This window comes from Oculina patagonica, chromosome 5, assembly GCF_052425735.1.
Source record: "Oculina patagonica isolate OP01 chromosome 5, crgOcupat, whole genome shotgun sequence".
Classification (NCBI taxonomy): domain Eukaryota; kingdom Metazoa; phylum Cnidaria; class Anthozoa; order Scleractinia; family Oculinidae; genus Oculina; species Oculina patagonica.
Window position 1 is genome coordinate 32,686,543 of NC_135762.1, and position 108,557 is coordinate 32,795,099.

The 108,557-nt window shown below is 38.2% G+C and overlaps 6 protein-coding genes, 2 long non-coding RNA genes and 1 pseudogene across 12 annotated transcripts in view; 7 read left to right on the plus strand and 2 right to left on the minus strand.

The window, feature by feature from the left end:
- The window catches only part of LOC144653482 (brevican core protein-like), a 2,524-nt gene extending 462 nt beyond the window's left edge, over positions 1–2,062 (plus strand). The window contains exons 2-3 of the mRNA XM_078513472.1: positions 699–821; positions 1,144–2,062. Coding sequence (XP_078369598.1) covers positions 699–821; positions 1,144–1,574 — 554 coding nt within the window. The 3' untranslated portion in view covers positions 1,575–2,062. The remainder of the gene's footprint in view (positions 1–698; positions 822–1,143) is intronic.
- A 4,554-nt stretch (positions 2,063–6,616) lies between these two features.
- Positions 6,617–40,556, plus strand: LOC144653710 (protein furry homolog). 4 transcript variants are annotated; one of them, XR_013570811.1, is made up of 62 exons: positions 6,617–6,967; positions 7,306–7,496; positions 9,051–9,104; positions 9,791–9,871; positions 10,055–10,122; positions 10,510–10,579; positions 10,739–10,789; positions 11,134–11,403; positions 11,521–11,565; positions 12,124–12,315; positions 12,715–12,816; positions 13,423–13,478; positions 13,954–14,001; positions 14,468–14,576; positions 15,325–15,405; positions 15,581–15,637; positions 15,770–15,909; positions 17,146–17,256; positions 17,379–17,447; positions 17,685–17,768; positions 18,155–18,222; positions 18,350–18,477; positions 18,970–19,085; positions 19,342–19,426; positions 19,690–19,782; positions 19,895–20,136; positions 20,596–20,766; positions 21,712–21,751; positions 21,837–21,961; positions 22,497–22,554; positions 22,660–22,751; positions 23,558–23,623; positions 24,172–24,272; positions 24,509–24,614; positions 24,757–24,811; positions 24,894–25,004; positions 25,570–25,724; positions 26,006–26,116; positions 26,327–26,454; positions 26,831–27,084; positions 27,164–27,304; positions 27,733–27,807; positions 27,919–28,210; positions 28,843–29,089; positions 29,445–29,545; positions 29,740–30,043; positions 30,449–30,556; positions 30,692–31,001; positions 31,425–31,750; positions 32,371–32,521; positions 32,871–32,981; positions 33,188–33,287; positions 33,555–33,652; positions 33,916–34,080; positions 34,707–34,847; positions 35,189–35,503; positions 35,755–35,961; positions 36,290–36,502; positions 36,960–37,123; positions 37,949–38,603; positions 39,068–40,342; positions 40,373–40,556. XR_013570811.1 is itself a non-coding variant. In XM_078513769.1 (61 exons), exons 1-61 carry the CDS (start codon positions 6,946–6,948, stop codon positions 39,473–39,475), a joined length of 8,838 nt encoding a protein of 2,945 aa, XP_078369895.1. In that variant the 5' UTR covers positions 6,617–6,945; the 3' UTR covers positions 39,476–40,556. The 4 variants fall into 4 exon arrangements, 3 of the variants coding, with proteins under 3 accessions (XP_078369895.1, XP_078369896.1, XP_078369897.1); XM_078513769.1 differs by having other exon boundaries at positions 39,068–40,556; XM_078513770.1 differs by having other exon boundaries at positions 28,846–29,089; positions 39,068–40,556.
- A 270-nt stretch (positions 40,557–40,826) lies between these two features.
- On the minus strand, positions 40,827–47,560 carry LOC144653807 (uncharacterized). Its single transcript, XR_013570830.1, has 3 exons — positions 47,426–47,560; positions 42,957–43,087; positions 40,827–41,147 (listed from the first exon to the last, which is right to left on the minus strand). It is a non-coding gene; the product is annotated as an uncharacterized LOC144653807 (long non-coding RNA).
- Positions 43,550–56,225, plus strand: LOC144653736 (uncharacterized). The gene is made up of 19 exons (XM_078513817.1): positions 43,550–43,598; positions 43,870–43,915; positions 44,054–44,094; positions 45,054–45,099; positions 45,357–45,397; positions 45,697–45,830; positions 46,106–46,303; positions 46,671–46,854; positions 47,418–47,697; positions 48,917–49,270; positions 50,093–50,119; positions 50,864–51,056; positions 51,441–51,626; positions 51,926–51,995; positions 52,479–52,603; positions 53,094–53,243; positions 54,410–54,572; positions 54,711–54,940; positions 55,642–56,225. Exons 1-19 carry the CDS (start codon positions 43,562–43,564, stop codon positions 55,843–55,845), a joined length of 2,709 nt encoding a protein of 902 aa, XP_078369943.1. The 5' UTR covers positions 43,550–43,561; the 3' UTR covers positions 55,846–56,225.
- A 1,506-nt stretch (positions 56,226–57,731) lies between these two features.
- LOC144653773 (zinc metalloproteinase nas-15-like) lies at positions 57,732–64,026 on the plus strand. The gene is made up of 8 exons (XM_078513872.1): positions 57,732–57,812; positions 58,233–58,406; positions 59,109–59,235; positions 60,599–60,690; positions 61,038–61,121; positions 61,672–61,814; positions 63,407–63,524; positions 63,835–64,026. The coding sequence occupies exons 1-8, from the start codon at positions 57,752–57,754 to the stop codon at positions 63,939–63,941; spliced, it is 906 nt and encodes a 301-aa protein (XP_078369998.1). The 5' UTR covers positions 57,732–57,751; the 3' UTR covers positions 63,942–64,026.
- A 1,692-nt stretch (positions 64,027–65,718) lies between these two features.
- LOC144653768 (zinc metalloproteinase nas-15-like) lies at positions 65,719–76,069 on the plus strand. The gene is made up of 10 exons (XM_078513868.1): positions 65,719–65,818; positions 67,017–67,190; positions 70,177–70,300; positions 70,977–71,068; positions 71,927–72,010; positions 72,242–72,384; positions 73,320–73,413; positions 74,993–75,067; positions 75,448–75,561; positions 75,981–76,069. The coding sequence occupies exons 1-9, from the start codon at positions 65,758–65,760 to the stop codon at positions 75,546–75,548; spliced, it is 948 nt and encodes a 315-aa protein (XP_078369994.1). The 5' UTR covers positions 65,719–65,757; the 3' UTR covers positions 75,549–75,561; positions 75,981–76,069.
- A 4,113-nt stretch (positions 76,070–80,182) lies between these two features.
- LOC144653775 (zinc metalloproteinase nas-15-like) lies at positions 80,183–91,077 on the plus strand. Its single transcript, XM_078513876.1, has 9 exons — positions 80,183–80,290; positions 80,692–80,865; positions 82,597–82,720; positions 83,512–83,603; positions 83,673–83,756; positions 84,155–84,297; positions 87,446–87,545; positions 89,613–89,759; positions 90,984–91,077. The coding sequence occupies exons 1-8, from the start codon at positions 80,233–80,235 to the stop codon at positions 89,717–89,719; spliced, it is 882 nt and encodes a 293-aa protein (XP_078370002.1). The 5' UTR covers positions 80,183–80,232; the 3' UTR covers positions 89,720–89,759; positions 90,984–91,077.
- On the minus strand, positions 84,514–85,407 carry LOC144653803 (uncharacterized). The gene is made up of 2 exons (XR_013570827.1): positions 85,298–85,407; positions 84,514–85,175 (listed from the first exon to the last, which is right to left on the minus strand). It is a non-coding gene; the product is annotated as an uncharacterized LOC144653803 (long non-coding RNA).
- Positions 91,078–96,856: 5,779 nt separating the features above from the next.
- On the plus strand, positions 96,857–103,433 carry LOC144655148 (zinc metalloproteinase nas-15-like; annotated as a pseudogene). Its single transcript, XR_013571038.1, has 7 exons — positions 96,857–96,967; positions 98,184–98,360; positions 98,724–98,847; positions 100,520–100,611; positions 100,684–100,767; positions 102,047–102,189; positions 103,301–103,433. The product of XR_013571038.1 is annotated as a zinc metalloproteinase nas-15-like (transcript).
- The last annotated feature ends 5,124 nt before the right edge of the window (positions 103,434–108,557 follow it).

The window sequence follows — 108,557 nt, forward strand, 5'->3', positions numbered from 1 at the left end:
TCTCCCCAGCCTCTTCTCGGTGTAGGTCCTTCATAGCACTTGAGAACTGAAGATTACATTGATTCATTTCTAGTGTTTTACCTGTGCTGGGCTCTCTTTAAAGGGACTATGTTACGGGAAAACATTATTGAATTAGAGCGATTTTCGATTGAGTGTCTTAAAACCAAAACAAGAGATCACTCTTGCCAATCGAAAAAGACAATCTATTGAACCAAACAAAGCTCGAAGCAAATACATGTAGCTATGCAGCACGAAGCGCGGGAAAACTTGTGACACACGATTGGTTTTGGTTTTACTTTTGATTGGTTGAGAAAGTGGCCCAAGGTTTTTAAACCAATCACTAAGAGTAGTGATGCAAACCAATTAGCAAACTCAAATTAGAGCAGTTTTTACTTGAGTGTCGAAAGTAATTTGCAACTGCTTTGGTTTTGCATTACTTTGCTTAGTGAGTGGTTTAAAAATCTCGCGCCACTTTCGTAGCCAATTGTGACCCGCTCGCGCACGTTTTCCCGCGCTTCGTGCCAGCCACATGTATTTGCTTTGAGCTTTGATTGGCTGACTGGATTGTCTGTGTCCTTTGTGATTGGCCAGAGAAATTACTTTGGTTTTGGTTTTACTACACTCAATTGAAAACTGCTCTGTTTTCAAAACTCAAGTGAAACTGCTTTAACCAGCGACGTTTGTTTTTTTCCTGTCAGCCGCTAACCCATGTGATCCAAATCCGTGCAAAAATGGTGCAACTTGCGGAGAAGATCCTGAGAAAGCTTTCCGTTATAAGTGCGCATGCGCTTCAGGATTTAGTGGAGAAACGTGTGAAATTGGTAAATGGGATTGAATCTTGTTATGTGTGCAAATCTTGTATCGTACATTATTGTATACGACTAAGGCTGCTGAGATCAGTGAATCAAAAGATTAGTTTCTAACAACTCGATAGGGTAAAGTTCCTCATCTTGAACTCTTTTGTGAAGTAAAACATGTACAAACCAGGTAAAAAATCACCATTAAATTAAAACGAACGCGAAAACGAACGCGACTCGGAGCCGGCAAGTCTAAAGGCAAAGGCAGCCATGGCCGAGACGCGAGATTAACTTTATTAATCCAAACTTTGTAATGAATTATTTTTTTTTCCTTTAAAACTTTTAGATAATTGCCCTGATGGCTGGGACGAGTTTCAAGATTCATGTTACAAATATGAAGACTTGGATGCCACCTTAACAGCAGCCGATACCATTTGCAAAAAGATGAATGCCGAAGTCCTCGTAATAAATTCTAAGGAAGAGGATCAATTTATAAAGGGATTGATAGATGACTATGTCTGGCTGGGGATGAAGCTGAGTGGAGATGGCAGCTGGGGGCTTTTAAATGGCGAGGAACCAAGCTTTAACAGGATCAGTCCCAGGGATACTAGCTATCTTATTTCAAACTACAGAGACAACCGCTACGGTTCTTACCCAGGTCGCTACCATAATACTCGTTTTGAGTCTATATGTGCAATATTTGTATCTGATGGGTGGGCGCCCATTCGATGTTCCAGCCAGGCCTCTATCGTTTGTAAGCGCCCTATTTCCGGATAATTTTTGAAAAATGTTTCCACGTTCAATGTTGTCGTACGAAGAAAAGGAAACGTAACTAGGTCACGCTTTTACAACTGTTTACAAGTGTACACTGACAGGACAGGGAACTACACTCCAAACAAAACTGACAACATAATCATTCAGAAAATCACACTCCTCTTTTGAGAGATAAGTACCAAGGGTTTGCCCTTGTTTAAGCTGGAATCGACATACAGTTTTTTTTAGAGTTAGTTTTTCAGGTCCATTTTGTTATTTCCGTTGCAGACTCGCTACCTTAGGTCAAGTCCACACTGATACGGATAAATTTGAAAACGGAGTTTCCGCCTCGAAAACGAAAAAAAATGTTTTCTGTCCAAACTAATCCGGAAATATTTGAAAACGATGCGTTTCATCTCATACATCGTTGCAACGCACGAGCAGAGCTGTTGTTGACAGAGATCACACGACTATTTGAGACCGTTTGACGTCAGCGTTTTCGAAAAGCTCCGTTTTCGCCGTCCACACTATACCAACTAGCCGGTGTTTTTAAGTTTCTCCACTGCCGTTTTAGTGTGAATGGTTGGCTTATCAAGAGGAAAAAGATGCGTTTTCAAATTTATCCGGGTTAGTGTAGACGGGGCCTAAAAGACGTTAAAGTGACATAATGATAATTTTGTTTGAAAGTGCTGCACATTTAAAAAGTAAGAATATAATTTTGAGTGACGAGTAAAGTTTTTTACGCAATAATTTTGCAGTGTGTAGAAAAGTTACATTATGATATAGGACGATTTTTACTTGAGTGTCAAAAGTCATTTGTGTACTTATCTGCGCTAGCTGAAATTGCAAAGCGCCTATACGACTAGGTGAATTAACTTAAGTCAGTATTTTTTAAGCGATGACGTATAGCTGACGACGTCATCGCTTTATGGAGGCAGCGGACCGGCAGGATCTTTTTGTCTTTTTGTCTTTTTGTCGTTTTCGCGCGATCGAACAGAAATCAAGTTTAACTTAACAAGAAATCGCCGCGCAGAACTCCAAAGCAAAATACTCCCGTGCAGTCAGAATGGAACACCACAATGTATAAACGAAAGAGACTAAATTTTATATAATGGCATCTATTAGATTTGATAGACAGAAATTTCAAATTCTTATAAAATACAGGGCCACTGTGAGCAAGAGACCGTTTGACCTTTCTCGCAGCTGAAAAACTAGCTCCCGCGTATCGTGTGTCATTTATCGGAAGTCACACACTACTAACAATATAACGCAATCTACTGTTGTTCAATTGAGCAAATCTACGAAGAAAATGTATTATTATCGCTTTATGCAGGCAACCGACCGGCAGGATCTTTTTGTCCTTTTGTCTCTTTGTCCTTTTCGCGCAATCGAACAGAAAACAAGTTTAACTAAACAACAAATCGCCGCGTAGAACTCAAAAGCAAAATACTCCCGTGCAGTCAGAATGGAACACCACAATGTATAAACGAAAGAGACTAAATTTTATATGATGGCATCTATAAGATTCAGTAGACAGAAATTTCTAATTCTATAAAATACAGGGCCGCTGTGAGCAAGAGACCGTTTGGCACACTGCAATATAACGCAATCTACTGTTCTTCAATTGAGAAAATCTACGAAGAAAATGTATTATTATTTTTGCATCCTTGGCCTGTGCATTCATAACTACTGTATTTATTTGAATTCCATCAGATCCTAACTATGCTATTAAAATAATCACCAACATTGCTTCTTAGGTTTAAAAAATGTACACTACAATTTGATAACAGTCTTTATCACGCACAAGGTGTCGGCTACTTTTATTTACGTTTAGTTTTTGACAAATAATCAGTGGCGTAGCCAGGGGAGGGTTCCAGGGGTTCCGGAACCCCCCTTCGGGATATCGCAATAGCTAATTCAAGAGAAAAAATATTATTAGAACCCCCCTTTAATTCCGCCAGATTAGAAAAATGAAATTTTTGAGAAAATAAAATGAAATCTATAAAGTATCACCTTGTGTTTACAATAACAAAATTTCGTGTATACAAGCCTGCGTTGTACGTGTAGTGCGGATCAAGACCTACCAAACAGTGCAGTTCAGGCCTTGGCAGAATGTGACAGCGATTTTTATCCAAATGTGCACAAGTTGCTGCGCATCTTGTGTACGTTGCCAATTACTTCTGCAGAATGTGAGCGATCGTTCAGCACATTGCGCAGACTAAAGACATACCTGCGGGCTACAATGACCAGCGAGAGTCGGGACTTGCTCTTATGAACATACATTACAACAGAGAAATTGATATTAGTGCAACAGTCGACATTTTTGCACGGAAGCATCCACGGCGCCTACTTCTGGCTGATATACTAGCTGACTAGTGAGTGACGGTACGCCGGGAGTGAATGGTACGCCGGAAAAATTACCTGGTACGCGGGATTTTGAGCTTCCCTTCTAAGAAATGCTAGCTTCAATTGACGCTAAAATTGCTAAAAATTTATGCTTAGAATCAAGGAGATGCCATTTCTGGGGACCGCAAATTTCAAAATTTCCCGGGGGAGCATGCCCCCGGACCCCCCTAGAGGAGGAGCGCCTCCGGCGCTCAGTTTTACCTTCGCAAATACAATTCACATTTGGAACCCCCCTATACAAAAATCCTGGCTACGCCCCTGATAATAAATAATAATAATTCAAAATCATGTTAGACCCTTTGTGAAATGGCATCGCTTCTGCATGCACTGCATGCCGTTTATCTTAAAAAGGTGATTGTGTGGTGCCGGTTTTTTTTTTGTATGTGTAAGACTGAGGGGCAATGTCGCTTTGTCGTGTTCTCGGCAAAACACTTTTACTCCCTTTTACTTTGCTCAGCAGGACAATTTTGTTTATTTCGCGTGTACATCAATGGTTTCAGGTTTGAGGAACATTGCTCTAATATTTCTAGAGATATCCTTGATTCAGTGGCTTATCCCTTTGTGGAACAATTTATGTCGTCATCACTTTCCTAATTTGCAGAATACAAATACGTAGATTTCTCTCAAACGAAAGAAGGTATTTTTTTTTTTAAAAAAACGCCATTCTTCTTTATTTTGACAAGTATTTAAAATAAGCCGCAATTATTTTTTACTTCACGTGAGTGGAGCCTACCAACAATATTGTTTATTTTCCAGCTTAGGGTAAACAAAAGTCTTTAATTATAAACTTCTGAGGTAAAACGTCTTCAAATACTTGAGCGAAAAATCTTCAGCGTTTCAGCGTTGGATATTTCAAGCTGTTTTTAATTTAGATACTGTTCAACGAAAAAAAAATCAGGTTCGTCGATGGAAGTTTAATTTAGAGGTTAAATTTTTTAACGGACGCTTGCTAGCGCTCTAAAAGTGAGAGAAAATCTAGCATATTTCGGATTCTTGACGTCATTGTTACGTCAGTCAGCTTTTGGAGTTACAAACATTACCAAATATGGTCAAGCATCCTTGGGCACGCTTTAATTTAAAATTGTCAATGAAGCATGTCAGATCATGTCAGATCAGGCGGCCTGTACCCGTGTACTGAGTACTGAAGACGCCATGGTCGCCATAGCGTACTAAAATGTCAAAAGAACTTCTTATTCAGGATTCGGGATTGTGATTGTCTTTTCGGTGCGCACAATAGTTCAGGAAAGGTTAGGAAGTTATATTTTGGTAGTATTACGCAAAGAAACTGGGAACTCTGACGTTATTAGTGTTCAGGCCTGTAAAAATCCATATTTTTTTGGCGTTGAAATAAATGCATTTCCTAGTTTTCTTCTTGAAATGGATCCATGAACTATAAAATATTAAAACGAATTTCCACTCTTTAGTTTGCTATGAACTGTACTGCCACACGTAACGGAATACAAGAAATTAGACACGGTGCATTGACCGTTATCTCTTGCCGTTATATTTTCCGCGAAGCGTGATTTAACACCCACTTTGCTTTTCGACCTTTTCAAAATCCTTTACGTTCTTGATTCCGCAACCGCCTTTATCCTTCCACATGGAAACCGGATTATTTTTCTCTAAGAAGCATGACTTTGCAATATTCTCAATTCGACGACTTCGGACTTTGGCTGAAAATATTGAACAAGTATTTTAAGGTACTAGCAAAGTGGCACTTCTTGATACACTACAAATAATTTCTTCCGTTTTCGTCACTTGTTTAATAAGTTAAGTTTTTATACGTGTGATTTCATCAGGAACTGTTTTTAAGATTTCCTTCAGTTTTCAAACAGTTGAAATAAAGTTCAAAATCTGTCATCGATCCTATTATAACAAGAGAACAAGAAATAACAAGAACAGGAACTTGTTTCGGCATAACTACAAGAAGGTCAACATCGAGCAAAATATTTGGAGTAAACTTTGTGTTCGAGATAGGATCGGCCGGTTGCAATCAACTCCGATTCTGACGATTGTTTAATAGTTCCTTGTTCATCTTGATACCCTGGGAAACATAAACTAAACATAAAACAAACAACATTGTCAACCGCGTGCCCATTTCATCAAAATGCAAACATCACGCGAGCAGTCGGCAATTTCACTTCCGGTTAATTTACCGAAGAGAGGTTACGCTTCGATGAAAAGATAACGCTTTTAATACCTTGGGCTTTACTGATTATCATGTTCATCGGAGAGCAATTTTTGCTAGAACCTAGCTTCTAAAGTCCTAAGCTACCGAGGAATATTGATTAAAGACGCTATCTCGGCTTAAATTAGACATTACGTAATACAAGACGACCAGTCACCATTATAAAGATGACAGACAGGTCAACAGCTGATGACTGGATTCGTACAAGTTGCTCAAAGCGCGACGAATACTTCCTTGTTGTGATTTCTTGAGCAATAAACACTTTTATGATTATTCGCCGGTAAAAGTCGCCAGAAGAACTGTTGTACAAATTTTACAAATTAAAAATCTGTTCAACAGTGTTTATTTGCAAATTAAATTAACCGGAAACGGAACAGAGTGGAAGCAGAGTGTTGTGCGTTCTAACATGTGATTGGTCAGTCGAGAGTCACTCCACTGTTTATGGCTTCGACGCATGCGTCACTTGTTGAGAGCTTCCTCTTGTCTTCAAGTTTTGTATTTTGCAGCAAATTATTTTAGTTGTTCAAAAAGTTATAGGGTCTCGGTTTCCTTTTGCAGTAAACATTTTGTTAGTGCCATGAGGCAGAGAAAGGATATTTCGTCTATTGCTTGAGTTTCAGCGAATGGTAGCGCTTGCTTAATTTATCGCAGGAAATTTGTCGCACCTGTACTCCTTCGATATTCCACAACAACCGGTCACAGAAACTTTACACAGCTTATGTTCCGCGACGGAGAAGTTCAGTGTTTCGCAAGACAGCGATCTAAGAGACGCCATGAAGAAAGAATCGACTCCTAAACACAATGGCAGAGACTGAAAACCGAGGTAGGCAAAGATTTGCGTAATATATCATTGCATAAGCGACAGTTATAAAATAGAAAATCGTTAGCTTATATTTAAAGAGCTGGCCAAGATTCTTCAATAATTATCTGGAGCTGTAAGCTGTACACCGTTCTCGCTGAACTCAAGCTTACACTGGCCATTTTTGAATAGTTTTTCTTTAGTTTAGATAATTTAGGTCGAGATTTTGTCGCGGTTGTCACCGTTCGATCGATGGAGCCGGTTACGTCGATATTTATCGACATTACCGTCTGACTTGCCTTTAGTCACCAAACTATTGAGATCAATACAAGTTTCGCAAAGCATAAGTTTCTGATCTTTAGTTTCAGATGATGGCAAAGCTTCCAGCGCAGTTGAAAATGGTTTTGTTTTGCCGTGGGGACAGCCTCCCGAACGGCAAACATCCACGACAGGTTCGGATGTGACTCCCGGCGAGTTCGTCCTGAGGACATTGTTTGCCGAGTTCACTGTGCTCGCGGAAAAGAAGATCGAAACTATTCTGAGCGAACCTTTGGTGAGTCTTTGCATAAATATTGGGTTTTACTGCACTGGGGTTGTTGACGGCGAGATTAGCGAAAGATTAGAGGGCGGAATTTATTTTTGGTTTGAGTGGGTATCGGAAATTTACACTGTACTCGCGCGCGAGTTTTGTTTACAACTTTTGACCTTATGTGTAGTGTCCGATTTAGGAATAATTGATCGATCCAAATTTATCTGATAACAATTGAAGATTTTCCTGCTAAATGTGGGTGTTTTTGACTAAAAATGTTGGTCTATTTTGCACCTAATGGGCTTGATAAAATGCCCACTGTGAGAAAACAATGCTTGAACGCCACACAGCTTGTATATAGTGCTGGTGAGTCTATTTTGCTAAATGTTTTGTTATAAGTATCATTTTCGGGGTCATAAGAAACATTTGAAACAGTCTTTTTGCAGTGACCCTAAATTCTAAAAAAGCCTCTGCAACTGGGATATTTTTACCATGCAAAAATGCAGTAATCTCGTGATTCGTGTGTAAACACCAAATATTTTTTCTGGGTTTGTGTACATAGTCAACTGGTGCGTAACAAATGGTCATCAGCAAGCACATGCTCTCGGTTTTCGATCTTGTTTTGAATTATTTAGCGCAGTGCTGACACCTCTAGCTACCCATGGCTAGAGTGAAAGATAAATTTTACTCCTGGGATGTAATTTATCACTGATAAATTTTCGAATCAAGTGCACAGATTGAGATAAGACTATTTTCACCAAGTGTATAAATGTCTGTCTGTCATTAATGCACCAAAAGGTGACATACCTCATTTCTCTTGGGATCACGTGTTGTGCTCTCCTGATGTGAGGTATTAATAATTATTTGTTCAGTAGTATTGTTTTTATTATGTGTTTGTATGGCGTGATCATTAAGTTAAATTACGTGGGTGCAGTGTATGCATGGGTAGTCATGTATATATGGCTGATGCCACGACATTGTACTTTTTGTGTAGTACTTTGTTGTTTGGTATTTGAATAAAGAGTCCAAAGGGACCAGCTCAAACTTAAATTCCAACAAGTGAAGTTAATGTTAGTTCTGTATTTTTTATTCTGTATATGGTTTCAAGAGAACCTGAATGTAAAATACACTTGGTCGCTTAGGCATGACAGAGATCTTGTCAGTCAGAACAGCACATCTACGTCGTCTTTTAAAAACTCCACTTCATTGATATTGGACCTACCTGTTATTTTGTTGAAATGTCCATGACTCATAATGAGTAAACTTAAAACTTCATAAGAATTAATTCTCTTATAAAGTGTGCAGTTAAAAAAATTTCCATACCTGCCTAATGGAAGGTCATTGTAAAAATTCCGAGTGGATGCAGAGTAGATCAGAATCCAAAATTTTTACCACCACCTCTTTAAATTTTTTAGGTGGGGGGAGGGGATTGCAGGGGGGATTAAACCAAAAAACTTTCTGTGAAGGGGTGGAGGGTGGGTGGGCAGAGGGTATGGGAAAAATCCCTTCTGTGGGGGAGGTATGGATAATTATAGCTTACAAAAATTAACATTTATTTGATCATGTTGTTTTTTACAGGAGAGGCCAGTGTCCAAGTCTCTTCAGAAAGGAGAAGATCCTCAGTTTGATCAGGTGGGTATTATAAAAAATGAAGCAGGAGGCCCAATGCTATTGCTTTACCACTCGAAAATAAAATTCATATCTTCGCGCCGCCGTGTAATATCCTCTATATAGTAAATAATAAAGATGGTAAATTTCAAGCTCGGTGATAAATAGTGAAGAAATTATTCAACATGACACGAGCGTGGGACAAAGAAAAAAATCTGAGTCCCCGACGGGAATCGAACCCATGGCCTCCCAGATACCGGTTGGGCGCTCTAACCAACTGAGCTACGAGAGACTCGTTGTGAGCTGGGCCATTTACTAGGTTGATATATGACACGCGTCCTGCATACTGCTAGGATCAGCAACGTGTGTCATATATCAACCTAGTAAATGGCCCAGCTCACAACAAGTCTCTCGTAGCTCAGTTGGTTAGAGCGCCCAACCGGTATCTGGGAGGCCATGGGTTCGATTCCCGTCGGGGACTCAGATTTTTTCTTTGTCCCACGCTCGTGTCATGTTGAATAATTTCTTCACTATCCTCTATATACTATGGAAACCGGGAAAAGCTCCGGCCTGATGGGCCACTAGGCTTGAATGCTGACTTTACCTTTTTTTTACCTGTGTCTGTAATCTATTATTATTATTATTATTATTATTATTATTATTATTATAATTATTATTATCATTTAATACTTAAAAATGCTTTTTTTCAGTTGCTGAATTCTCTACATATTGTAGCAGAATACAGTCTTTCATCTCTTCTAAAGACACTGTTTAAGTGGTATGAGAAACAGGTAAGAGAGCTATTTGACAGAAATGATTAACCACACTTTAAAGTCCTTTTATTTTGCTATCTTTAAGTTTTATTTTGTCTGTCAAATGACTTGTCTTTTTTTGTAACAGTCAAGCTGCTTAATTTTTGTGCAAAGCTACCTTAAATATTTAATTAGTGATTTCTTGGATTTCTATTTCCCCAGCAAAACAAAACTGGCGAGTCAGAAACAGATGGGCATAAAGGCAAGATCAACATCACAAGGCCTAAAGGGTATGGTACACTGTATATATACACAAACACTCTGTAGTGCTTTAGTCAACTTAAACAGTTGATTTGTCACTTTGTGCCCATAATATCCCATTCTGTAGGAAGAAATCTGTAATTTTACCTGAAGAATTCCATGCCTTGAGCAATTTAGGTCTGAAGAGATTGGTGTAGTGTCTGTAATTGGTTGGTACTTCACGTCACAGCTGTTTTGTCGAATAAAATTGTGACAGAAATTTTCTGCTTTTGTCAACTCAGATGTGTGACAATTACATTATAGACAAGCTGTTTTTCAAACATTCTCTCAATTGTGTCTTTATAATTAATGCCTTTCATTTAATTTCAATATTTTGAATATTTAATATTAATATTCAGTGTTGTTTGTTGAACTAGTGGCAGTGAATCACCCAAGCTCCAAAGTAAATTCCATGTTAACAAAGATCATCTCACAGAAAGGAGAGATGTAAGTACCAGCACCACTAAAAAAACTCTCCCCCTTTTGTGCCTTTCTTGTTTCATTTTTTTTATTTTTTCTGCTAAAGATTGCTTTTCCCATCATGTTTGTGTATGTTCTGTGTTCAGGTTGTTTTTATTTTCAAGTTGTGTTCTTTTTATTTTTCAGCTTGCTGTGGACTTCTTGTTTTGTTTAGCTCTTATTGAGGTCCTAAAACAGGTGAGTAGAGAGAGGTCTGTCTTCCTTGAGATTTGTTACCAAATTGTTTGTGACCTAAGGGTGAATTAGATGGTACGATTTTGCCTAGGATTATCGCATGTGACGTGCTTACACCATGACTACAACACAAATCACATCGTGATAATCAACCTACCACATCATTATGACAGGTGCTGGTGCACGTTAATAGTCCCAAGTCATGTCGTAGGCCTGTCGTAAGCTTGTCGCATGTGAGAAAGTCCTACCGTGTAAATTGGCCATAGTGGATCTTTGTGACCCTCATGACATCACCATGGTTATAAAAATTGGTTTTTGCTTAATTAACGTTTCCGATTTTTTTCCAGTTGCCTGTTCACCCAGTGGATGATGAGTATATTCAGTACATCCTATCACTGGCATTCAGGCATTTTAAGCAAAGGGACAGTTATGCTACTGCTCCCACAGCTGGCAGTGGGGAAATTATTGCTGCTCTGTATGCTGAAGTTGTTGGTGTGCTGGCACAGGCTTGCTTTCTTCCAGTCCGGAAAAGATTTGTGGCTGAGTTCAAAGAGCATCAAAACAATCCTTCATCTTTTGTGAATATTATTTATGGAATGAAGTATTTAAGAATTAAGGTTTGTGGATCTAGCTTTGTTACCAGTGTTAGCTATACGATCACCCTTTTTTATGCAGATACATTTTAAATTGTTTTAAATTTACTATTAATTTTTTATAATTATATTGATTTTCAGTTATTTCCAGTTGAGGAGTTGGAAGAGTCGTTTAATTTTATGAGGGTGAGTATATATATACATATATATGTTGTGGTTTAATTTTTTCTTTGGTTTAAAAATTTTCAAGCCAGTTTGATTTTTATTTCCCTTTGTTTCAGATTATGTTAATGAACATAAGACAATGAAAAATAAAAATCAAACTGGTTTGAAAAATTTTAAACCAAAGAAAAAATTAAACCACAACATATATATCAGTAAAAATAATTATTATGCTAAAATTAATTTATTTTGAGTTAAAATTTGTCAATAATGAACTAGCTGTTAGTGATTTCAGAATCACCTTTACTTAAAATAATTAAGGTGGCTCTGAACATGTTTTGAAAGTTGTGAATTAACTTTCTGGGTGAAGCTATGAATGTTTGAATCACCTGCTGCTCATAAATTTTCAAGGAATGAAAACTAAACTTTTAAACTTGGCAAAAAAATTCAGTCGTGGCTCGAAGAGCTCTTTGATTTATGTTTTACATCACAAGTTTTGTAATAATTATTCATTAATTGATATGTGATTAATTTCAATAAATTTTGCTTTTGTCTTTTTATATATTTTTAATTTGTTTGCAGGAATGTGCTGCCATGTTTATAGACTCCAGGGACAAGGAAGTAAAGCATGCATTTGCTCTGATGTTTGTGGAAATCCTCCTTCCTGTGGCTGCCGGAGCCAACAGAGAGCTGAATGTGCCTGCTTTAAAGGGCTTTGTGGACATGATGTATCATCATGCATTCGATCTCACAAAGAAGACCAGACACAGTCAAGTAAGTGAAACACCTGCGGTACCTGAGGCAGGGGATGCAATGAGTGCGTCTTCACCCCCCTCCCCACAGGCCACAAAGGTCCGCCTAATCTGGGTGTGAGTTTTAAAATAACTCTCAGTATGCAGGAAATTGGCCTTCGAAAACTTGATCTTTTAAAATTTTCTGGTGGAAAATACCCCAACACCCACCTAGAAGCTCACACTTCTGGTGCTCGCACCCACCCATGCAAAATTCTGCCTACAGCCCTTTATTTGCAATACAGCTGATAAATGGAAGGATGTAGCTAACTTTTGAAACTTGTGGGATTTTTTTTGCTATTTTACCTGACTGCCAGCTTTTATCTACATCCTTGTGCATGTATCGCATTTATTAATAATATTTTTTATTTTTCCGTTGCAGCCCATCTATCCACTTGTGACTGTGCTGCTTTGTGTCAGCCAAAAAGCTTTTTTCCTCAGCAGTTGGCCAAGTTTCCTGAATATGTGCTTGGGAACTCTGAAGGTAACTTATGATCCTTCCAGTGAAAAAAAAAAAAACTAACTAGAAAGCAATTTCATGTACATTGTAAATAGTAAAACAGACAAAATAATACAAGCAAGCTCAAAGAGGCTAACAAACAATCAAACAAAGAAAGAAAGAAATAACACACTCAGACAATCATAGACAGATAAAGTCACACATCAAATCAAAACATACAAAAGATAAACAAACCGACAATAAAACAAAATGAGCAAACAAAAAGCACTGATAGAAAGAAACAAAATGACGATTCGCACACAAAAAAGGAAGAGTCGGTACTTACAGTATTAAAAGAGACAGAAAAGGGATAAACAGACAAACAAGGAAACAAACACAAATGTACAAACTTACGAAATAAAAACATTAAAAACAAACAAACAAGCAGACAAATAGACAGACAAACAAGTGAAAACATTAACACAAAAAGCAAGGGATCTCCTGAAAACAATAATAAAACAAACAAATTAAACAAACAAACAACTCAGAGAAGCAAAAACTGTTCCTTGTCCCACTTTTATTCCTTCTTAAATACTGCACATTAAAGTGTAAATTGTAGGTATTGATGCCTTAATTTTATCCTATTTGCAGCAAAAAGATGTAAAGATGCAGAAAGTAGCAATGGAATGTTTATACAGATTAGTTTGGTTAGTAATTTCAATATTTGATTGTATCTAAATTTTGATAAACATTTGACAATAAAAATAAGCGGCAGTGAGACACAACGTTTCGATGTCATCCTGACATCTTTTTAAAGTGAAAAATAAAAAACGTTCAACAGTTTTTTCGGTTAGGTTTTTTTTCTTTAAATTTTTTTTTTAAAAAAATATTTTCGCGATAATTTTTTTTTTTTTTTTTTAAAAAAAAAATTTTTAATTTTTTTAGAAGAAAAAATTATAAAAAAACCAAAAAATTGATTGTATCTACATGTTTTCTGTCTCAGTGGATTAACAATGAGATGAATCTCAGTTTTAAAACAACTGTTTTTAATGAAGATACTGTAGAGATTACCATTACCAATGTATGGCTTACCAAAAGTTGAACCTTAGTGGTAAACCTGGAATAATTTGGAGAATTGTCATTAAGCAAGTGTTGATTTAATGGCATATCTTTATCTTGTAGGGTTTACATGGTCAGAATCAAGGGAGAAAGTAACACAGCAACAGTAAGGTAACAATACAAAACATTCTGAATTATGCCGGAAAGGTTTCATCAAACATTAAATAAACACAACTTACATCTATTAATTACATCTGACGCATGCCCATACTGTTAACAGTGATAATTAATTTTTGTCACTGACCCAGGAGACCGGCCATGGATCCCATAGTTTACAGTTATTTGCCAAAGTCTAGACTATGTGCTACAAGTGGATTGTCCAGACCTTTCAGTATGGACCTTTGGACCCTGAGTTTTTCTTGGGTGATCCAGAATCAGTCCTTGGATGTTCTGCTGTCTTTTCAATGTAACCCTGCACTTTCTTGTACAGATTTCTCTAATTTCTCCTTCTGAGGATGGAACATGGCCTAAGAACCTCTCCTTGATCCAGAGGGCTTGAGATAATACCAGGGTTTGTTCCATGCACAATATAACTTTAGACAGAGTTTCATTTTAACCTTCTTTTACTTTCCTCTAGTCGGCTACGAAGCATCACTGATGTGCTCTTTCCTCGGGGTAACCGTGCTGTTGTTCCAAGGGAAGCTCCCATGAACTACTTTGTCAAGATTATACAGTTTATTGCTCAGGTAAAGGCAGCCAGAGATTTTGAGGCAGAGCATACACTTCTGCACTTCTTCCAGGCTCCCTCACCCTGGCCACAAGAATGTTGCCTTTTTCAAATTCCTACATGTATATACCTGCCAACTCTCACGCCTTGGGCATGAGTCTCACGCCTGCGAGTTGAAAACTTCAGTCTCACGCCAACTCACGCTTACGAACCAATTTCTCACGCCTGGTCAAAAAATGTGAGTTTTTACAACCAAAACGAACACACTTTCCAAAAAATGTAAACTCAAACCAATGTGAGAAATGAAAACTCCATGTAAAATGAGTAAATGACGATACTTTCTCCGAAATCTCAGAGTTTTGATGAGAAAAGCATTTGGAACGGGGTAGTGTTTAGCAAAACATGTCCACGCACTAGGATCGGGATATGTTCGGAACGTCTTCGGAATACCTCAGACGTCTTTGGGAGGCTTCGGACATTATCGTATCCTCTTCAAAAATCCTGGCACTCTCAGGATAAAAATCTCACGCCTTTGACCCAGAAAAAGTTGGCAGGTATACATGTAGGCCTTGAGGACTTTTAATTAATACACTTATGACTGTGCACAGCAAGTCTGTGTTCAAGTGCAAATCTCAATACTTCTGACTTCTTGTGACTCTGGTTTGCTGATCTCTTATTGCTACTTAGAGAATGAAATTACTGTAAAATTAATGTAGATTTGAATTGTGAACGGTTAAATTAACTTTTCATTTTCTTTTCCTTTCTAGGAAAAGCTGGACTTTGCTATGAATGACATCATCTTTGACTTACTTAGTGTTGGCAGAACAACAAGGACAATAAGTCCTGAGGTATATTATAGTCTCTATAAAATCAACAACATCATTTTTCCTTTTAATCATTTAATTGTGTTTAAATGTAGATATGACTATTAATAATGAAAGTTCAAATGATTTGTGTTACTTACATATGTAGTATAGGAAATTTATACTAATCTGTGCCTGGTTATACATTTTATTTCTCCAGAGAATGAACATTGGCCTTCGTGCATTTTTTGTTATTGCTGATAGTCTCCAAAGAAAGGTGGGGAAAGTGTGCATGCAATTTGTAGTACAGGCTGAATGTAGAAAACATTGCCCAAGGTTATATTACCGTATACTTACACTGTACTGTGTAATGTAATTGTCTGATGTTACTTATTTTTTTCTCTTATAGGGTGCTGAGACACCAGCAATGCCAGCCACCAACGCAAGCTTACCATCTGGCAATACTGTCAGAGTACGTAGAGTAGCTTCCATGAAGAATCTGACTGAGAGTCAGGCAAGCAGCATTGGACTAGCAAACTATTACCACAGGTACGCTTCCTGTCAAATGTTTTTGTTGTAAGCTGTATCAAAAGACAGAGGTCAACGAACAGAAAGAACAGATATTTATCACATATATAGCGAGTTGGGCATATCTCCCAAATAGATTCATTTTGTTCACATGTGAGAAGCAACGTCAATCAGCTTCGCGAAGCTTCCACTGTGAAAAACCAATCAGCACAGGCGACCCAACCAACAGCACGAGAACTCAATGGTCGAGGGAGCCAAGCGGAGTGTCCACGGAGAGGAAATGACACGGTGTCATGTAGAGACAGGAGGAAGCAAACAGGAACCGGAAGCCAAAGAACAGGAGAAACGAATTCAGGCGGAGGAAGACAGCGAGTGTCGAGGAGCGAAGACAGATCCACTACACACCCGCGGACTCAGAAATCAGCACTAGCACCTGGGAACACAGAGAGATTGATGAATGTGGATTGCGTCGCAATATGCCTAAACCGACTCTGTGTGTATATCGAATTTGTTCATTCTGGTGAGTGACGTGTGGCGATGTTCCCATGCGAACCATTGTCAGACGATGTGTAATAAGTGAGAGATGTGGAGTATCTGATTAGTGGTTTCGCGAAGCGATGATTGCCTGTTTGTTTCCTCCCGCTAGGTCAACTGTAATGTCGGTATGATCCTGAATCGTGTAACTTACATGTGATCAAATAAACAGAAGAAGTGTGTACGGATATCCGACTTGGACTCACTCGTTCGCTCGCTATCGTTCGTTTTCCAGTGTGGAAATTGCGTGCTCTTGGTAATCTATATATACATGTTAGCATCATCTAACCAGTATCGGCAGAATTTTACTCATATACCAATGCAAATGTTGCAATCTGATTGGCTGAACTATCGCACACCATCAGTGTCATTAGTGTGCAGTGGCTGGAGGTCATTTCCAGAGGTCATAAGGTCTCTTTTCTCCCTTCTCCAAAGTTTGGGAGGAAGATTTAGAACGTTTACTGCATAATTAAATTCCTGAAAGGAATAAAAGAATGACAGTCACTGTTAGTAATGTATCTTTAAAAACTTGAAATTGTTGCCGGAATGAACTGATGAGCGCATGTACTGTATACAGCTGCATGTTTCAAAAGATTCAGTCCGTGCATGATTTTGCTGAAGCATGAGAAGTTTTATATCACTTAAAATGTATACAGATATTGGAATTTGTTATTTGAAGCAAATCTAGTTAGAACTCTACTAAAACATTATTCTTTTGTTCAGCATCCGGAAGGCCCTGGATAGCATCATAAGAGCATTAGATGCACAAGTTGGCCGACCCATGATGATGACAAATCCACATTGTTCTCACAAGGAACCAGAGGAAGTTGCTGCGTAAGTATTATTCACAATGGCCATTCTGTTTTGCAGTGCTTGACTTTCTGTTTTTAATTTGTCTCCACCCACCAGTACCCCTCAATTTTATTCTGAACCAGTTGACCATTTTTATTTTTCAGGGGTGAACGAAAACCAAAGGTTGATCCAAAAATTGAATTGTTTAGGACTTGTATTGCTGCAATCCCAAGGTATAATAATTGTAGTTTGTAGCTTTGTTTAATATTTCAGTTGTTGAATGAAAACATAAAATGTTCAAAATGTGTAGCATCAGCTAAGAAAATGAAATTTAGGTAGTCTATAGTATTTTTAAGAACCTGTCACACAAATAGTGCTAATGAAATCATAAAGATAGGTTTTTGTTTTAAATTTTTGGCGATCTTCATGTAAAGATGTACTTATGTGATGCAACATTGTTTACCCTTAAGGTGTATTCCTGAAGGCATGACTAATATAGAGCTTGTGGATCTTCTGTCCCGTCTAACTGTTCACATGGATGAAGAATTGAGAGGGTAAGAGAAGAGTTAACTTGATTATTATACAATAGTATAAATAGGCAGGGGGTACGATGGGTGTGTCCGCACCCACCCACAGGCTACAAAGGGTTGCCTTATTGGGGAGTGAGAATTAAAATGACTTTCAGAATGCAGAAAATGTGGACTTTAAAACAACTTGATTTTTCAAAATTTCCTGGGGGAAAATTCCCTCTGGACCCCAAGAGATGCTCACTCCTCTGGGGCTCGCACACAACCATGCAAGATCCCGCCTATGGCCCTGATATTAAAGTTAATATAATTGTTCATGTACCTGATCCAGGTATTGCAAGTGATACTTGATGGCTACGAGTATACAAGCTTTGTTTTAATCTTTTTTTAATATTGCCTTTCTTTTTTTGTAGGCTGGCCCTGTCATCTCTTCAATCCCTTGTGCTTGACTTTGCTGACTGGAGAGAAATCACAGTCTTAGGTACAAAAATGTGCAAATTTTCATCAATTAACTCATAAGCTGAAGTTCATATTTTGCAGCCCAGAATTGAAGCTGTCTATTTATTGTGGCTTCAATGTAACAATTTTGTTATCACAATCACTTGTAGGCTTCATTAATGTTATTCTACGTGAGATCCAAGATAACCTGCCGTCATTGCTGGACAGTGCACTGCGCATGTTGTTACAACTGTTATCTCACTGGAAGACTGCTGTCTCTGCTGGCCCTGGAGAGAAGGTGAGTCTTGCACTAAAGAATGAAACATTACTTTAACGTCATCATTTATCATTTAGAAGTCTGCACTTGGGCCAGTTCTTATAAATCCTGGTTCCCATAACACAAAGAGACAAGAGTTTTATTGCTTCCATTCCTGGATGGGATGCTAGTCTTTTGTAGGTTACTTCCACTCGCAACAATGGACAGGAGCAACTGTGCTAGTAGGTGTTCTGGCCAAGAATGCAACAAATGACATTGGACTGTTCACAAATCGGCTGGACTGCTCAACATCTGCTGTCCAATGTGCCAACAATTTGGTCACACTGCCTCAACACATGCATGCTTAGCCCCCTATAATCATGTCAACAATGTAAACATGTACATGTTCATTTGCACACAGAGTTCCTACGGTTGTTTGTTCACTGAACATGTTTTGGGGATGTCATGTTCTGTACAAGTGTTAAATGACTGTACATGTTGTTCTCTAACACCGTTGTATGTTTGTGCTGTTAGCCTGGACAAGATTTGCAGCTGGAATTGTCTGCTCACTGTCTGCCAAGCGACAAGGAAGTTGACAGAATAACTGTTCTTCACAGTGTGGAAGGTTTTGCCCTTGTAATGCTTTGCAGGTACAATTGTTTTGCAGTGTTAAGTGTTTTGTTTTTCTGTATTGTTTTTCAAGTCGAGTTTGTAACATGATTTTCCCATTGAGCTTTATGCAGACCCACCTAGTTAAGTTTGAAACAAGTCTATGTGGGCAAATGTGAAATGTGTCTAGATCCAGTTATTACTTGTAATTTGAATTTCTTTGAAAGATAAGACAAGGACTGTTAGATGATAAATTGTTGTTGTGTCTTTGCTAATGTTGATTATACCTGTGTACAGTATACATCCTGTGATACGAAAGCTGGCCTTTCTTGTACTGAAAGAAGTGAGAATGTTATGCAGTTTAATGGATCTTACTGAGAAGGTATTGGTATATGTTTATTATTGAAGAGTTTACTTTCTTTTAACTTAAAGTACATTCTTTTTGTTAGTACATATGAAACAAACTTGAAGTCTTCTCTGTCAAATGGCTCTTTGAATGACTCATTTCTTTTTACCTATTTTGTGATACCAATGTATCTTAATTACTACAAGTCGTTATGTTAATGTACCTGTGTCTCAAGAAATAATTGGCCAGTTCGTTTTGGTAACTACTCTGACTTACAAAATGATACTTTCTTTTTCTAGGAAAAATCAGAGAAAAATGTGCTTGATGTGGTAGACCAAGTGTTCCCAACAGTTCTTGAGAAAGTTTTGCATTCCACACCGCAGAGCGAAAAGGTACAGCTACTGTGTACTCAACTGCCTCTGAACAAATACCTATGAACTGCGCAGTTCTGTTTCAAATGTTCATGTTTCTACCCTTTAAATCCTTTTTCTACTCTTTTGTTAGCTCTTTACAGGACCTTTAGGCAATGTCGACATTTTGGTTGTGAACGATCGTCTGTTTGCAAACATGGACAAGGAGACGGGAGAACAGCTTAATGTTGGGTTGCACAGCCTCTTCTGGTCATCACTTACAGCAGGTCTTCTTCACAAGTGGTACCTTCCTGAACTCTGTCCTTCTGCTCTGCAGTACTGTTGGCCAAATGTCTTCAATCGCCTTCTCACTGTTTACTCCTTAATTGATTCAGGGTAAATGCTTATACTTACTGTATTGACGTACAGTTGTACTTTCACATCTTGCAGTTGTGCTGTTGTTTTTTTTTGTAACCATGTTCTTCTCTAATGCTAGTATCAGAGAAGTATTATCATTATTAGAAGTTTGGTCTTTGAATCCGGTTGGAATCTCAGGTTTTTTTCCTGGCTTTGTTTGTACAGTAATTTACTTCATGATGGTCACAAAAATAGAAATTATTCTCCAACGTAATAGTCAGTGACTCTTAATTATTGTGATGCACTACCGTTTGCTAATTATAACGTTTGCCCCAACCGTTGCTGCTTCATTCCGGGACTGTTAAACCCATTCTCCATCTTTTTATGAGTGTCCATTTCCCATGAAGTCTTTTACATGCTGGCTACCCTTGCTAGCAATACATTAATATTGCTGGGGATAACTATTTAATTGATAAATGATGTAAATTTTGATTGCAGTGCATCTGGAATAGATTCCATCACTAGTCTATCATCAGTGTACAGCAGAGGACCAAAAAAGACCATGAACATGAACCATGTCTGCTTGTTTAGAAATTACCTGATATTTGCTTGTTGTGCATACCCACGATCACCGCCACTGAGAAGTGACTCGCCAGAACAAGACGGAGGGTCAGTCACAGTTATTGGAGTTAAATTTATAGAACTTGCAAAAAACAATGCTTCCTTAAAGGGACTATGTCACGGATTTAAGCCAAATTTTGGCATCGCGAAGGACAATCAAACTTGGTGAAATATAACAAAAAACCTCGTAAAACAGTGAAGGAACATTTAAAAAGCACAGCAAATACAAAAGAACGTACGGATGGCCAAAAGTGACGAAGATTCAAACGGATTGTGATATGGGTTTTTGAAATATTGTCCGGCAGAACAGTTTTCAAAGTTAGTCTCGTTTCCTTGTGACTCTAATTTATAACGCACAGGAGACATATTTGGTTGCAAAAACGCTATGGTTTTGAAATTTAAACCCAACGAAATAATTTCTTTGCAAACATTTAGTTTCATACCAGATATTTTGCAAAGCTAAGAAAAATAAACTCACATGTAACTCAGCCGTGGCACAGTCTCTTTAATTACAGAATACAAACTGAATGACCTCTAAATAGATTTTAAAATATAGGTTATGTTATGTTAGGTTATTAATGTAATTTAACATTCTTTCAACAAGAAAATTTTAATATATAACACAGCAATTAATACGAAAAAAGGTACGGATAGACAGAAATTAAAAAAAAAGATAAAGGGATTGCGATATATGTTTTTTTTTTTAAAAAAAAAAACTGTTAGGTTGAACAGTTTTCAAAGTTAATCTTGTTTGTTTGTTTGCCATATTTGTTAGTAGTAAAGCTACTTTATGGCTTTGTCATTTAGTTCCAAATAAGTTTTTTCTTCGCTAGCATCCAGCTTTGCAAAGCGAGTATTTGGCAAAACGTAACAAAATAGACTATACTTAGCTATGACAAAGCTTCCATTTTGAATTGTGCCATAGGGTCAGAGAGACTTAAGTTTCAGTTAGTTGATATGAGTTTACTTATTTATCTTTACTTTACATTTCAGAGCGTCATCAGAAGGTTCAGAAACCAAGGGTGACTCCAGAGTAAGTTTTTCTTGTGACCCATGTGCTGTTGTTTCAAGGGTGATCAGCTTAAACTTACCTTGTTATTTCTTTCTGTCTTTGGCAGCCCCCTTCTCCCAGTATGGTCGACAGTTTGTTCCGCTTTGCTGTCCCTTTGCTTAAGAGCGATTGCTCAGATATCAGAGAGGCAGTGATTGTTGGGCTTGGAAGGACTAGTCCATGCTCTTACAGGTGAATTGGAATTTCAGTTTTATTGTCAACTCTCTTTAAGACAGACACCATCGGGACGGGCTCCACCAGTTCGTCTTAGGTGGATTTTATGGGTATTTGTTTTTTTTTGTGTTGTTTTTGGAAAGAAGGAGAGGTGTCCGGCTTATATGGAATTTACTTACAGTAAAATGATCAAAAAACGGCAGGGACGGGACCAACACCTAGTAAAACTGTCCTATAGAGGTGTATGTTAAGAGAGAGTTGACTGTACATTTATCTGTGCATGGCGTCCTTTGTTTATCATCATTCCGAGACCTGCATAAGTCATTTTGCAGAACAACGCGTGATGTGTTGACATTTGTAGTGTGGTCAACTACAACTCAGTTTTAGTGGGAAAGTTTTCTATTTGTCTCTGTTGTGGTTTGGCAAGATCATCCCAGCCAGCTTAGGCCATCTTAGCCAACTTCGCTTTTGTCTCCACTTGTGAAATTGTGTCATTAGATACAGTTATTTTAAGAAAGTGTTCATTCATTGTGTATTTGTTGTATACTCGCAGAGAACTACTGGAAGAAATTCACTTTCTTCTTCGTGAAGCTCTTGACAGGCGAGCAGAGGTATATGTTATTCTTTGTAATTAATTCGTTTTTTGGATACATTCACATTCCGACAATGGGTGCTTCTGAAGGGTATATCAACGTCTTCCTTGTTTTTATTTGTAGAGCGTTAGAAGAAGAAGAAAACGAGATGTACTGAGAGCATATTTGGTGAGGATATTTGAGCTGAATGCCGAGTATGGTTGCTTCAGTGATAGGTTAGTTTGGACATTCATCTCTGTGTGAACTACTTGCAGCTAGCTTCTGTTCTCATCAGTAACGTTAGATTTGTGTCTGTTCTTGCAATCTCTACATCTTGAATAAACCCTGTGGAATTTGCCAAATCCTGGGACATGGAGACAACTCTGGTGAACACTGGAATTATAGTTTATAGGTAATTACGGGTTCCGCTCTCATTGTAGTGCCAAATGACCTGTTAGGTTCATTACACTGTCCTTGTTTGCTAAGAGTCACTTTCATTATTGAACGTTGTAAAATTCATTAATAATTCATGAGGGTGTAAACCAATCCCAGCACAGTATTCAGATCACATGTACACAGCTGTAAACCCCCATACAAATCAATCAATAGAATTAACTTTTGATACAAACTCCTGCTCAGCTAATTAGTATTCATTAACTCTGATACAGATCTCTACTGATTCGCATAATAATACTTTCTCATTTATTGTTTTCATTTAACAAGTAGAATAAAATATTGCGTCCGATCTGAGGGCACGGCTCGCCTACGGCTCGCCATGTAAACGCCCATACAGATCTCCCGCTCATATTTTATCTACTACTTAAGGTCGCAGGCTAGGAATCTTAATGACTACAAGTGAAGTTAACTCAGTGTAACTAACAGTGAGCATAAAATGGTTGGAGATTCTCTCCTTTATTAGAATTCCCACGCTGATTTTTTAATTGCTTTAACACCATTGCGTGCTGTGCAAGTGGGTAGAACATGGATGTTTCTTCTTAATTTGTTGAATTGTGTTCTTGTCATTTTTCGTCATGTTGTTTAGTGCCAGTGAGCTTGTGACGGAGGATGGGTTAAGTGCAACATTTATTGACTATATCGATGGAACAAGGTGAGCAAACCAAAGAGTACCTGTACTTAAAAACACAAGCTTTAGGTTTTCTGTTCAACTTGTCCTTACACCATTTTAAATCATTTCCATCCTCAACATCGTTAGATGGCCATCCTCACTAACGCGTTTCTGTCACTTTCTAAGTACAGTTCTTAAGACGAGTCATTGGCCGTTTTCACACTAGAGGCGGACAATTCGTCTGAGACGGACAAATGGTCTTAGTGTGAAAACGGGATGAACACGATTTTGAACGTACAAGTTGTCTGAAATTGTTCGTCGATTTGGCCGTCTAGGAAGACGATTTTCAAGGACGACTCAAGTAATGGTCTAGACGGACAAGTCGTCTAAAAGCCGTCTTAAATTCACACTAGACGTACAAATCGTCAGACGACTTGTCCGTCTAGACGATTTGTCCGTCTTCCAGTGTGAAAGCGGCCATTCTTGAAGTTTTCTGTTATGTGGATGTACACTTCTCAAAATCGCACTACAAATAGTGACAACTTTGTCCCTTTAACTAAAAATATTTATCGTTATTTTTTTATTAACAGGGCATACCTGGAGAGCGAAAGTGACAAAGACATGCCCGCCATAATGCAGCTGCGACTACACTTTGCACACTTTCTCTACAAAATGATCACCTCTGTTCCTGGTGAGTCAAACTTTCCTTCATTCAGTTTCTCCTTCGTTCTTTTTTTATAATTCTGTTTTGCAGAGGAGATGATTGATCGCTATAGTGTGCTCGTGTTTGGATCACGGTTATCAGTCACCCAGACATGAACAGTTCTACCGGTTCGTCTGTAACTCGTCCAAACGCTAGCAATTAGGCGTATCACTTAGATCATTTTTTTGTCCAACTGATTAGAACTATTAATGCTATCTTTACAGCTTCACTACAGCGGAATCTTCTCCCCGATGACATGCGCTGCAACCTGTTTTTCCTGTTTAGTAGTTGGTGCGCCCACTTTGGTGTTAAGGCCCCTGGATACGAAAAGTAAACTGTTTTTTGTTGTTGCTTTACTCAGATTTATACCGCATGTTTGTGAGGTTGGATTTAGCTCTAACTATTAACTTAACTTAATTAATTAATTACTCGATTAAATTATTTATGAAAATGTGATTGATTGTTATTTCAGAACCTCTCTTGTTCCAAGTGCACAAAGCAATGATTTGGAGCTGGCTTCTCTTCATGTAAGCCGACTTGAGTTGTCGTAAGTTCTTACAGATAATAACTGGCCTTTACGTAACCCTTGTGTCTCTCTTTTATCTTCAGGCTATGTGTAGCTTGTTGCAGTGTGGTCCTGCGTTTGATCCTAATGGCCTTATCACCGGTGGATATCTCTACAAGTGGCTACAAACAGTCCTCAACTCACCCAAAGAAAAGGTAGGTTTTGTGCAAATGTTTATGAGAAAAAAAAAAACGTTTTTTGGCCTTCTACCTGACTTTGCTGTTTGTCTGTTAGGATATTTACTTACGTTACTTATGTAGGACATTAAACCAAAAGTAACTGTGACCGAAGGAACATATGTCTTCAGATTGGATTTTAACAAAGAGTTACCGAAAATTCAGTTTTATACGTTTTTATCAACCTTTTTAAACCATTTAAAAAAAAAAAACCAATTTTAAAGAAGCTGCTTTGCCTTTAAGGAATATTCTCTCGATGTTGCGGCCTGTTGCTGGTTTGCTTGCTTGGGAAACACTGGTAGAAAAGGCTCAGATTGCTGAAACGACCAGTACAACAGAAACCTACCTAAAGCCTTTTAGTTAAACTTCTATTTTCTGAATTGATTAACACCGCCTGGACATCTTGCGTTCTGATTCTTATTCTCCCACAGCTACGTCGCAAGATGTCACCTCGCGCCATAACGGGATCAAACATTTCTAGAAAAGTTGCGTGACTGAGACAACTTTTTTTGCGTGACGTGTTCTTGTTTTCTTTTTACTTCAGATCCATCAGCTGGGACACGATACGCTTGTGCACCTGCTGGAAAACAACGCCAACATCCCGTCCCTACTCCACTGGGTAATAGACAAGTGTTACACAGGTGCGAGGCTGGTGGTCAGTGGATGTTTCAAGGCACTGGTTTCCGTTTTTACCAGAAGGTAACTTTCTTTTTTTTAAAAAAATATTTTTTTATATACAACAATGACTGCAAACTGGTATAGACGTAAGGATTATTCTATCGTCTACTCACTCGTTAGCTTTAGCACCCTGTTACCAAACTTTAAAGGGAAAGTTCTTTGATTATGCGCACCTTTCCACTGTGTGGAACTGTTAAATGTGACACGCATATGGATAAAAACAACTTGTCTCAAGATGAGATCTATCCTTTGTGTTCTGCATTGATATTTACTAAAATATTTGATTTTTTATTGCTTTACAGTGAGTATCCCTGTGAGATGATTCCTATTCTGAACGTGGCGCTGTTTAAAACTGCTGATTCTTCACTGGACATCCGAGAGAAGGCGGCGCAGTTGCTGCAGCTTCTGGAAAGGTACTGCTTTATATACTTTACTTTTCTGGCAGCAAAATTACGACAGCAAAAAAAAAAAAAAAAAAAAAAAAAAAAAAAAAGAAACCAATGGCTTTTAGACGTGGTGCGAAAACGATGAAAGTTAGATTTACCAGTTTAGCTTGTCCTTAAGATGTATGCTGGTCCACATAGGATCTTACCATAACTTGTTTTTTTTTTCGTGTCCTTTAGACGTTTCTTTCCATTCACGACACCAAGCTTGTCGTGTGCAGTCCGCTGTTCCTACTCACAGTGCCAAAGGACCTTATCTCAAGCTCTAGCAACCGCTCACCCTGAAATCACTGTCCACATGTTTGAAGGTATTTCGCACTTTTTTCTATTGCTCGTTAGTATTTTTTATCCGTCTGTGGTGAACTGCGTCATAACATTTTCGAAGATGCCTTGGATCCGAATGGCAATCATATCACGCATTATTCCTCCGAGGTGATGGTAATATCTTTGTTGTTGTGTTTTGCTGCACAAAGCGACGTAACGTACACTAGCGTGACGAAGGACGTTACATGCAAAAACCGTTTTCACGATACTGCCATTGTTTTATGATAAGCTGGTGCAAATTGGAAATTTTCTAGAGTGCCAAGCTGCCTAGCTGGCAAAATCAGCGGCATTGATAAATTACTTAAGAAGTAATTGGATACATGGATAACCTGATGTGCGTTTTGGCTTTTCTCCTAACAGAGATGACTGCACGGTTTGAGATGTCATCCCCCGTAGGTCAGCGGTGTATTCTGCAGTACATGCTCCCTTGGTTGGCGAACATTGAGCTGGTGGACTTGTCAAACGCCTCTCCCACTCCCCCTGAGCTGAACATAGAGACAGAAGAAGAAGAACAGACCGGTGCTATGTCTCCTGTAGAGCTAGAAGGGGAGGGGTGGGGTTCAGTTGAAGCCACACAAATGGTGCTTAACAATTTGTTCTACATCACTGTTAAGGTGAGTCACACTTTGTGATTGCTCTTTTACAGTAACAATATGATGCAGTTACTTACATGATGTCGCTTTGTGTCTTCAGTATGACGAGCAATTCTCTAAAGAGATTGAGGAAGCCTGGGGCAGCCTGTGCAGCAGTCGATGGGTGAACAACATCCATGAGATTATGGCTTATCATATAGCGCTTGCTGGCGTCATTGGCAGTTCAGAAGTACTTGTTCACGTGAGTCAAACGTTTGTGAACATTTACAACAAAAAAGTACGTGCAGTTGCGGGACAAATAGCTTTTGATTGTTATTATCGATCAGAAAAGGGGCAAATATTTCCAGAAATTTGTCACTTCATAATTGAATGACCAGGAAAGTGATTGTTAAGCACGAACCGCTGGTTTTGCCCATTCTCTAAGATGGAACTTCCCTAATACAGCCACCTCATTATAAGGGACACATTTAGGAGGTGCAATAAATTCTTATTGGAAAACACTTTAGCACTGTAAACCCCCCCAAGAAAATTGTGACCGTTTCAACTTAGTTACACTGTCCGTGCAAAAGAACTTTGGTTATGGAAGTAATTAAACGTAAATTTTCTTCTTTGTTTACAATGACAGTATAAACCAGTATCATATAACTTACGTGTTACACTTTCTTTTAGGCCAAGAAGGTCGCAGTGTACGTAGCACGTGCAAACCAACAGAAGACTATCGAGGAACTTATGGAAGAACTCAAGGTAGGAGAATATCCAGCCTTGCAAAGCTGTTTTTGTTTTTATTTTGTGTGTGTTTGTTCTTTGGGTTGTTCAATTGACCTCCAACAATAACTCAGAACATTTATCTTACAGCTCACAGAAACCGTGGCATCTCAGTTTGAGCGTTGTGACGATGCGCCATTTTTTCGTCCTCTGCAAAAGTCGTCATCCAGTCGGGACTCGGTCAGTGAAGTCCAGTCAGGGGAGGGGACAAAGTCATTGTCACAAAAGGACCCTGCGCAACAGGATGAAGCTTCTAAAGAAGATTCAAAAGCAGAAGAACTGTCAAGAAAAGTATCAAAGGACGAAAGAAAGGAGTCAAGAGAGGAGAGACGAGATGACAGAAAGGAAAAAGGCGATTCCCTTCCAAGAGGTTTAGAGAGTGGTTAGTGTTTTTTTAATGATTAACTAAACCATATAAATATCCCTTGGATGTAGTGCTTTACTCTTATTATGAACCCGTGATATTATCGTAGGAGCAAGGAATGGTAGGCGTATGTCGAATGATTTAGTGAAACTTTGAAAAGATCTCCTACATGTAGCGCTTCACTCTTGTCATGCACCCATCAATGTTTTCTCATCAGAAGGGGGGAATGGTGAGCGTATGTCGAATGATTCAACGAAACCTTATAAACATCCACTGCATGTAGGGCTTCACTCTCCTTAGATCCTGTGGTGTTGTCGTTATAGTTCTAAAATGGTGTATATATGTCAAATGATTCAGTGACACGTTTAAACAACATCCTGCATGTAGAGTCTCCCATGCTAGTAGAGTAAGAGATGGTGAGCATATGTCCAGTGACTCAGTGATATCTTACAACGATCTCTTGAACGTAGGGCTTCACTCTTGTTTTAAGCAAGTAATACTATACTATCGTCACAGAAATGTGAACATGAAGGTCTAAATCAGGGTGGAATATAATTCTCGGGGATTAAAAGGTTTGTTATTTCCCACAGATAAGTGCGCCATCCTGAATTAAGAATTCTATAGGCTAAATTGTTGTATTATTTGCTTAGCAGCTCTAACGCCCGAAGCAACAAAATCATTGGAAACTACCGTGCCATTGGCGCAGCCAGAAGAAGAAGATCAGATTGAAGAGGAAGATAAAGCCGAGGGAGCCTGGGCACATGAATGGGTCATCATGGCGCATAGACTTGTTAGTGCTGGCGTGACTCTTTCGTTACCAGTCCCTGAGGGAGAGAAGTATTTTGCGCCTCTTCCTGATATTCTGCCGTTTGCACCCTATGTGGCCTCGCTGTACAGGTATGGCTGGAGACAGCAGAATAGCCTGCGATGTTATTTACTCTCGAGCTTAGTTAGCGGACTTATCATCGTGCCAGATAGTAGCACTGTAAGCTTCGAAAAAGCTAAAGAGGCGAGGATAAAACGACTGGCATCAGACGAAGCTCTTTTTATTTTGCTCCTTGCCCTAAGTCCGACAATAGGAAAATATTATATGTTTTGTACAAGGAAAACTGTAGTTTACCATTTTGTATTTTTTGTACATCAATATTTATAGAGATACGCATGCAAATATCCCGAGAACAGTGGCAATTCTTCGCGATGCTGTTAATAACGTGTTGGAGGGTTCTTACCCATTTGTGTGGTTTGTTTGCAGGTGTAATTTCGCTTTGATGTTGCTTGCTGAGTTAGTTCTTGACCAAGCTTCAGTTGATTGGGAGGAACATCTTCCTCTTATGCTTCATGTTATTTTCCTTGGTGAGTTTGCCGCATTTTTTTATTTTATTTTCTGTTCCAAAAATTGTCACTTGTTACGCCTGGGCGTAGATAACCTGATTTGTGCAAACTGAAGTGTTGTGACTGTTTTGCATATACTGGTAAATAAGATAACGAATTTGCCGATGCTTTCTTGGTTGCTTACCCTAATAACACACACTCTCTTTTTCTCTTAGCTTTGGATCACGGCAAGGCCTTGGTTTACGAACACAGCAAGAGACTGTTGGTCAATCTTATCATAGTACTGGTGTGCCGAGGGGACCACGTATCTTTAGCTCAATCCCTCTTCAACTTTATCACTATCTCAGAACAGGGTCTCGGTAAACAAGGCCTGTTAAAATCCTCATGGACACTTGATGTCGGTAACATTGTAGGCGTAGCTGGTCCAAGTGCAGGCGCTGGGACTGGTGCCGAGTTTGAAAGGCAGGGTCATTCTTCTGTGGAGAGTAGAGCTGCTAGTGCTGGCACTAGCGCGTCTGAGTAAGTTTGTTTATTGGTTACTGTAAAGATAGCAAAAGTTACATGTTAGAGGATGCATCCTGCTTTACTTAAGCCTCCGTCATGTGCTTGTTGATATGTGTCAAACCTCGCTGCGCAGAATACATTGCACGTAGTCGAAAACAGAGACTCGAAAATGACTTATAATATTGTCACGGCATTTATGGCTAAGGTGAAGAGTGTTTTGAACTTGTCTATAATTTGATCTTCTGAGATTTTTCGGTGCTTGTTTTGTTACAACAAAGGAAGATTTTGTGCGTAGCGTTTTTAACAACAGAGTAGTACTGCATTTGACAAAACCGCTAAACTATTTCACTTGCAAATGCTGCATATCAATCGGAAAGCAGAGAGACAATCTAACTCAATGCGTGCTGTTTTTGTCTGTAGGTCTGCTGCTGGCAGCAGTTCTCTTGACCAAGCTCTGCCTCCTGAAGAAAACACTGCTAACAGACTTGTGGAGCAGATCCAGGAACTGATTGAATTTCTAGCGAATAGGTGAGAATGTCGCTTGTGACATGTACACTTTCTTCAAAGATTTTATACAGCCTCTTGCGTCAATGTGGATGTCGGGCACTTTGATAATATTCGCAGAATACAACTTAAAACTTGTTATTTTCCTATTTCTCCTAGTGATTGTAAACCTCTGTGGGCCTTTGAAGAGATCACTCCTCGTTCTTACAAAATCAAAAGCGCTGAGCAGCTAGAGATGTTTGTTGCGTCAGTGGTGCAGATTTTCCAAGCGTCTGACCCAGGCAGTAAAGTACAAGAGAAGATGGCTAAGGTGGCGCTGCTTTGGGCTACCTCATGCTCCTCAAGGCACTATGCTGGCAGGTCCTTTCAGGTGTTCAGAGCTCTTAAGGTACCTTTCTCTTGGTCCATGCTCTCTGATGTGCTATCAAGGCTGGTGGAGTCTGTTGGGGACGGTAGTGAAGACGTGCAGGTGTGTAGGATCGAGAGTATTTTATCTTAGTTTATATAGTTGTTCAACAGTATAGCCAGCATAAAGCTAGCTTGTTTGCCATGCATTGCAAGTGACGAACTTACAAATAACGAAGCTAAGCTAGAAGTGGGGATCTCAAGCAAATTTAGCGACTCATATACTGATATGATCAAGACAGTTCGTTCATTAAAAGCTCTTAGTTGTGAAAAGAAATGCTTATTCCGAGGGCTATTTTTGCTCTGGATGGTATGCACACAATAGCATTAGTCAGGACGTTTTTGAATAAGGAAAGTGGATTAAGTAAGTTGCAGTTAGATAATGATGTAAGAGTAAATTACTGAATGGTTTGTGTGTGTGTTCCTTTTTTGTGCTCACCGCGATAGACATTGCTGTGAAACTTACCATACATTCTCCATTTCACAGGGTTACGTCATGGAGATTCTTCTGACACTAGAAGCAGCTTCTGATTGGACAATTGTGGACCAATCAAACACAACCGAGTTGTTGGGTGGCCTGGAACTTGGGCTCGGCTTTCATTTTGAAGATGAAAAAGAAGACTTTGTCGATGGGGACAATTTGCATATCTTAAGCACAAGTACAGGATCGTTCAGCCCGCTGACCAGGATTAGACATGGCGGGCACATTCGCTCTCTAAGTAGCGGGTGTGAGTTAAAGAGGCACTCTTCTCTTTTTAATCAGTTTGGACGCTTGAACGGTAGCAGAGATGATCCTCAGCTCCGGATGAGAAGGTACAATAACAAAGTTTCCTGTTGCCCGTAAAGGGACACTGTCATGACGATTTAATGCTTTTCGGTAAAAAGTACTAAAATTTGCGAATAGGTCTTCTCGCACGCACATTAAATACACATAGTATATGGAGATATATAGTTAATTGTTGTTTAAGGAAAGTGGGAGCCATAATAGTTTTTAGGTGTTTTTCCAGTCCACAAGGGCAAAACTTGAAAAAGTCAGCGTGACTTTTTCAAGTTGAGATCTAAAGTTCCTGATGGCATCACAAAAATAGCACTTGCTTATCGCTTCAGTACACTTGCATGGTGATTTTTAACAAAATTGGTCCACTATTTGTAGTTTCCATATGTCTTTCAGCTCTTGTGTTTTTGAAGTGAAACTGGTGACAGTGTCCCTATAATTACTAAATAATTTGTTCCCGGACCTTCTTTTTTCTCTTTTTTCGTCGAGAGCGTGAGCGAACTGAAACTGCAGGGGATTGAACGAGCGTGAACAAAAAGGGGTGATGGATGGGTGGGTGGGTCGTTGAACCGAATACCGGATGTAACGGATACTTTTGGCGTTTTGTCTGTTCTTTGTTCTTTCGCTAACTCATTTCATTCCTTTCTTGTTTATTCAGCGTCAGTGTCCAGTGTCTCAAGACACCGTCGGAAGCCATCAATCCTCAGAGTCAAGCAGACATGGTGACCCGTGTGTTTTGGATCGCTGTCTCTTTACTCGAGTCTGATTATGAACACGAATTCCTTATGGCAATTCACCTACTTAATAAGGTTTGTGTCTCATTACATTGTACAGAAAAGCAAAACCTAACCTTCATACCTAAGTTGAATTTGTGATCATCATCAACAGCCTGTGAGAAACTTTGGTTTCTTGTTGCTGAATACATGTCTCAATTTTTTTAAAGTTTGTTTTAGTGACAAAGGTCAAGGCTCTGTTTTTGTGTTTGAAAAAAAGTTTTAACTTTCAGTTTCTGGAATGGAATGAACTCATAATAATAACAGACATTAAACATTAAACTGTGTAGTGCAGGATTTTCCCTGCGCCGCTGTACTTTGTAGCTTTTGATCATCAGAATCTCTTGTTAGCAGGTACATGAATCATTAGATAATTTTGTTGTAGGTGTTGTCGTTTCTGGACCTGAGTCGACATGATGCTCGGGACAAACTCGACAAGGTTCTTCACAGGCTCAAGTGGAATGATTTTCCAGGACTACAAGCGCTTCTGCTCAAGGTAATGCATTGAAAGCCCCGTGGAAGGTAAACGTGTGGTTTGGGCAGAGCGTGGTACCGTAGTAGCACGTTTGTGATTGTTTTATTCTTTTTATAATGCCACCTCTTCTTTCGACTTCTCCACCCACTATTTCGATGGGATTTGAAGGATATTTCGTTAGCGTGACATCGCCTTATCTGTGCTTTTTGCGTGACTTGTCTTCTCAGGGTGTTACGAATACCGCTACCTCTGAGCCGTCTCTTCGTCTGCTGTCCAAACTTACCATGTTCTCAAACGTTGGTCTCGTGGACCCGTCCCAGGCCGCTGGTAAGCTGTTCGTGTTTTTTGTGCTATTTACTTGGTATAAATTCAGAACTATAGACAGTTTTTTATTGATTAATTCTCAAAAATTATAAGAAGCCTCCTGCTTGGACGGGTTGTTGAAGACAATTACCCTACCTTATCAAAAGCTTAATGAAGAAGCGAATATTGCAGACCAAGTAGTGATTGACATGAAGATGATGGGCTAAAAGTGCGCGCTTTAGCCATTAAGATGCCTGACCGAACCTTCACTTGTTTGTTTGTTTGTCGCAGGTTTTGCACTGAACATGTTGGCGTTGTTGCCGCACATGCTGGAACATTTTGACGAACCTGACGAGTTTAGCAAGACATGCGCTCAAAATATAGTGCAGGTAAACATTATAGACACTCTTAGTCTACCCTACGCAGTATCTACCTCCAGGGCTCGGTTATTCAAAGGGCGGATAACGCTATCCACCGGATAAATTGCTATCAGCTGGATAAGTGTCGACAAAACTACTGCGCTATCCACTGGATAGTGATTTATTCGGTGGAAAGCGTTATCCACCTTTTGACCAACCGGGGCAAGATTGTTACTTGTTCGATGCTTTTATCCTGGAAGAGTCGTTTATAATCGATTGATTGTTCTTTTTAGGTTTGCACTAGTTCGGGTAACCTCGCTCATTTGGGCAAACTGTTCGTGATGTACATTGAGAAGTCCTACCACAGACCGCGATCCACCTGGCTCGACTCCGTCTGCAGATATATTAACGACTCGTACGGACATCTGACCAGATCACACATTACTTTCCTTTTGGAGGTACTGTATCAGTATTTCTCGTACGCGATTTACGATGTTAAGGTGTTGTACTATTGTCTCATGTTTTAGATATGCCTGGCATTGCACTATAACTTTTTATCAATCGAATCAGGGAGGGGCGTTTTGTAAGAAGTGGGTTCTATCGCCAGAAATCTGTTGCTTGAGGCTAAATTTGACTAAAATTTCACTTCTCTGAGATGACTTCCCTGTTTGAATATTCCAACAATTTTTTCACTTCTCCCCCCCTAACATCGCTCGCCTAAGGCAGTTTTAAACAGAAACACATCGTGTAACAGTCGGTGGCGACAGCCAACAAATTAGAGTCAGTTTATAAAGTTTTGCACCGTTACATCTGAATGTGGAAAAAAATATCTTACAAGTAGGTGTCTTCCCCGAAATGAAGGTGATTTTCGAAGCATGTTTTGAAATTTGTAAGTGTATCGCGACACGCGTGTGACATTTGAGTGCTTTGTAACAAATCGCCCTTACTTGTTTCGATGCATTTCTTGTATTATTAGTTGGAAGATTTAAACAATTAACCTATAGTGATAATTTGCCTTTAATCAAGTTGGTATTACCCGATTGCTTGAATCTGTATTGATTTGTATCACTGTCTTTTTTGTCAGGTGTTAGAGCGTGGTCCACCAGTTTACCATCAAGTTGTGCTGGGCGTGTTGTGTGCACTGATGAGGCAGGCAGACTTCTCATCCCCATCCATGAGACATTTCCAGAACGATGCACTCAAGACAATAGCCAAGTATCTCAAGGTAAATAACATCACCCGTCGAAGGAAATAACAACAGAGCAAAGAAATAAAGCTGGCATAGGATCTTAGACTTGTTCTTCGTTCTTGTTTTTTCAGAAATCTCATTTCTCCTCACTGAGGTGGGGCTTAGACCAATTGCGTGTCTAATTTTACGTGTTTGATATGTGTTAGGGTATGTTTTTTTTTCATTTTGTCAAATCGTTAGAGAATGGAAAAATCTCTTATTTTTTGGGGTTTTTTTCATTTTTTCTTTTTTTTTTTTCTTCTCTCCCCTTTTTTTTTTTTTTTTTTTAAAATTTTTTTTCCCACAATTACAATTTGTCTTCTGTTTTTTTCTTCCAGGGTAATCTATGGAAAGAGTCACTAGACATACTAAAGATGGCAGTGTCCCACTCCTCCCACCTAGACACACCTCCTCCCCGGCCCGCCAGCTCTGTCTGGACTGCATACGACAGCTCCTGGTCAGCAGAGGCCATGATGATCAAAAAAGACCTTCCAGGGAGGACTCTTGACTTCACCTTTGACTTGTCTACCACCCCAGTGATAGGACGACGGGGCGCACCAGAGACCCAAGGCGAGCATGGCAAGGAGAACAAAATCCTTTCCCCGGTGGCGACAGTGGATTTGTCGGCGTGGAGGAAACCTCATCTTTCACAAGTACGTTGGTGTTGAGCCTTGATTCTTTTAGTCCTTAGCTCGAAACATTTATTCTCCTTAATACTCGCCTTATATTTCTTTTAATGAAAATTATGAGAATTTTGTGATGCAATCGCTTTCGGGGTCGTCAGGCATTGCTCCTGTACGTAAAGCATTGTGTTGGAGTAGCGTTGCGCGACTTTTTTAGAATGGCGTGCGTAGGTCACGGAATCTATGGTGTGATCTAACTGGTTCTTTTCCCGTTATTTTAGCGTCGTACACGTGAACGCCTCGTGAACGTGCTGACGACATGTGGTCACACGGTAGGACTAAAGCAAAGTCCATCAGTTGTGTTCAGTTCCAGCAGTGATCTGGCAGTGGAGAAGCAAGGCGCAGGGCAGCAACCCTCATCTGAGGAGGCATCTCTAGCAGAAGGGCTCACGAATGAGGCCGGCAAGGATGAGCTCGAACCACAACAGGTCAGTGTAAGAAATTCATGCAGCATAAAATATTACTTGACTATCAGCATGATAAAATGATTGGTTACCAGAGCGAGCGGTACGATTTTAATGTTAGCTAAAAATAAGTACGTAGCCACATGTACACGTTGCGTACTTTTAACACAGCTGTTGGTAATAAAAATCAGAGGCCCCGGATATAGTTCAAACCTAAGTATTTTTTTAATTTTTTTTTTTTTTTGTTTGCTTATTTTTTATAGGAAGAGAAAAAAAAAATGGCCAAAAATGCAAACGGTTACAAACACTCTTTACGACTGAAGATCACTCCTCTTTTTTGTGTTTCTTTCAGATAAGTGTGCTGACAAATTTCGACTTCTTGTACGATGACGAGGCAGAAGACGTCTCCTGGGGACCTGAGTACGAGGATCGTCGCTTATCGTACTGCAGTTTGGACGTAGGAAGTCTGGATCGAGACATGAAGTCCAATCTACAGACTCTGGAGTGTCTGTCGGGCAGTGAACAGGATCTGACTCCACACGACTCCTCTGATGACGAGGACGAGGTACTACTGACTAGAAATTGACTGGATGGGGGCGGGGCGATGGGGGTGAAGTGCGAGAGTCATATTGTTGTTTGCAGCTTTAAGGCACTTTCTTTCTGAAGCGTACGATCGAAGAAAATCTCGTTTATTAACTGTTTCCTAAGGCAAAAAAGGAGAAAAATCACCAAAGAGGTAATAACTAGAACCAAACAGGAACAAGTTAAGTTTGGGGAAGATTCAGACTTATTGAAAAATATAGGCTCGCCGTGTCGCAGCCTCTTCTCCTTTGCATTTGTTAGGGGCCTATCATGTAGGTGGAAATCCTCCTTTGATTTTATTTTGAACTGTTGAACGACAAAATAAACCTCGATTCACAGGAAGCGCCATCTCCGTTATTAAAAGAATAGAAATGAAGTTAGGTCAAAGGATGAAGGTTTTCTTCCATTCTCTGATGAATTGTTTCCGTGTTTCATTTCAGCTTGCTCGCTCCTTAACTGCAAGTACGCTGACCACAGTTACCGACAACACCACAGCATTGGAAAGCTCGTCCGAGTCCTCAGCTAACGTGACTGTTGTTGTGATAGACAGTGATGCTAAGAGTCAGGAGCCTGGGAGAGAGAGCCGCAGTCCGTCTGTAGAAAGGTAAGTATAACGTGCTTATTGACTGGGAGGGTCATATAAGCACCTAGGAATGTAGTATGAGAGTCGCAGTGGTCTAGTGTTTTTCGTGATTTTCCTTTTTATTATTTGACAACATCAGTAGAAGAATGAATACTTCTAAACTAGGGGTTGAAAAAGAACACCCTTATTTGTATAACGTGCCCTCGTCTTTTCTTTTTAATACATAAATAAATATTTATTTATCCCGATTAATATAGCTAAGACAAGTAGTTTCTCGAGAAACAATGAAATATATATTAAAAATAAAAATAAAATAAGTAAAATAGAAATAACAATATTATTATATCCGTTAACTACTTGCACATTAAAACTATATAAAAATACAAATTTTCAAAGTTTGTTCTATTCACCCCCTCCCCAATGATAAAAAATCTAGCTAAAAGTACATTTCGGATGCTTAATGAAGTCATTTAGTATTTTTTTCTTTTTGATCGCGTCAGAGACAGTCATCTGGAACTGCCACCACCCCTCCCCAACCTAACATTAACCCTTACTATCCCTGGGCAAAATGTTAGGTTTGGGGAGGGGTGGTAGCACAGAAAGATCGTAGCCCGCAAGGTCTCACAAGACTGGTTCACTGGTTCAGTGCCCCTACCCCCCCCCCCCCCCCAAAAAAAAAAAAAAAAAAAAAAAAAAAACAGTAACTGCTACACTAAAGGACCAGTTAAATTACAATCTTAGGAGAGCTGCTACACTTCAATAGTGTTGTGCTGACCACAAAGCAGATCAGTGATAGTAAGCTGTTATTGTTTTGCTAATATATTCTTCACTTTTGTTTCCTTGTAGCTCGGATTCGTTACCAGGCGCCTCTGACACAAGCTACTCGTACAAGCTGTTTGCCGTCACGGAGATCACGTGGGACTCACGTGACGAGCCTGAGAAGCTGTGGACAGCGCACGTGGGTTCCATGGTGAAAGACACCTTAGGGGTGGTCGCTGTCAATACTTTCTCCTTGTTCTGTTGTCTGTACAAGAGCACGCGCCGGAAATTCTACAGTTTGACGCGGGAATGCTGCAACTATCTGGTAGAGGACAGGTTTCGGGATGTGGCGCAGCACTTCTCGAACAGTTTAGAGTTCTTAGTGTCACGAGGCGAGTGTCCTTTCGTTTGCATTGACACAGAGACACTGAACCGAACAAAGCTGCTGGAGAGGCACAAGTTTGCCGTGTTGGAGCTTCATTCGCATTTCTCCAGCTACGTGCAAAAGAGCGAGCGTACCTTAGAGTGCCTTGATGACGTGAAACTTGCCGTGAAACGATCTTCTGTTGGTTCACATCACGAAGAGCCCGAGACACGTCTGTCACCAAACCCTGAGAACCACGAGATGAGACAAGTGCAGCTATGTCGCTGTCTGTACAAGGCTCATTTCCAGTTCTTACTCTTCTGTAGCACTTATGCCAGGCTCCTGGAATCCCTTGTGCAAGCTGCTCGGGAGGCTGAGGTAAGGTCTTTATTTATGTTTTTGTAACTATCTTAATCTATTTGTTCTTTGTGGAAATTATAGTGTCTCCAATGAGCACCATAGTGCTAAACACAAAACGAAGGGATTTAGAGCGAGTATGTTCTTTTGCCAGAAAGATGCAGGCCCAACGTAGATCGTGACTTTTCTTTCCCGACTTTTCCTATACCTTTTACCGGTGCGTGTTTTTTCCTCAAGATCTGACTGGCTCAGTAAACTAACTGCGTGCAGAACTACTGTATGTTTTAATATTCATTAATTTTTTTTAGAGAGGGTAGACACGTGGCAGTAAAAACTGAAAAACTAGTGGCCCTCTTGAATAAACATCTATTTTAATAGAAGGTTATTGTTCACGTTTAATCAGAATGTTGAAATTTGTTCGCTTTCAAGTCTCCTGGTTTCTCGCTCATTTTCTTTTTTTTATTTTCTTACCCTTTTATTCGCAGGTGAACGATCTAACTCAGGAAGTAAGCGAGATCCGTCGTGAGGTGTCCTCGGTCCTGGAGCACCCTCTCTCAGAGGACAGCGCCTTTGTTAAGAGTTACGTGGAGGACGAGTCTCTGACAAGGGACTCGGCTGTTCAGGTCCTCGTGAACAAGCTGTCCGGCAAGGAGATTGAACGCTCCATTCATCTCATACGAGCCTTTAGAGAGAAGCTAGGGGGAGAAGCGTTCGGTTCTTCAGACGAGGACAATCTTGACTGTCTGGTGTCTTTCTATTGCAAGCACGTTGCGGAGAAAAATGTGGGCTCCCTGGTCATGTCAGGCCCATTAAAGAACTTTTCATCGCTGTGCAGGGATCTTATGGAGGTCAACGTTGCTATACTTGCAGCTGTTGAGGATTTGAACACTTAGCGAGAATAGTAAACATGTGCCTTGTAACTGATGTTATACTAACCGTTCGGGGAGAATAAGATTCCTTTCTTATTTCTCGGAATCCCACCTTCTGGGAATTGTCTTAGTTTAGTTTTTGGCAGGGCTACCCAGGCTCTTCAAGCTCCTCGATCCGAAGCCAGGAGCTTAAAGAGCCTGGTTACAAGACCAATACCTTAAGTGTCTGACAGGCAATATCAACAGCAACTCCTCATGTTTGTTTGCAAAGGCTCAAAGTTTTCACCTTTGGTTACTTTCCATTCTACGGGTCTGATTTCAAAAGTTTAAAGATATTCTTTTTTTGCTCCTCTTTGAAAAGGGTGCATCAAGAAGATACTAAACCATTTCAGTTGCAATAAAATATGCTTAGCAGTTTTGTAGGACTTACAGAAACGGAAAAGAATAAGTTTTTTGTATTGGTTTTGTAGCAATGGGCTGTGCAAATGGTATAGTACAGTTTCTGGGATTAGATGGTTGGTTATTTCATAATGTCGTTTTGTAGCCAATGCAAGTGGCAAAAGCGCGCTCACTGCTTAGGATTTAGGCAGTAACGAGAGCGCAAAGCATTTTAATTGAAGAGTTTTTTTGGATCAATATTTGGAATGTATATTTATAAGGCTTGGCCTTTAAAGTAGCGGTTATATGTAAAGGTCATGTGTAAATTTATTTTGGCTGCAAGCAGGTTTAGATTTGTCTTAGTACGTAATCACTTGAATCTCAGCAGTATGTTGGTAACTTTATCAAGCTCACTATCACTAGCGATTGTCACCAAAGTTCCCCTTAGCTCTTTGGGATATTTTCCATTATTTTTCTGGGGAGAATTTGGTTTTGAATCAAGAAAAATTTTCCGTCTTATTGAATTTGCTATAAAGAGGCAAGGAAAGATAGCAATTGTCACTACTGTGGCTGTAGGGTTAGTCGCTAGAAATACGAATTAAGAAGACTCGCTTTGATTAGTTTGTAGTGAATTTATTTAAATTATTTTAATGCGGTCTTTATTTTATCATAGCGAGCTTTGAAGTCTTCTTTGAGAAAAATGAATTAAAGGTGAAACTGTAGTACTTCTGAAGACTTGTATTCTTAATAACATTTAGTGTAAGGCATGAAAGAAGCGATTATCAATGAACATTGTTTCAGCATTGTTTCATGACAATACCTTGCACACTTAAATGAATAGCGATGCCGTCCTCTGCACCCTAAATACACCCAGAAACTGGCATCAAGCGCTAGCGTTGACGATAGTCGAGGATGACAGCCAATCAAATGGACGGATGCACAAGAATAACTACAGCTACCATGGTATAGCAAACAGACGACGTAAAATAACTTGCAAACACGTATCGACAACAACACCATGTTCACTTAAACTAAATTTAGGTATTTTTTTTTACCGCTCAAAAGTTCCTTCCTCAATTTAAAACCCGTAAGGTCGCCACTTATATGCAAATTTCATCTTTGGGCCGCTTGTGACGTACGTAGTGTTGAATGAGCGTGATATATGAAACGCGACTCTGGCGCGAGAGGTCTGGGCGTTTAAAAATACACCACACGTGGTCCCCCGGGGGATGCGGGTTTCAGTCAGTCCGTTATCACAGTTTCTTAGGTTTGTTACAAGTCTCCAAAACAAAGTCTGTAACTCATTTCTTCATCGGATCTGAAAGAAAATCGTGAAAGGAAAAGGTGAGCATAACATTTAAAGTGGAAACCTAGCGATTGATAGCTTATAGCGTCAGTTTAAAAATTTTCAAACAAAAATTTCAAAAAAAATCTAACTTTGAAATTCATATTATCAGGTAAAAAGTGTGAGAGTTATCGTAAAACAACTCGAATTTTACCGATTGTTAAATAGGCCAATGCGATTGTTGAAAAAGGTTCGGTTCGTGTTACAAAGTTTAATCGATAACTAAAGGTTTTTATCGTAAAACAGCGATTTGTAGTGATATTTCTGTCTAAGAGTTCGCGAGATTTCGTGCTTAACTCGAGCAATCACACGGTTGTTGATAATGTGGTATGTTTTTCCTGTCACAAATTGAAAGGGTTCATTTCCTTTGCGTCATAATAGGAATAATAATTACTTAATAATAAGGGCACTGAACTGTCAAACTACTAAAGTTTATACTGCACTGGATCATGTATTATGTCAAGCAGTCATTCTCACAGTTCAGTCCAACAACTTCTTCAATGGGGCTAGCACCTAAGCCTCAGTACAAAGTTCGATTTCCACTTACAAGAACACGTGCCAAAGAAGAAAATCGAGCATTGCGCTATGGTACTTCTAAAAGACGTGCATCCAGATGAGAAATGTATGCTGTCCACCGAAAGTGAGACACATCTAAGATATAAACGAAGTAGCATAAACGATAGGCATCAGCCGAACATTGGAATAAAATTTTCTACTGACATATAGGATACAAAATAATTTTAAAATGCACTGGAATAACGTGATCATGGATGAGTAATCCGTTCTAGCTGAGTGGGTGTTGTTCGATGTTGTCTTTGGGCCATCGAATTGTAAATGTTCAGAACTTGCACGCGGAATAAAATTTAACAAAAATATGTGAAGGAATTATGGCGGCGGGTATCGGCTTACTACAATGTCCTTATCTTCTTGAATACTTCTCTTTTTTACCGGCGAACCTATATAAGTTGGTCGAATTTTTTAGCCCTCAACTTGGTGTTTATCAGAAGCTTTTAAAAGAACGTGACCCGGTTTCATAGTTGTTCAGGTTGTTGCAAACAGGAAGACGAAGTAAAATATCCGTGTGTGATAGCAATGCCACTTGATTGGTATTATGCTGATGTTCTATCAGCTTTCCTATTTCAGTTTATTTAAATTTGTTTTTTTTTCTGTTTAACATGGTTTTAGCTGCTATAGACTAAACAATCGTAAGCCAAAATGTTTTCGTCTTCATGTGCACATTTCCAACAGAACAATAGTAGTGGACCTGGGTTGTATAAAGGAATTTTAACTGACGTCCACGTAAGTAACCTCATATTATCATGTCCGGTAAAATAGCATATTAAATTCACTAGACGCGGAAAAACTTGTTTTTTGTTCCTGACCCCTATGAAAGCTCTTGGGAGCTCGAGGCAGCTTCTTGAGCCTTGCGAATGACTCTGTATAAATAAGTTGTTGTTCATTTGGTGACAACACGGTCCAATATTTGCTAAGCAGCAAATGCTAAACCATACATCAGTGAATATCGAACTGTTGAAGGAAGTACAAGCACAATATACATGCTCTTTCGTTCACTGCTTGCTAACCGACAACCAAATTTTTACGTGTAGTAACGCAACAGCATAAATGCTGATCACGGCGCTAAACGAACGGAGTTGCTAATATTTGTCTCTCTACTTTCGAAATGTCATCGAACGCTAAAATAAAGTAACAATTGAATACAATGGAAATAAATAAAAAAATGTAATAACAAGTCATAAAGGCACGCGATTACAAACGACTAACCTGCTGAAGTTTAATTTTAAAGACGCCCAAGTAGCTCAGTTAACGTTTTTGTCATGCCTGGTTTTACAGGTCCGTAATGGCTGATGAGGTTGACCATAAAGTGTCTGTGTCCGCTAAAGACGTTCAAGTCACTGGTGAGTGAATAATGAAATAATTGAACATTTAAGTAACTTAATAACGGCGCAAGGTTTGAAGGACGGCGCCACGATGAAAAGATAAACGAAAGATCCAACGGATATTTGAAATGAATTAGAAAATAACTATCCATTCACGAGTTTCGACAGCCAACAACATCAGCAAAACTGAACAATCAGTTCAAATTTTTAAAGAGTTGACACCATCGACTGACTAGTAACTGACTTAAAACTTGACTCTGAAAAATGACTTTTGTTAGCGCTCAGGTTGTGAGACTTGAGTCACAACAGTAGCCCTTTTCAGTGCTAATCTCACCAAGACTATGATCACAATAGAGGAGTTACCAATGTTTTATTTTATTTGCTGAACTGAAATAAATGACAAGTTCAAACGATTGATTGGTTAACTAATTAATTAATTAATTAATTAATTAATTAATCATTTGAATTTCAGTTGACGCCGATCTAGAAATGCGGACCGTCACCAAGCATCCTTTGTCTAATGGTGGTATGTATTGTAGTGCAATAAAATGGCTTTTCCGGCCGTTTTTTTTTTTTTTTTTTGGGTTGGGAATTTTTTTTTTTTTTTTTTTTTTTTTTCACTGGACCTTACCATCCAACGTTGGTAGTGGGTTTTATTGTTTTATTGTGTTTTGTGTTAAGAGAAAGGAGAATTTTTCGTTTTAAAAAATTGTGTTGATAATCAATTTATACACATTAGACAATTCATCCCAGAGAGGAAATTTCGTTTTTTATTTGTGTTTTCTTCTTTATACCAGAAACTCCTCGCGAAGAGCTAGACGAATCAAATGGAGAGACTGATGGGTGAGCATTAACAATTATAAGCAGAAAATAATTTCTTTATGGAAGCTGATAATATTTCTACAATGCTAAAAATTAAAGTTATTTATGTTGGTACGAGCCATTTTTGTTTAATTCTTTGCTTGTTTTATTTTTGTTTAGATCCGCTAAGGATAATAAAGGTTTTGATGAAGAGGAAAGAGGTATATAAACATATACTGTTTTTTATTCTAGACAGGGTAATTTCGTCTAGCGTTAACTTTTTTTTAACAATTTCAAAAAGTAATGTTGGAATTCTGTGTCAACGAAAAGGATTACAGTCAACTCTCTCTTAACGGACACTCCTGTTAAGACGGACACCTCTTTAAGAAGGACACCTGGTGTTGGTCCCATCCTTGCCATTTTTCAGTCATTTTAATGTAACTAAACTCCCTATAAGACGGAAACCTCCCTTAAACGGACAGTTGCAGCCGGTCCCGACGGTATCCGTTTTAGTGGGAGTTGACTGTAGAAGAAAACAAGTCATCCTATAGAGGCTTTTATCGGCATCAGATCCGAGAGCTAAGCTCAAAAAGTGATGTATTGTTCAAAGTAGCCATCAGTTCACCTTTTGCGTTTCCTGCAGAAACGCAGAAACACAGTTTTCCTTTTTCGCGTTTTCTTTTTTGCGTTTCCTGTCGTTACCTCTCTTAGCTAGGTACATTTAAATTAAGGTTATTCATCATCATCTTTGTTCCTTATCACCCCCGTGGGAGCATAGGGCGTCCACCAGTTTCCTCCAGCGCACACGGTCTTGCTAATGCTTTGGCCCTCCCCAGGACTGAGTAGCCTACTCCTCCAACCCGCAGCACGGTGCCAATTGTTCCTGTCGTCCAACTTTCCTCTTTCCTATGGGTGGTAGTGCAAGGCTTGTCTGCCACTGTTCCCCCGGAGGTGGCCAATCCAGCGCCATTCCCGCAGATGTTACAATGGATCCAGTGTCCCAGCAGCCCACCGCCGGCCACCGGACCCCAAGAGACGAGACAGGACAAAACGCAGTATTGTAAAGGGCCTAGTTGAACGCCAGGTCTCACACAAAGAAGAACGGACTTGACATTGGTGAGGGTGAAATTAAGGTTTTTGGCATTATAAAATTCTCACTCAACCTTTTTCTTGTTAACAGATTCTTCTGATGAAAACGAAGATGACTCAAAACGACATGGAGATACGTAAGTAAAAAAATAAAATAAAATAATAATAAAAAAATAAAATGAAGAGGAAATCGACAACATATGGAACAAATAAATGTAACTGTATGAATGTCCCATTGTATCAATGTTTTTTAATCGTGCTCTCTTTTTTAGTGATGTTTTGTTCTTAATTTTTTAACAAATTTGTAAAGCGCCTAGAGAGGCTGGATAGGCGCTATAAAAAAAAAAATTTTTTTTTTTTTTTTTTTTTTTTTTTTCTATCCACCGGCCTGTAGATTCGTCCTCGACAACAGAGGGCTTGAACTTAATGATAGTGGTGAGTAAAACGTTTAGTTTACTTTTTATCGTCTACCACATTTCTTTTGGAGATCTGCTGCCCTTAAGGAACAATTTGGCAAGTTTCTTGATTTGGAAGTTTCTTTTGGCAGTGATGCATAATTAACTCCTGTTAGGCCTATCGATAGCCAATGCCTGTGTATCCAACCGAAATGCGGAAAATCAGTGAGTTATGCTTAAAGAAGCAGTTACTCAAGAGAGTAGAAACGCTTTCTTACAATCTATTTTGTGATCATTTAGATATCCTCTTATTTTATAAACTGGATTTTTTTTCTTTAGATAGGGAGGGAAATGAGGAATACCTGATGAAAAAATTATTATCCAAGAAGAACTCGTTTGACGCTATTGAGAAGAAAATCACACCAAAAGCCCTGACAAAGTGTGTCTCCAATTCCTTGTTAATGGGCATGAAGGTATGCAATAAATTAGTCAGAAAGAGGTTTTCCTACTTTTGTAACAAAACTGTCTCCTTAAAATGATCACGGTCACGATAAAAACAGATTACATTTTTAACGCCTGTATTAAAGTGCGAGTTAGCGCCATGCCCATATATTTTGCATACAGCAGCTTTAAGTTCTAATGTTGCTGTGGACGAAAAAATCCTTATTAGCAAAAAAGCCAAGGTGTTCAGTTTGTATTTATATTTCATTTTGTATTTGTATTTATTGCTTCTGTTCAACTACTTAAGGTAAACTACCGCCTTCGTAACCTGGCAAAAAGTAAAGGATCCGAGGGAGAGATGTTTAATAAGCTTGCCAACTCTGTGGAGGATTTCACTACACGTCTGCTTGATCCAATGCAGTCTGACCAATTACAGAGAGAGGGCTTTGGTTATTTTATTCTAGACGATATTTTGGACGATGCCATTGAGTTGAAACAGAAAAAGGTAACGTTCAATACACCAATTGCAGGAGATTTAAGAATTTGTGCAAACGAGAATGGCTATACAAGTGTACGAATTCAGCATGTTCTATTAGAAATAATTAAGCGAATTTGAATAATGCAACACGATCGTGCTCGCACTGCTCTTTAGAGGAGAAATTAGTCGTGATTTTAAAAACCAACATACATAGAATTGTAGGCTTTGGACTGCAATCCTTTAGAGTTTCTACTAAAATAATGAGATTACTTGCCTAGTCAGTTTTTTTGTATGAGTGAAAGTCAACTCGACTACACCTCTTTGACAATTCGCTCATTGCAAACTCGGGATCGTGGGTCTTAGTGTCGACTATTTTTTACACTATTTTTTTCAGTTTTTTACCCATCCAGTTGTTCATTCTGAGATGAATCGTAAATGGCGTGGTCGTTTTTTAATGAAGAAAGACTTAGGAAAGTGGATGTGGTTCTTTCTACACGTCTGGTGCCTTTTTGACATGGTTCTTGCTCCAATCACGTTTTACTTTGTGTCATATATGGAGGTGTATTCTCTTTTCGCAGGTAAATTATTTATGGAAAAATATCAATTTTACTTTTAAAGTAGACATGAAAGAGCTGATACGTAAACAAAATTTTTGGAAGAATATCAGACTTTAACCCCCTAAAAAATAATTCACTTTTTGATAAGTTAGTTGCAATCCACAGTAACTGACAAACTATAACGCCAAAGTACTAATTATCACAAAAATAGGGAAGATGAATCATTTTTGTTTTTTTGTCTTTTGCTGTTAATTATTTGTCAGTCAGGGACCACGTACTTTTTACTACTATTATTATGATCAGATATATTCCTTCCAAAGGCAGGGAGCTAAGGAATTCGTCAATTTTACTCCCACTCCTGCTATACATAGTAATTTAAGTTATTTTCTTTTTTATCCGCCTGCGTAAGTGAATAATGCCTGTGAACGATGTTTGATCGATGGAAACCTTTATCATTTCGTCATCATTTATTATAACTATGGTAAGGCGAGGAGACTACTAAAAAACCACAATACCTATAGGTTCAGATTAATTAATACCATTAAAGAAGTAATAAATATATGAACATTTTCTTTCACTAACAGCATACTACCTGAAATACTTGAAAACGCCTTATTTCATATTTGTACGTGACGCGCTGAGCTACCTCGCCCTCCTTCTTCTTCACTATGCTTTCTGCCTGGCGCCGTCAAGCTTAGCGTTCAGCGGTTTAGAGTGGAGCATACTCATATTCTTCATGGGTCGCTTTCTGGTGGAGTTTGGACAGATACGTCTTACTGTTAAACGGATAAAAGAAAGAAGGAAAAGTGGAAACGACGAAAGTAATTCAAATGTTCTTCAAAAAGCACTTAGCAGCTATATCAGGTAAATGTATCCTTAAAAGGCGTGCAAAAAATTTCCAATGAGCTTCGCGATAGCTTGCGAGCCAAAGGACGCAGGGGTGGGGGGTAGGTTTCTTCCTCCGTCATCCCTAAGAAAACTTGCTTGCAGGCTAGCTGCGCGTTAAAACTCCCGCGTGGTTTTTCTCTGACTTAAGAAGATTTAATTTCTTTAATGAACGTTCACATGTTTCAAGAATTAATAAGAAGTATGGGTGTCATGCGCTTTTTATATGAGCCTCTGGCTCGGATAGAGAGGGCAACCTCATCCCGCGCCATGACATTAATAAATTGATTGATTGATTGAAGCGATGTTTGGAGGAAAAAAAGCAGCGTAGTAAAACTGCATGTGCATCCACTTCGGACAAACTTTTTTCCAGCTAAAATATTTATAATTAAAAATTTTGGGAACTAAATTGTTCGAGACAAAAGCATGGACCCGTTGCGTTACCTGTACATGTGTGCGATTTTACTGAGTGTCGTGCTGTTTATTTTTTTTAAAATTCGGATTTTCTTGATGTAACAACGATTGAGTTATTTTTTCACCATTACAATCTTTCCCTTTTTTAGGCTATTTTCCTTGTTTACAAGTTAAAAAGATGATATGAGGACAAGCTTGTCACCCTCACCCTAGTGTACTCTCAAGGGACTGTTTAATTTTTAAGGGATTACTTTCTGCTATGCGTGATAAAAGCGTCACCATAGTTGTGCGCTGCCGAAAACGTGACTTGTCAAATTACAACGTTCTATAACATTTAAAATGTGACTAGCCAACATGACATAACCGATGAAAATGTGAGTGGTTTAGCGCACGAAGGCAAGAAGGAACGAAAGAACGCAAATTTGTATTGTACAGTCCACACTGCGGCGCTATTTTACCTACGGATGATTTTTCTTAGTGCAAAATGAAGACAATGCAGGGAGTGATTTACAAGTGTTTTGTAGCTGTGTAAGTACTTCCGGGGAAGCAGTAAAAGGTTTCCAGAGAAGTACGCGCAGAAACAGGCTCTAACCAAGCCACAGATGAGTCAGAGCGCAAGCCGCGAGACAACAGCCCCGCGGAAAATGCTTGAACGCACCGAACTTTAAAAGACATGTTCCAGATATGTTGAACAAAGCCAGGAACTGTACCTTAATAGTCGGTATCTCGAAGAGATCTTTGATTTGTTTTATTGATTGATTGATGTTATTTTGCTTCACTTTAGCGACAGATGGAACAAGTTGGACGTCATCAGTGTACTAACTTACTTGGTAATATTCACACTGAGACTTACAACGTGGATCATATCTGAATCAGTGAAAAACAACCGAGCTGTTCTTGCAGCTAGCTACCTTTACAGCTTCAACACCTTATGCCTCACTGTCAGAATTTTTGGTCACGTGTTGGAGACATTCAAAAGCGTTGGCACAATTCAGATTGCTTTGTTCAACATTCTGCAGGATGTGTTTTCGATCATGTGGCAGTTTACTGCAGCTGTTTTGGCTTTTTCCGTTGCTATAACTAAAATATTTATGGCAGAGCAATCCTTCCATTCAAGTGAAAGCAATCAACATAAGCTGTAAGTATAGGAACTTGTTGATTTTTATAAATAACGTTTTAGAGCAGTTCTCAATTGAATGTCGTAAAACCAAGAGCAAAGTAATCACTCTGGCTTAATCACAAAGGACACAGACAATTTAGTGAATCGATCAAAACCTCGAAGAAAATACCTGTAGCCGGCACGAAGCGCGGGAAAACGAGTGCGAGCGAGACACGATTGGTTTTCGTTTTAGTTCTGATTGATTGGCTGAAAAGTAGCGGGAGATTTTTTAAACCAATCAATAAGCGTAACAATGCAAAACCAAAGCAAATGCAAATTACTTTCGACACTCAAGTGAAAATCGCTTTATATTAAAAAGTTACTGAAAACATTCAGCTCGGCTGAAAATTTTCTTCTAACCAACCGTATCAAGCCTAATATTTCACGCTATCGATCGACTTTTTTACCCGGAAAACTGACCCTTTAAATGTGGAATTGAAGTAAACCAGTAGTGCAGCCGCTCCCGCAAGCTTATAATTCTACTGGCCTTACATTGTAGCAGTTGCTATTGTTTTGGGTGCTGGGGCGTCGTTCATGTTGTTTGTTCTATTGTTCTCTTAAAGGGCAGCGAGTCATTCATGTGAGATGTTGAGAGAGCTGATATCCGACCCTTCCAGTAAACAGTATTTTTAGGACAGTTCGCAATATATTTAATATTTAGACCCTCCATATTGGTGTGGGACGTCTCTATTAACAATTTGTAACGATATGAAAGTATAAAGATGCAGGCAACATCTCAAAACACTTTTAAACAACTCCTGCATTTCTGATACTTAACTGCACTTCTGGTTTTGATTTCAGAGCCTGTAAAACATCTGGACCATCTTGGTAAGTGTAAGCGCCTCTTGATTGATAAGTTTACTTTTGCTTCACAGTTTAAACCGTTACCTGACCGGTTAATTGTAGTAAAAAATGGCGTAAAATATAGGTTACGGACTAGGCAACCATAGAACAATCAGCTAATTGAAAAGAAGGGTTGATTCCTTAGCTGCAAACTAATGATGTCATAAAGATGGAATATTGTATCGTGGTGAGAAAGGAATGAACGTCGTCTCACTAGAATGGAGATGCTGATCGCGACGTTTCGACGAAACCTAGTCCAAGGGATGAGGTGATTGTTTACGCGTCGCTAATGACGTTGGTTCGCTGGAGGTGCTCGATCCTCGATCCGACAACAGAGAGTCCCTCAGAGTCCGCAGCTAACGCTGTGGCCGGACGCGGATCAGGAGTTGTCGAGAGGTGACGGCGAGACACGGCGAGAGGAAAGAACCGACCCAGCCATCCGGAGAGAACGATCGAGCTGCGCAGCCGCCCGATACGTCCACACTTCAAGTCCTCCTACATTTACTCGTTGTTTGAGTTACTAATCAAATAAAGGGAATGTGAGGGTCGCTAAGTTAGTTGGGAAGTATGGCATGTGTCCGAAGAAACAAAGGTGGAAGGTAGTGACGAGGACAGAAGAGACGCGCTATGGCACTTGCGAAGTACGGTAACATCAAAGGACACGTGAGAAAAGAAAAACGTTCATTACAAATATTAATGATGTCACTTATTACTGATGATATTTTTCAGTTGGTGGGAGATTCTTACTCACCTTAGCTGGTCTTTGCTGGAGATAGAACAAGACTTCAATCCATTAAACTCTGTCGATACTCCTTCAGTTACTCTCGCTAAGATGTTCTACGCTGTTTTTCTCTTCATTGGTGTCATTCTTCTAGTTAACATGTTGATAGCCTTGCTATCCAACACTTATCAGCGAGTGAAAGTAAGTAATACCTTAATTTCTTTCATTTCCAGGAAAATCAGCCAATCTATTTACGGTTTGATGTTGTCCTACGCAGCGGTCAAATGTAAACTTCATTCAATGCCACTTCCGGTGTCAAACGTTACAACAGGAAACCAAAATACCTGACGACAACATTTTTCTTGCAACTGTCCTAATTCGTGTGCTTTCTCGTTAACGTCATTAATGCGCCCAACCTATTTCTGAAATAAAAAACCCCTCCACCTTGCCGAATAATCCTCCTTCCCCAGAATAAAAGCTTTTTGAGCCAAATAGCGCAAAAAAAATTGGAAAACTTACTACTGTTTGCAGGTACGCGAAAATTAGAATGGGTAACTGTTAATCTTATGTTTTTTCTCTTTTAAGGACAACTCGTTGAAGGAATGGTCATACAAAAAAGCTGTTACTATCCAGACCTATGAATCTTACAATCCAATACATGCGCCTCTTAATATTATATCAGAGTTTTTTCTGCTTCATTGGTGGAATAAAAAGAAGGAAAGAAAAGAAAGAAAAAGAAGCACCCGACCCCATGCCGTGAGAGTAAAGCTGGTAAATCTAAAAAAGAATATTTTCTTTGTGTGATTGTTATATATAAACTTATACCAACACTACCGTAGTGTATAAATTTTTTAAAAGGAGATCAGTCGGTCGGTCGGTCGGTCGGTCGGTCGGTCGGTCGGTCGGTCGGTCGGTCGGCAGTCAGTCAGTCAGTCAGTCAGTCAGTCAGTCAGTCAGTCGGCAGTCAGTCAGTCAGTCAGTCAGTCAGTCAGTCAGTCAGTCAGTCAGTCAGTCAGTCGTTTTTTCATAACTTCCGCAACTAATATAAGCTTGCTTTATTTACTCTTTAGTCAAAGACTCTTTTTCAACATCTTGAAGCAAAATATTTTGCAAAGCACGGAAATTTGTTTCCAGTGACAGGTAAAATATATATGTCTGGATTTATGAAAACCGGGTCAATGAAAAGTTACGTCAGTATTCTTGAACATGTACGTTTCTGTGCGAATTGGCTAAAACGCAACAAGAAAGATAAAAAAGAACAACAGCGCTGAAAGGTAGAGGAGAGAGAGGAGAGGAGAAGAGAAAAAGAGACTTACATTCCCTTTAATTTTTATATCGGTGAAAATTTCATTGACCTAGTTTTGAAAAATCCAGACATATATTAATTAATGGTAAATTGCCTTATGTAAACTAAATTAGTAGGCACCAATTAGTGGTCAATGCTGACTTATCATTCGACTGCATTTTTACTTTTCATTATTTACCTCCACAGCAGGGTCCCACAGTCTGATATCTTCTTATTTTCTTTTTACTTATAAGGTCAAAAAACGCTATTTTAGATAAACGCTAGACTTTGTGAAAAATATCAATTACAATGACATTCTTTTCCTCTCATTCTTGCAGATGAAAAGAAGCTTGACGAAGTGTATCTAGAAACAGAAAAAAACAGACAAATGCTCAGTCAGATTCTTCTAAGAACCGTCAACACTCAGAGCAACGAACAACGTCTCCGAGGAACTGACCCACAAGTAAAACAAGCATATTTTCGATTTCTTTTTTAAAAATTGTTTATAGGGGGAAATTAAAACTGTGAACGAGCCTCCTTGTCTTCTCCAAAGTTTATCAGAATTCGCCAAAAATATGCACCTTTTAAGGCATACCTTCAAGTAATACATAAAACAAGAGAGTTAACGTTTAATCACATTCTCAAACAGAAGTTGAAAATACAACCGACATTAGAGAAATTTTGACGAAATTCGAGGTTTTTTGCGGAAATGCGACAAAACACTGTCGCGAGTGTTTGAGATATTTTCTCAATCGAAGCTCAAAACTATGGGGAACTGAAATAAAATCGTAAAAATCTATGCAAATAAGGTTCTCATATCCTAGCCACTGTCATAGAGGTTTGAGAAACAAAACTATGACAGCCATAGTACGGAAGCAAAATTCAAACGGCGGACTCCATGAAATGTACTATGATGAAAATCTGCTAAATAATCATCAGCCTTGTTTTTCTAGGCTTGGGACGTGGTTAGTGGTATAAACGTCAACGGCAACGTTTTGACTTGCGAAGGTGTCGAAGACTACAAAACCGAAGCGGATCCAGATAAATGGGTGTTCGGTGCAAGATACAGCCATCAATTGTGCGCGGAATTCCCTTATTTTGAGGTAAAAGTTATTTTCTACGAGCCTAATTAAGTTGCTTATTGTTGGTTAGTATTCTTGGATGTAATGGTAATCCATGATTCTACTGCATATTCCTGAGTGGAGAAGCATTAGTGTCTAATGTAAGGACGAAGCAACGAAGACCTTGACCAGAGCATGAACCACCAGATCTCAAGTCAGACACGCTAATCAGTGGACCACCGCTCCTGGGCTCCTCGCGGTATCCAGATAGATAGATAGATAGATAGATAGATAGATAGATAGATAGATAAACTTTATTAATGTGTCAAGGCCACATAGCCTTATAATAAAGCGAATTTAAAATACTTAAAGCTATATTACGATAATTATGACAAGCAGATATAAAAAATATGTAAAGAGAGAATTAAAAATACTTAAAACTGTATAAAATAATTATGAGGAGCAGAGGGAACAGCCCTTGCAGCCATCATTTATGAGCAAAGTAATATCGTATTTGCGTATCTGTTTCCTAAAAATATTTAAAGTTTCAGCTGATCTTATGTCTGGGGATAATTTCCCCCACAATTTTGGTCCAAGATATCGCAAAGAATGTTTACCATATGTAAAAGTATTGAAACTTGGTGTGGAAAAGTCTGACTGTCTTAAAAAGTAGGAAGAATTATGATTATTAAAAATATTACAAATATAGGTAGGACATAGTCTGTGCCTCACTCTATACATAAGGAAACAAATATCCTGCAAACGCCTGTTCATAAGTGTTGGTAACTCAGCTCTTTTGAGTAATTGTGAATAGCTTGAAATCTTGTCTCTATAAACCGCCGTCAATCCTCTTTCTTGCAGCCTTTCTAGTTTTCGCGCGTCACTAGATCTACAAATTGGCAGCAACAATTGGCAGTTAGATAGTTGCCTCACTTTATCATCAAGCCGACAACGTGTCCGTGGGAGGCTCGGTAACCTAATGTTTAGCGCTTTGAACTCTGCAGTATGAGGTCATCGTTGGAGCTTAGCGATGCATTTATTGAATACGTTACGGCATCACGCGATACGCGCACAAAAAAGTGGGGGGGGGGGGGGGTGGGGTTACTGAACGTATGATTTGTACAGCTCTTCAAAGCAGAAGAAAGAAAAGAGTCTAAGAGCGCCGGAATAAAAAATAATACAAAGTATGTTTTTCACATTCGTCCTAGGTTTTGATTTTGGAAGCAGGAATAATGAGGCGATTGGGAATTGGGATAGTGATGGAATCTTATAGCAAGTCTTTGATGCCTGGTTGGCGAGACGGAACTGTGGGATATCATATTGATCATGGAAAAGTATTCGATGGAAGTCCTACAGGGAATGAAACGAAAGGTATTATGAGAGTTTTAAAATATGAAAACTGAATAAATATCGCGCAATCACGTTCGTAAAAGGATAATTATGCATCAGCTTTAGTTTGTTGTGCTAATTAATTTAAAGCATTTATAACTAAACTACTGCCTTGCACAGGCTACGCTATGGCTTTTCGTGGAGATTTGATTCGCTGCACAGTCATGTTCAAAGATGCGGAAAAGATCAGCAATGCTAAAGTTCGAGTTCCAGTGGTCTTCACACTTAACAACAAGAGAATAACTCCCGAAGGAAAAGATAATGAACTTTTTACTCATTATGATCCCAATGGTCAGGGACTCTTTCCTTACATTGGTATGATGGATAAAGGATGCTCGGTGTTGGCTAAGGTAACGATGACATTGACTTAAGTATAGCAAAACTAGCAACAGGGCGCTTGAAAATGTTTTGTGTACTTATTGTGAAATAACTTAATTTATCCTCGAACTTTTTGGTGTAGCTAATAGTAGGTAGTATTTTCGAGTTAACAAGTTTTAAAAAAAAAATGTATAAAAATATTAAAAGATCATAAAGTATTTGTTTATCATTTGACCTTATTTTCAGCTGAGTTGTTTAGCAAACGTGCTTTGCTTTTATTGCCTTTTTGTCACTTAAGTCTCCTGAGTATCTTATAGGTTTTTACAAGAACGGAATGGGCATTCACCACGTACCACCTGACGCTTAATTATACAGTCCGACCTCTATTATTAAATAAGCGGCCCCCTCGGATTTTTGAAAGGGGCGTTAATAGGGGTAAAATATAATTGTGGGGAAATTTTTTTTTTTTTAAAATTTTTTTTTTGTTTAAATTAAAAAAAAAATTTTTTTTTTTTTTTTTTTAAATTTGCCGTATGGGAAAAAAATAAAAAAAAAAGGCGCGGCCCCAAGGGGGGAGTAAAAAAAAATAAAGGGCGATACGCCATAACCTAGAACCACAATTTTTCATTCCTGCTATCCCAATCAGTAAATTTTACGCCTAGTTTCACTTGCTCCGTCCCTTCCCGACATGTTTCATGTTACTAGTAAGTGAACTTTTTTATATTCGCTTTAGATGTGTGCTAAGAAGGAGGAAGAATATCATCCAGATTTGAAAACTAGCATTGCCAATATTTACCAAGAACATCAAGATCTGAAAGCTAGCTTCGCAGACGTTTGCCAAGAAGTTAAACAAATGAAGGAATGCGTGGAAGAGAACAACAAGACACTAAAGGCTTTGCTGGCCAAGCTCAATGGCACTGAAGATACCCAACTGTAAAACTGGATTCAGTAAAAGAACTCCACATTGATTGCAATCCCAAGTGTTACTAAACTTAAAAGAAGTTCAATTACTGACTTGACCTTATTTATTCAGAGAATGTCTGATTTTTTGACGTTGTTGTTTTGTTTACTACCATCAAAAAAAAAAAAAAATCAACGTATATAATTATGCTATTAAAGAATAATATTTTAACTGATTGAATTTGCGTGGAGACAAGGTAGCAATCAAAAGGAAGACAGACACCTTGACGAGGCTGCTCATTATTATTATTATTATATTTATTTTTAGAATTAGTGAGAACTTTGAATTCGATTTTGTTATGAAAGTTTTAGGTGTTTCAATAGAGGTATTTATAATATAAATACTATTTAAATAGTTAGTAAGAGTACAGTTTAATTAGGCTATAGGATTTGACATTTTTCCAATTTACCCTTTGTAAGTGAATAGTCAATTTACTCAATTATATTTTATCAGTCATATTTTTGTCATGTTTTTCTATCTTTTATCATTTCAACTGATTTCGAACTAGCAGCAAGTGTTTGAAATAAGGATTCAAGAATAATTGGTTCTTTCTTATAGCCATCTTTGTAAGATTTAATGTGCCTGATGCATAACTTTGTGAGGTGGCCTTTGTTAATCATTAAAAAGAGCCATACGACGAAATGGATGTTCGAAATGGAAAGAGTGGGACGCAACTACTAAGATTACTAATTTGACACCACTGATGGCTAAATGTAGAGATATTTTAATGGTGGTTTCAAATTATAAAAGTTAAAAAGAATTGCATAGAAAAAAATTGTGGGATTTCAAACTTTGCCATACAGCAAGCAAATCCTCAATTTAATTTTTCCAAGTTTGAAACCTTAAATCTCGCATCAATGGCCTCAAAATGGGTAACCTTACTAATTTCTTTACGCTCTTTTGATTTTTGGCATCCATTTTATTGACTTTGTTTCAAGACCGTGATTGACGAGATCACTTGACAAATTTGGAAAAGGGATTAAGCTATCTGCGCTACATATTTGGACTGGAAGTAACCCTGAATGTATATGTTATAGCCCAAAATTGATGGCATATGTGTTCAGTATGGCGCAATCACACTTAGAGACAATTTGTTTTATGGCAGCTTCAGTTTGGTCTTTGCCATTGGAAAAAAACAAATGACACAATAGCAGAAGACTATTTTCACTTACGGTGTAAATGCGACTTTTGACTGAGAGAAGATTTTAGGGGAACTGTTTGGGTAATGATGTTGAGAAAAACCTGTTTAAATTTTGTTGTTTATTGTAGATTATTACTTTTTACCAGTCAACCGATATATGAATGGCCAACTTGACGGTGTTATTCAGAAGCAGCCAACCTGAAATAATGTTTTCGTGTTTAGCTTGCACGTACATTATATAATTCCCATATTGGACTTCTGGAGACAAATCTGGCGGCAAAAGAAACTAAAAAATCAATCAACCAACGAACAGAAAAAATGAACTTGCATTTTTTGTAGAAATAAATGTCGGGCAAATCTGCGAATTTTACCTTTCATCTGCAGCAGATGTGTTTAAAGAAGTTTGTAAATTATTTTCATATGCTGATATTCTTATCATCATGTCATCTCGACCTGTCGAGGCTAAAAACCTTGAAATAAAGACAAAGATTGTGTATTATTCGGCCGAATTATTTAGTATGCCCTTACTACATTTACCTTTCAATGCACGAATGGACTATGAGGCAGGGAAATTTATGCCCATATACAAGGCACGGTCAGAGCGACATTGTGGGGATTTATGCAATTAGTGAAATGCCTTAAAGAGGAATTTATACAGCTGTGCAGGTGAATGAGTGACAATACGTTGAATATATTTCAATTTCACTAAATTGCAATTGCTTCACACCGCAAGATAGCATCATGGAGTGGCTGTACTTTCTTCCGCTGTTTGTGGCGCTCGCTTTTTCCGCAAATCCTGAAGGTAAGTCTCTTTAAAGCATGGTTTTTGCTTAGGGTGTAAAGAGTGATTTTAGATTAGCTCTTTGTATATGTATATCAGTGTTGTCACACCCATTAAAATTGGGATCATTCTGTTCTTTTTTTATCTTGAAAAATTATGAACTTTGAAATGAGGTGTGGGAAAATATTTTGAAAGCGTAGATAGGGAGTTTGGAATTCATTAGAGTGGTTAGAAAAAAAAAAATTAACTTCCATACGCTAAAAAAAGAATATTGGCTAAGTGATCGTATTGAAGAATAACAATTACTTTTTGATCGTTTCGTGTGTCCAAAAGAAAAACGGGTAAAAAACGAGATAGTCATAACACTTGGTTCTACTGTATTTGTTCATAAAGGTATTTTGTTATTTCTTTAAATTAATATGTACAGTTCTTTCTTCTTAGAGAATGCTGGTGTTCATGACCCGGATCTGTTTGAAGGGGACATGATCCTAACAGCTGAACAGCGCATAGCGGCCAGGCTGGGACTGGATGTCGACAATCCATTTGGAAGAGGTTCAACTAAAGGCAAACAATGGCCTGGGGGCTTGGTGCCTTACGTCATTGACTCTGAACTTGGTAATTGTTCAACTATTAAGTTAATTTTCTTTTACTCTGTTACTAAAGCATTTCTGACAACTGAGAATCGTAAAAGGTTTTCTAGCTTTTGGCTAGCTACAGATCAGTTCCAAGAGGTATTTTTAGCTTTTTTAATGTGTCTCTGTTTCAATTCTGTTTGACACTGAGAGGCCAACGAAATCAGCAGTAACTTAAGTTACTTTAGTTTAGTTCAGTTTAATTTACTTTACTTTACCTCAAATCACTTTACCTTACCTTACCTCACCTCACCTCACATCACATCACCTTCCCTTCCCTTCCCTTCCCTTCCCTTCCCTTCCCTTCCCTTCCCTTCGTGAGAGTGGTTGCTTAGTAATCTGCCGTATGTTTTGAAGGCGTTATGCTGAAGAGACTAGAGATTGCCCAAGACAGCAATTATTTCCATTAAATTAGCCATGGTTGTTTTAAAAACTGACTGGTGTATTCCGTTGTGGTTTACTGTTAAAATAGAATTCCCAGTGAAGGTGCAATGTCTGAAAGGTTTGAAATCCTAATCTGAGCAATGTTTTAAATATTTTGCTAGTTTTGTAAGAAAACAAGGCGGTTCTGTTCGAAAAGTGTTCAAGTGTGGCAAATGAACTAATTAATAACAAGGATTATAAATATTATGAAAATAAACATTAATAAAAAGGACAATATGTTTGCAACTGATTTTGTTTCTAGCCCGGCATCCGAAAGCCTTGGCGGCCGTTAATGGCGCAATTTCCGAATGGACGAGCAAAACTTGCATCCGATTCAAGAAAAGGACAACTGAATTTGCTTTTGTAAACTTTAGACGTGCATCAGGCGGGTAAGCATAAACATAAGTATGAAATGATAATAAATGTATTTAAAAGCTGTGTAAAACATGTTAACTGGAATATTTATTAACTGCCATTAGACCAGTTGTTGGAAGCTCCTTTTTTATCCGGGCGGTGACGATAGTTCCCTTTCCCTTTTTACGCTTACCAAGCAGGCTAATCTGGTATTTTACCTTGTTTTATTTTCGTAATTATATATTACATAGCAAATTTTATTATATATACAGCGAGAATTTTGGGGAATAAACCTTGCAAATAAAATTCTATATTTGCTATATCTTCACATGTGAAACAAGCGATACGTCCAATCAGCTTCGCGTATAGCTTTCTTCACTTATGAAAAATATAACCAATCAGCATCTAGTGCAGAACGACTCATCCAATCAGAGTGCGAGAACTCAAATGAGTTCCAATGAGGTGGAACAAACAGCGAGCGTAAGTTTGCTCTCGACGGCAGTTTATGCTTTGAAAACATTGCACAAGTTGTGTTGCAAAACTCTCACTTATTATGGAAAGGCAAGCTAACAGAAACATGCTCAGCAAAACCTAAAGAGTTCAGTAATGACAAAAATCATTCTTCAAAGGCGGAATGAAAACAAACCAGAGTCGATAAGTGAAAGCGAAGACAAGACTTTCTTCAGAACTTACAAAGCATCAGCGGACTTTCTAAGAATATTCAAGCACTCTTGGGATCGCCTTGGTAAAGTAAATTGCATTTTTAAATGTGGATTTACGTCGTCATTATTGTTTAATTAACCGACTCCTTGTGTTATCACAATTTGTTGAAAATTCGCCAGTTGATTCGCCGCCAGTTGTTCATTCGCTTGTGGCGACGTTTCTTCGATGCGATGCGAAACGTTTTGCTTTTAAAATGTAAGTTAACGTATTTTATTTATTAAATAAAGTGTTTGTCTAGGAGAGTTTGTCGCCAGCTATTTTGTGTTTTGATAAATAGCGAATTCGCTTGGAAAGCAACGTTTATTTTGCAGCTAATTTTTCCTCGGGCTGCTGCGAAATTAAACCGTGTAATGTTTCAAAGGTTATAGACCAGAAAAATTCCGTGAAGTTTCCAGTGGCTGAATTCTCGTTAATTACAGCATGGAAAGTGCTTTGTAGGGATTTCATTCATTCGTTGCAAAACTATGGAAAACGAACGAGTGAGCGAAGCGACCTCGTTCGTTTTCCAAAGTTTTGCAACTCTTGAATAAAATTCCGTACGTCGCACTTTCTATGAAGTAATCTATATGCACCATACAAGGGTGAACCACAACCACAAATTGAACCACAACATTTATATTAAAACTGTCAGTTTTAGCTACAGAAGCTAACTTTTGTTTCGTTGACTATTTTTAGATGTTCATCATATGTCGGAAGAACAGGTAGCCAACAAGACATCAATCTAGCTCAAGGATGTTGGAAGATGGGAATTGTAGCACACGAAATTGGTCAGTACAGTCCATAGTTAATATAGGGAAATGGTTAGGGAGCCCGGCAAACATCAAAGGAGCAAAAAAAGGGCAATTTTTTGAAACGCCTTTTTTTTTTTTTTTTTTTTTTTTAACCCCTTTTTTTTTTTTTTTTGGGGGGAACCCCCAAAAAAAAAAAAAAAAAAAAAAAAAAAAAATTTGGGGTCTCCCATTCCCCTTGTACAGTCTTATTTTGTTTCAAAATTGAAGAAATGATTCCATCACAAAACGTCAAATTCTATACCCAAAATATTTCTGTAGGACCAGGGAAACTTCAGTCTGCGCTGAGTCATAGATTGTAAGACTCAATGTTTATTTTGACACAGGTCACGCTTTGGGCTTTTACCACGAACAGTCTCGTCCTGACAGGGATGAGTACATCACAATCATGTGGGATAACATCAGAGAGGGTAAGAAACGCATGTCACCTATGTGTGATCCATTTTATCTATTATTCTTTTATTTTTGCGTTTCCGATGAAATACAATTTTTTTCCGAGGGATATTGTTAATATGCCATTAAATGATTTTATTTCATTTTATTTTAAGGGGTGGGATGATGTACTCTAAAAGTTCCCCAGTACCATAACTTCCATGTACCGCGCCTTGTTTAGCAAATAACATACTTTTGATTGAATTCTGGATTTGATTCTTTTTCTCTTGAAGTCCTTTCTTCAATGTCTTCGTTTCCGCTCAAAAATCGAATATCAAAACCTTTTTAAAGTTTGCAAATATTTCTTATATATAGAGAGACGTTCGTTTGTGTTAATACTTTTCATTCTGTAGTAAACTAAAGCCGAGGAAAAATACCGAACTTAAAATACTCACTTCCGATATGATGATTATAATAAAAAGTATGTAACCACAAAACTTAAATCGCGATAAACGGCTACAAGAAGTGCATGAAGGGAGTACGTGCATTCTCTATATTTGTTTTTACGCTGACAAATGTTAATTTCAGCACAAAAGTATAACTTCGACAAGTATGGCCGAGGGACCATTGATTCTCTGAAGACTAAGTACGACTACGGAAGCGTGATGCATTATCACAGTACAGCATTCACCAAAAATGGAAAACCTACAATTGTTGCTAAGAAACCTGGGGTATGTTATCACTTTTAACCATATCTCTCAGTCGTATTCAAATGCGGAATAAGCCAATCAGAAGCTCTATTTATTTTTTTCTCAGCGCGCGAGCGGGCAAAATGAACCAAATCCTGCAATCTGATTGGTTCCGGGAGCGGGCGGAATTTTCCGATCTTGACCGCGGTCAACGGTACGGGATTCAGTTCCGCGCGAAATCAGTGTGCAGCGAGACGAACGGAACACATGAAAGTTTTGCTCTCCAAAATCGAATAGCTGTTTACTCGAGTTTACCAACCGTTGTTAATTTGAAAGGACTAAAAAGCAGTGGAATTAAAGGCCTCAAAGTTCTTCAAAAGGCGAGTATTTATTTCTTTTTCAACAAAATCGAGTTGTAGTTTACCGTTCGTAGTTTGCCGTCGCGTTGTTTGTGCATTTTGCAATGATTTTCACGCCATTGCGGTAACCTTCAACGCGGTTTTTAGGCTCTTTCTATGAGTCAAACTGCCTTGTTTATCTGTCAAGTTTTGCTAAAGCAGATCACTATTTGCCATCATTCAAGGAAATGAGATTCTTTGATTAAAAACGGACAAATCAATTATCACAATATTGTGCCGTACGTAGACACTACGCATTTCATTCAGTATGACACTGTTTATAAGAATAAAATTCTGCTGGGAAAAGTACAGAGATTATTAATTTGTTAAATACAAGTGTGAATAGCTTAAAATACTGCTTTCCAGTCAAAGAGTATTTTTGAGTCAGAGAAATAGCCTTAACACCCGGTGAGCAAAAAGTATTTCAAGAGAATTTATCGAGAATTGTTTGGGAGCCGACTGAAATCGATTTAAATGTGTTAAGTTTTGCGGCATATTTGTGCTTTATTTATGACTTCATTTGCTTTTCTTGATTCTTTGCAGTGTAAATTAAATATGCTGAACCTTTTTTGAGTACGGTTCATTTTAAGTGAAGCTATTTCATTCAGAATTAAATAGCAAACAGCATTCTTCATTCTTGCTCGTCGATCAAGTCGGACTCAAATTAAATCAAATCCGCGCGTACACAAACAAAGATTTTGCGACACATTTTTCCTTGGTTTCTTTTCCAAACAAATTAAAGTAGAAAAAAATAAAAACGTTATTTGCCGGCCTAGGTCGGTCCGTATTGGGAAAAACTGTATCCTCGGTCTTGAGCACGGCCCGAGGCCGCAGGCCTCGGGCCGTGCTCAAGACCTCGGGTACAGTTTTTCCCAATACGGACCTCCCGGCCGGCAAATAACATATATATCTTGACCTGATATCCTGCGATATCCTGAATGTCTTGGAAAAAGTGACCTACTCCTCACATTATTGCTGCACGTTTCACAACAAAAAAGTTACAACATTACACCTTGAATAAGAACTAGGAAATATGTCGAAGAGGGATTGTTGTGGGACGTTTACAAGAAAGCAGAAGTAAGCTAATTTTTCGCGCCAAATATGGACTCCGCCATGCGCGTCCTACCCGCGGTTGTGCAATCAATCATTAGCGCACTTCGCATAACGTGAATGTTTTCATACACAGGTGTACATTATGGTTGTAGAGTGTGAAAGTTGATTTCTCTTTATTTCCAGGCCAAATTTGGTCAGCGGGAGCGTATCAGTGCAATAGATGCAGAGCAGATGAACCTTCTGTACAAAACACAGTGTGAGGAGGGAGGAGCGGGTGGCGGCGGTGGTGGAGGGGATGGAGGTGAGCAGAAAAACTATGCTTGGATATATCACAGAAACTTCAGTGATATTATTGTTATTTTAGTGCGCCTTGATTCCTGAAGTCATTCCAGTGGACCAAAAAGATTGCGTTTGTTGTAGAGTGAAGTAATTTTTAGAAAAATCACTATGTTTTTAATTTCTAAGACATGCATATGTCTCGATGTGACTCACATCTTCGTCAGTTATAAAGGGTATTTAATAACCCGTTTGAATTAATAAGAACCCAGAGAAGCATGCATAACTTTTGATTACATTCTCAAAAGTTGACTTCTTTTTATTCCTGTTTTTAGGAAGCAGCGGTTGTAAAGACGCGTCATATGGATGTGCACAATGGATTTGCTCGTTCAAACCGGACATGGCAAAGAAAAGTTGTAAGAAGACGTGTGGACTGTGCTGATTTTCTTGTAGGTCATTTGCAGCTGATAATCGATGACTGATGTAGCGTTATATTTCGTAGATGTAATAAAAGCATTAGAAATCTTCGAGTTGCGTCCTTTATGTAAGAAACTCCTTAACGCTAAGGTTTTGATTGTCATTATACATTAACCTGGTCAATTATATCCATAATGGAAAAACAAACAGTCTGTGATGGAAATAGAGGAAGACTTTGAACATTAAGCGCTGATAAATGTACCGCTACAAATTACTTGCCTAGTTTCATTTCTCCCAAAATCATGTAAGATCTATCCTCGGAGACCCAGGAAGTACACAGAAAGTTTGGAGCAAGGACGGCGCAGTGGCGAGAGCGCTTGTCTCCTACAGATCTGGCACGGGTTTGATTCCCGGACCCAGCGTCATATGTGGGTTGAGTTTGTTGCTGGTTCTCGTCCTTGCTCTGAGGGTTTTTCTCCGGGTTCCTCCCTCAACAAAAAACAACCTTTTTCTAAATAATTTTACAATTCGACCTGGATAGAGAACCCGCATGAAAACCTGCAATAGCTGATGTGGCTTTAGCTCAAAATATAGCATTATATTTATTTATTAAAGTTAAACCGGATATACTCGTCGAGACATCAGTTTACAATTAGCAACAGACGAAAGAGCTTAGCTCTATTGTTTTTTCGGGCATATAATTACCTTTTTTTTACCTGTTTATTGTTTACGATATATCCTGAGCAGTTATTCTTGAATCTGCATCAGAATTGTCTCTGATTCGTTAAAATAGAAATAAAGATGAATCAAAGAAAACATGTTGATAAATTCTTCTTACGAAAAGAATGTTCACAAGAATTCCATCATTTTTTAACACTTTACTTTCAGAAAATGTTAAAAGTTAACTGAGTTTACACTATTGTTTAAAAATTTTTAAAATTTTTTTTTCTTCGGTCCCGCCAGGAGGGTATGCCTCAGGTAAACTAAACCTCGACGTCTGTGTTAGCAGCTGCCTAGATTGACAAAAAATAACACTGTCTGCAAAACTGACATGAAATGTTCATTGCAAATTTAGGTAGCTGTAAAGATGAAATTTGTATTCCCAAATCAAAGGTGTCTGAAACGTTCCAGATATGAAGTGATTTTTTTGCTGACTCAGGGTCATTGTTCAAGCACGATTCTCCCGTCGACAAGACTATCTAAAGACTCCCCGAGCTAAAGTCCTTGTAGTCTTGTAGTTAAAGAGCGCGTCACCTACTTTTGTGACAATTTAAAAAAAAAAACAACAAAAAGACGTTATTTGCAGAGTTCAGCTTTAAACCGTAAATATTGAAAAATGTTGGAAGTGAAGGAAGGATGACAGGAGAGTGTGACGTGCACACAACTGGAATCCTAACATCTGTTTCCTAAGATCTGTCATTTCGTCTCTTCCAACACCTATCTCTCTCTCTTAGGTTTTGGTCTTTTTTTAGCTTCATTCGATTTGAGTAATTGATTTTCATTACTTACAAGGCAATGAAAGAAATGTTGCAATAATTTGTTTATCATTACAAATGTATTGAGTGGTGAAAGCTATTCTTTCATAGTGCGTTGGACAAATGCTGTGCAAACATTTGAAGTTTGTACTGAGCCGGAGTGGAGACTGAAGACGATGTATTTAAATAAGTTGTCATCATTCTTTGACACCATTCCAATGTACACAACATCTTCAAATAGAAGTTGAAAACCTCAAACACAGGAGCTGACTCAACTTTAAAGGTGCGTTGACAATATTATCAATAAAATCACAGCCACTCAGTTGTTTTTTTATACTTCATTGCTTCATTTTGTGAAGAAGCATCATGAAGTGGGTTTGCGTTCTTTCGCTGTTTGTGGCGCTCGCTGTTGCCGAAAATCCTGAAGGTAAGCTTTACTTCAACTAAAAAAACTTAAATTGTCCAAGGTGCCGAGATTTCAACTGCGGGTAGAGTAAGTGCGTGCCTCTTTGTTGTAAAAGACACACTCGCCAACATTGGTTAGCTAACCCTCCTTCAGAAAATGAGTAAATCAAAACGTTCAATACTGTTTTTGAAATATTATGAATACTGAAAGTGGGATATGAAAAGTGTCTTTTTTCCGTCATAAAAGAATGAAAAACTAAAAAGATTAGTAAATACGAAAGACAGAACTACGTATCAAAATCGTAGTTTTGGGTGAAAAGGAAATTACTGAAAAAGAAGTGAACAAAACTGAAATGAAATTAAGTTTGAAATTTTTTTTAACTAACTTAATTATCAAAATGTTAGGAAAAGTGGTTTGCTTGGGTTTTAAAAAAGCATTGGCTTCTTTTTTTCTTAGGGACACTGATAATGGGAAAATGTCACCAAAAATTCCATCTTTTCGCAGTTGTTATTACAACCATGCCAATCAAAATTTGTCATCCTTTTTCTGGTGTTTAATACTATACAAAATTCGGCAATATGAATTATTACTCCTCCCTCCCTCCTTCCTTCCTTCCTTCCTTCCTTCCTTCCTTCCTTCCTTCCTTCCTTCCTTCCTTCCTTCCTTCCTTCCTTCCTTCCTTCCTTCCTTCCTTCCTTCCTTCCTTCCTTCCTTCCTTCCTTCCTTCCTTTCTTCCTTTCTTCCTTTCTTTCTTCCTTCCTTCCTTCCTTCCTTCCTTCCTTCCTTCCTTCCTTCCTTCCTTCCTTCCTTCCTTCCTTCCTTCCTTCCTTCCTTCCTTCCTTCCTTCCTTCCTTCCTTTCTTCCTTTCTTTCTTCCTTCCTTCCTTCCTTCCTTCCTTCCTTCCTTCCTTCCTTCCTTCCTTCCTTCCTTCCTTCCTTCCTTCCTTCCTTCCTTCCTTCCTTCCTTCTTTCCTTTCTTCCTTTCTTTCTTTCTTTCTTCCTTCCTTCCTTCCTTCCTTCCTTCCTTCCTTCCTTCCTTCCTTCCTTCCTTCCTTCCTTCCTTCCTTCCTTCCTTTCTTCCCGTCAATCATTAACGTGGCTGTCTAACGTCTATCTTCTGTCTGTCTGTCTGTCTGTCTGTCTGTCTGTCTGTCTGTCTGTCTGTCTGTCTGTCTGTCTGCCAGTCTATCAGTCTCATTGCCTGTTTGTTTATACCCTAGAGAATGCTGGTATTGATGACCCGGATCTGTTTGAGGGAGACATGCGCCTAACAGCTGAACAGCGCTTGGCAGCCGAGATGGGACTGGATGTAGACAAACCACTTGGAAGAGGTTCAATTAGAAACAGAAAATGGCCTGGCGGTGTGATGGTTTATGTTATCGACTCCAGTCTTTGTAAGTATTTTGATGCGATTTTTAGCCTCATATGTACATAAAAACATCCTTAAAATAACTCACCGGCGAAATTGTGTAGTAACTTTTCCAGGATTTAATTACAATCACATCGACTAAGCAGCTTACTCTGTCAGACATTCAATGTATCTTATTAGACATTTTTGTGTGTAATCTCTTTGTATACGTTAACGAGTCGCAGTATTTAGCGAGCCCAAAGGGTGAGTCAATATACAAATGAAGATTGAAAATATATATGGGTTACTGACTAAGAGTGAGGTCAAGATGGCAGGATATTGGCCAAGTTCTTTTTTTGCGTGTTTATGGACCTCGACTTCGTCTCGGTCCATAAACACGCAAAATAGGAACGAGGCCAATATCCTGCCTTCTTGACCGAACAAGCTTGGTCAATAAAGGATTTATTATATGACTTTTTTCGAGTACTGAAAAGGAAGCCAGTTGCATGCACAATCAATGGCGCACGCTAAAATCATTTCATTGGTTTAAAAGTTTAACGAGTGACTGTCAAATTCTTGAATGAATCGAGACGAAATAAAACGACGCTACAACAGCGAAATTTACCTCTTTTTAACCCTCAAAAGGATATTGAAATGGCTAAAATTGCAAATCAACGTTGGGTTTGAAGCCTTAAAACAAGAATGTCCATTCCATCTGGCCGCCAGCTTTGGATTATTGGACGTTTTGCAGAGTATTTGCTCGCTTCAGACGCTTTAGTGGTGCAAGCCTGCCGTCACGGTGACACGAGCTGAATATTGTGATTGTTGAAAGCGTTTGGGACTTATAAATTCACGGGAAGAGCTTGAACTTTCCTACATCATTGATTTAAATGTTCGACCCGACCTTATTCGACGTGAGCGTTAGAGGCTTTGGTGAAAAGATGTTTTAAAAGCTTACATTGCCTGGTTCGCCGTGCCGACCGCTTTCTCTATCAAGATTTACACAAACGACAAGTTTGCCAAATTCTTTATTCTTCAGGTATGTCACTGTCAGACTTCTCTCCCTTTTCCGCCGAACAAAACCGATATCATGTCTTCAAGTCGCTTTGCGTTTTAATTTTTGTATTTATAGCTGGTTGTTGTGGCAAATATAATTCACGAAATTCGTTAACATTTGTTGTTTTTAAAATTAGTTTGTTCTCGTTCGCTTCAAGACCTATTTCTTTGTAATAGGACTCTCTTTCGCTAGAAACAGGCAGAAAATATTTGTGTTGTTTCGGTAAATGGTTTCATAGCTCAAGTTTACGACGGAAAAGCTTTTTGTAGTAGCGTCGACGGAGCAGAAAAGTTTTTTTTTGCTTGAGGGAACACAGCGGGCGATCCCGAGCGGTCAAGATGGCTCCATCTTGACCGCTCGGGTAGCCAATCAGAGCACGCAATTCGTTTCATCTTGACCGCTCACGGAGCTAGTCATATAATAAACAGCGATACTGCACACTAAATTCTTTGACAAGTTATTATTTTATAACCTTTTCTTTTCCCGAAGTTCCGACTTTCCGCTATAAATTTTTAAATTTTTAATCCTTAACTGCAATTTTTATCTTACACCTACTTTTATTATAAAATTTTATATTCTGTTGTCATTTATTCGTTTATTTATTTATTCATCTATGTAGTACAGTTCTTTTTTCTTAGAATTTAAGTGTAAATATTTTTAACTTTATGTAGCTTAGATATATTTTAATGTAAATAGTGTCCCCAATTAGTTTTTTTAACGCTAAATACCTCACTGACACTATAATAAAGTATTTCATTCATTCATTCCACTTTTTTGATATTTCGCGCGGTCAGGAGGAATGAGAGGACTGCATGTAGCCTGTGTCACCGGTCTAATGGAGTACAAATTATTTGCACTCGAGTCTTCTAATGATTTAATTAACTTCTAACTTCCATTTCACGGTGGGGCCAAACCACCCCCCAAATGTGCGATTTGTAGTGACTAATTTAGCATTATTTAGCATAACGGTAATTGTATGAGGTATTTCTTCCCCAAATTTGGCAAGTGAACAGAGGACATCAGGCAAATTATTTTGATCTCATTATTGACATGAAATGTCAAAATATGACGTCACAATTGATGACGTCATATCATACTCTTGATTTAAAGTTTTTAATTTACACCATTTGTTTAGTGCTTTCGAAAGAGCACATCAAGAGGAGTTTAAAACTGAAAACCGTTTGTTGATATCATAAAAATTCTATGAGATATGACATTCTGAACTTTGAAAAATGCTTGGCCAAAAAATGGGGACCCCCCTTGGGTAATTTTGCCAAATTTGAGCTGTTTCTTGGTGCCCACGATTCTAGTTATGCTGCAGATTGGATGTCCTACATGACTAGAATACGAATAACAAAAAAACTCTGAATAAAACGTTTTCCTACCAGTGTTAGTCACTCAAAACCAGTTTTGTGACGTCATAATCGTGACGTCATCAATATTTTTGAGTGCGTATAGTAGCGTTTTACAGCCAAAAACTAAAAATCTAAAATGATACGATTTTTGGTAACACCTAGCATTCTATTTTGCCAAATTATTAGACTTTATTGATTAAAATTGGAAAAAATAAATCAAAGAAATTGATTTTAGAAGAAAAGTATGGTTCCGGGGGACTTTGAAATTTCTTTAAATTGCCATAACTCGAGAAATATTTGTTGTAGCGAGAAGCGGTTTTCGGTGTTTAACTCCTCTAGCCAAGCCCTTTCAAACCACGTAACTTTCTTTTCGAAATTAGAGAACTTCCATAACACGTTTTTGTGACGTCATTAATTATGACGTCATAATTTGACTTTTTGTGTCAATTGTAACAAAAGATTGAATTAGATAACAACCCAAGTTCATCCGCCCAGTTTGGTCAAAAACCATAGAAAATAAGCAAAGTTAGTCTAAATGACCCTTTTTGGGGTCGTTTGGCCCCACCGTGTTCTGTCATTGTCATACTACATAAGGTTAATTTTTGCCTTTCCCCTCTTAGCTGGTAGTTCTCGAGCTATGTCGGCCATTCGAGGAGGAATGCAGGAATGGACGAGTAAAACCTGCATACGATTCAAGGAAAGGACAAACGAAGCAGCTTATGCAAACTTTAAGCTTGGTGGAGGGTAAGTTGTATTTTATTATATAAACTGCAGTGGTATAGTGAGTGGTAGCAAATCGAGAAAAATAGTATCTCACGTGTGGATAAAAATGATATTCACACATGTGTGATATCATTTTTGACCAATCAGTTCGCAGAGTTTGCCGTGTTTCAATGCTCAATAAGCCAAATTTTATTGATATTAGGTTGAAACATCTTCGGATCTTCCTCGGCAATCTTCGGAAAACTTCGGAAATTTTCGAAAAAGTTCGGAAAATGTTCGGAATCATTCGTACGACCTTCGGACAACATTTTGAAAATCTTCGGAAATTTTCGGAAAATGGTCGGAAATCTTCGGGAAATCGTCAAAACATCGTAATTAGTAGGTTTATATAATAAACAGAATAATACATGGTTGCTTGGATAAATGAAATTTATCTTCTCGTATTCAAAACCGATATCTTAATCGTTCGCGCAACACTTGACTCGAGTGATAAATTTCATATCTCCGCGCAACCATGTATGATCCTCTATATGTTAACGTATACGTAAAAAAACATTATATATACAAAGTGGTACTTTGTACGAGCAGATGGACTGTTAATACATCGAAATACAAAATAATTCATTTTAAAGTCAGCATCGTTCAACTGTAGGAAGCGTAAAGTTATCTTTCAATGTTTGTACTTTTTTTTCCCCAGGTGTTCATCATATGTGGGGAGAACTGGAGGCAAGCAAGATATCAATCTTGCTTCAGGATGTTGGTCCAAGGGAATAGTAGCGCACGAAATTGGTCAGTGTAACAGAAAACGAACGCACAAACTATTGCCGCTTAGTTTCTGTATAGGTCAGAAAGTTGCGTTTTGACGTGAGGGCGTGCTTGTAAGAGCGATATCATATGAGCGCTTCTTTTTAAGTGTATATCAAAACTAGCAACAACAACAACAGCAAGAAAAATAAACAAACATCATCATCATCATCATCATCATCATCATCATCATCGTCATCATCGTCATCATCGTCATCATCATCAACAACAACAACAGAACAGTGAGGCCGTGTGCTCTAAATATAAATTTATTTCCAAAACGCTCAGGATAACAACGGCACGGGAAGGAGAAGATTGCTAAATTGGCTAATCTTCTATAAGTAGAACAATGGCTCTGCACTTGCGTTATATTTTGATACATTTCTATTTCTTTGCCGTTTTCTGAAAGAAAGAAAAAAAAAATCCCGAAACTACAACCGCAGCGTGAACTACAACGGCCAATTTATGAAATTTTGGAATTGAAATCTCCTTTTTACATTTTCAGTTAGAGGGTATCTCTGACACCGATTATAGACAAACTGAATGGATGCAGATTGTGACGAAATTTTAATGAGTAAAAAAGATAAATATATATATTTTTTAAATTGGCATTGTCCTCTGCGTTGCTAACGAAGTTACTTAAACTCCTTAATTTCTGTTCTGAAAGAGACATCCGTTATGTATTGTTTCTCGGCCGAAGCATGCGATTTAATTGGAGAAGTAGAGGTATTGATCGAGGAAAGAATCTTTAGCGGAGTACGGACGGGTTTTAGGTTCGCTCAGCACCAAGAAGGATTCTACGCACTCTCACTAGTCAGACTGAGACTTTATCCCTTTTTTTAGGTCACGCCCTGGGCTTCTTCCACGAACAGTCTCGCCCTGACAGAGACAATTACGTCACAATCAAGTGGGAAAATATTAAGACGGGTAAGTCGGGCACGAAAATAGCAACCGATTGCATGAGCCCGGTCATTTTATGATCCATGTTAAATTAATGCATTGAGTGTAAAGTTAGTTAAGGAAAGAATTTTCCGTTTAACGGTCTCACATATTTTAAACCTACCTTAGAATTTTTCGTAACATGGCATGCTTCTATCACGCCCGCAGTGCATTTTAAAGAAATATGTACTTTATTACAATATTTCACATTTTTTTTAGGAAGGGAGAACAATTTCAAGAAGTATAGCAAATCAACTATCGACTCTCTTGGAACTGACTATGACTACCGCAGTGTCATGCATTATCGGGCCACGTCGTTTTCAAAGAACGGACAACCTACCATCGTCGTTAAGAAATCTGGGGTACGTTAAGTATGGACTGGTTACTATTATTTTATTAACATACCCTTGACAAGCAAGGGCTGTTTAATGACATTTCTTCTGAAATTATTGGTAGTTATCATCGCGTTTCACGATGTGGGCCATTCAGAAAATATTAATACGATTTACGAAACTGTGTAACACGTTACAATTTGCTTTCTTGTCCAAGCCGTTGCTTAAAGATCTGCACTTACTTGCTTATATTTTTTTACTTTTCTTACTGCAACCAATCACAATCACATTGTAGTAAGTTAAGCAAGCTCTCGTAAAAAAAAATGTCTAATTTTCTTGTTTAAAATATTAGAAACACTTGATGGTCAGGGGAGCTTTCTATTTGCACGGAATTTCGGTGAGAATTTTTTGGCAAATGGAACAGTGCAAATCTTCTCATCACGTTAACGGAACGGAAAGGGCTGTTCCTTTTGAAAATTCCTGTTTCGATAGAACTGCGAAGAGCCTGGGTCCGAAAAAAACATGGTGATCGAAGGTGAAACTTTTCCACATTTAATATCTTCCTTCTTCATGAAGCCTTGAAAAAAGTTCAAGTGAAAACCCTCGCTCTAAGAGAAGAAAATCTACACTCGACAGGAATTTGGGATAATTCTGAATCGATTTGACAGATAAATTTTAGCGTTCTTAGGTTCAGTTGCTGACCTTGCTCTGCGAACGAACGGTCTGGTTGTAGCAAATGGAACAGTAAATTTCCGGTCACACCAGGAAAACGGAAAAAGAGGAATACCTCTAAAGGTATTCCTTTTTTCCGAAACATTTCCTGCGGAAAGGCCCGTTCCATTCAAATTCCCACAGAAACAATTGGTTTTTCCATTTAAAAGGAAAGCGCTCCAGGTATATAATTCTTGTAAGCTACTTTAAAATTTGTCAAGTACAAGTCATCATTTTCTAATTTTAATTCGCAGGAAACAATTGGTCAGCGGAAAGGTTTAAGTACAATTGATGCCCAGCAGGGAAACCTTCTGTACAAGGGAGAGTGCGGCGGCGGCGGAGGAGGAGGTAACTTGTGTTCAGTCGTTCTTTTTCAAGTCATGTTGTCATCGGATTATATGCGGGTGGATTTCAATTTCTGGCGGCAGAATAAGATATAATGTTTCGCAACGAACTCGCATTGACAGCTAAAGGTGGTAATAAGAGACAGAAGTTTATCGAACAAGGAATGATTTCTAGCTATTCTAAAGTTATGTAGATATTTCGACCTTCTAAGAATTAGAAGATGCATTCCAAGTAGGAGGTTTTGCTTTATAAAAGAAGATCAAGATTCTAAGATCGATCGAGTTTAATCACTATTATATGTGGACCGGCGGAAAGATGTTTCAGCTGCTTAACTTACTCGGTTAACTGGAATTCGGATAACTCCAATTCCCCGCTAACTCGAACCTGAAAATTCGTTTCCCGTGATCAAAACTTACCCCAAAAACTCGAATTCTGGCTTTTTTGCAACTGGCCACGGATGCCCACTGAAATATCCTATCAGCTCTTTTTGTCGTGTAATAAGCAATTATTGGATGAAGCAGAGTACGTATGAAATGAAGAATTGTGCAGATATAATTCTTCTTTCATCCGAAAGCCGAATTCAATAATTGCTTTATTATTCATTTAAAATGTGTCCAGAGCTCCAAATCCACAAAATGAATTTAATAGGGCTTTTACAGTGGGAAAAGTACACAAATACACAACAACGTTCGCTGTGAAATTCGATTTGTAAAACTTCAAAAACTCGGTTACCTTCATTTAATTTCTTGTCCTTTATAGTGTCGATATTTAGCACTTGCCTGAAGTGTCAGGTGTCAGGTCAGGACTAAGAGCGTAGCGGTAATTCGCAAGAGCCGATCAGAAGCACGATCTACTGTCCTGATATCCTACGATATCTGATATGCCACCATATCATGGTCATATATTTTCAAGTAAAGTAGCGTTAACGTACGATAAATTGAAGTGGTTTTATTATTCCAATTAAACAAAACCTCGTAATATAAATTTAGCAGGTGTTTTCCGGTCGTTAAAGGAGAAAACCTTTCCCTCCAAAACTAAACTTGAGCGCGCTGCCGCGCGATGTTTGCCGGCGAGTACTGAAACATTTAGACTGAAACAATTGAGTCGCTGTTTTCAAATTTTTTTGCTAAATTTTGATTTTGAAAATTTAGAAATTAATTCTTTAAACAAAACAGTGAAAGTGTCAGAAGTGGACCTTGATAAAAGTGTTGAAGACCACAAAAAGTATCAATGGAAACAGGTTAACACAATTCACACTACGTACCTGGCAAGCATGGGTTCAACAGAGCGATTAATATCACCGGATTTATACCTAATCGTACCTTTTTGGTACAATTCGGCTCATATCAGACTCATTTAGTCTCGCCTGATATGCCGCCGAAGCGTACCAAAAAGGTACGCTTTTGATCAGGTAAAAAAACTAGACCATTAGGAAGTAAGGAAACGTAGGGCTGTATTATCCAAGAAAATACTCCACATTTGCTCGCCTGATATCATGATCAGTTCAGTTCAGTAAAACTTATACCATAAAATTACCGGAAGATAATACGTTTGAGTTTTGTTTTCTATTTCTGTCTCACAGGACCAGAAACATTGCCTCCTACAGCACGACCAACCACACGACCAACAACACCAGGGGGTGGCGGAGGGGGAGGAGGTTGGTGATAATATAATATTTTGCCAAAAAATCATTGTGGTTGTCGCTTACGAGAAAGACATCACACACCTTACTACTTTATTGTCCCTTCATTGGACTGAAGAGATAGAAGAGATAGGGGTTAGGAAGTGTTGGTGCTAATTCAATAGTAACCAATCCGGCTCTTAATTTTTTTTGATAAACGCTTTGGTCTTTCAAGGAATTTATGTGTTCACGACAAATTGTTTGGCTGCACTCGTATTACTCAAATTCGGTTTTCTTCTGGATTCTTAAAATCACTATTGAAGAATTTCTGAGAACATAAAAAATTTTGGTATAATATACACACCATGAATGTTTATTGCCATAATTTATTAGCTTCTCATTTCTTTATCTTATAGGAAGCAATTGTAAAGACACGTTCCTCTGGTGCCGGGTTTATGACTGTCATCATAAGGAATGGGCAAAAAAGAATTGCCCAAAGACCTGTAACATGTGTTGACCTGCCAAGCAAGGTGAGTCTAGGCAAGTTATTGTCTGTAGTGAATTACGAGCCCTCCAGTTTTGCGCTCACTTAGACTTTCAGCTGTTTCATTAAACTTCTTTTAAACATGTTATAACAAACCCGAACGTTAAAGTCATTACTTATGCACGAATATGATCAACAAATGAAGAAATTGAGGATAAAGATACTTTGCATTTCCTTTGACTGCAAATATCATAAAATAGTGCTATCTTAATAGATGGATACATGCCCATTTTATATGACTAACAGTGTCATAGATTACATGATATTGGTTGTTTTTAAAAAAATTCTGAATCATTTATAGTAGGGTAAAAGATAAAAATACTAAGGTAAATCTGTCGACAGCTACACGAACAAACGTTTATCTGCAATATTCCTTTTTTAATTTTCTTTCTTCAAATCTTGCAGGTTGTTTGTATCCGGAAATTCACCATTAATGCAGGTGTCGATGCTGAGTAAAACAGAATACAAAATAAAAAAAATAAATAAAATAAAACTATCTATTGCGTCATGTGTATGTTATAATTATATTTCAGAAACCTTTGAAGAAGTAACAAAACAAGCATTATTTTCTAGTACCGGAAGAGTTATTCCCGCCAAATTTTCTCCTGAACGGTTCACTGAGCTACTTTAACATGCTTCAGGGACAAATTGTAAACAGAGACTTTCTTCTTGAAGCATAGGGCAGAATGCGTTGACATCATTAATCATTCATAATCTGCTCACAATAAGAGAAGAAAGGACTCAAATTGGTCAAGTAGCGTTGATAAAACTTGCTTTGGCGCTTTATAGAAGTCAAAATCTTAAAACCTACGCACGGCTTTTTGAAGAAGAATGATGTACATACAATTTAAGCCTAAAATGAAGAGCATGAAGCAAGTGAAAGGACTATGTTTTGAAAATACAGCAAAAACATTTTTGAAAGTGATTTTAAGAACATTTTACACTGTGGCGAGAAGTTTACGGACGTCCACCGGCGTCAACTTCATACAATATTCGTGCGGAAAGATCATGACTCTTCGCGATCAAAACTAGCTTAATCAAGATTTGCGTATGCTCGTAACCTTTATTCAGTTTGAACGCACAGAGTCGTGACATATCACTTCGACTATGCTATCGATCGCTTCGATCGATAGCACAGTCAGCGATTGAGCGTTGATGCCGGCATATAGAAAACATCCTTTTAATTCACTTTCCGACTGCTTTGATTAGGCGAAAGATAAAAAGCATCCTTAGACGGAACCCAAAAAGGTTTTATTATACAGATCTCCCGCTCATATTTTATGTACTACTTAGAGGGCTTCAGGGGAACGGAGCAACTACAGTGCCAAAAATGTGAAATAAATTCGCTGCTTCTTGTAGATTTGTATTTTACCATCATTCATGTTTTCAGACAAGACTAGACAACGCTAGGTTGCAGCAGTCAACCTGAACTAACGTTTTCACTGGGAAAGCTTACACACTAATTGCTTGGAACCAGGTTTACAAATATCAATAAAAGGGAAACAAATTATAGGTGACTAAACAGACGCAACTGCTATCTACAGAGTCCAGCTGGAATATCATCAGATCATACATGTCCGTTGTATTTGAAAAGGAAACTCAGAGGATGAAAGGGGAGTGACAAGAGGGGGGGGGGGGTTGATCTTGAAATCATTTTTTCTGTCATTCATTTCCTTTCAGCAAACGTTTATCCACATTTTTTGGGGGCGCAGAGGGGTGGCGCAGTGGTGAAAGCGCTCGCCTCCCACTAACGTTGCCCGGGTTCGATTCCAACCCGGTACCATATGTGGTTGAGTTTGTTGTTGGTTCTCGTTCCTGCTCCGAGGGTTTTTCTCCGGGTACTCCGGTTTTCTTCTCTTCATAAAAACCAACACTCCAAATTCCAATTCGAACTTGGATGCACGTACACGTCTTTACGAGCTCCCGAGCTCTTCTGTGTCATTTTTTTTTTTGAAGAACGTGTCGTTCTGTGTCATTTTTTTCTATCTACCAGTTTAAGTTCATCTTTCGGTTGATGTCCATCACAGTCGACAGTGTGACCTATACAAGGCACACAGTTGCGAATATTTGCAGTTAATTCGTCTGAACAAACCTGGATAAGTGTGTTTACCACGTCTGGTTATACGTTTTAGTATAAAGACGACAACAAGACGGATTATTCGTCTAAACGAACTATCTGCTTATTAATAATAACAATAATACACGAAGAATTTGTCGCAGCAGAGCTGATGTGGTAGTGTCTTAAAACTACACATTTAAAATATTACAATTACAAACACATTTAAAACATTACAGTAACATAGCCTTTTTATATGCTATTTTCATTTAAGACACTCTTTAAGCTTCCCAAGGATTCCTTAACTCGGGCCTGAATACGGGCCCCGTATTCGCAAAAGCGATATTAGGCCCGGTTCAGACGCCGTACTTTTCATGAGCCTAACTCAATTCGAATTCGGACAAACACAAATTGACAAAAGTACGCCACTTGATTCAGACGCCGTCCTTTTTGGCCGTTCCGAGGCCGTTCCTAATAATTGAGGTAAACTGCTGGCAAAATACATTATAATAATTTATGAATTAGGATCGGCACATGAAAAGTACGGCGTCTGAATCAAAGCCGTTCCAAAGGCGTTCCACAGGCGAAATTCTCGGCCAAGCCAGCCGGGAAGAACGGGTGAGCCGTTCCAAATTGAAATAGCCGTTCTTATTTGATTCAGACGCCGATCTTTTCATGTACTTAATTCGAGGAATTAGGTTCGGCTCATGAATTGAAAAGATCGGCGTCTGAACCGGGCCTAACTCGCTTAAGGTCGCGGGGGACACCTTAGGCTCATCATTATGCATTTATTTAAAGCGTATGCACGATGTACAACGACTGACATCGACAACTTTACGAGATATTTTTGACTGGACAAAAATATGGGCGCGTGCGCGTGATTTGTAAAAAAATCCCTGTTTCTTTGATATTTTAACCAATTTAAAACAACACTTAACGATATCAGGTTCATATTTGTAGGAAGTCTTTCAGCTTATTTTCATTTAAATTTGAATATTTCTGCAACTCAGAGTAATCACAAAAATATTCGGCGTAAACAATCGTGTCCTATTTAAAAACGAATTGTTCTCACCATAAAAGCGTGGAATATAATTACCATATTTAGATCTCTCCTTGACAAAATGATCGTATTTAGGTCGGGACACCTTCGGAAATCTCAAAGTTTGGACTTTTCCGACAATTTTGTGGCAGAGAATACAGCGCGGATACAGAAGTTTATGACTTGTCACTACAGATAGGTATACTATGAATACTGTAGTGTGTCATTACAGAAGCGGAATTTTAAAAGAGCGCTAGAAGTCATTAAATTCAAATTTGCGAACTTAATCCGCCGTAACTTGCTGGCAAACTTTAAATTAAAAAATCCGCTTCTGTTATGACACTCTAGAGGTATTGACTGATTAGTTTTTGACAAGATCACAGTGTGCTGTCTCCTGCTCGTTCTGCAAACTCTGCCACAAAATCATGTTTTTCCCAATTTGGCACTCACGAGGCAATAACATCGCCGTTAAAGGCAATCGACCAAATAAAAGATGACATTCACAATCTTTAATCATTTCTTTATGTCTCTGTAAAATTTGAGCTTAATCGCACCCATAACAGCTGAGAAATAAGCGTTTTAACAGATGCAGGTCAAGCAAATTTCCCTTCATGACCTTAATGGACAGTGGCTGTAAGGGATGCATCCTATGCTGCACATAGTGCCTCTCAAGTCAAGTCATTATTATTATTATTTTTTTTCTTAACAATTAAGATTTAAACATTTTTCTATATCATAGATTATAATAACATTTTTATGTGACTTATATACATGTATATTTTTATTGTATTTATATTTAGTATTAGTGTAGCTTTTAGTTTTTAGCCGTGTCCCCTAATTAGTATGGTATTATTTTCCAGGCTACAAGGTTTTGACACTTAAATAAAGTTTAATAATAATAATACTTTATTCAAACACACACAAATTGTATCTGAAAAGGAGGACCACGAGGTTATCCCTATATAGGTCCCCTAACTAAAATTACAATCTAAAATTTAAAAATTTCTATTGCGTAAATAATGAGCAATTTAAAATTTAAAAATTTAAAATATCTATTAAGTAAATAATTAACAACCTAAAATCTTATCTTATCTTATCTTTTTTTAGTAAGTTTCACAGTGTGGCCCTTCGTATTTAATGGACTTTCTAAGGAAGCTTTTGGTAGTACCAAGCAGTATTGCGCCTTGAATGACGAATTAGGAAGGAATGAGCTAGACAAAGACGGATAATCTGGCCCAGGATACAACAAATTGTGAGACACTGTTATATCAATGGCTATAATACCCCCCCCCCCCCCCCCTTCCTCCGAACCCCCCCTCACACACACACACACACACCCGCTTTCACATGATCACCAAAAGTAAACGTGGTGCAAATCTGAGAATTATTTGGCTAGTTTTCGTCTTTCATCTGCAGCAGATGCATTTGAACAAGACTTTATTGCTTTTTTACCTCAAACAAAGAGATGATACACTCTGCAGGTGAGTTAACATTTTTGATCCATAAATTCTCGGTTATTTCGTCGTTTTTATCACACTACTTCGGTACCGTGAAGAAGCAACATGAAGTGGCTGTACTTCCTTGTCCTGTGTGGAATGGCGCTCGCCGAAAATCCTGACGGTAAGTTCTCTATCACTAGTTAAAATAGCTCAGGGTGTTGCACTTTGAGTGTAAGTTTAACTTATAAATGTCTATGTATGCAGTTCTTGCCCCTTCCTCAGTGGTTCTGGCCTACCCCTGTGCTATTTCGTTTGCAAAATATTACGCGATGTCGTGAGATTTTTCCCCCGATTCCCCCCATTTAGCATTGGGAATCGCGTATTCGCCCTTTCTTTCCTCGCCTCCCATCCGTAGAGTTCACGCCTCTTTCCTGACGTACCCTCCCTAATGGGATGTTTAATTATTACACTAACGATTGGCGATGAAGAGCGTTGGATTTTCATTCTCAAAATCAGTAGAAACAGTCGGTGGATAAATTGAAAAAAAGAAAAAACAGTGCAAATTTTTGTGTTTCGCTCCAGAGAATGAGGGTATTGATGACCCAGATCTGTATGAAGGCGACATGCTCCTAACAGCTGAACAGCGCATGGCAGCCGATATGGGACTGGATGTCGACAATCCACTTGGAAGAGGTGCAACTAAAGACCGACAGTGGCCTGGCGGTGTGATGCCGTATGTTATTGACTCTAGCCTCAGTACGTATACAGCAGTAGCTTAAATTCGCTATTTATTAACATATATAAGTGAAATCGCCAGGTTGTTAATAAACATATTCGGAGCTTATTAAAAACGCATTTTGCAATGACTTGAATACTGTAAGAGCAATAGATCTACTGAAGGTAGATCAAATTCAAGTTTTACCACTAACCAAAGCAGGTTATTAAGCCCTAAACTTATTTACTCATTAGCAATCAACATCTAAGGTATATCGTGTTATTTTGTGAACATGTTCGAAGGTATAAGAGTGAATTCGTGTAACCCGTTTTTTATATGTTAATGAGTCGTATAATATTCTAATGTTTGTGTACAATAAAAAAAAAAATCCACGAGTGGTCAGAAGACCTCAAAGAAATCACTTTAATAGTTATACAGAAAATAAGTATAAACAGGAAGTGTCTTTTTTTCAGTACTTCAAGAACATGTTCAACCTAAATTGAAAAATTAGCGGTCTGGTTCAAAATACGCAGGATTTAGTCATTTTACGTTGTTGTTTTTCAGAAGATGGTAAATAAATTTGCCAAGGAGTAATAGAACACATGCACAGCTATTTTCCTGCTCATTAAACCGTTTGTTTGCTAAACAAAAGTTGTTTGTCATCGTGATTTGCTAAAGCTCCCCATTGGATTGCGCGCGCAGAATTGCGTTACAGTCAAGTTTAATTTGTTTTTCTTTACGCAATGTAGAATATAAATTCAATTCAAGGCATGATAATTTTTAAGCTCCGTTATCTGTTTTGGTTTTTACATATTGTTAAATCCTTGAATTTTAACCTGACTTCCGCATGCAAATACTTAAGATTTGTCTGCAATTTTCTGTTTTCTTGTACAGCTCATTAAAATATTACACGGCCCATTAGCATATAAAAAACGGGTTACACGAATTCACTCTATAGAGTGTTTAAGACGGAATCCTCCAGGACTTTGAGTATTAATTGGACAAAATATGTACCAACATTATTTACGTCTTATTGCAAACTTATGTTTTAGGCTGTTTCAAATATCTCATCAAAAGCAATCATTTCTAACAACACCAAACATCGAAAACAAATTTAGAAGTTCCACTGAGTTTAAAGACGATTTTACAAAATAGCTACATGTGAGATTTTACCTATAGTTACATGGTTTTTGCAGAATTTGAAATTTATTTTCTCAGGCTCTGATAAGAAATTGTTGTCGGTGTTATCACGGATAATGTATTACATTTTTAGCTTTTTAATCCGCTCCTGTAAAAAACACATTATTACCGAAACCAGAAGCAGAATAATTTCAAATGATCTGGGGAATATAGTGGTAACTCCTCACACCATGAGAAGTTCGATGACGCATGGGGGTGAAAGCCACACAGAAGCCCTTGGGCAGATGAGACCACTAGTCCACCCAAAGAAGCTAGGTAACAGGTTAAAATAATATTACTCGACTTCCTGTTGGATTCCGTCCTAAATTTTGCAGCTGGAAACAGAGAGAGGGGAAACTGGGTGTTGATACAATGATGATCAAAGTTTATAAGATTATAATTATAGAGATCTGATGATCACCTTGTTACTCGAGTAACTGTCCGTACAGTCTTTATTTTTAAATTGGTATTCCGCTCTGCATGTATTTGTGAAACCACTTACATTTTTCTTTAATTTGTTAAAGTTTATAGAGATGTATGAGATCGAAACAAATTATCTCACCTGTTTTTTTTTTTTTTTCATTTCGTAAAAGCTCGTAGTTCTAAGGCTATGAATGCAATCAGAGGGGGAATGGCAGAATGGACCAGTAAAACTTGTATCCGTTTCAAGGAAAGGACAAATGAAGCAGCATATGCATACTTTAAAATAGGCTCAGGGTAAGTATACCATACATCTAGTGAGACTTAAATTTGTAAACATGAGCGTCGTCAACATGCATGCCGATATGTGTTCCCTTGTATGTAAATAGTATGTAACCAACCTATACCAGTGAAAACGTTAAGTAATTATTGCTATTTTGAGTAATGGAAACTGTTGATCTAAAGTATTTTAGTTAAAGATGAATGCAAAGCATATATAGGAAAAAGAATAAAAATAATCTTGAAGTGGTGAAATGCCCTACTTGAAGACAGTCTTAAAGTTAAATCCATGAAAGCGCAATTGTACATGCCCAATTATTTTAAAAACAAGGCTGCAACGCTTTGAGTTTCGTTAGAACAGGTTTTGATGTTTCAAAAATCATCATTAGCCATAATAAATATATGCTTATGATTCACAGTGCGATTGGTATTAAATATTGTGATGCTTCCTGTTTCACAATGAATGGTCATACTCAGAAACTTAAAAAAGAGAGTTTTTACATTGAACGTTGGAAAGTCATTAACAAACAAGTTGAGCATGTTGGTCTATGGTTGCACTTCTAAATTTAACTATTGAGGCTTATTGAGTGCTATTGTTCTTTTTTGTGTTTTTATAATTTAACGAATATTAAAATTTTTAAAGGAACATTGTATAGGCCGTTATGAAACACCAAACATTCTGTAAATCTTGACTAGATATTCATTATGGCTGCTAACGATGTTTGAAACATCGAAACATGTTCCAAAAGGTAAAAAGAAACGAAAACTTTAAGCTACAGTGTTATGATGAGTTTGTTGTCTATTCTCAGATGTTCGTCATACGTGGGAAGAACTGGCAGCAGACAAGATATCAATCTTGCATCAGGATGTTGGTACAACGGAATTGTTGCCCATGAAATTGGTAAGTGTAGGCTGATTGTTTAGACTGCGCAACCTCATTGACTGAGTACTAACTCAGTTTATTCTTCAGGTCACGCTTTGGGCTTCTACCACGAACAGTCTCGTCCTGACAGGGACACCTACGTCACAATCAAATGGGAAAACATTATCGAGAGTAAGTAAGATGAGCGCATTGTATTTATTAAGCACACGCAATGAGGTTTATTTAAAGTATTCATGTAAGATGTACATTGGGGCCTTCCCTGGATACGATTTTCTAAACACGACTTAAAAGGCGCCAAAACTCCTCTGCTCTTAAAGTCTATGGACGTATTTTAGAGTCGTTTCTTCCCCGTGGAGTAAGAAAAAACGCACGTTAGCTGGTGCCTAAAACGAAGGATATATATTTAGACACCGGTGACAAAACCTACACGAGATAGCTAGGGAGGGGGACAGGTTCTGTCAGCTGGTTATGTTGTAATTTTGAAGCATGTTCGTGGTTAGATTTTGCATAATTAATGAGGCGAAAAGTGATGTTGAACATTAGACAACACTGACTAAATTCCTTTACAGGGAACAAGTTCAATTTCAACAAGTATGGCCGAGAAACCATTGACTCTCTTAAGACTCCATATGATTACGGCAGTGTGATGCATTATGGAAGCAAAGCTTTCAGCAAGAATCGACAACCTACAATCGTTGCTAAGAAGTCTGGGGTACGTTGCCATTGTTCGATTTGATAGATAAAAATAGTTTCTCAAAATTATGCTGCCCTCCATTAAAATTATGCTACTTGGCTTTTAAGCATAATAAACACAGAACGGGTCGAATAATGACAAAACAAGGAACAAACCCTTATCTATTGACTCCTGAGAGATTGAAGCTCTCTGTGCGACATTGTCAGCTGCTGAACTATTTGAACTGGAACTTACTGGAAGTGCTCGACGACGAGGAGGCCATCGTAGATCTTTGAGCTCAGTCGGCTCACTACCAAGCCATACGCACGGGGCCTGAGACCAAGATACATCACGCCGACCACAGGCAGTCCAGAGCCCACAGTTAACAAAAGTTTTAGAAATAGAATAAGTAAAAAGAAGTATATTCAAAACGAAATAACGTTACTTTTTCATCTCATGAAAGTCAAAATAGCCAGATTATTCTAGCAATGCTTAATTTAGATAAAAGCTAAAAATTATACTCGGTTTGCTAAATTGTGCCAACAATTATACCAGCAAAATCGACAAAAGCCTACACGTGTTTTCAGTATTTTCCAGAAATTGTCCGCGTCACGTAAGTGATATTAATCGTAATTTAATAAAGGAACCTGCGATTACTTTTTAAAAACAGAAAGGGTAAAATTAGTCCGTAAAGACAAATAGTGGTATTTGTCAATCTTCGGGAATCTATCGGACAATAATTGCTGTCCTTCCGATAACGTTTGAAAATCCTTGAAAGTCGTCGTGTGGTCTTCGGAACTATCCGGAAGAGCTCGGTCATCTTCGGGAATCTTTCAAAGACTTCTGAACTGTTGAGGTCAAATGTGGAAATTCCAAAGGTTTCTGGGGAATTTTTGGGTAACTTCGGAGTACTTTTGCTATTGGTGAACAAAAATGGAAGCAGCCTTATTAAACCAAATCAGAATTTCGTAAGTTTGTTCTCTGTCTAGGTTATTAGAAATTTCCAAAACAATCCACCATTGACGCCATCAGGACCTACCTTGTTCCTGATTTATGTTAACGACATACCAAATGTCATTACATCTACTATCAAACTGTTCGCTGACGATACAAAGATCTACCGTGAACTCAATCATGTCGATGATACGTTTGAACTACAGTCTGACTTGGACTCTCTAGAAAACTGGACAAAGAGTTGGCAAGTTAAGTTCAATTCTGAGAAATGCGAAGTAATGAGAATAACGCATAAGCAGGACAAAAGTACACATCCTTATTACCTGTCAAATACAGAATTAAAATTTGTCGACTCATATAAAGATTTAGGTGTTAACATGTCGAGGGATTTATCCTGGTCGAATCACGTGGACGTAATTGTGAACAAAGCTAACAAAGTGCTTGGCTTATTATAGCGTACAGTTGGGAATAAGAACAAAGAAATTTTTTTCCATGCTTTACAAGTCATTGGTGATACCGATCCTAGAATACGCATGTCCTGTATGGTCACCGCACCTAGTTAAAGATATACTAGTGGTAACCACAGGTTAGAAAGTGCGGGCCGACCACTAGAAAAGGTACTGGTACGAGAATGCGTATTTTAGATGGCAGTGTGAAAATAAAATAAATGGACAAAAGACAATATCCCGAGTAACGCGTCACGTAAGGAATGATGTTTTTATCGTTTTGGGAAGGTAATCGAGCACGCGGTGTGAATTGAGATGTGATTTTTCAGTCGGTAACTCGCTATGTTTGCTCGCCTTTATTAACGTGGCGCGATATGATAATCACGCTTAATTGCCGCTAACCGGCCGCGAACCAGTAGAGTTTTTTTTGTTGGATTGACAGTTTAGTGAACTGAGTCGAGCACGCGGGTGAATGAGATTGACCCGCGACCGCATATGTCAGTGTATCATTCTCGAGAATAACCGTTGTTGGAATCCGCGCCGTGTTAGCGTAACAACAGAGCAATCGCAAAAGCAACACCCGAAACAAGTCTGCAAATTGTAATTTTGCAACTCCGTAGAAGCCTAGATCATGTGACAATCGTTTGGAGAACAGATTTCTCTTCCGGTGACGACAAACTGTCGTGATGACACATTTTTCGCATTCCGATCGTTCTTAGTGGAAGAACAATTTTCAACTTCCGTTTTCTGTTCGCTTTTTATTAACGTGGCGCGCACGCGTAAAACGCAATCCGCTGGTCACTGTCAAGATTAGGGTTGCGGGCCTCTCTTGGGCCCGCAACTAGCTATTGAAAAAGTATAACAAAGAGCATCAAGAATTGCTCTTGGGCAAAAACCTTGTGAGATGCCTTACGAAGAACGATGCAAACTACTAAACTGAAACTCACTTCAGCATCGACGAGAGTACGTGTCCTTAGTAGAATGTTATAAAACAGTGTTCGGATTAAATGGTCTAGAATTTAACGATTATTTCGAGCGTTGTAGAAGCAAAAGCACCAGAGCTAACCATCCGTTTAAGATCCAAACGAAATCAGCAAGAAGTAACGCATTCAAGTATTCCTTCTTTGTTAGAATTATTAAGGAATGGAATAATTTGCCAAACCATTTGTTCGGACACGACATTAATGTAAACATTTTTAAATCAAACCTTAAAAAGTGCATGAACATTCATTAATTTTATGCCACAGTACCAGATATTATATATATTTTGGATTTTTAATTTTAGATTGTTAATTATTTACGTTATAGTTTTTCAAATTTTACATTTTTTATATTGTTAATTATTTACTCAGTAGATATTTTAAATTCTTAAATTTTAAATTGTTAATTATTTACGTAATAGAAATTTTAAATTTTTAAATTTTAGATTATAATTTTAGTTAGGGGACCTAAATAGGGATAACCTCATGGTCCTCCTTTTCAGATACATTTGTGTGTGTTTGAATTAAGTATTATTATTATGACAAAGATGAAGAAATTTTAGTGACTACGTATTACCTGCAATTCCATATCTCCGTACCTGCATGTGATTGTATAGATGACTTTGCGGTAACTCGATCTTCACGCTAAATAGGTGACATACGAAATGATATTTTGAGACGGTGGAAAGACACAAGATACTAAAAAAAGAGAGAATTAAGGAAAAAATTTTCATGTCCAAATCAAATTATATTTCTGTACAGTGCTAGGTGAGCGGCTTGTTTCAAATATTTATTTTACTTTTCCAGGTCACACTTGGCCAGCGAGAGCGCATCAGTACTATTGACGCACAGCAGATGAACCTCCTGTACAAGAGACAGTGTGAGGGAGGTGGTGGAGGAGGAGGAGGTAAATCATAACTTCTGGTTAAAAACAACCACATATGAACGCAATAGCTGTTATTGCACTTCTCAGCGGTTTCACACACAAACAAGGCGAAAGGTGTTCACTGATGTGATGACCCGTTCGCCTGTGCAGTCTTAACAAAATAATATATTATCGCAGGCTCAACTGCAATAACAAATACTTCCCAATAGTATAGAGGCCAGCACGACACAACTACGTGTTATTAAAAAATAGAAAAGGATACATAATCACCCTGTGCAATTCGTTTATACTATTTACCACTCTTGTTTTGAACACAGCAAGTTACTAGGTTAGGCTTTTGATCCAATCATAAACAGACAGTTACATCGCTTACATAAACGTTAAATACCTCAGCAGCTTTGGATGGGACATAAACCTCATATCACTTAAATCCTTATCATAATTATAATTCCTTAAGCGCCATCACTTACTAAACTTTAATTCGTTGTGTACAGTATATCAATACATTGAATGACAAACCGGGTGACAAACACCCCTTAAACATTAGACTACGAGCAGTCCCTATTTTTTCGCAGAGTCCGTCGAGCTTGAAGCGAATTTTTTTTTCGAAGAGTCCGTCGAGCTTGAAGCGAAAAAAATTATGCGCCGGGGGAGGAGACGGTCGCTTCTCGCCTAGGCCCCGCCTCCTCCCCCGGCGCGTAATTGTTTTCGCTTCAAGCTCGACGGACTCTTCGAAAAAAATTTTTGCTTCAAACTCAACGGACTCTGCGAAAAAATAGGGGCATGCTGGTAGTATACTTAAACATTTGATCACACTTTTTTCGATTGGGTGGAAATGTAGCCTACAGGTTCTCTAAGTAACTTTGTTGTCTAAAGGCAGCTTTCCTCCAAGCAGATGATTGAGAATAGCCCACGTTCGATTGAACAAAATTCAAACATGTCACCGAGGCTTTCTGCCAAACTTCTATATTTTGTTTTGTTTTTTTGTATCAAGTTTCTTCTGGGAATTAACAGACAAAGGAATATTCTAAAGTTTGCATTTTTAGTCAGAAAGCCTCGCAGTCCAGTTTAGAATTTAAGCACTGTCCTAGGATTGACTGAAGCGTCGTTTAATAGCAATATACCCTTACTGTCTGGAGCAACTGACACAGGCTGTAAAAAACATCAAGCTGTCAGTATAAAGGGAAACATGTGCCGACTTTAAATTGATGCGGGAGGGGTGAGGGGTTATCAGTTTATCGAAGCAGCTTGGGATGGGACATAAAACTTAGACCGAAAGCAAAATAGACTAATGAACGCATAAACAGCCCGTTTTTGGATTGTTCATTTACGGTGAATGTGCTGTTTTGGGTAACTTAATTGATGTTAAGTACTCTGAACACGTCAAGGCTATTGTGTAAAGTGACCATATTCATCAGCCATTGCTGATCATGTCAAAACCAATGGTCACAACATAAAGTGGGATCATTTTGACATTATAGAGTCCTGCAACTCTGAACTTTACTGCAAAATTAAGGGGACTTTAAAAAACCCTTTTTTTTTAATTTTTTTAATTAATAGGAAAAAAATTACGCGATTATTGAAGTGCAAAAAAATTAACGGATGTCCGAACCCGCTTTTGCGAAAACAATAATGAATTGGAAATATTGCTGATGACATATCTTTACGGCCTTTTATATCGTAACAGATTTAAAATAGTGTGCATATTGTTTCCTAGCTGTTATACGCGTTCTGACAGAAACCAGAATTTGAGGGGATTTTTAGGTCCGAATTAACCCTCCACTTAAATAATGTCGCGGTTATTAATATTCACAAAAATTAACGCGACTTTAACGCGAATTTTGAGAATTGTTGTTAATCTCATTGAGCGTTAATTTCCTATAATAAGGTAGATTACTGGCTGAAGATCAATTATTTTCAGTCTAGGCTCCAGACCCCTAAAAGAACACTATAAATAGTTCTCAAAAAACCATTGTAACGACAAGTTACTTGTAAATATATGTTGCTTAGCATACAAAAAGTCAAGTTTAGAAGCAGGTTTGTTTTATATTTTCTGACTCAGATTTGTTTTCGCCCGATGTATTTTAGGAAGCAGCTGTGTCGACAAGGACAGCCGATGCGGTGGATGGAGAAAACATTGCCGTTCTAACGGCTACGTAAAGGCAAACTGCCAGAAGACCTGCGGACGGTGCTGAGCTACTACAGCAATGTTACAGCAGTTATGCTAAGCTCAAGGTAAGTCAGAGCTAAAGGCTGCGTGTAATTATTCGTTTGTTTTGTTTCAACCCCAGATACAGTAAATGTCATTTACTAAAATTATTAGGGCTTTCTAACGGGGGTGGTTATTAGCAAATATTTTGTTTACCTTTTTATTGCAGCCCTAGGATTTTTTTAAGGGACAGCGCGGGAATGGGGTGGATGTAAGCAAATATATTATTCAACTTTTTCTAAAAAAATATTACAATATTTACAACTTTCCCAGTGTCATTGTCCTTATTTTTTAGTTTGATGTGTTAATTTCTAGCTTTTCTTGGTGAATCTAGGGGTTTGCTAATAACCCAATAACCTAGTAACCCTGTGATTTTTATATAGTTTTTTTTATTTTATTTTTTTTTTTTATTTTTTTTTTTTTTTTTTTTTTTTTTTTTTTTTTTTTTTTTTTTTTTTTTTTTTTTTTTTTTTTTTTTTTTTTTTTTTTTTTTTTTTTTTTTTTAATTTTTTTTTTTTTTTTTTTTTTTTTTTTTTTTTTTTTTTTTTTTTTTTTTTTTTTTTTTTTTTTTTTTTCCCCCCTGACCCCCCCTCCGATTTCCCCCTCTTATCGATTATCAAGCAGCCATGCTGGATAGCGTGACAAAACAACTGAAGGGGTGAGGGTCGCTATTCCTTTGGAATTTGTTTGTTGGCATACGGCATGGTTGTCTGGTGATCTTATCGTAACAACGTAGAGGAATTTTTCACAGTCTCTCAATATATCTAGCAATTAAAGAAATTGACAGCATTTTTTTAAAATAGTTGATCGTGATCCTAAAATAATGACTCTTCCGATGACGGCTAATAGTAAATTTTACCCCAGTTTGACAGTTTTCGACTTATGTATAGGTCAGTTAAGAATTGAGTAGTACAAGAAACTCTTACAACATACTGTAGGAAATCAGAGCGAGAAAAGTTCGGAGACAATGAGATTGTCAGGTTATATCGTGCTTCGGTTTAAGTGACTTTTTAAAATCAAAAAGAAGGTAAATGTTTTTACTTCTTCTACATTGAACTTTTTGAAAGAAATTTAAATTTTCTGCTGTCACGAGCGTAATACAAAGAAAATAAAATGGTTCCCCCACGCCGTAAAGATTGGCTCGATTACGTTTTAAAGGATAGTGCCCTCACGCAAGGAAGATAAAATTACGCACGTGCGCTGTGATTACGACCTTAGTGTTGACGATTGTTTACTTTTATTTTTTGCAGGTTATTTGCAGTAGTCTTATGTTAGCTAAAGTAGACTGAAATAGAAAACAACGTAAACAATTAACAAGCAAAATAAAGGCATTATAACCTGTCAGCGTGTCTTCTTTTTTACGTTACCAAAAATAGCGACCAAAATTGTTGTTTCACGTTCTCCTCCGCCAAGGCTCCTTCAGTGGAGGGGAAAGGGCTAAATAACGAAAAATAAATAAAATAGGGAAAGCGCAGTGTCCGAGCCCGAGCTGACTTTGAACGCTTACAACTTTTTCACCCTTTTGCACCCTTTTATTGATTTTGAGTACTTTTCAGTAACTTTGGGCGGTTTTCTGACGTTTTGCAAAAATTTAAATCCAAGATGGCGGCTGTTTTGACATCATGATGTAATTGATGTAATCATCCCACGTGACGAATATTAACCCTTAACATGCTAAAACCGGATTTTTCCGGGATTTGGAGGAATGTACATTTTTTACATGGAAATTTCAACAAAAATTTACTGCAGTGTCAGAAAGTGCATTTCTAGCAAAGTTTAGAGAAATTAAGGACCGAAGAGCCAAGAAAATCAATTAACGGTTTAAAAATGGGATTTTTTGGAGTAATTTCAGCATATTAAGGATTAAAATTATTATTTTTGGACATACTATTTATCCTCTAAGTTTTATTGTGATTGCTTAAATATTCTGGAAGTTACGGAGGGTAGGGGGGAGGGAGGTAACGGAATCCGCCCCCCTGGTCTGAAAAGATCCAAAAAAATGCCCTGTCTGAGTAAGGTTAAGGTGGCTCGACCCAGTATTTTTCTAGCAATAACTACCAACCATGAATCTCTCATACCTGAAGAGCATAAAGGGCAACTCTCGGCTAGAAAACTATATTTCATTAAAAGCTTCCGAATGTTTCCAAAATCATACAGAAAGCAAAAAATTTGACTTCAGAAGCTTTTTTACCGGTTAATTTTAACGTAAAAGTCGCCATGAACGCTTCGATTGTGGTCACGTGATGTGATACGTCACAGGTGTGGAACCACAACAAGTCACGAACATGGCGAACTCAAATTCTTAAGCAGTGTTAGCTCAACTTCTGCTAGCGATTCCACTAATTTTTAGAGAGCTATAGAAAGGGATATGTCAGGGGATGATTTAGAAACTTCTATCGTTTCAACCCTAGCGTTTTAAGCCTGCAGGGAAAAACAGCGAGGCACGAGAAAGAGAGGAAAATATCGAACCTCACCGCCGCTGTGATTTCGGCAGCGAGGAATGGTGAGTGAATTGAAGTCCTAAATGTACAGTTTCTGATCTTTCTCTACTACCTCGGCCACTGATTTGTGAACTAAGTCAAACCTGAAAAGCCTTATGATTATTTACATGTACCTGAGAAGCTTAATTAAACATTTTAAGACCAAACTGTTTGTTACATTTTGCTGTTTACATTCCGGTCGTCAAACATTTTTGCTCATGTTTATCACAATGGGTTTTGAGCTTTAACCTAATGTACCCTATCTACATTGTGCGTTTAAAAGCTTGCAAATGCAAACGCAAGTTACATCCTTTGTGTACCGATTTTTCTGAATTCTGCTCAAAACCGAAGAATTCTGCTAGCGGAATGGCAGCTACCGAAACTAAACTTTGCTCGAAATTCTGTGCCAGAATATATCTAGAACATGCAGAACTTTAATGTTGACAAAACTCTGCTGGGTCTCCAAGGAGTCCAAGGGATGGTGGACTGCTCAATCGCTATCACCTCACTTCTTTTGTTGGAAGAAGGGAGTTTGCTCTTTGTGTAGTTGAAACAACTCGCCTCGAGGGAACTTTGTTCAAAGTTGTTCGTGCTTGGGTGCTTAAAACTGTATAATGATTATTTTTAAACTGGCTATCACTCCCACCCGGGACTATTGCACGGCCCTACAGTGCGCGATATTTAAACTTATCGGTGTACTTGAGTTGTCGTGTTTACATGTTGCAATTTCTTGTCTTTTTGCGAAAAATGCCCCCACGAAAATTGTGGTCTGTTTCAGTGTTGTTTGGCTCTTTATCACCGCGCCGTTTCTCTTCTTAAAATATTCGCGTTTGCTTGCGTTTTTATTCATGGTTTGCATTTGAGATGGTCGTTTTGCTGTAACTGCTCTACACCATACGTGTCTTACAACCTTGGCATGTTCAGTTTTTCCTAAGTTATCTCGTAAACTGACATCAGCACACACGAAACTGTTTTGAGGCGAGGCTAGGGAGACACGCTTTCGTACTACACCATAAGTTGCTTAATTTACAACAAAAGCTTCTCAAAAGGAATCACAGAATAAGTACTACACGCAACACAGTCTTCTTCTGTTTAATTACTTGGCACATTGTTTTATATTTGCTTTAATTTCCCCATTTCTCCATATAATTAAGTATACCCTGCGAGAGCGCATCTGCTAGCGTGGGGAAGTGAATTTGTCTGGCTTCGTATTGCGCAATACTGACCTCAGTGCACGCAAATCGTGCGCGCCTTTCGAAGGCTCTACTTTTAAAAGACTACATTTGCTTGGGAGAATTGCTTTTTTTTGCCAATTTACAGCAGTAGAAGTCTCATGGTGGCTACAGATTTCTCAACATAAGAGGCGAAATATATTTGTATTTTTCCGAACGCGTGGATTTCGTTCATATATATAGACCCATAGAGACGACCAATTGGACGCTATTCCTGCTTATGAATGAAGAGATTTCTGACAAATTATGGGAGTCAGCACTCACAGACCCTTTCAATCTATTATTTACTCCAAACAAAATGAATCTTTATCATGATATGGTGCAGGGGGTGATGTATCGAGGTCAGGAAATGTTCGTAGCTTTATGATACAGAAGGCCGATCATCTGACGGATTTGTTTCGTTTCACAAACGCAAGATTGAGTCTATTTAACTTTATTTCCTTTCATATTTAAGCACTGAAGCACCACCTTTTTTATCTTGGACATCATTGGACAGCATACGGTCTTTCTCTCCTTGTCATTCTCATTTTTGAAAAGAAGCTTGGCTTGCTTTCCTCTTATCGGAAGCAAAAGCAAATCTGCCTTCCACACCTGTGACGTAGCATCACGTGACGTACCAAAATCCGAACTTTTTCAAAATGGCCGCCAAATTGGCGTTAAAGAAAATTCATAGTAAATTCATTTTAGCCGGTATCTTAAAAAATTTACCTGCTAAAGATTCCTGTTGCTACAAGCAACTTATAGAAAAAATAAAAAATTGGCGTAAATTTCCCGAGAGTTGCCCTTTAAAATCCATTATATCACATGGATTACACATAGACTGAACTACAATATGATATAATTTTTTTGGAGTTCGGAATGAATATCACGTAACAGTGACGTCACACAAGTTTTAGCTCAGAATCGAATTTTAGCCCGTAAACGCATTTTCTCTCGAGATCCTCCACGCTACGCATACCTTGGGTGTTTGCCTGCAGCTCTGCTGAGTTCCATCAAAATCTACAAGAGGAATTTCGAAATATCTTGGAATTTTTATTTAGATGGTATAATTTATGCGTAAGACTTTATATAAAGAAATTTGTTATTTTTTGATGTTTGATGAAAGTCTCTAGCCTTCATTCCTTTTGCAAATGTCCCATATACGATATCCAAACCGTAAGACGTAGGTAGACTTGCGCGATTTTGAAAAATATGAAAATATATGAATCAGAGCGAAGCTCAATGTTGAGCTTTATTTACTATTTCTAAGGCTACTTTCGCGAGAAAAGCAACTATTTCAAAACTCGTAAATGATCTTTCTTCAAAAATTTCAAGGGTGGCAATTGATCAGTACACTACACAATCTTTGAATTTCATGCCCATTGAAAACTTCCAAGGTTGTGTAACATAAAAGAAAAATTGAGTAAATATTGACTGAGCGATGTCGTAGTTTTAAATAATTTTGTGCTCTGGGATTTCCTATTGTTTCGAGCAAAGTTTTTACAATACATTTTAGTTGTTTTGTCCATTTTGTTTATTTTTGACCGCTTATGCCGTCAGGATCAGTTTGCCTTCTATATTTTCCGTTTTAACTAAGTTACTGATCCAGGTCTTCAAGAGATCCGGCACCAATCATCGGTTTTTCACTGTGATATTGCAGATTTTTATTATGATAGATATTTGCATTAAGATTTCGCGGTATTTTTGACTGTCGCTCCTAAATGTAAAAACTGAGGAAAACAATTTTAAGCAGTGATTTCGATGTTGTAAAACTAGTATACACGGCAGCAGAATATCATTAGACTTGGATCTCATTGCAAAAGAGATTGTTACGTTAAATTGCAGGTTTCATAATATTCAGTTATGAACCAGAACCGTCTTTATAATTCCATACTTATCCTATCCTTTTTGCGAGAGGATTCTTGAATAAAATCGAAGGAAAAGATTGCCGTCTGTTTGTTTAAAGAATGTTTGGACAGGATTACTCAACATACGTTCAACGGGGCAAATTAGTCCAGTCAACTTAGTATTACACCCAAAACAAATTGCAACAAAAATAAAACATGCCTTATTCGACTTTGCATATATTGAGGAATAACATACTAAAAGTCACCGTGAATCGGAGTATTGGAACCTCGTCTTTTTTTGCGTTATTTGAACTACAATGAAAGATGAGAAATTTAATTTATGCATAACTAATGTGATTTTTACAAGTAACATTGAAGGGTCCTTATCGACAGATATAATCAAGCTAGCAAAACCAAACAACGACAAGCCAACAAATCAGTTTACAACAAATGTAGCAGTTATTACTTATCCTATTTATTGCGTGAAATGACATTACTATTTTGCCCTTTTTGATACCTTAGAGAACGTACTACCAGCGACCGGATTCTGGCATAGATGCAAGTATAGTAACAACGTTCGCTAATCGGATATTTCATTAAAAAAGCTGAGTTTTCTTCAAAAATTAAAGATACTGAAAACTGATAAAGTATAATTATACCTTTTTGATGAAAGAATAAACGCTGGTCAAAAAAGTTACCGTCTGATAACTACAATTGCGGCAAACAATTATGGCGGGAGTCTTGGATGAAATTTTTTTTTATTTTGTAGGAATGAAGCCTTGACCTTATGTTCTCCCGGTCTGCACGTGGCAATTAATAGCCTTGTAGCTATTGTACATTTTTAATTGAACAAAGCAAGTACGCAAAAATGAATGAATGAAAAACTTTATTGGAGTATCAAAGTGTCAATACTCTTTTAAATTCGGCTTGTACAGTGACTTTTGACACAATATTCTAAACTCGTAAACAACTTAAGTATTAAAATATGGAAAGGGGCCGGACTGCAGTTGCCGAGTAACATACCCCTTCTTCTTCAAGTTTAGTTGTAGGGTTGTTGTTTGAGCTATGTAAACGAGAATCTTTATTTTCAGTTTTTACTGTACATTTTTATTACTTAAAATTGGTTTTGTAATGGAAAGATGTTTGTAATTTTTATATTGCTCACGCTGTTATGTCTTGACCAGATCCCGTACGGTCGATAGCAAATTTTGGAGAGAAAAACGATTTCGGCACTGTAAATAGTGCGAAGGTTTTCATGCTAATGTCCTATACGCGCAGTCGTACTACAACGGAACTAAAACTGCGCAAGTCCTTACGTAAGCATTAATATATCAAATTTGACGGTTTGACAGTAGATTGACAGCTTAAGTCTCGTCACTATAAAAAAGTGCGCAAGCATAACCCTGAGCAGAGAGTTCAGAGTTGTTATCAGCAGTAAAGGTGAGTGATTGTGAAGTTGTGAGCAGTGAAAAATACATATAATTAAAGAAGTTGGATCGTGAATCGAAGTTGTGATCCTTGCAGTTTAAAAGTGATAGAAGGGCTTTTCCCCCCTCCAAAGCAGCCGCTTTTAACACAATAAATTCTCAGCTGTTTTGTCGTTTTCATTACAGTTCTTCGGCACCGTGAAGAAGTATCATGAAGTGGCTATACGTTCTTGTCCTGTGTGGGATGGCGCTCGCCGAAAATCCTGAAGGTAAGTTCTCTTTCACTAGTTAAATAGCTCAGGGTGTTGTACTTTGATTGTATGGTTAACTTTTACATGTCTAGATGATCATGAAGAGGTCTCAATTCCTACATCTCTCGTCCTTTCCTCAGTGGTTCCGGCCTACCCCTTTTGTGGTTTTTTATTGCAAATAAGTAGAAACTCAGTCGTGTTCTATTGATTGGTTCTCACACTGTTTTCTATTCGCTGATAGAACATAATCATGCGTGATTTTCTCTTTCTCTTTATTATATATGTCACGAGGATTTCGCAGATTTTTGGTCTAAACTGTTCTGAAATACGTGGTAGGTAACTTTACCCATGAGAAACGTTATCTTTGAACCTTTAACTGAAGATATAACCTTTATTTGGGGATAGAATTGAAACTTCGGCTATACAATTGATAGTTGTCTTTTTTTTGGGGGGGGGGGGGGTCAACGAAAAAATAAATTTCGAGGGGGGGCAGGTAAAAATTTCTGATGAAGAAGGGGGGTCATTATATATAACAGTGATAACAGTGACTATCTGTCAAACCCCACCAGCCCCCCTCCACCCCATAAAAAATGAACGGTCCCTAAATGACTGATGAAGTCTGGATGATATCAGACGAAATATCTCACGCTTTTAAATTATATTTGCGCTCCGAGTTTGGAAATAAGAACCCTTTTAACAACAAATCTTGGTTTCAGGCCTAAACGGTGTATCAAATTGTAAGCTTTGGAATGCAATCATTTAGAGTCTCTACTAAAACAATTAGACTACTATGATAGAGTAGGGCAGGAAGTTCCCGGTGTTGTGGTCTGGTCTTTACCTGATGTAATGCCCAGGTTGGGGTGGGAATGCTCGGAGACAATAGCTGATTGAAGCTACTCTAGAAATCCGTCAGTAAACATAGCATTCAGTTTATTCAGTTCAGCCAACTCGGGCTCGTAGCCTATTTGTTGAATATTACGTAATGTCGAGAGATTTTTCCCCAATTTCCTCCAATTTCCTCCACTTAGCTTTGGGAATCACGTATTTACACATTCCTCTCTCGCCTCCCATCCATAGAGTTCACGCCTCTTTTCTGACGTGCTCGCGCCCTAATGAGATGTTACACTAACGATTGGTGATGAAAAGCATTGGATTTGTTTCTTCACAAAATAAGTTGTTACAATCGGTGGATAAATTTGAATAACACAGTGCAAATTTACGTATTTTGCTACAGAAAACATCGGCGTCGATGACCCGAATCTGTTTGAAGGCGACATGATCCTAACAGCTGAACAGCGCATGGCAGCCGAGAAGGGACTGGATGTAGATAATCCATTTGGAAAAAGAGGTGCAATTAGGAAAAAAATATGGCCTGGCGGTGTGATGGTTTATGCTATTCAAATCCATCTTTGTAAGTATTTTGATGTGATTTTTAGCGTCACATTCTCACCGGGAAAATTGTGTATTAACTATTCCATGAGTTAAGTACAATCACACCGACTAAGCATCTCACTCTGTCGGACATTCAATCTATCTTTTTAGACATTTTTTATAGGTAATCGCATGGGGCCGAGTAAAATTAAGGATTATTATCACGCGTGTTTTCAGAATAGAGTGTTTAAATTTTTCAGTTGGTAACATAGAGAGGGGAAAGGGTGTTGATACATACGTATTAAGTAATGAGGATCAAAATTTACAAGACTGTAGAGATGTATAAGATCGAAATAAATTAGTTCACCTGTTTTTTTTTTTTTTAATTTTGCGTGTTTTTAAGCTCGAAATCCTGCGGCTATGAAAGCCATTAGAGAGGGAATGGCGGAATGGTCGAGTAAAACTTGTATCCGCTTCAAGCCAACGACAAATGAAGCAGCATATGTATACTTTAAATCAGGCGGAGGGTAAGTATAGCATCTAGTGAGTCTTACACACTTCTAAATATGTAGCCATCCTATATACCAGTCAAAATGTCAAGCAATAAATGCTATTTTGGGAAAACTATGACAAGTACAATGCAATGCTGAAAAATAGAGGGAACAACAGCGACAAGCTCATAAATGTAAACATTGATGGATATACCATCAAGTCTACCCCAGACCTAACATTGCTCTGGGTTACATTGGATGATAAGCTTAAATTCAGTAAACATGTAAGTGATATATGTAAACAGGCAAGCAAGAAAGTTGGTGTCTTAGTACGCCTTAGAAAGATGAACCCTACAGAAGCCAAGCTCCGGAACTATACAAAGCGGCAATTCTACCTAATCTCACGTATTGTCATACTGTGTGGCATTTCTTCAAAGCATCTGATACCAGAAAACTAGAAAGGGTACAAGAGCGGGCACTAAGTGCAGTACACTCTTTTTTTTTATAAGAATCTAGTTTATAAGAATATCAAGGCTGAAATTTGCGAATTTTTAAGAATATTTTAAGAATAAACCCGAGGCTGAGATTTTGAAAAGAATATAGTTTTGAGTTGAAAATTTGTAAATACAATACAAGTAAATATGTTTTTAGTTGAAACAAAATCAGGTATTTTCATTTCCGTCACTTTATCCCTGTGAGAAATGCTTTGTTTGAAGCCAAAACGGCCAAGCTGCAACGAAAAGCAATGGTACATGTGCACAATGTAACACGATACAGTTCTGGACACCAAACACTTGTAATTGATTACCCAATACTTGCTAAAACGGAAATGTCAAACGGTATTTCTAAGAATGTTCATAAGAATATTTTCAGCCTAAAATCGGCAGAAAAATAAGAATATTCAGCCTGGGTCGGAAAAACTGTATTCTTATATATATAAAAAGAGTGTATATAATAGCAAGACGGCATCTTGTGATGAATTATTAAGTAAGGCAAACTGCTGCCTAGTTTAGTAAATAGACGCCTACAAGACATACTGATATTAATGTACAAGGTTAAAAATTTACTGAACACATTTGTGTCATATTTTACAAACAATCTAAGAATTATGATTTGCGTAGTAGTGGTTTTCCAATACCTAGATTCAACACTGTAAATTATGGTAAACATAGCATGACTATTTAGGTCCCTATCTCTGGGGAAAAGTGGACAAAGACCTTCGCAACAAAACAAGCCTTTGTGAATTTAAAAAAGCGATTCGGGCCAGTAACCTAACAGATGTGCTGGACGGAAGATGCAGCTGCTATGCTTGCTCAACATAATAATAATATTAACTAATTTAAGTAATCTTGAAATTATTTTTAAGTTATTAGATTTGTAAAACATATTTGTAATTTCAACTATCTATCTATATAATAATTTATTAGTATCAATGGAAATCCTTGGTCTCAGCCTTATGTGCCTCTTAGGCGCGACGAGGATTATATATATATTTACTCCGTCACAGACGACGATTAATTTTTTTTCCAATTTCCCAGTAAACATTTGGGTCGCATGGTTTATGCTTTTCACGGGTCAACGTTTCTTCAATCAGGGGCATTCATTGTGGCTGACGATGATGTTTGAAACATCAAAACATGTTCCAAAAGCTAACAAGGCACGAAAATTTAAGCTACAGTATAATGCTTCGTTTCTTGTCTATTCTCAGATGTTCATCAAGCGTGGGAAGAACTGGTAAAAAGCAATATATCACTCTTGATTATGGATGTTGGCACAAAGGAGTTGTTGCTCATGAAATTGGTGAGTATAGCTTGGAATTCTTTCGGTCGTGTAACCTCATTGACTAAGAACTAACTCAGTTTTTTTCTTCAGGTCACGCTTTGGGCTTCTACCACGAACAGTCTCGTCCTGACAGGGACAACTACGTCACAATCGTGTGGTGTAATATCGATGAGTGTAAGTGATTAAGATAAGCGCATTGATTTATTAATTAGCTAATTTCTATCTTTTGTCGTTAGTACTTAGCATACGCAATAAAATTTTTTGTAGTATTCATTTGAGATGGGGCCTTCTCCGGGAACGATTTTCCAAAAAACTTAAAAGGCAAAAACTCCTGTCGTTTCTTTCCCTTGGAGTAAGGTATAACGTGTGTTAGGTGATGCCCACAACAAAGGATATATTTAACAAATATATTCCATTTTGCCGTGCGTCTGTTCAGTTTTTGATCACAGATGACGTCAAAATGTGATAAGAACAATAAAAGTGGCCCACGAGCCGTTTATTAATAGGCGAGTGGGTCACTGATGTTCTTACCACATTTTGACGTCTTCTGTAAACTATAACTGAACATACCCACGGCAAAATGAAATCTATTTGTTTTATACAATAACAGAAGACTTCAGTACATTTCAGTGTAAGCAAAGCCGCTACCGGACGTGAGCTAAAGTTGTTTTAATTTCACGATAAAGTTTTCCGTACTAGTAACCACGAAGCCCTGTTACACCGACTTAATAAACACAAAAATGGAACATTAAAACATCAACGAAAAAACTAACCTTCATTCCATCTGGAAAGTTGTTTAGATCTGTAAACTTTAACCTTAGCGTTTGACCGCGCGCCATTCATGGATTTCTTGTGGCGCCGCCCAACTGTTCAACATCAGACAAACTCTTACATATTTTGATAATTTTTCGAATCATTCACTGTCTACTTCAAGCTTGTTTAGCCCAGTTAAGGTGGACGATACTTGGTAGATTGTTTTTCACTGTAGATTTATAATCAAGCTGAACTTTTTTGTTTTGTTGTTGCCCCGCGAGGTTTGGAAAACTTTCTAATAAATTTGGAACGCAACCTACCATATCAGGTCCCCAATATGAGGCCCCGACATACAATATCAGGCCAACACTGATTTGGACTATGAACTCTGATCACGCGCGCGAGTCACAACACGCTGAAGTGATGTCATCTGTGAGTCGTACTCCAATAGATGACAGGCATTAACCAATCACAACGCGCGTAGTAGCTCGGTTATCGTATAAATATATATATATTCAGACACCGTTGACAAAAATTTCATGAGGTAGCTAGGGAGGGCAAAGTTTCATCATCCATTTCATCTGGAGATGTAATTTTCAGGCATGTTTGTGGTTAGATTTTGTGTAATAATAAATTGAAAAGTGATGTTGAACAATGGACAACTGTATTATACACTGATTAAATTCGCTTCAATGTACAGATTACAAGCATAATTTCCACAAGTACGGCCGGAAAACCATTGACTCTCTTGGAACTCCATATGATTACGGGAGTGTGATGCATTATGACAGCAGAGCTTTCAGCAAGAATAGAAAACCTACCATCATTGCTAAGAAGTGTGGGGTAGGTTGCCATAGTTAGACTTTTAACAGAAGTCTAGTGGATCATCGGTAACCGCTCGTTAATCAATTACTCGATAGTGCACGCTAAAGCATGAACGAATTGTTAAATAAAAGCTAAAAAATGTGTTCGGTTTGCAAAATTATGCCAAAAATTATGCTAGCCTAATCGACAAAAGCCTCCACGTGTTTTCAGTATTTTCCAGAAATTGTTCGCGTCACGTAAGCCCACGTAAGTGATATTAATCGTAATTTTATGAAGGAACCTGAGATTACTTTTTGAAAACACAAAGGGTAAAATTAGTGATATTTAATCGGACTATATTTACTGTTAGCGAAAATAAGCCACGACGTTTCGAACTCATCTTGAGTTCATTATCAAGATGAGTTCGAAACGTCGTGGCTTATTTTCGCTAATTTTTATACTTAATTGTATATCGAAATGTTCTCTCATTGATATTTACTGTCCTTCCGATAACGTTTGAAAATCTTTGGAATTCGTCGAGTGATGTTCGAAACTATCCGGGAGAGCTCGGTACTCTTCGGGAATCTTTCAAAAACTTCTGATCATCCTTGGAAATCGTGTTGAGGTTAACTGTGGAAATCCCGAAGGTCTCTGGGGAATCTTTGGGTAACTTCGGAGTACTTTTGCTATTGGCGAAGAACATTAACGAAAAATGGAATCAGCCTAATTAAACCAAATCAGAATTTCGTAAGTTTGTTCTCTGTCTAGGTTATTAGAAATTTCCAAAACAATCCACCATTGATAAGATAAGATAAGATAAAAACTTTATTTCTGTGTCTGTGTGTTTAGCCCTTATGGACTAATTGGGGACACAATTAAAATACCTAACAATGACATGACAAGGATTAGTGACTACGTATTAACTGCAATTCCCTATCTTCGTATTTGTACGTGATTGCTTTGATGCCTTAGATGCCTAGATAGGTGACATACAAAATGATATTTTGAGACGGTGGAAAGACACAAGATACTAAAAAAAAGAGCGAACTAAAAGTTGCCACAGGAGAAAAGTTTCATGTCCAAGTCTAATTATATTCCCGTACAGTGCAACTTCAGCGGCTTGTTTCAATTATTTATTTTACTTTTCCAGGTTACACTTGGTCAGCGGCAGGGTATCAGTACTATTGACGCACTGCAGATGAACCTTCTGTACAAGGGGGAATGCGGAGGAGGAGGAGGAGGAGGAGGAGGAGGAGGAGGGGGGAGGGGGAGGAGGTGAATAAACTACCTGAAAGAACCACCACACACTACATCCGCTTTCGACATCCATCTTTAGAATTGTACTGTCCCTTGCCTTTCGACGTTGTGTTTGAAATGAGCCAATCAAAACCTGCGGCTGTGATTGGTGGATTTCGATCCGCCCTATTTTTTTAGCACGTCGAAAGATGGATGTCGAAAGAAAGCCGCTATGCACGTAACACTGAAAGTTGATGTAATGCAATTCCCCAGTTGTAGAGACTGACACAACTACGTTTTTTATCAAGAGAAAATATTTATTCTCTTGTTTTTTACAGTCAAACCGGATTTTGTTTTGATGGGAACTTTAAAATGTTGCGGCGCAATGTTCCAATATTAATTGGTATTATTCAAAAGATGCGCGCGCTGCCCACATATGGTAAAAATGTTGACGATATCTGTCATCCGTACATAACAGATATTTAACAATTCTCCTGCGAAATCGCGCGGAATATCGCCTGATACTTAGCTGACGAGGCCGTAGGCCGAGTAGGCTAAAATCAGACGATATTCCGCAAGATTGAGCAGGATAATTGTTTTATTATTCCACAAATTGTCAACGAAACACATTTTGCAATTAGAAAAACTGTATTTATGCAGCGCTTTACAAGATTTCGGACGAATCTTCGCCACCTACGTTTATCGTAGGATATCTGTTATGTACGTATGACAGATAACGTTAACATTTTGACCATATATGGGCAGCGCGCGCATGTGTTGAATAAGTGTAACACTCGGTAAGTGTTATCAGCCGAAGCCGAACAAAAACCTCTTCCAATAACTGTTTATTATCGATTCTGTCTGACAGGCCTTTTTTAGACCTACCCAAACTATATCACAGTAATCGAAATATGGAAGAGCTAAGGATTAAAAAAATTGGATTAAAACTTCTGTTGGAACAATAGGTCTCATCTGTTTTAATCCATCAATGCCTGAAGATACCTTCTTTGCTATGTAGTCGATGTGATTCGACCACGATAGATGCTCGTCAATATAGACACCTAATGACTTAGCGGGTTTAACTCTCTCTATCGGATCACCACCCAGTCTTATTCGGAGGAGAAACGTCGGTTTGGCTGCTTTGTGATTAGAGAAAACTAATAAATACTCGATCTTAAAGGGACATGGTCAGCATTGTCACGATATTTTAAGTCATTTTTCTGATTACTTCCAAATTGAAGGAAACCTCAAAATAATAGTTGTGTAATGTAGGAAAACAACAAAGGAGTAATCAAAACCCGAAAATAACCATGGATGGTTTCGTCTGACGAAGATTAAGACGAATTACGACTGACAAACTTGAAAAAAATTGCCAGTTTTTTTAAAATGAGTTGTCTGTGGCTGAGTTCCTTTAACTACAATTAAACTTAAGTTATTGGCTATAACTGTCCGATACTTTCTAATATTCATTATTACCGTATTTTTTCAATTAAACGCCCCCGGCGTTTATTCCAAACTTGGCTCCGTAGATCCGGCGTTTATTTGAATGGTGCAGTTTATTTGAGCAAAATGTTTATTAAACAAGGGTTTTTAATCAATATTTGTGACATGAATGTATCTTGCCATCATACCTAAAGCATATCACACCTGGAATAAATGCCTGAAAGGCTTACTTACCACTCTACCTTGGAGACCCGGCGTTTATTCGGGGCCCGGCGTTTAATCGAGAAAATACGGTAACCACTTTCTCTAAATCACTAAAACAAGTTGCCGTAACCAGGGCTGTGGCCAGACTTTTAGCCAAACGAGGCAAAACCTGCGATCGCCCAAAGCACAAGCCACTGTAAAGGGGTTGAGGGGAACGCACCCCTGAAAAGTTTGAATTCATGAAGTGTTTCTTTAGAAAAATCAATCTTGTCCAAATGGGGACTATTTTCCCAACTAAAATTATATTGTAAATAATAAAGATGGTAAATTTTAAACTCGGTAATAAATAATAAAGATAAGATGTTCTACATGACACGAGCATGGGACAAAGAAAAATTCTGAGTCCCCGACGGGAATCGAACCCATGGCCTCCCAGATACCGGTTGGGCGCTCAAACCAACTGAGCTACGAGAGACTCGTTGTGAGCTGGGCCATTTTACTAGGTTGATATATGACACGCGTCCTGCATACTGCTAGGATCAGCAATGTCGAATTCGTCAAGTTTTGTAGTAAATAATAAAGATGGTAAATTTTAAGCTCGTTAAGCTCTTTATTAAAAGTATATTGTTTTTAATTTTGGGTTAAAACCTAGACGAGGCAAGTGCCTCGTCTTGCCTCTTGCTAGTTACGGCCCTGGCCGTACAACGGTTGTGTTTGTATCATCAGCAAACATCCGTGCTTTAGAGCAATGTTAAAAGCACGGTAAGTACCAGCGGGGAGGAATGTAAATAAGAGCCACGAATCAAGCTGTCAGTAGGGAGAACACGACCAGACTTTATACTTTATGCGGGAGGGGAAAAGGGGATATCAGTCAATGCGAGCAGCCTGGTGAAGGACCACAGTCCGTTTTAAGACTGTCTAATTACGGTGTTGTATGTGCTGTTTGGGGGAATAAACTTAGTTGTTGTTACTCAGATGTGTTTTCGTCCGCCGTATTTTAGGAAACTGTGTCGACAACTACATCCAATGCGGCAATGCTGTACATCTTTGCATCACTAACAGCCGATATAAGAAGAACTGCCCGAGGACCTGTAATCTGTGTTAAGAAGCTCCAACAAGGTTACAATTTTACAGCGGTTATACTTAAAGATGATTTCTAGTCCGTACTGCGCAATCTCCGCCTGCAAAGTTTATGTGAGTCTCACATAAACATTGGTGTTCTAGTAAATCAGAGCGAAATAAGCGGCCAAAACAACCGCGCAAATCAGAAAGTAAAGTAAAATTATACTACGTGTGCTGTAACTTGCTGTCAGGCGCCGTTTATTTTCCGCGGACGGAAAATGAGAGAAATGAGAGAAAATGGTAGAAGAGAGAAAATTTTTCACCGGTACATAAAGAGAACGCCTGATTGCAGATTACGTGTGCTATGAATGTAACGCTTTTCTGGAATATGTTGTGAACTCAGTACTGAAAATTGTTTACATTTAATTCTTGCAGGTAATTTGCATCTGGAAGTCAAACTTTGAAGAAGACCTTATATAAACTTAAATAGACTCAAATAGAATAAAAGTAAAAAAGTGTAATTGTAGTCAGGGGATGACAAAGTTTGTTTGTTTGTTTGTTGTTTGTTTGTTAATTAAAGCATTATAACCTATCAGTTTGCGTCCTTTTGTCACGATACCAGCCGTTGTCGAAGTTGCAAGTGTTTCGCCGAATGGTGGGCGAAATTGTTGTTTCATGCGATTTTAATATTTGACGTTTTCTGTAGACGAATAGCCAGAAGGGAACCCACAGTAAAATAGCAGGTTTCTCGAGGCGAATTTAGGAATGAACGAATGAAAAACTTTATTGAAGTGTCAAAACCACATAGCTAGGGACGATTCCCTTACTTATTTGGGGACACATGATTGAAAGATACAAAAAGTGACAATTAAATTGTGTAAAATATCAATAGTAACATAAAAATCTAATACTAATCATACAAATCTAACAATTTAAACAGCAAAGTGAAATCGTAACAAATGACAGGCTAAATTTAAAAATTAAACGAGACTTACCTGTAAGTTGAAGTTTGATTTGGATTCTATGAGTCATCAGCCCATTCTCGTTCCCAGAGCCTTCCGTTTCTTTTGGTCACGTGGTCGGCGAAACGAAGGGCTCTGGTAACACTGACTACCGGATGTCGTAAAATCCACGACATCCGGTAGCGCATGCCCACTGCATAAATGTTCGTCTGCGCCTGCTCAGTAAAAGAAAGGGGAAGGCTGGGGCTGACTGAGACGAGATCTAGAAGAAAGCAAATTTGAAAGAAGATACGACATTTGAGTTTGGCGTTCGAAAGAGCTGTACGGCAATCCTTGCTACAATTGTCGGAGGACATCAAGAAACAAGGAATGGAACAGGAAGACGGCAGATAGAAAAGTTAGAATCCAGAGGAATTGGAGTCATAGTGTTTAAGAGGAAATCCGCCAGGACTTCGAGTAGTTATTGGACAAAATTATGTACCAGAACTATTTACACCTGATTGCAAGCTTTTGTGTTACTGCTTCAAATATCTTATCGAAAGAAATCTTTTCTAACAACACCACACATCGAAAACACATTTTGAAGTTCCGCTGAATTCCACTGAATCGCTTAAAAGATGTAAGCTTTTGCCCATAGCTTGTGAACTTTAAATATCATTTTCTCAGACCCTGATAAGAAATTGTTGTACCAGAATTATTTCCACCTTATTGCAAACTTTTTTGTTACTGCTTCAAATATCTTATCAAAAGAAATCTTTTCTAACAACACCACACATCGAAAACACATTTTGAAGTTCCGCTGAATTCCACTGAATCGCTTAAGACGAATTTACAAAACGGCTACACGTGAGATTTTGCCCATACCTTGTAAACTTTGAAATTCATTTTCTCAGACTCTGATAAGAAATTGTTGTTGGTGTTATCACAGATAATTACTTACATCTTTACCTTTTATTAAGGGTAGGAAATAACGCAATAGGATTTAAATTATTCTGGAAATTGATTTTTGTCCAACTTTAATAAATATTACTCGACTGCCTAGTGGATTCCGTCTTAAACACGGAGTCGAGGATGTCATCAGCTGATAACATTCCGACGGTTGATGATACTGTGAAATTTATTTATGGCCATGCGGAGGTACTGTAGAAAATTCAGAGCTAAAAAAGCGACTGAGCGATGAGGTATCATTCTATTGAGCGGCGGTAAGAAATATCACATTGAATTTCAAAGTCTTCATGTATTCATGAACTCCATTTAGTGTGTATATCTTGTAAAGCTAAGTTGATAGTGCAAATGTTTGCAATATTTTTAATGCAATAAAAAGTACAACCGAGTTACACCTTACAAAAGATGTACTTGTCATTTGTTCATAATCAAAGGTCTGCTTCGTGAATACGTTATTCCAACAAACTCCCAGTGTTATTCGGTCTTTTTCCGGTAACATTTTCAAACTTGCCCGCTACATCTTCAATTGTTTCGATGACCGGAAGTATAACGAAA

Excerpts from the sequence above, each read along its gene's own strand:
- LOC144653768 (XM_078513868.1), top strand. The coding sequence starts at position 65,758 with ATGAAGTGGGTTTGCGTTCTTTCGCTGTTTGTGGCGCTCGCTGTTGCC. Across the intron at positions 72,385-73,319 it reads TCGTCGTTAAGAAATCTGGG|GAAACAATTGGTCAGCGGAA; the intron begins GTACGTTAAGTA and ends TTTAATTCGCAG. Across the intron at positions 73,414-74,992 it reads CGGCGGCGGCGGAGGAGGAG|GACCAGAAACATTGCCTCCT; the intron begins GTAACTTGTGTT and ends TCTGTCTCACAG.
- LOC144653710 (XM_078513769.1), top strand. The coding sequence starts at position 6,946 with ATGGCAGAGACTGAAAACCGAG. Across the intron at positions 9,872-10,054 it reads TTAAGTGGTATGAGAAACAG|CAAAACAAAACTGGCGAGTC; the intron begins GTAAGAGAGCTA and ends CTATTTCCCCAG. Across the intron at positions 20,767-21,711 it reads TCGCCAGAACAAGACGGAGG|AGCGTCATCAGAAGGTTCAG; the intron begins GTCAGTCACAGT and ends TTTACATTTCAG.
- LOC144653736 (XM_078513817.1), top strand. The coding sequence starts at position 43,562 with ATGCGGACCGTCACCAAGCATCCTTTGTCTAATGGTG. Across the intron at positions 46,855-47,417 it reads GGTGTATTCTCTTTTCGCAG|CATACTACCTGAAATACTTG; the intron begins GTAAATTATTTA and ends TTTCACTAACAG. Across the intron at positions 52,604-53,093 it reads TCCGAGGAACTGACCCACAA|GCTTGGGACGTGGTTAGTGG; the intron begins GTAAAACAAGCA and ends TTGTTTTTCTAG.
- LOC144653773 (XM_078513872.1), top strand. The coding sequence starts at position 57,752 with ATGGAGTGGCTGTACTTTCTTCCGCTGTTTGTGGCGCTCGCTTTTTCC. Across the intron at positions 60,691-61,037 it reads AATTGTAGCACACGAAATTG|GTCACGCTTTGGGCTTTTAC; the intron begins GTCAGTACAGTC and ends ATTTTGACACAG. Across the intron at positions 61,122-61,671 it reads GTGGGATAACATCAGAGAGG|CACAAAAGTATAACTTCGAC; the intron begins GTAAGAAACGCA and ends TGTTAATTTCAG.
- LOC144653775 (XM_078513876.1), top strand. The coding sequence starts at position 80,233 with ATGAAGTGGCTGTACTTCCTTGTCCTGTGTGGAATGGCGCTCGCCGAA. Across the intron at positions 82,721-83,511 it reads TACTTTAAAATAGGCTCAGG|ATGTTCGTCATACGTGGGAA; the intron begins GTAAGTATACCA and ends GTCTATTCTCAG. Across the intron at positions 84,298-87,445 it reads TCGTTGCTAAGAAGTCTGGG|GTCACACTTGGCCAGCGAGA; the intron begins GTACGTTGCCAT and ends TTACTTTTCCAG.